The 144,179-nt window shown below is 44.2% G+C and overlaps 1 protein-coding gene and 1 long non-coding RNA gene across 3 annotated transcripts; both read left to right on the top strand.

Annotated features, from left to right (window-relative positions):
- The first annotated feature begins 44,520 nt into the window (after nt 1-44,520).
- On the top strand, nt 44,521-48,766 carry LOC124988803 (uncharacterized). Its single transcript, XR_007109494.1, has 3 exons — nt 44,521-44,684; nt 45,810-45,860; nt 47,366-48,766. It is a non-coding gene; the product is annotated as an uncharacterized LOC124988803 (long non-coding RNA).
- A 3,736-nt stretch (nt 48,767-52,502) lies between these two features.
- Nucleotides 52,503-136,556, top strand: Ppp1r14c (protein phosphatase 1 regulatory inhibitor subunit 14C). Of its 2 annotated transcripts, XM_047558575.1 has the most exons (4): nt 52,509-53,391; nt 114,199-114,282; nt 116,093-116,125; nt 134,989-136,556. In XM_047558575.1, exons 1-4 carry the CDS (start codon nt 53,080-53,082, stop codon nt 135,061-135,063), a joined length of 504 nt encoding a protein of 167 aa, XP_047414531.1. In that variant the 5' UTR covers nt 52,509-53,079; the 3' UTR covers nt 135,064-136,556. The 2 variants fall into 2 exon arrangements, with proteins under 2 accessions (XP_047414532.1, XP_047414531.1); XM_047558576.1 differs by lacking the exon at nt 116,093-116,125 and having other exon boundaries at nt 52,503-53,391.
- The last annotated feature ends 7,623 nt before the right edge of the window (nt 136,557-144,179 follow it).

The raw sequence follows: 144,179 nt of genomic DNA, 5'->3' as shown, positions 1-144,179 counted from the left end.
TTAATTTGAATGAAGTACTGGGTGGTAACTTTAGGCAGGTGGGGCATAGCTTGAGGAAGTAGGTCATGGGGAATGTACTCTTGGGGACTCTATATCTTGTCCCTGGCTCCTCTCTTGTTCTCTGCTTCTTGACTATTATGAACTGATCCTCTTTCCTCTGCCATGTTCTTCTGCAGTGCTATTCTGCCTTGCTCCAGGCCCAGAGCGATGGAGCCTGCTGACCATGGACTGAAGCTCTGCAACTGTGAGCCAAAGTTGTTCTTGTCAGGTATTTTGGTCATAGTAATGAAAAGGTGACTAGCACACTGGGCACTGCCCCATGCCAGGCTCCGTGTTCATTATATTATTAACGTGTCTTTGTCTTTGACCCATATGGTAGATGGACCTCATGGTTCCTAGGGTGGAGGAGGCAGCTTAAGTCTCAAAGTCTGCTCTGACTCCCTGCTTAAGGTCACAGCTCCCTGTCCTGAGGCTGGACCTTACTTTGTACTAGTCATGAACTCCACGAAGGTGGGACCAAGCACCAAGCACAGTGATTAGCACATTCTAGGTGCTCCGTGCACAGTCCTGGGATGGTCGGGCTGTTGTGGAAAGTCTTACAGAGGTGTTGCCACTTGAAGTGGGTCTTGACAAATCATAGGGATTCTCCAGGAGAGGAGGTGACACATAGATTTCTAAAACAAATGTGTGTGATTAGATCGATGTCCCTTCTGGCTAACACAGGGAAAGTCCTGATGTTTGTAAATAGTTTTGTTGGCAGGATGGAGGTCAGGGGCTGGGGATATAGCTCAGTTGGTAGGGTGCTTGCCTTACATGCACAAGGCCCTGGGTTCAATCCCCAGAACCACAAAAAAAAAAAAAGAAAAGGATGGAGGTCAGGCCAGAGACGTGCCTCCTAGTCTCTAATTTCCCAAAGTACTTGTGATCCTTCCTTTCCTGATACCTGGGAAACCCATTTGTAGTGAGAATGGAGTTTGGTGAGTGGGGAGCCCCAGGCCAAGATGGACTGCAGAATCTGTTTTTCTGTCATTCCTCTATCCTCCTATGAAAGAGAGCCACCACCTGCTCCCCTCCATATTGGGTGCTTTGGTCTGAATGTGCCCCTCCAAGTTTACGTCTTACAAACTCAATCCCAATGCAGTAGTGTTGGCAGGTGAGCCCTTGAACAGAGGTGTCGATCACGAAGGTGGAGCGCTCCTGAGTGGATTCATGTCTATTATACAAAGGCCTGAGACTGTGCACTTGACTTTTTTTATGCTTTGTGTTCTCCTGCTCTTCTGTCCTGGGATGAAGTAGCAAGAAAGCCCTCATCAGATATGGGTTCCATTAAACTTGGACTTCTGAGGCCCCAGAACTGTACTAAATAAATGTTCTTTTCTTTTCAATAAATGACCCACTCTCAAGTATTTTGTTATAGCAGCACAAAATGGACTAAAATACCATGTGACAATGAAGAATTAAAATTTAAAAGGAACTTCTGAATGATTATTATTCTTTTGGTTACTTCCCTCAACTTTCTAATGGGCAAATATATTGGCAAGTTGCAGTCTAAATCAGGAATCTGGATTCATGATACATTGAATTTCAACAAATATTTAGTGAGTACCCATTGCATCGAAGACACAGTGTGCGAACTGCAGAAGAAAGCACGAGGCGAAGGCCCCTTCTTCAAGGAGCCTGTTTTTAATTAACGAACAGCAAGAGTGCAAGCCAAACATAAGCACTCAGAGAAGTTGCATCTGGGTGTCAGAAGTGCTGTGAAGGGGAGGGAGACCTGCATCGGGAGTTGGGGGGGCAGGTGCTGTGATGGGCAGGGATTCCTGGGGGAGAAGGAGGAAGAGAAGCGCTCATGGGAAGCACAGTGCATTTGGCGGAAGAGCCGGCAGGTGCACCATGTGGGAAAGTGGTAGACGGTGAGACTGGAGAGGGAGTTTGGCTTCATACCCATTAGAAGCACCCATCACTGGATCTAGAAGTTTCCAGGTGTTGGATGTCCTACAGAGGGGACACACTAGAGCATGGGGGGATGGGACAGGGATTTAAAGTCAGATTTCTCCTGATTCTGAAGACTGTATTGATCTCACCGAGGCTTGTATAAACTGTTTAACTGAATAACTTGGAATTTGGAGGAAAGTGGTAGAATTTTAGGGACCCTTTCATGGTCCATTAAATGTCTTCCAAATGAACTTTCGAATGCAACCTGTTTGTTGGTTGAGGTTATAATGATAATAATGATTTTAGGTTCAAAACATTTTAAAATATCGACTGTTGAGTTTCTTATAAACAAAAAACTGGATTGGCAAGAACATTTAACAAATGTATGTCTGTCAGTGAAAAGTTGGTGTTCTCATTGGACTGAGAGAAAGAGTCTATAATGCACATTTTTTTTGCTCTGAAACAAATTAGACTAAAAAAAAATCTCTTATCACCTGAAGTGACTCTGTTCCAGTCAAATGTTTTGTGACTTGTCTCTTCAGATTAGGTGAGCTCCATTTGGCTTGGTATGGTACCTTTTATGTATTTCACCTTCTGTGTAGCAAGTTGGGTGATAAATTAATTCTTGTTGTATCCAAGTGGGGCAGGGGGAAGGACCCAGTGTCAGAAAAGGTGGGCGGGTTCTATTGTTTTCCAGACCACTCCCGCTAGGCAACCTTGAACAAGTCACTTGACATTTCCAGGTCCACTTTACCCATCCAGATGTAAAACAAGGGATGAAGCAAGTCTTCATTCAACTGTGAAAGCCCATGATCCTATGTAGAAAGCAAAGTTTTAGAACTGATCTTCTCTGAAGAGGATTTATAGCAATTATTATTCAATTGGTGATATATATATAAACACCAGAGAATGGTGATTATTTATCTTTAAAGTCTATGTTTTGAAAAAATTAATGCTGTTAGATACTGTTTTTCAGAAGTCACTTGGGCGGCATCAAATACTAAGTAACAATTGTGGATCCTTTGTTTTCTTTGTATTTCCTTTCTGACTTGCTATTAGCAAGTTATTTGCTCTCCACCATCATGTCACAGACATTTTTATACCTTTGACTTTAGGAAATAGAAGCATGACATAGCATCTTAGGATTAAGGATATTGATGGGTCCATGAATTATTATTTTACCCCAGAAGTTAGGTCTTCTGAAATTAAAAGGTGGCCTGAGGTATCCTAAAAGGAGAAAAGAAACAGTATTTACTTTGTCCCAGGATATGTGTAGGGATAGTTACCTCATTTCCCCCATAGCTTTTCCATGTCAAATTTGAGCTGTCATGCCTTTTTATTAAATTACTTTCCAGCTTCCAAAAGAAACCAACCATGGTGCTTAGTGTCTTGAAAAACTTATTTCTGTGCCTTTTTCCTTCTGTAAACATGGTCACCCACTCCAGCCTGGTGAAGGGGGAGAACAGGAAGTCACTCTGATTGCAAGACAACACCTCCGTGTGTGTGATTGGTGAGGATGCGTAAGTAATCCTGAGGGATGGAGGGCAGGGTGTTATGGGGTGTTAGCTACAGTAACTGTTTCACAGTGGGACCTGGTGTGATGTGTCCTGAGCAAAAGGAAAAGGCATCCCAGCAGGATAAAATTTTGAAAGCATCAGAATGAACACTGGACAGCTGCGTGGAGACAGGGCGTGTGGTTTTAAGGAGGGGAGATTCTGCACAGGCCTGTAGGTTGTTTGGAGAAGGGACGGTGCATCAGGCATGCTGGGGCCTGTGGCCAAGCAATTGGACCTGCCTTTGGGCTGAGCTGCCAGGAGAGTGTGGAGTCCCAGATGCCTCACATCGCTGTCCTCACCTGGCACGCCCACCCCTCCGCCTTCCCAAAGCCAGCTCATGTTTGTGAGGCTCTTTCCCTGGGAGCCACTGATTTGTCTTATGTCCCAAGTTACTGGGGAAACATTATTTGCTCCATTTTTTAAGTGAAGAAACAGGGGAAGGTGACCGGACATGTTTAAGGCCAACCCAGTTCATTTTACAGATCGGATGGAATCCACATTATTTGATGTTCAATGTAATGCATTCTCTGTTCTTCTTATGACTTCTGAAGTAAATTCTTAGAGTATTCCTTGTGTGGATTTGCTTCTTTTCCTTTCCATTATTAAACCTGAGTCTTGTTAGTAACGTGTGTGTGTGTGTGTGTGTGTGTGTGTGTGTGTGTGTATGTGACTAGTGGTTTAGAAGCGTTCAGGGACTCTGTGAAGGCTTACAGCCTGTGGCCACAGGGAAGCAAGGGGCCACTGTCCCAAAGAGGGGAAAACTCTGTGGGCTAGCTGGTGTTGCTCAGAAGCGGGGCAGGGTTGGGCCGTCTACAGGGGTTGTGCAGACCAAGAGGGCAACATTCGTCAGTGGTGGGAGGCAGGAAGGCGAGGGAATGGAGGATATGGGCACACATTCACAGGACACCTCAAGTGTGCCAAGCATGGTGCCCCCTCAAACTCTGCAGTGGGAGGAGTGGAGCCTCCGAGGCAGGTTTTCTCTCTCCCAACTCCCTGGCAGCGAGGCAGCAGGCTGTGGCTTGATCCTGAGGACCGGACGTGTCCCCCTGAGACGCCGACTTGGGAGGAGTGATACCAGGTGCGGGTAGAGTCTGGGACGCTCATGACAGCCAGGTGGCGGTGAGTGCTCAGTGAGACAAGGCTGGCCTCCTAAGAAGAACCTGCCTTGCTGCTGTTTGCAAACCAGGATCGCCTGCCCTCCCAGTTGATCTACCCAGGCTCCTTTTCAACAGAGGGTTCCGTTGTTTGTAACTGGAAATCCACCTGATGCAGCCAGTGGGAAGCAGGATCAGATCCAAATAGGGCCTCTCAGATCCTGTTGGCCCATCATTCATTCTTCTACTCCCTCCAAGTGGCCGGAGTTAGAGTGTCTGTCAAATCTTGTCCAGTTTAGGCCTTCATGGAAATTAGATTTACAAGGAAATCTACATGGAGATTAGATTTACATGGGCCTAAGTTGCTATCCTCTATTCTTTTAAAGAGGCACTCATCCATTTACGAGGGTGAATGGAGCCCTCGTGGGTTAATCACTTCCTAAAAGGTCCACCTCTTAATAGTGGGGAATTAAGTCTCAACACATGAGTTTTGGGGACATTCAGAGCATAGCAGGTCTGAATATGAAGCATTGGTTAAGAACAGATTTGAGTCGGCAGGAGGCTGAGGCAGGAGATGGCAAGTTCAAAGCCAGCCTCAGCAACTTTGCAAGACGCTGAGTAACTTAGTGAGATTCTGTCTCAAAATAAAAAATAATGATAGGTTGGGGCTGTAGATCAGTATTAAAGTGCCCCTGGGTTCAATCCTTGGTACCAAAAACAAAACAAAATGAAACAAACCCCAAAAAACAAAACACAAATTTGGGAGTCAGACAGATGTGGTTTCAACCCTAGGCCTACTATTTAATGTACCTTTGTGAACCTTATTGAGTTATCTTCTTTGAACCTCATTTGGCGAACAGAGTTAAACAAAACCCCTCTATTTGAAGGGATCCCAAAAAGTATATGTAAAATGCCCAGCACAGCTCCTGGCACGTGGGAAGTCTTAGTAAATGGGAGTCGTTGCTTTTGCTTCAGCATATTGCCTAATTCAGTTCTCACAGACAGACATGGGTCTGTCCTTGGATTGTTTGTCCTTTCTTGAATACATTTAGGAATCTAAACTCATGGACTAAGGGAGTGCCACTCATCAGGGTGGACGTCGGGAAGGGGAAGGGGAGGGAGAATGGCTAACACTGTCGGCATATCCCCTTACCACCCTCTAAAGATGGGTTCAAAAGAGGAGCAGGAACAATGAGATGAGGAAGAAGCCAAGCAGCTCTCCACTGAAGTCCTCTCTCTGCCTGACACGCCATCTTGCTTGTCCATTTTCAGCTTCATTATCCATCAACAATTAACAGGTAGTTTGTCGGCAGTTAATTTGACCTGTTCATTATTACTTACCATTATGCCCAAGAAATGTAGGTGTAAAAGAGGCTATGATAAATCCAGAGCACTCAGCATTTATGTTAAACTGCGACACAATTCCTGAGTCAGGTTGGTGGGCTAGTCAGACAGCTGGCTGTCCACGTGCCCTGACTTTCAGGTGTGTGGTCCATGCAGGCAGAGCCCACGGCTCGGAGCATGCACACCCAGGGGCTCATCTTCCAGATCTAGAGGATGCTGCTCTTCCCTAGTACGGGGACCCAGGCTGGTTTTGAGCAGCACAAGTCTAGAAGTCAGAACTTAACCAGCAAATCGATGAAGGCTTTAGAGAAAGCAGCCGAATTCTCTCATAAAACAATCCAATCAACACAGTCATTAATGAATTCTTAATAATAACCTACATAGTGTTCTATCACTTAGGGTAACATCTGTGAAAAGTGTCTGTCTGCTTAGCAAATAGCAGGTCCTAAGGGAAAGGTACTTTCCCTTCTTACTTTCTTCCACAAACTCTTTTGGTGGCTTGGAAAAAAATTTTCATCTGAGTCAGCTTATGCAAGACAGTGATCTTGACATGTAGATTGTTTTTAGTCTACAGGGGGGAAATATGGAATTTGGAAGGGATTTTCCTAGGCTTGTGCTGTCTGGAAATGGAGGAGCAGAGACTCAGACCTTAACCTTATGCCTCCAGTTTTATGCTTATCCATTTCTTCTTTATTTGTGGATCGCCTACCATGTGCCTGAAGCTGGACTGGCACCAGGGCCCACGTCTTGGTCAGGGGCCCTGCCAAGGGAGGGTTTCCTTTTTTGCCATCCTGTCTGAGACAGCACAATTTTTTTTCTGGCCCTAATTAATGATCCATTCATACCCCAAGTCCAGAGGATGAATGGCCATATTCAGGTTTCCAATTTATGGTAATTTTCTTTGGAAGCCAACCAGTTTCGGGTCTCCATTTCAATCTGCCCACGTGCTTCACAGGCAACCTGTTGAAATGATGTGGAAAGTGGGTGATTCCTCCCAAGACCCCGCAGACAGCATGGCAGGGCTCTGGGACACGCTGACTCCCCTGGTCTGGGAACAGGGAGGGCTGCTCCCTATCAATGCCATCCCACTATTCAAGTTCCCTGATTTTACATTGAGTTGGTCGATTTATATTTTTAACAAAACAAAACCGAGTTTCTTGTTTACCTTGGCAAAGGAGACGCCTACTTCAACTGAGCCTCAATAGCACTTCAGAGGGGTAAGGGCAAAATTTTGTTGTGGTTGAGGTGTCAGAGTCTGATTTAATGCAGGTCTCTTAAGTGTGACATTTAATTAGGATTGTGCTATTGTTTTAAAACTTGAGAATTAGTGCATTAAGAGGAAGGAATCAGTGGACCCTTTTAAGGTTTGGGGCTACTGTCCACACCTTTCTCTGGTCACCATGCAACAAATCTAGTCCTGACAAGTCCAGCTATGAAGCGTGTGGACTGAGATACCAGTGACCTGGATTGGCCAGTGTGGTCATTTGATGTTTTTTATTGCATTACTGTTTCTCCATTTAGTCCAGATACAAGCCCCCCTTCCCCACCCCCATGAGCATCACGTATGTGACTAAATAGCCATCATAGCAACCCTAATAATACTGCTAGCCAGAAATGATCTACCCTGGCTCTGCAGGAAGCTGTGCTGAGCACTTCACATAATCTCTCTCGTGCTAGTCCTGTGACTAGGCTGGGAGGTGGATGCAGTTTTATTCTTCTTTATGATTGGGATTATTATTAAACACATACAAGTTAATGACTGGAACAAAGTAATTTGCAGTACAGGAACCGGAAGTTAAGCCAAGGCTTTCTGATCCCAGAGCCAGTTTGCCCTTAACTGTTACGCTATAGAAGCCTTTTGGCTTCTTTAAATACATTGTTCACCTGGAATAGCAACTGGCATCTTTAAAGTAGCGTCTACACATTCCCTCACAAGGAGAAGACTGGCTTTCTAGGGACAGGGTCCCTCTCTTCTTTCAGTGGGGCAGAGAGTTGAGCCTTTAGTTCACATTTCGGAACGAGGAAGCTTCTCCATCTCGGATGCCTTCCAGGCGAATGTGGTTTCCTCAGTAACCGGCAGCCCCTGCACCCCTCTGCCAGCAATCCCACCCCTGTGTGAGTCATGGTCTCTTAAAGGTGTTTCTGCTGGGATGTTCCCGACTGCTTTGACGCATGTTATGACAGATGAGTGATGAAGAAGGCACTTCCTTGGGCTAGGAGGAATGATTATTCAAATAAACAAAGGAGCACTGTCACCAAGAACCGTGGCTGCTGCAGGGTGGGAGGACTCTGAGCAACTGGCCCGTTTATTTTCCTGGCTCTGAGCAGACACATCTAATTATGCCAGACGGATGAAAATTCTACCAGCTTAAAAGCTGAAAAGAGAAGAACGGAGATGTTCCTGTTCCTGTAACCAGTGTGGGTCAGTTGCAGGATAATTTTTAGAGACTAATCCGAGTCCTGCATGTGATCTTCTTGAGTTTACTGTTCATTATTTGTTCCTCAGGTGGAAATGGACAAAAGATCACCCTCTTGATCAAAGGGGTCACATTTGTTTGGTTATTGTCATGGGAAGAGAGACTGCGGTGGAGAAAAGGACTCCCTGGTTTTCATGGATGGGAAGAATTAGGGAGAAGGGGGCTTCAAACTTAAGGTCAGTGTAAGCAGAGGGCCAAGTCTGCCAAATCAGCCAAGTCCACCAGGAACTGTGACTGTAAGAACTTCTGGAATCTCTACATGTGTGTGTGCTTAACCTGTGAGTGTTTCCCATTGTGGAGACACTTATAAAGAAGAGGTCTATGTACTCACCCCCTGGCTAGCAAAAAAGATGAAGTGAGGAAACAGGGAGGTGGTTGGACAGACTGTAGGGCAGAGAGGGGGGTCCGCTGTGTCAGGAGGGCAGCCGAGGCATGGCAGCCAGAACCGATGGAGAGAAAAGTTTGGTAGTTACATGGAGTCTCAGAAAGGATGCTGACACTGAGCAGTGGAAAGACTCCCACAGTCAATATGAATCTTACCATGGTTTTTAACATGTTCGCAAACCTCCATGGAAGTTCATGGTGTCTGGACCTAGTCCTGGTAAAATCACATCTCCTCCTGGGATCTAGTGTTTTTTTCCCCTTGTTTTTTTTTTTTTTTTTTTTTTTTCTGTGCTAGTCAATGACTGTTACTTTATATGGAAAGAACCAAAAAAAAAAGGGAAAGAAGAGGAAGTGGATTTTTTGAACAGATGGACTTCAAAAGTGGAACTTTGAGAATGGAGGCTCTTTCATTTCACGATGCAAGGAATGATAAATAAATAAGCAAACAAACTAAGAAAGGAGGAAAAGGAGCAATAAAGGGGGAACACAGAACCATTATTCCAACACCACATGCCTTATTACGTGCAATATTTTTGTTTAACTCTGCTTATGTAGTGCCCCTCACTTTTGGCTCTCGCTGATATGTATGTGAATTAGACTTGGAGAAACCAGAGTCCATTATGGGGTCTGGCTTAAGTCATGTAGGTGGAAGGTGAGAAGTGAAATGTGGAAGTTCAGAGCGAGGGTGAGGGGCTCAGAGGATGCAGTTCCCTCTCAGCTGGGAAGAAGGAAGCCTGAGAACCATGGTCACAGAATAGTAGGTGGGATTCCTGAGGGGAAGGTGTTGGACCCAGGTGGGAGAATAGGGAGGACAGAGGCACAGAATCAGAAAGAACTGGGCTCTGTACGGGGGAAAAGCCTGTATGAAGGAAGGTCTGATAGGGAATGGGAAAAAGTTGTGCTGGAATGCGGTTCAGAGCCCAGATGTGGAAGCTCTTGAATTCCTTTATCTTAAGGTCGATGGGGAGTCATTGGAAACCTTTGGTTTGCTGACAGATGGCTGGGAAGAGAGGTGTGCCAGACGTGGGGAATGCTCTGGGGTACATGTAATTCAAAAGCCCATTTCCTGCTGCTTATTGAAAAGGATGAACAGTGTCTGTGTAATCAGCAGTGAAACCAGGTGCTATGGTTTGCGTTTGGAATGTCTCCCAAAGACATTAAAGGCTTGTCTCCGGCACGGTGATATTGGGAGCTGTTAAAGGCTTGTCTCTGGCATGGTGATATTGGGAGTTGGTAGAAAATTTAAGAGGTAGGGCCTAGTGGGAAATCTTGGGTCATTGGAGGCGTGTCCTCAAAGGGGAATTGTGGGACCTTGGCCTCTTCTGCTCTCGCTTCATTGCTTTTTGGCAGCTTTATTCCACCACATGCTCCCTGCCATGATGTGCTGCCTCACCACAGGTCCAAAAGCAATGGGGGCCAATCGATCATGGACTGAAAACTCCCAAACTGTGAACCATAATAAACCTTTCTTCTTTTTAAGTTGATTTATCTCATTTCTTTTAATAGTAACAGAATGCTAACCAGGGACCATTACCTGGGTTGCAGAGTAGACATTGGTGAGAAAGGGCTATGGATGGGTGAGTGAGAACTTATGAAGATCAAGGACATTGCCAGGCAACTCTGTGTGAGGGTAAGTGAGGAATTCTTCTGACCCCATGGACAGGTTCACAGTTGTGAATTGCTCTGAATGCTGCTAGCCCCAGATCATGTAGTTTTTGTTTTTTTTGGGGGGGGGATGGTAACTGGAGATAGAACTCAGGGGCACTTGACCACTGAGCCACATCCCCAGCTCTATTTTGTATTTTATTTAGAGGCAGGATCTCACCGAGTTGCTTAGTACCTTGGGGTTGTTGAGGCTGGCTTTGAACTCATGATCCTCCGGCCTCAGTCTCCTAAGCACACCTGGGATTACAGGTGTACGCCACCCAGCTACCAGATCATGTTTTGTTGTTTTATCATTTGGAGGCTGAACAGGCCCCCTCTAAGGAGGGTTTACATGTATGCTTTATGGAATTACCTAGCAGTACGCATGCTTCTACCATACATAAATAGCCACTGTTCTTGGGGAGGTAGCTTTGCTTCCTTAGTCACACTGACCCTCTACACTGTGGATGCTCAAAAAACTAAGTAAAGTGATATTGAATAAATTCATGGAAAGTACCATCCCAGATCACCACAGCCAGACCATCGCGTTCCTAAGTATCATTTTCGAGGTGAGCAATCCTGTTGTAGTCTAGTATATAAAGTGTCATCTAGACACTGAATACTTGTACCTTCATGCACCATGTCATCATCTGTACTCATTGGAGGAGGGGTAGGTAACACCTACGTTTAAAACCATGGTCCAAATATGGTGCAGCCTGGACCCCCAGCTGATGGCACCTGCTGACTCCCGGTCAGCAGCCAACTCGAACCGCTAGCCATCTGGTAAGCTTTTGAAAGTATTATCCAGAATTCTTCATAGAAATTCCCAGAAGTCTGATGGCATCTGGCCAGTATATATGCTTAATAGGGAAAAAATAGCCCTCATCTTGCTTTGATAATGCTTTGGCATTCAAAACTGACCCTTTCTGAGTCCTTCCCTCGCTATCCTCTGATCTCATTCCCCTTTCCTGTTCATTCTTACTTGTGTATTTGTGTGCTGTCTCCTCGAAGGAGAGTGTCAGCCTTCGGCAAGCAGATCCCTGTCTGCCTGGCTCCCTGCAGTCCCCCGTCTGAATCAGTGAGGGGTTTATGTTTTCCTTCCTTCTTTTTGTTGAGTCAGGCTCTTAGAGGAGAGAAACATGGCTCATTAGCCCCTTGACCTTCACCTAACATCAGGCATTTAATCGTACAGAAGCTGAAGTAGGGCCTACTGAAGTAGGTGTGCGTTAGAATTTGTGGGCCCAGGCAAAGGCACCTGCCTTCTTATTGATAATTTGACATTGCTTCATGTGATATTGCCTGGGATTCTTAGTCTTTAAAGAAGGAAATAGATTTTATACCAAAATATATTTCATCTCATCTTCTAAATTTAATATTCTCCCCATTACATCGGAAGTGGAAGCCAGGTAACTGGTGACATTACTCTTTAGGCAAAGTCCACCAGGAACACACCTGTCATTGAACAGACTGAGCTTTCACTCATTGTAGTGAGAAAGAACACATTCTCTTACTATAAATGAGCTATATTTTCTTCCTATCACGCATATGGCCAGATGCCACCAGACTTCTGGGAATTTCTATGAAGAATTCTAGATAACGTAACAATGCTTTTGGAAGCTTACCACATGGGGAACCCTGGGATGCCTCAGTAGGAGGGTGTGAAAGGATTTACAGGATTTGAGCTTATGTTCAGTGCTTTTGGGGAGGGTTGGAGGAAGGCTAGCTTTTCTCTGCCTTGCGTGCTGTCAGGAATAGGGAAATTCTATGATTGTATAGCTTGGCAATTCTTATCTAGATGGCAAAAAGGAGAGATGGGATAAGACCTATGATTTGTAAAGAAGCTGTGGCCATTCTTACCAGCCGTGACAGGTAGATACTGGTCACTTTTACTTAAGCAGTGCTCTTTCTCAATTTTTTTTTTTTTTTTTTTTTAAAATCTGCATTCAGACATGACTATGAAGTAGTTTTGTTTCTGTCTGGCTACATTGTGGTCACAGAATGGCCTCCTCCAGTGTTGAGATTGTTGTGTTCAGCAGATGAACACCAGGGCTTAGGGGTGGGTGCTGAGCCAGCTGCAACCTATGGAGAACCTTCTGTTTCCCACCAGCACATCACAGAGAGCTGGCGAAAATTCAACCTGGAATTGGTCGACCACAGTGGGAGGGGAATGATAGCTGACCTGCAAATTGAAAAATCCTACTTCACAACACTCAGTTGTGAAGTGCAGTTTCAATTCCTAACACATACATTGCTATGTTAGAAGAAGTGAGTACATTACTTTTGTTTTTTCGCAAATGAACAAGTCTAAGTTAATTAAACATTGACAAGAACCTCAACTCCTTAAGTTCTCAGCTCCTCTGGACTCCATCCACATCTGTGTGGTGCCTCACCTGGGATTCCTTCCTGGGTTCTGAACCCTGCAGATGTGGTGAGCCTGAAGGACTGGGACTCAGCACACAGGTTTGGGATGGGACATGGCTGCATGCACTGTGAAGGATGGCTTTTGGTTGAAACTTGGTGGGGGAAGCAGAAACCTTCTGTTTAAACACAGACTCTGAAGCCAGGCTGACCTGGGTTTGAATGACCTCAGGCCTCTTATTTACTTGCCGTGTGACCTTGGGCAGGTGTGAAAGGCAGATAGATACTCTGCTTCACAAGTTCGTTGAGAGGAATAATCCAGCTGTAATGGTGGGGAGGAAGCAGAGGAAGCACCCTGCGGGCATCTGTGACCTCTCTGCAGCAGCTGTGGGTCATGCCTAGGCAACTGCCACCATCAGGAACTCCTCCAAGGAGGCGTCCAAGCCGAGTCAGAAGATCACGATGAGACTCTTTCCTTGAAGTTGTTATTGGATAAAGGACGGCAGGTGACTTATGAAAGAATTGTTTGATTTGGACTTAGGAGATCTGACTGCTAGTCCTGATTTAGTCATTGATCAGCTGTGGAACTTTGCACGAATCTCTTAAACTTGTTGAGCCCTGATTCATCCATGTATAAAATCAGAATAATGATGTCTAAACCTTTGTACTACCAGAGTAATTGTGAATAAAGGTGACGGTAGTGACAACCAACAAATACTCACGTGATGGAACCATGTGCAAAGGCATTTTGCAGTGGGGCTTAGGATTATGAAAGGTAAGCTTTATCAAGGGGAGGGAAGAGCTGATTTCAAACTCACTCCTAAAAAACCCCACTCTTTAGAGTGGGTATCTATAGAGGATAGTCCTTTTTTTGAGATGTAACATTGAAAAGTATGATTTTTTCCTATGTTTATCTCCATGTAACTAACTGGCATACAAATTAAAATCAATGTTCCAAGGAAGAAGTTAAATTGTCTCTGTTTGCTGATGACACGATCTTATTTATAGGAAACTTTCAAGATTCCACCCAAAAACCCATTAGAACTTATGTACAACTTCAATGAAGTTGCAGGACATAAAATTATCATATAAGAATCAGTAGTGTTTCTAGTCACTAATAGTAAACTACCCCTCCTATTGAGAAAACAATCCCATTTAAAATGGTACTAAAATATACTTAGAAATAACCAAGGAAGTGATGAAAGAAATTGAAGAAAATACAAATAAATGAAAAAAATACCCTGTGTTCATGGATCAGAAAAATTAGTATTAAAATGTCCCTAGTACCTAAAGCAATCTACAGATTGGATGCAGTCCCTGTAAATTCTAATGATGCTTTTAACAGAAATATTGCCAATTCCTAAAATTCACGCCAAATCCCAAAAGTGATCTTGAGCAAAAAGAGTAACGCTCAAGGCATTGCATCAAAGTCTATTACAAATGGATAGTAATTATACAGCGTGGTATGGCCATAAAAACAGACATACAGACCAATGGAACCAAACAGAGGACCTAGAAACAAATCCACACACTTAAGATCAACCTTTACACAACAAGGATGCCAAGAACATTCACTAGGGAAAAGAGTCTCTACAATAAATGGGTGTTGGGGACGTTGTATGTCCACATGCAGAAGAATGAAATTGAACCCTTGTCCCAAGTCATGTACAACATCAGCTCAAAGTTGATTCAGGAGTTAAATGCGGGGCTGAGGTTGTGGCTCAGGGGTAGAGCACTTGTCTCGCATATATGAAGTACTGGGTTCGATTCCCAGCACAAAATATAAAGAAATGAATAAAATAAAGGTCCATCAACAACTAAAAAAAAATTTTTTTTAAAAAGGTCCATATCTTAAAAAAAAAAAAAAAAAAGAGTTAAATACAAGACCCCAAACTCTGAAACTACTGAAAGAAAACAGAGAAAAATCTTCCTGACATTGATGTTGGCAAAGATTTTTTGGATATGTCCCCCAAAGCAAAGGCCAGAAAAGTAAAAGTAGAAAACAGACAAATGGGATTGTATCAAAGAAAGAAATTTCTTCACAGCAAAGGAAACAATCAACAAAATGAAGAGAAACCTTATGAGATGAAGGAAAAACATTTGCAAACTGTGTGTCTGATGAGGGATTAATATCCAAAATGCATAAATAATTCATTTCAGCTGCAAAAAACATCTAAATAGTCATTTTTTTCTCAAAAGAAGATATACAAATGGACAACAAATGAATGAGAAACTGCTTGACATCTAATCATCAGGGAACTGCAAATCAAAACCACAAGGAAATATCACTTCACACCTGCTAAATGGCTGTTGTAAAAAAAGACCAAAGGTGACAGGTATTGACAAGGATAAGGAAAGAGGGAACTTTTATATATTGTCGGTGGGAATGTAAATTAGTACAGCCATTATGGAAAACAATTTGGAGGCTCCTCAAGGGATCAAAAATAGAATTCCATGTGATCCAGCAATTCTCGAACTCGGTATACGTCCAAAGGAAATGAAGTCAGTATGTGGGAGGACAACTCTACTCCCGTGTTTTTGTAGGACTGTTCATAATAGCCAAGAGAGGGAAGCAACCGCCGTGCCTATCAGCAGACGAATGGATAAGGAAAGTGTGAGATGTGTATGTGTGTGGATATACGATGGTGTATACTCAGGCTGAAAAATCTTGTCATGTACAACAACGTGGCTAAACCTGGAGAACGTTATGCTAAGTGGGAAAAAAAAAAAAAAACCCCAGAAACAAAGATAAATACTGCATGGTTTCACTTATATGTGGAATGTGAAAGAGTTGAATCCATAGAAACAGAAAGTAGACTGGTGGTTATCAGGGGCTGCAGGGAGGGGCATGGGGAGATTTTAGTCAAAAGGTCTGAAACCTCCGTCAAAAGGACTGGGTTCCTGAAATTATTGTACAGCCTGGGTACAATAGTTAATAATAATGCATTATATAACTGAAAATTAAGAGATCAGATCCTAAATGCTCTCACCACAAACATGATAAGCAAGTGAGGTTATGGAATTATCGTCAGCTTGATCTATTACTTCACAGTTTATATGTACTTGAAAACATTCTGCCTTTCAGGTGTTGGTGCACACCTGTAATCCCAGCAACTCAGGAGGCTGAGGCAGGGGGATGCCAAGTTCAAAGTCAGCCTCAGCAACTTAGCGAGGCCCTAAGTAGCTCAGCAAGACCCTATCTCTAAATACAATACAATATAATACAAGAAAAAGGGCTGGAGACTTGTCTTAGTGGGCAAGCACTCCTGGGTTCAATCCCTGGTACCAAACCAAAACAAAACAAAATGAAAATCCTATAAATATGTAGTTTCTAATTTTTAAAAAAATAAAGTTTATTAAAACTGAGAGCACCTTAGAGCTAAGGAACTGAACAGACTCTTCACAGAAGATATATATAGTCAATCAACAAATATACAAAAAGATGTTCAACATCTCTAGCAATTTAGAAATGCAAATCAAAACTACTCTAAGATTTCATCTCACTCCAATCAAAATGACAATTATCAAGAATACAAGCAACAATAAATGTGAGGATGTGGGGGAAAAGGTACACTCATACATTGCTGGTGGGAATGCAAATTGGTGAAACCCTTATGGAAAGCAGTATGGAGATTCCTCAGAAAACTGGGAATGAATCCACCATTTGTCCCTGTTATCCCACTCCTTGGTTTATAATCAAAGGACTTAAAATCAACATACTACAGTGATGCAGCCACATCAATGTTTATAGAACTTCAATTCACAGTAGTTAAACTATGGAACCAACCTAGATGCTCTTCAACAGATGACTGGATAAAGAAAATGTGATATATATATATGTATGTATATACATATATGTATATATACACACACATACATACATACATACATATGATGGAATATTTTGTCATATACATACAATGGAATATTACTCAGCTTTAAAGAAGAATGAAATTATGTAATTTCTTGGTAAATGGATGGAATTAGAGAATATCATGCCAAGTGAAATAAGCCAAACCCAAAAAACCAAAGACCAAATGTTTTCTCTGATGCTAATTCACAATAATGTTGGGGGTGTAAGGAAGAATAGAGTTTCTTTAAGTTAGGTAGAGGGGAGTGAAGGGAGGAGAAGGGGTCTGGGGGAGGAAATGATAGTAGAGTGAAACAGATATTATTACCTCATGTATATCTATGACTGCATGACCGATGTGATCCTACAATATGTACAATCAGAAAAATGAGAGATTACACTTCATTTATGTATGATCTGTCAGAATGTATAAATGCATTCTACTGTCATGTACAACTAATTAGAACAAATGAAAAATTAAAAAAAAAAAAAAACCTGAAAACAAACAAAAATCAGTGCTTCCCCACCTGGAAGTCTTTGCCAAGCCCTTGGTAGCTCTTTCCTCCCGAGGGAACCCGTCCTCTGATCTCTCTCACCGTTGATCTGTTTCTCCTGTTCTCTCACTTCATGTAAATGGAATCATGTAGTATGTTTGCATTTCTGGCTGCATTTGTCCTCAACGTGATTGTGAGAGTCCTCCTGGCTTGTGTATCAGAAGCGTGGTCTTTAAAACACGATGGTTGTTATTCCTTTGTTTGAGTCCTCCACAGTTCTTCTGTCACTGATGGATATTTGGGTTGTTTCTGGTTTGGCTATTATAAAGAAAATGGGCATGAAATTTCTTACCTTAAAGTATTGGTTTCTATTATAAACTTTCAAATGTGTTTCATAGAAAACATTGACCTTGAAAAAAGTATGAAACTTCAAACACAGATTAAAACTGCCAAATTTAAAGGATGACAATCATTTCCAGTGGCATTACTCTAGTAAGTAAATTGCAACACTTTAAATCAAATCTCTGGCATTACTTTTACCTTTGGTACATAAAGAGAATAACTTATAGCAGTGCTTTTTCATTTCGTAGATTGGGATCATCAGTGTGTTCTATATAAAACTTTGTTTTTTAGGAAATAGAAAACAAACAAACAATAAATAAATAAAAAAATAATAATATAAAAAGATACAAGAATAACACTTAATGGAAAAAAAGAAGAAATAGAAAACAAGAGAAAGAAGCAAAATCTTTGGACTTGGTCAGGGTAAGCATTATTTCTTATGACTTGTTTCAATGATATAAAAAGTTTTCCAATTGTAGCAATAAAGGGAAAATTGTCCCCAATTTTTTGTAGGATAGAAACCTTAGTGTATTGTAATTCAATAATTCTTTCTGGAAAAAATCAGCATTCCTGAAAAAATATTTAAACAATTTTCTGATACACTTTAATGGGATTAAGGCTTACTCAAGGAAACTGGTAGGTAACCCACCCAGGTGACTGTTGGCTGATTATCAGTTAAGAATCTAGTGACCTTTACCCAAGCATTTACTTTCTACCTAGAAGTTCATCTAATAATAATCATATTATTTTTCTGTGGATGTGCTCACCACAAATAAATCTTTGAAAATAGCATAGAAGAAATTTTTTTTCCTTGCAGTAAGTTTACAAAAATAACTTTGAGCCAAGCATGGTGGCGAGTGCCTGTAATCTCAGTGGCTCAGGAGGCTGAGGCAGGAGGATCAGAAGTTCAAAGCCAGCCTCAGCAATTTAGTGAGGCCCTAAGCAACTCAGAGAGACCCTGTCTCTAAATAAAATATAAAAAAGGGTCGAGGAATGTGGCTCAGTGGTTAAGTGTCCCTGTGTTCAATCCCTAGTACCAAGGCAGGGAGGGAGGGAATGAGATAATTTTGGTCAAACTCCCTAGGGAGGGTAATAGGAGGAACCATTGAATTGAGTGATGAAAGTGCAAGTAGACCCGCTTATCTGCCATGAATGCATTTCAAGACTCCCAGTGGACCCTTGAAATAGTGGATACTATTGAACAGTATATGTCGGATGTTTTTTCTATACGCCCTTTAGTGCTGCCACAGCGAATCTGTCCTTCCTTGTTTTATGCCCTGTGCCTTCTTTGCATTACTAAGCTTGTACTTTGGGGCCATTATTATGTAATATAAGGGGTTACTTGAACATTAGCACTGAGATACTGCAAGAGTCAATCTGATAATTGAGACAGCTATTAAATGAATAACAGGAGGGTAATATACATAGAGTGGATACACTGGACAAAGGAATGATTCTCATCATGGGTTGGATAGAGAGGAACAACACTTTTCTCATGCAGCTCAGATAGCACACAATTTAAAACTTAAGTATCGTTTATTTCTAAAATTTCCTACTTAACATATTTAAAAATGTTTTTATTTGTTCTAATTAGTTATACATGACAGCGGAATGCATTTATACATTTTGATAGATCATACATAAATGGAGTGTAATTTCTCATTTTTCTGATTGTACATATTGCAGGATCACATCAGTCATACAGTCATACATGAGGTGATAATGTCTGTTTCACTCTACTATCTTTCTAACCCCAGGCCCCTTCCTACTTAACAGATTATGGGTTACTGAAACCATAGAAAACAAAACCAGGGTAAGGGGGCTACTATAGTGTTTGAAGGCTTGAACTGACCTGGAATAGCCCTACTTTTTGTAACAAGCAAACTATGCCCTAATGGAGTAATAGTGAGTTCTAATGGGCTAGCTACATCCACCTTGTGACCATCACTGTGAGAGATGTGAAACATGTCGGCTATGTTCCTTCCAACATGGAAAGGCCACTTATACCCATGGACCACAAATGTGAGGCTAGAGGACCAAGGGCTGACCTGCACTGGGCAGAAAGAGGCTATTGGAAGTTTAACCATAATCTTGAGAATCCATTGTGGGAAAAAATCTAAGAGTGGGCCTGACTTCATTTTGTATTTTAGAACTGTAACTCAGAGTGTGTCATACATATTTGTCCAATTTTCTTAAAACATTACTATGAGAAAATATTTTTACCCAATTGGAGGGAGTTTTACTGAAAGTTCATGAGGCACCTTTTCTTGTAATTTTATTTACTAGCTATTTTGGGGAAATGTTAAAACTCACGAACAAAAAGGGAATTCAATCATATCTGTCTGTTTTTTTGCTTACTTTGCATGATTGAATTTTAAATTGTTCTTCCAAATACTGGCAGCATATAGACTGAGCTGGGATAGTGATTCTAATTATGGGTTAATGAAAACTGCATGAAAATAGTCATGGGCATGCTGCCTCCTGTCAGTGTTTACTGTATGACTTTGAGATTAATTTTATTTTAATTAGGACCAGCACTGTAGCCTCAATTTCCTTAATGAATGTCAGGTTCAATCCATTACTTATATCACAGCTGGGAATGAGTTGCATTCTTGTTAACATTTGCATCTTACACACATCAGACTATTCTTTCTATAAGAGAAATTTTTCCCTATGTGTCATGTTTAGGGAATTTAATTTGTTGGTTCAGTCAAAAACTGAACAGAAATAACATTTATGATCACTATTGCTCAGGTTGGATGGACTAATTAGACTTTCAGTAAAATTGTGCAGCATTTAAGAGACTTGACTTATAAATGTTAGATTGTTCCTTTAGGTAGGTCAAATGCAAAATATCTTTATAGGCTGAATTGAGTCCCCACTTCCAAATTCATGTGTTGAAGGCTTAACATCCAGTACCTCACAAGATGACTGTATATGTTAGGGTAAAGGTAGATTAAGCTAAAGTGAGGTCAAGCTTCCTGGTATACCCTTTAAGAAGAGAAATTTGGACATAAAGGGAGACACTAGGGATGCTTGCACAGAGGAGACCATGTAAGGACTTAGTGAGAAACCAAATAGATGTCTCAAGAGAAACCAAACCTGCAAATATATTGATCTAGGACTTCCTGTGTCCAGAACTGAGAGAATATGTCATTCAATTTGCCCAGTCTGTGGTGTTTGTTATAGCATCCCTAGTAGACTAATACAACATCTGTAACCAAATATGACTGACTTTCCTGTCTAACCATTCCTTCTGAAGCAGAGGTGTTTATGGCCTACTGGATATCCCTGTGACTCCCTCTGAAAGCTCTGCCCACCTGCAGTTAGGAGGAGAGATGTCCTAATGGTCTGCACAAAGAATTAACATGAAATGCTATGTGCTTACACATTTAACAGCTTGTCTGGGGCCCTCCAGTCATCTTGTTCCCCATCACAGGCTACTGTTCCAGAGGTATAGTCCCAAGATGGGGGTCAGAGAGGTTCCATCAGCCTGGTAGCTAAGAGACTGAGTGACCCAAAGACTGTCACTATTCAGTACTGGCTATGCCCCATCGTGAGAAATAGTTTGACACTGTGTGAAGCCTGGAATTGGGGTGCCATTTCTTCCTTTAACTAACTTTGTTTACATGATAGAATTTTCACTTTACAATTTCTATCCTCTTAGTTTTCCTGGGAACATAAACTTAGCCATATAGATGGGCTCTTCATGCTGACTGACCACTGGTCCTTTCTGGTGTGTTTGCAGCATTCCACAGCTCTGTTTTTACTTTCCATTTGCAGAGCTGCCATAGTTATGTCCCTGAACAAATGGTGATGATAATGATGACGATGGTGTTATAATGGAGCAGCATTCCGGGTATTGATCTAGTGTTTTACGTAGAGATTATCTGACTTAACGATTTTTCAACCTTACAGTGGTATGAAACTGATGTAGACTCTAGGTAGAAACTACACTTCACATTCTGAATTTTGATCTTTTGCTAGGCTAGCAATATGTGGTATGATGCCCCTTTGTGATGCTGGGCTGCTCAACTCCCAGTCGGTCACAGTATCACAGTGGTGGCCTGCCAGCACCTACCATGTGCTGCGTTGCTAAGCCAGATGTTCCTGAGGTGAGGTGTGTGCAGTGCACTTTTGACTTTTGGTATTTTAAATGTATGTGGGTTTATTGGGACATAACCCCGTTGTAAGTCAAGGAGCATCAGCTTATGAAATCATTTAATATCAGAGTCTGATGAGGTACTTTTGTCAGATGAAGGTACTGAGGCAGAGAGAGTTAAATAACATGCTCAAGTTCACACAGCTGGACTGTGACAGCTGGGATTTGAAACCTGGCAGTATGGTTTCTAATCCCAAGGCACCCTCTCTGCTTCTTCTTCCATCTAGAACAACCTCTACACCTGCTCACTTCCAACCCTCAGTCTAGAGTCTAGATGGTGTCCATTCTCCAGACAAAGCCTGCATTTGCCAACCTGTCTCACTGCTCAAGTTCTTCCTTTACAGTTGTTCTATTTCTGTGTTCCTTTGCCCTTGGCCCTCTCTGCTAACATCCTGTGCATCCTGCAATGCCCCAAACAATCGCCACCTCTTGTAGGCTTCCCTGGGGTCATCCTCACCCAGCATGCCCATAACTTCTTGCCTGTGCTTCCTGGTGGGCACTCACACGTCACTTCTCTGTGGGTGTGTCTTTCTTGCTCTAAAGCACACGCTCCCTGAGCACTGGGCCCATGCTTCTTTGTCTGAAGATTTCCTCTGCAGCTAATAAAACACAATGTATTACACACAATCTTTGTGCTATAAATTTGCTGCAATTAAATGAAAGGAAAGTTTCCTTAAAAGTTTGCTTCTTGACAGATGAGAATGTCACCCCTTCTCTCTTCAGTCCCCATGGCTCACCGTTCCCAGTCACACTGTGACTCTATTATATGGTTTCTCTTTATCCCTCTATCTGCTCTCACTTCTCTGAGTTTGATGTCATCATTCCTCATCTGTGTCATGTTAGCAAATTGCTCCTTTTTATATTAGAATTGAGTTTCACTGAATTTCAATTATCTCTTAGCTTTGATTTATTGATTAAGAGCAGCCTTTTATCTGGTGATCCTTTCAAGCATGTGGTTTTACATGTTCCAGTGAGTCAAAAGAAAAGAGCAAGGTATGTCCCTGCGTCTCTTTGCCTTGAAAGTCTCACCTCTGAGCACGTCACAAGCTTTAGTGGCAGGGATGGGCAGAGAGTGAGAGGAAGCTGGGATGCAGTTATTTCTGCCACAAGTATTTATACTTCAAAGACAGAGGGATTTGCAATGGAAACAAGATTGGGCTTTCTAAGGATTTTAGTTGGTCATTTCTCCTAAGAATGCGCTGTGCTGACAAGGTTCTCATGCAGGAGTGCGCCCTCCGTGGCAGAGCAGTCCTTCAGGAGTCTTGCCTCCTGGTATCATGCTCTTGAGCTGGCCCCTCCCACACTCGATAGCAGGGCCAATTCCATGTAAATGGGAGGACAATGCAGAAATGTGTCAGCAGCTTTTCATCACTGACAAAATACCTGACAAGAACAACTTAGTGGAGGAAACATTTATCTTGGCTCACGGTTTCAGATTTTCAGCCCATTGTTGGCTGACTCCAGTTGGGCCTGAGGTGAGGCAGAACATCATGGTGGGAAGCTGTGGCAGAGGTGTGCTGCTCCATTCACGGTAGCCAGGAGGCCCAGAGAGAGGGGAAGGGGTCGTAGGGAGATGAACCCTTCCAGGACGCCCCCCAGGGACCTGCCTCCTCCAGCCATTCCTCCTCCCACACCACCACACAGTTAGTCCATTCAAAGTAGGACAGGCTGATTCCATTACAGCTCTTACAGTCCTGTCATTTCACCTCCAAATATTCCCACCCTCACACAGGAGCTCTGGAGGGACACTTCATGTCAAAACCATAGCAAGAGATGATAGAGTGTGACTTATTCCAGGGCTAGGTGGTAAGATCATTGTGGCTGCCAGCTTGCTCTGTTGGACCACTTGTTCTGGGGAAAGTCAGCCTTGGGTTGTAAGGACCTGAGAGGTCCAGGTGGCCGCCAACAGCCAGCACCAAATGGCAGTCATGTGAGTGAGCCATCCTGCAGGTTGATCCTACAGCCCTAATCAAGCCTTCATCCTGGTTCTGTGGTCCTGACTATAATTCACAGACTTAGAGATGAATTAGCCCAACCAAGCTGCTCCTAAATTCCTGATCTACAGAATCTGTGAGATGGTAACTGTTTATATTTACTTGTTGTGAGATGGTAACTGTTTATATTTATTTGTTTTAAGCCATTAAGTTTTGGAGCAATTTGTTGTGTAGCAATAAGAATACATGGCACATACAGTTTGGTTTTATTAGTTTTTATCCATAGTTTTATGTTTTGGTTCCACCAATATTTTTGGCAATATAGAGAATAAGACTGTCTATGGTAGAAGTAAAAATCTCCATGATTCAGTCACATGCTGAGCATAGATAGTTGCTCTGGTTTATTTCTTTAGTCGCACCTGGATTCCTAGAACTGATCTAAGACATGGTCTTCTCACCTGCTTCATCTCAAGACTCCTTTTGCTCCTCTTCTCAGTTACCCTCCAGCACAACAGCATCCCTCCTGTAGGTACACCACAACTCCACCAGGATTCAGAGGCACCCACCAACCTCCAGCTTCTCACACCTGCCATCGTTCCTGACTGCTCTGATAGGATGACATGACTTGAAGATCTCCCGAAATATTTTCCTCATCAGTCCCCGAAGGAGAGACAATGTGTGGAGAAACTCATGCAAAATCACAGAGGCCAAATCTTTTAGGACCTTCAAGTATCAGAAACGGTGACTGAAAGAAAGAGCTAAAGCAGTGACATCCGCGTCACACTGTGGGAGAGTGTGTGCCAGCCTTTCTGCAGGAGCACAGACCCTGGCAACCCCCCGGGATGGGCCTCCTTGGCGGAGCTGACTGGTGGGAAGTGGGGGAGGTTGGATGCTGACATACCGAGTGTCTCTTGGACACTCACACCTGGTGATGGCCACACCTACAGTTAAGTCGTGGGCTGCTTCCCTCTGGTCTGGGTAAGGTGGTCGCACTCACTCTGGTCAGTTTCAAAAGGTGCCTCTGTTTTACCTGAAATACCAACTGTGCTAGTCAGCTTTTCATCGCTGTGGCCAAAACACCCTACGAGAACAATGGAGAAGAGGAAGAACTTATTCTGGGCTCATGGTTTCAGAGGTTCAGCCCATGGTCATCTAATTCCATCGCTCTGGGCCTGAGGTGATGGTGGAACCTCATGGCAGAAGGGCATGGGAGGGGAAAGCTGCTCAGCTCAGCTCATGGAAGCCAAGAGAGAGAGAGAGAGAGAGAGAGAGAGAGAGAGAGAGAGAGAGAGAGAGAGAGAGAGAGAGAGAAAGAGAGAGAGAGAGAGAGAGAGAGAGAGAAGCAAAGAGCCAAGGACAAAATATAAACCCCAAGTGACCTACTTCCTCCAACCAGTGCCCAACTACCCACAGTTACCATTCAAATTATTAATTCATCAGATGAATTAACCCAGTGATGAGATTGTAGCTCCCATCTTGCCTAAAAGTTCCACCTCTGAACTTTGGTGGGTTGGGGACCATGCTTCTAAAACATAAGCTTCCTGGGAGACATTTCTAGAACCAAGCCATAACACCAAATTTCCCCTCCTTCCTTCCTCCCCTCTTTCCAATGTTACACACTGGCATGATTGTACAATTTAGTAAAATTGCTCTTCTTCAATTCCGAATAGTGCATTTAGAGTTACCTTAGTTAATTTGTTTTGTAGGCATTTTTTTTGTAGGCAAGGAGTATAGAAAATATGTTTTTAAAAAAGTGTAAGGATCAATTCTTTTACTGTCAATTTAAAAAAAATCCAAAAATATTTCAAGTGGAAGCTTCTTTTCTAGACAATGTTTAGGAACATAAGTCATCTCTAAGGAAAGTATTTGCCATAAGTCTCTACAAGTTAGAGAAAATGAAGATTAAAATCTACATGGTTAATGCATTCAGTGCTCAAAACCAAACTGGGTTATTTGGCCAAGAAAATCTATCTCATGTACTTTGATTAAATCTACAAGATACCATAGTTCCAAATTTTCACTTGGCTCTATATTGCACAGATAGACTTTTTAAAAAGATATTTTTGGTAATTCCAGTATTAGGGATACACACAATATCTATCACTGTAAATACAAATCATTGAGGGTTTTACTGGGGCTCACTTTGTTTGAACAGGTAAATCTGTCAAAGTGACCTTTGAAAATGACCTTAGGTGGTCTTCAGAAATCCTGGTAACTTATCCGAGCCCAGGGTCTAAGGGACAGCATGAGCATTCCAGTCCTTTCATGACTTCTTGGATGCTCAGATTCTCTGAAGATTGCAGTTCACACTGGGCCTGCCTCGGTCCTGACTTTTCTGTCTTAATGTCCTAGTCTTAAGGTCTAGGGTAGAAAACATGCCACCCTGGGCCTGGGGGCAAGGTCAGCTATTTTTTTTTCTCTGGCTCTGCCCTGCCTTCCCCCCAGAACTGACCCACCCAGACTGGCTCCAGGTAACAGTATGGTTCTGGGAAGGAATGTCCGACTGCCTGTTCCTAATTCATGGTGTCAATCAGGTGCTTTACAAAGCTGTCCCCTCACCCCCACCCCACCCATAATCCAACAAGAGCCATTGTGTTATTGAAACTACAGAGGGCACTTCCTGGGAACGTGGAATTCATTAAATAGAAACCCACAATGAGAGGTATGAACAAACTCTCCAAGTGTTTGCTCCTCTCAGGGTTCTCAGGAGGCCAATTCTGCAAACTGGTGGGGCTGGCCAGGGCAGGGAGCTGCTTGGCGCTTCTAGTTCTAGGGAGACAGTCGGGACTGCTCAGCCCACTGTCTACAGTTCCTAACCATGAGCGACCCTCCGCTCCACTGGGAATGTCCTAAAGGGAACAGTGTTCTCCAGGAGGGCGCTGAAGGCCAGTATTCTGACCAGTTCCCTGACGAGGCCTAGATACCAAGGCACAGCCTTGGGGAAAACTGTGAGGGGATGGACTTGTCCACGTGGTCTCTGCTGTGGGTTTGGATGTAGTCTGTCCCTCAACAGTTCATGTGGAGAAAACCTTGTCCCCATTATGGTGCTGTTGAGAGGTGCTAGAACCTTTACGGGTGAGCTAGAGCAAGGTAATGAGGTCACTGGAAGGGTTAATGTTGGTCTCATGGAGTGAGTGAGTTCCTAGAGAGCAAATTGTTATGGAAAGATGGATCTTGGCCCTAGAGGGCCTCTGGCTTCCTGTCTCGCCACGTGACTGCCCTCCCACTCCTGGGCGTGCACCCACCATAACGCATGTACCACGATGTAGCCAGAGGGCACTGGAGGCTGACCCAAGGTGGGCAACCCCATGTTGGACTTCCAAGCTCTTTAAGTGTAAACTAAATAAATATCTTTTCTTTATGGTACCCACCTCAAGTATTTTGTAACAGCAACAGAAAATGGACTAAGAATCTCTCTCCTTGAGGGCTCTCTCCTGGCACATTCTTTCCTGGATCTCTCATCCCCTCTTCTCAACATCCTGGTCTCACCTGCCATCTTTTCTCACCACTGGCCCCCAGTTCCCTTGTCTTCATTCCAGGCCTGCATGCCCTCCACCCTGTGAAGACACCTCATGCTTCTGATCTCTTCTTCTCCTCCCAGCCTGGTATCAAAGACACCACACGCCAAGGCCTCCTCTGCTTTAAGGTGTACACATACATCCTAAGATGGCTCCATAGACATAGGTAATGTTCACACCTTTCTGGAGCCTAGAGGGGGAGGAAGAACAGCCCTGATGGAGGGTGGGGGGTTCAGGATGGGTCACTTATATATAGGTCCCTTTGGCATATTAGCAGATTTGAGATGAAGACACTGGAAAAACAGCAGATGCAAGAAGGGCACTTTGACCTTCCTTTTTCTTTTCAAAAGCAGGTGACAAAGTTCCTGTGAAAAAGGTATCTTGTCTCAGGAAGAAGAAATGTTCCTCTTGCAGAGATGTGAATTGAGACTGAGAAAAATCCATACACACAGACCTTGTTAAAATGCCTCTTATCTTCCTTCAGTCTCCCCACACATTTTAGCTACTTTCCTACAGTTGTTGCTCTGTGTTCAACCTGGTATGTGAGCACTTAGGTCTCCTCACTTTGGGTCTTCGTTTTTCTTGTGGGGACTGCCATGTACTTGTAAATAAAATTTGTGTGATTTTCTCCTGTAAATATGTCACCCAGCTAGAAACCCTGAGAGGGTAGAGGAAAAATTTCCCCACCCCTGGGGAGTTGTTTTCATGGGCAAGCTGGTGGGAATGCTACTTGGAGACATGTAGGTCTTGTGGAAGGGACTGTATTAATCTGCTTTCTGTTACTATAATGAAATGCCCCAGGATAGGTACTTACAAAGAAAAGAGGTTTATTTTGACTTACAATTCAGGTCAGTGGGAAAAGGGCCATGTCTGGTGGTGGCCTTCTTACTGGCAGTCTCGAGGTGGCACAGGACATCACATGACAAGGGAGACAGGGAGTACCTGTGTATGTGTGTCTGCTGGTCCTTCTCCCTATTCTTATAAAGTCACTGGAACTCAGTCTTGGGGGCTCCACTCTGAGGACCTTATCTAATGGTCATCTCCCAAAGGCCTTGCCTCTAAATACCGCCATAGTCAGATTACATCCCCACCCCCTTACTATTTCACAGTGGGGACACTTGAAGCTGTGGTGGACACAATCAAACTCTATCCAGACCACAGAGGAATCCTCAGACGAGACAAAGTTGCCAAACTGCAGCTCACAACTGAACAGGACTTAAAAAACACCTTCTGTTTCACTTGAAGTTTTCTTTAAATTTTTTGTTTTTAAATTTAGTTGTCAGCATTTTAAAATTAGGAGATTTCACATAAAAATCCAGATTCCCTGAAAACCTGAAAACCTGGGACCTGGGTTCTTGGTGGAAGTGAAGATGTACCTGTATTTAACATGCAAATGAGTCTGTGTCACTCCCTCCTGGGGACTCTGAGGTCTCCAGGCTGGAGAAGGCATTGTTGGTGGACAGGAGCCACCAGGGTAATGGCTAACTGGTCCCTGGCACAAATTTGAAGGAAGCCAGAGCCAAGATCCTTAGCTCAGCGCCCTCAAGCCTGGAATCAAAAGAAAGTGACAAACACACACCTGCATAAACATGGTTGCACAATGAAGCCATGTCAACACTTGGACCAACTCAGAGGTGCGTGGCTCAGGAAGTGCCTTGGAGGTCAAGGACAACTGAGCGCTGGGAGGAGAGAGGGACTCAGAGCTTGTGTTCTGGGCAACCGACCCCTGCAGTAAGGGGAGACTCAGGCTTGGAAGGGCCTTGCCCTTGGTTCAGTGCTGCTGATGCCTTCGAAATGACTGACCATTTTCCAACTAATGCCATTTTGCGTGGTGTACCCTCCCCATGTGATGTAGCCAGTCCTGGAAGAGCTTAAGCAGAGTAGGACCCCTGTAAGTCCCAAGGGGATGGTTTTGAGATTGGGTGCTTTGAAGACATTGAAATTGTTGATGGCGCCCTGTAACCTGTACCTCTGAAGTCCTGTGCAGAGAGTAATCCCATGTGGTACTGTGCTAATCAGTGAAAGCAGAGAATCCAGTCAACATGTGCTAGCGCTGCTAGGGAGCAACTCTGCACACTCACTGTTGAGATGACAGTTACTGCAGTCACAGCCAGAGGGAAGTGAATGCCTCCTCTGCTCTCAGAATTTTTTTTGCAGATTGTTGGATGGGCAGATCACAGTCTGTGAGGACAGTGGTGATATGAAGCTGTTTGTGTCCTAGCAGATGCTGTGGCCTCTTCAGGAGAGTCTACTCAGTGTTACTAATTTCCTTCCAGATGAATACAGTATCAATATACGGCAACCACAGTGGGAACCCAACCAAATGCTTTGAGGACTAAAGATCATAATATTTTTGCAAGTGAATTATGTTGGCCTCTTTGTCTAAAATTTCTGGATCATACCTAGTTTTTGTAGTAATTAAAATGATTTTTAAAAATACTTTTTAATTGATAAAAATTATATGTATTTATGGTTTACCCAACAATGATTTGAAATAGGTTTAAGAGTGGAAGGGCTAAATCAAAATAATTTGTATTATTTCACATATTTATTTTTTTTTGTGGTGAAAACCCTTAAAATCTATTTTTGATGATATATTGTTATTAACTATAGTCACATAGACTTCTTGAACTTATTCCTTCTCTAGTATTGAAATTTTGAGTCCTTTGACCAACATCTCTCCAGACTCCCCCACACCCAGGCCTTGGTACCTACCTTTCCACTCTCCACTAAGTTTAATTCTTTTAGCCTCCACATAAAAGGGAGACCAGGCAGTGTTTGTCTTTCTGTGCTTGGGTTTATTTCACTGAGCATAATATTCTCCAGCCTCATCCATGTTGTCACAAATGACGGGACAGAATTTCCTTCCTTTTTGAGGCAGAACAGTATTGCATCGTGTATATATACCTGTATATATTTTCTTCATTGGTTCATCTGCTGAGGACACTTAGACTGATCCCATACCTCGGCTGTAGTGAACAGAGCTGCAGGGAATGTGGGTGTTGTTCTCTCTTTGATTTACTGATTTCCTTTCCTTTGGATCTCTACCCAGACGTGGGATTGCTGGCTCACATAGTAGTTCTAGTTTTAATATTTTTGAGGAACCTCACTATTGTTTTCCATAATGGCTGTACTAATTTACATTACCACCAACAGTTTGTGCTGGTTCCCTTTTCTCCATATCCTTGCCAAACTAACCTTTTGTCTATTTGGTAGTGACCATTCTGAAGTGTGTGAGGTAATATGTGTTGTGGTTTTGATTTGCATTTCCCTATGTTCAATGTTTTTTTCATAAGCCTGTGGCCAATTGTATGTCTTCTTTTGAGAAATGTCTATTTAAGGTGCTTTGCCCCTTTTAAAAATGATCTTGTTATTGAGTTGAGTTCCTGATATTTTTTAGTTATTAGTCCCTTTTTAGACATAGAGTTTTTGATTTTTCTCTCCCATTCTACAACTGTCTCTTACTCTGTAGATTGTTCCCCTCACTGTGCAGAAGCTCTTTAGTCTGATGCCATTCCATTTGTCTACTTTTGCTTTTGTTACCTGTACTTTGGGGGTTATATCTGAAAGGTTATTGTCAAGACCAATGTCAAGTTTTCCCCTGGGTTTTCTGCCCATAGTTGTAGGGTTTCTGGTCTTAGGTTTAAGCCTTTAATTCCTTTAAAATAATTTCAAATTGATTTTTGTATATGGTGTGAGGTAAGGATCACACTTCATTCTGCATGTGGACTTCCGGTTTGCCTAATAGCATTTTTTGAAGAGACTTTCCTTTCCCCATTTTATGTTTTTGGTAACTTTTTCAAAATTCACTTGATGGTTGTAAATGTGTAAATCTAGTTCTGGGCCCTCTATTTTGCTCCTTTGCTAGATATCTACTTTTATGCCAGCAGCATGCTGTTTTGATTAGTATTGCTTTGCAGTAGGGTTTGAAATCAGGTGATATGATCAGCATTGTTCTTTTTGTTCAAGATTGAGTTGGCACTTCAGATTCTTCAGTGGGTCTGTCCATAAGAATTTTGGAATTGTTTTTTTCCATTACTGTAAAAAAATATTGAAGCCAGAATTGAGAACAGGCAATTAGACGTAGAAATAGGGAATCCGGTCAAATAGAAAAAATGGAGCCTGTGAAAACCATCTGCATCTGGGAAGTTGGAGACCACCCCTGGGAGAATGGAAAGTCAAAGACCTCCAGAGCCCTTTGATTACCAAATTTACCTGCCCTTACCATTCTGTTTCAAAAGACTGCAGCAAGGAGTTGCTAATTAATGCCCCTGTGCTCCATTTGGCCCCTCCCTGCTGCCCTCTGTTGCTCACATTTTTACTATCTCAGGCATCTCCTGGGCCTAGTCACTGGGCCAGAAGGAGAGAGATAAGCGGAGAGAGAAACAGGAGAGCAAAGGAGACCCTAATTTATAAAAGATGCAGGGTGCACTCACTTCTTGGGATTCTAGAACATCAGCCATGCCCCCCTTCTCCCTTCTGGGAGAAGTCTGTTTTACTACTTTTAAGTAAAATCTGCCTAATATATTCTTGCCTTGGCATGCTTCTCTAACATTATACTTCAACTTCTGAGGAAGCAGAACTCATCACCAATAAATGGCAGTATCAATATCATTAAAATTTTGATAGGGATTGCATTGAATCTGCAGACTATCTTGTGTAGTATAGACATTTTAATGATTTTAATCCTAGTCCATGAATATGGGATATTTTCCCATTTATTTGTATTTTCTTCACTTTCTTTAGTCAATATTTTATAGTGTTCAGCATATTGATTGATCTTTTGCCTTCTTTGTTGACTCCTGATTGCTTTTAAAAATTCTGTTGTAAATGGAATTGTTTTCTTGATTTTTTTGAGTAGCTTTCTGTTAGTGTATATAAATGTTACCTATATTGTATGTCGATTTCATAATTTGCAACTTTACTGAACTAATGTATTATTTCTAACAGTTTTTTGATGGAGTCTTTGGGAGCATTCCATACATAAGATCATGTTACGTACAAAAAGGAACAATTCAATTTCTTCCTTTCCAGTTTGGACTTTTTTTTTTCTCCTTTGTCTAGTTACCCTGACTTGTTTGTCAAATACTATGTTGAGTAGAAGTAATGTAAAGAGGGTGGGCATCTTGTCTTGTTGAACTTAGAGGAAAAGCTTTCAACTCTTTGCTATTTACCATAATGTTAATATGCAGCCTTTATTGTAGTGAGGTACATTGCCACTGTAACTGATTTGTTGAGGATTTTAAGCAGGAAAGAATATTGAATTTTTTCAAATGCTTTTCGTACATCTGTTGAGATAGTCATATGGGCTTTGTACTTCATTCTGTTAATGGAGGGCTATAGTTTGAACTTTGAATGTCCCCAGAGGATCAGTTCCCACCTTGGTGCTAGGGGATTTGGTGGAAACTTTGAAGTGGGGCCTAAGGGGAATTCTTTGGGTCACTGGGGACAGTCCTCAAGGAGATTGTGAGGTCCCAGTCTCTATTTTTCAGCTACTAGCCATGAGTTAAGTGGTTTTGTTCTGCCACATGGTTTTGCCATGTTGTATTGCCTTACAGCAAACCCAAAAGCCATGGTGTCAGCCATATATGGACTAAACCCTCTAACCTATGAATAAAAATAAACCTTTTCCCTTTATAAGATGGTGATCTCACATTTCTCTTTTAATTGTTCTTTTTAGGTATACATAGTAGTAGAGGGTATTTTGACATATTATACATATGTAGAGTATACCTTATTCTAATTAGGATCCCATTCTTGTGGTTGCACATGATGTGGAGTTTCACTGGTCATGTATTCATACATGAACATGGGAAAGTGATGTCTGATTCATTCTACTGTCTTTTATATTTCCATCCCCGCTCCCTTCTCTCATTTCCCTTTGTCTAATCCAGTAAACTTGTATTCTCCCATACCCCTGCCTCTCTGTTGTGTGTTAGTATCCACATATTAGAGAGAATATTCAGCCTTTGGTTTTGGGATTGACTTATTTCACTTAGCATGATATTCTCCAGTTCCATCCATTTACTGGCAAATACCATAATTTAATTCTTCTTTGTGGCTGAGTAATAGTCCATTGTGTATATATATACCACTTTTTCTTTATCCATTCATCTGTTGTAAGGCACGTAGGTTGGGTCCATAGCTTGGCTATTGTAAATGGAGCTTGCTATAAACATTGATGTGGCTGCATTGCTATAGTATGCTGATTTTAAGTCCTTTGGGTATGTACTAAAGAATGGGATAACTGGATCAAATGGTGGTTCTATTCCAAGTGTTCTGAGGAATTTTTATACTGCTTTCCATCATGGTTGCACCAATTTGCAATCCCACTAGCAATGTATGAGTGAACCTTTTTTCTCACAACCTTACCAACGTTTGTTATTTGTCTTCTTGATAATTGGACTGGAGTGAGATGGAAACTCAGTGTACTTTAATTTGCATTTCTCTAATTGCTAGAGATAGTGAATGTTTTTTCATATATTTGTTGACCATTCGTGTTTCTTCTTCTGAGAAGAAACTGTTCAGTTCCTTTGCCCATTTATTGATTAGGTTATTTGTTTTTGTGGTGTTTTGTTTTTTTTAGTTCTTTATATATCCTAGAGATTAATGCTCTTTCTGCAGGTAGGACAGATTTTCTCCCATTCTGTAGATTCTCTCTTCATGTTCTTGTTTGTTTCCTTTGCTGTGCAGAAGCTTTTTAGTTTGATACTATCCCATTTATTGATTCTTGATTTTACTTCTTGCGCTTTAGGAGTCTTGTTGAGGAATTTGGTTCCTAAGCTGACATGATGGAGAGTTGGGCCTACATTCTCTTCTAGTAGGCACAGGGCCTCTGGTCTACCGTTTAGGTTCTTGATCCACTTAGAATTGAGTTTTGTTCAGGGTGAGAGATAGAGGTTCAATATCATTCTACTACATATGGATTTCCAATTTTCTCAGCACCATTTGTTGAAGAAGCTATTTTTTCCTCCAATGTATATTTATGGCACCTTTGTCTAGCATGAGATAACTATATAAATGTGGGTTTGTCTCTGTGTCTTCTGTTCTGTTCTATTGGTCTTCATGTCTGTTTTGGTGCCAATATCATGCTGTTTTCATTACTATAGCTCTGTAGTATAATTTAACATCTGGCATTGTACTGCCTCCTGCTTCATTTTTTATCACTAAGCTTTGGCTATTCTGGGCCTGTTATTTTTCCAAATGAATTTAATGACAGCCTTTTCTATTTCTATGAAGAACCTCATTGGAATTTTAATAAGAATTGTATTAAATCTGTATGGTGCTTTTGATAGTATGGCCATTTTGACAATATTAATTCTGCCCATGCAAAAACATGGGAGATCTTTCCATCTTTTAAGGTCTTCTTCAATTTCTTTCTTTAGTGTTCTGTACTTTTCATTGTAGAGTTCTTTCACCTCTTTTGTTAGATTGATTACCAAATATTTCATTTTTTCAAGCTTTTATGAATGGGGTAGATTTCCTAATTTCTCTTTCAGTTGATTCATCACTGAGGTATAGGAACAAAATTGATTTTATGCCCTGCTCCTTTGCTGAATTCATTTATTAGTTCCAGAAGTTTTCTGGGTTTTCTAAATATAGAATCATGTCATCAGCAAATAGTGATAGTTTGAGCTTTTCTTTTCCTTTTTGTATTGCTTTAATTTCTTTCTTCTGTTAATTGCTCTGTCTAGAGTTTCAAGGACAGTGTTAAGAGTGGTGAAAGAGGGCATCCCTGTCTCCTTCCCATTTTTAGAGGGAATGCTTTCAATTTTTCTCCATTTAGAACGATGTTGGCCTTAGGTTTAACATATATAGTTTTTACAATGTTGAGATATATTCCTACTATCCCTATTTTTTCTAGTGTTTCGAACATCAATGGATGCTGTATTTTGTCAAATGCTTTTTCAGAATCTATTGAGGTAATCATGTGATACTTGTCTTTAAGTCTATTTATGTGATGAATTACATTTATTGATTTCTGTATGTTGAACCAAACTTGCATCCTAGGGATGAACCTCACTTGATCATGGTGCACTATCTTTTTAATGTTTTTGTATGTGATTTGCCAGTATTTTATTATGAATGTTTGCATCTATGTTCATCAGGGATATTGGTCTGAAGTTTTCTTTCCTTGATGCATCTTAATCTGTCTGGTTTTGGTATCAGCATGATACTGGCTTCATAGAATGAATTTTCTATTTCATGGAAAATTTGAGGAGTGTTGGTATTAGTTCTTCTTTGAAGTTCTGGTAGATCTCAACTGAGAATCCATCTGGTCCTGGGCTTTTTCTTTGTTGGTAGGCTTTTGAAGGTGTCTTTAATTTCTTTGCTTGAAATTGATCTATTTAAATTTTCTATGTCCTCCTGATTCAATTTGGGTAAGTCATATGTCTCTAGAAATTTGTTGATGTGTTCAAGGTTCTCTATTTTATTGGAGAATAGATTTTCAAAATAGTTTCTGATTTTTTTTTGTATTTCACTAGTGTCCGGGGTTACATAGTTCTTAAGAGAAAACCAACTAAGACATATGGCATATCTCATTTATAGATACATAGTGGTGTATCAGAAGAATGTATAGAAATATTATTTTGCATTCCTGGGAAAAATCTCACTTGATCATAGGGAATGATCCTTTTAATATGGTGTTGAATCTGGTTTGATGATATTTTTTGAGGTTTTTCTTCATCTATGTTCATCAGGGAAATTGGCCTAGATTTTTCTTTTCTTGCAGTATCCTTGAAAAAAGTACCATATTTCACTGAATAATTGTCACAGTTTTTATGCCAACTTTTTTTTTTGCCAAAAAGTGGTGTGTAATTATTATATGAATTTTTTAAAAAAATTTGCCAGTATTACTTTAAAATCATTTATTACTAAACTATCTTTGGTGGGAGATCAGAATGCACAGTATACTTATAAATATATGTTAATACAGTTGTAATGATTATGTGGTAAACTATAACATACATTTTAGAAAGGTTAGTAGTTTGTTGTTGGTTGTTATGGGTTATTATTAGGTTATTGTGGATTAAATGTGTAGTCCCAAAGGATACTTGAGGTCCTAATCCCTAGTGCCTCAGAATAAGACTTTAAATAGTCATTGCAGATGTAATTAGTTAAGATATGAGATCATACTACACTAAGGTAGATTCTTAATCCAGTATGACAGATGTCCTTGTAGGAAGAGGCGAGGACACACATACTCACACAGTGAGACTGACATGTGACAACAGAGGCAGAAATTGAAGTGCTTTAACTACCACCTAAGGAATGTCAAGAATTGGTGACCACCACCAGAAATAAAGCAGAGGTAAGAAAGTGTTATGGTTTGCATCCGGAAAGGTCCCCCAAACTCGTGTGTTGAAAGCTTTGTCCTTAGTGCGGCAAAGTTCATAGGCAGGGCTTGTAGGACATGGTGGCATATAAGGGATGCGATCTCATCAGTGGTTTAATCCATTTGATGGGTTAATAAGTTGAATGAACTGCTGGGTGGCAACTATAGGCAGGTAGATATGACTGGAAGAAATAGGTCACTCAGGGCATGACCTTGGAGACTATATCATGTCCCTGGCTTGCCTCTCTTCTCTTTCTCTCTGTTTCCTGGCTGCTGTAGCTGAGCTGTTTTCCTTTGCCGTGCTTTTCATGCTCTTCCGCCATGATGTTTCTGCCATTGAGCCAGTTGACCAAGGACTTAATGTGCTGAAACCATGAGCTAAAATAAAATTTTCCTCCATTATGTTGTTTTTGTCAGGTATTTTGGTCACAGCAACAAAAAGGTGACTAACACCAAAATGATCCTTCCCAAAAGTTTCAGAGGGTTTTGGCTTTGTAGATTCCTTGATTAGGACGTCTAGCCTTCAGAACCATGAAAGAGCACATTTCTTTGTTTTAAACCATGCAGCTGTGGTACTTTGTTACAATAGTCCCAGGAAGCCAGTGTGTAGGTGGGTATTCCTCAAAATTTTTTTTCTTTTTGTATAAATATAGATCTTTTTACATGTTTACATTTAGATTTAGAAAAAAAATAATAGAGGAAGTCCATATTTTAAAATATCCTGATCTCATTTTAAGCTCTCAAAGTTTTTCCTCACAGGTACATTTTAAAATGTGTACTGCATTATATAAGGCAAAGTATAAGGGAGTGATTCTATAGTATTCTAAGGGGGTATTCCATGTAAACATTTTCTGTCATTCATGAATGTCTGTGCATTGCAATATGCACAAATCCTGGTCTGGTACGTAAACATGAGCGGTGTAATTTTTGTCTTTTATTGTTCTTTAAATTATTCTGTGGGCTTAGTCCTGTCCCCTGCTCTAGGGACAAGCACTGGAAGTTTTTATGATCACTCTCAGAACTTTTCTGATCAATTTTAATTGAGCAGGCTCAATATTTAATATGCTCAAGTCAGTATTAATATGAAAACTTGAATCTTTTCTAAAGCCTCTTCCCTCTGGCAACTCTGACTTGCAACAGGCTAGGAGTTACCAGGGCCTGAACCAGGGAATTGGCACAGCAGAATTTGTGGGATGGATTTCACCTCTCTCTCCTCTGAGCTCTGCTATGGTTTCGATGTGGTCTGAGTACCCCCCAAGGGTCCATTGTGATTGAACAGGGTGGCACTGTTGGGAGATGGTGGAAGCTTTGGGAGGTGAGGTCTAGAAGGAGGCACTTAGGACTTTGGGGGTGCATTGAGGGAAATGTGGGTTTCCAATTTCTCCCTTTGGTTTCCTTTTTGGTGATGTAATGTCTTCCAAATAAGCATGCTTCTGCCATGCTGTGCCACCATTTGTCATTCTCACCACAGGTGAAACCTATGGTGTCAACTAATAATGGATTTTGAACCTCTAAAACTTAAATAAATAAACCTTATCTCTTTATAAAGTTAACTGCCTCAGATATTTGTTACAGTGATGAAAACCTGACTAACACAGGCTCCTCTCTAATCTACTACCTCAGACATCAAGTCCTCCCGGGTACGGAGCTTAGGGCAGGAGAAGCAGGGCAGAGAGGCAGGAAAGTTGAGTTTTCATGTTTAAAATGGCAGCCCTACCCCTGTTAATGTTAACAGGGTGTCTATCCTCCCTAGAACTCATCACCTTCTAAGATACTTTATAGTTTACCTATTTGTTCTGCTCACTGTTCATTGTTTGTCTCCTCCCACCAATATATAATCTGCACAAAAGAGAAATCTCTGTTTTGTTTTCTGATGGCTCCCAAGTTCTTAGAAGGATGCTTGGCAGTAGCAGGTGCTCAGAGAGTAAGCCATTGATGAATGAATGTGTGAGTTAAACAAAAGAAATGCAGCACCGTTCAGGGCTTGGCGGGTTTGGAAAGTTGACTCTGTACCCTTTTGTGGATTGGTGGAGGGACACTCTTGCCCAGTCAAGTCACATCCCTTGATCTCTCACTCGTAGCAATTTAACTTGGATGAAATGTCAGTACTGCATCTTGTGAGTCACTGCTCCACACCCCTGTCATCTGGAAGGACTCCCTTAGCTGTTTTATCCTGACCCCTCTGCAAGGTTCATTTGCTTAGGATCCATGACCTCCTTTTATCCCCTGTTCCCCTGATCAGACCTGGTTCTCACTGGGGCTCCACACTGGGTTCCAGGGAACACTCAGGCTTTCCTTGACAAACTCTAGGAGGGTGGCTTGTCCCCTGCAGTTGTCTCTTTTTGCTCTGCCAGCACTGTAGTCAGCCAGGTTCTGTCTGGTTTCCAGGCCTGAGTCAGACGCTAACCACCTCTCATGGCTTCAAAGTCAGGCCCTGCAGGCTGCACCCTGGGGTAGGGTGAGCTGCACGCTCAGCTGCAGTGCCCCACCACCTACTCCTTCTCTTGAAATGAGTGTTTTCAGAGTGGCTCAACTTCTGTCCTCTACCCTTTGTTAGTCCTGTGCTTTACTTTGGAACTTGATCTCTGTGGTCATTTGGGGTCACAGTGAAATGTGCTTTGATTCCTGTTTCCAGGGCTTACTCTGTACCCAGCCCATGTTAATCACTCTGAAATACAGTCTATGGCATGATAGTACTTGATCCTATAACATCTCTGTGAGAGACATACTCTTCTTGCACCTGTTTCACATACAAAGAGACAGAGGTGAGACAATCAATATCTCACTCAGATCGACAAGCTACAAAATGACAGAACCCAGATTCAGATTTGCCTCCAGGGTTTAATAAAGCTTACTGCAGTAGATGTTTACCTATCAGTTTTTCATTTGTTGAGAAGACCTAAAAACAGAACTTTAAATTATTAAGCAAAAGATCTTTTTGCAGACTACATTGTTCAGAATGAAACTTTACTTTATTGAAAGTGAGGAATAAGATTCGGGGTTTATTCATAATCTCACAGATATGATGGGGCAGAGATTGCTGAGAGTGCATGGAAACCTGGTTTTGCCTATTCTCCCTGGGCATGTAGCTGAATCTGAGCTGTATTTCCCAGGTCCCACTGCCCTCAGGAGTGGCCTGTGTGACTGAGTCATACCCAATAAAATGTGAGCAGAAGGGTGCTTTCCATTTCCTACCTGGCCTGGGAAAACCCATCCCATGCTGTCTTCCTGGCTTCCCCCTCCTGAAGGTTTGATTTTAACACTGAGGACCACCTTGAAGTTACTTGAATTTCAACTTGAAGAATCAAAGATGGCTGAACTTTCATGAGCCCAGACCTCATGAAATTACTGCATAGAAGAGGGCCGTTCATCTGTCCAGAGTTAATACATGAGCGCAGAATGAATATCCACAGTGGTGGAGCCATTATGTATTCAGGTGTCTGCCACCGCAATTAGCTCCCTCTAAGGAACATGCACTGCATTATTGGTGCAGCAGCAGGTGCATAAGTAGAGCGGGAAGCTCACAGGCCAGATGGAGCTAAGTGCTCCAGAAAACCCAGGCACAGTCTGCTGGTACTGCTACTTACTTCCCAAAAAAATAAGTGTATTAATTTAAGTTTCTCTGAGTAGCGTTAAGATATTATTTAGTGCCAATAAGGGTTGACTAACTAGCTGCAGCCTGGAAGGTATCCTGGGAGCAGGTTAAAGAGTCCATAAATAAACATAAGCCACACGTTATCTTGACCACATCAAGTAAATGGTCCCCATTAGCAAAACTCCCCAGATTCCATTCTAATTTCTCATGTATGCTCAGAAAATTTACTAAAACCTCCAGGAGGTTTGGCAAAAGAAAATCATTGGTCTTGATTCTGCAAATGAACCCATTGTGGCTGTCCTCTTGCTTGTCTGTTTTACATGTCATTGCAATTCTGGCCATCCTAACCATGCCCAGGGGATTTGCAACTGCTGAAAAGATAGCTATTGGAGCAAACAGGTCAGCTTTTAAAACAAGCTCAATTAATTTATTGCAAACACTTACTTACCCCTGAGGAAGACAAGCCTGAATCCTGGGTTCTTCCCAATCACATTGCTAGTCACACCTTGTTCTTGGTGTGATTCTAAGGGTTGCTTTATACCTGCCTGACTCGGGAGAGAGAAGTAGGTAAGCGAGAGCTTGCTGAGTCTAAAACTCAGATTAATGAAGATAAATCTGTGGAAGTTCAGCATTGAAGGTCTGGAGGAACGTCAGTGGATTGTGACTAGGAGGAAATCCTTCTGCAGAGACTTCCTGTTCCCTTTCCTCAGGGTGGTGGCCAGACAAGTGCTTGTACTTGGTAAAACTTTGCTGCATGGCATGGGGGTCCCTGTGATGTGGACAAGTGACTTGCCCTTTTAGCCATTCCTCTCTTCAAGGTGAAGAGTGGAGAGAATTAAAAAGTAGGTGTAAATTAAGCTCCATGACAGTGGTTGGCATTTAGTGAGGGTTATGTGAATGTTGCTATTATTTTTATAGTAGCAGTATTAATATTCTTCTTGGATTCTGACTTTAAGAACATTGAAGTAACTGTCACTATCCTTCTCTTAATAAACTGAGTAGAAAGAGCATAGAATAATTATAGCTTATCAAGATGACATATATATTTTTTGGTTCAAATAGCTTTGGTATTTAAATATCTGTTATTTTGAAAAATTAACATATGTTGTCTTCTAATTTATTCATTAGAACTACTGCTTGCCAAATACTATGCTAAGTACTGGGAATAGTAAGCTAATACAATAAGCCAAATCCATTCTGTTTTTCTTCTGAGAATTTATAATCAACCCTGTCGGTGAAAAACCTTTTTTCCAACCCCACAAATTTTCTGAAACCACTCTGACGTTATATTTTAAATCTTCCAAGTTTTATAGGCTGCTCCTTCCTTTCAGGACTCTTCTCTAATGTTCTTTGGCCTACCACTTACTAGGTCCTGGGGCCAGTTTCCATTAGTTAAGAAATCAACTGACATTCACTGTGTTTGTAAAAGAATTAATTATTCTACTTAAAAAATAAGATTAGGATTTTAATCAGGAGAAGAGAGGATAGGAGGGCAGAGGGAGGTACTAGGGGAGGTTCTGAGGGGGGTGAAATTAACCAGATTATGTTGTGTGCTTATATGAATACATAACCATGGACCAATAAAGATACAATAATAAAAAGGGTTAGACTTTTAGACAACCAGCATTTGAAAAAGATTACTCCTGATTCTAAGTGTGCTGCTTTGTGTCCATTTCATTTTTTTCTCCCGTAAAGTAAAAAAATGAGAAACACTGACATGACAGGCAGGCAGGTGACTGTGGAAGCCACCCAGCTAACGTGGGTACTGAGGCTTGGGCCGTGGGAGGCAGGATGCGGCCCAAGGCTGGTGTCGCCTCTCCTGGGTCCATGGCAGACAATGCTCATGCCCAAGGGCAAGATTCTTGGAGCCCTTCCCCACACAGAGAACCAAGTGACTCTGTGAAGCACTCCGCGTGGTCACTGGAGATGAGGCTTAATTTCTGCTCCAATTCTGTAGGAAGTCATAGTAGCCAGGGACACGTGTGCCTAGTTAGGCTCTGTGCTTGTTCCCAGGGGTGGGGTAACGAAGCCCCTCCCACACGGTGGCTTAGCAGGAGTCCACTGTGTTGTAGAGGCCACACATTCACGATCAGGATGTTGGCAGGCCATGGCTCTGTGACGACTCTGGGTGAGGACCCTTCCGTCTCTTCCAGCATTGGTGGCTCCTGGCAGTCCTCGGCGGTCCTCAGCGGTTCTCCGCAAGCCTCGACATTCCTTGCTTGACGTTCCTTGCTTGAAGGCACCCCAGTCTCTCTTTGCCGTCACATGGCGTTCTCCGTGTCTCTTCACAGTGACTTCCTTTGGGTGTCCGTCTGGGTCTCCCTCCTCTTCTTGTGAGGACACCAGTCATATTGGCATGACCCCATCCTGAGTCTACCTGCACATGAAGTCATGTCTGACGTTCCAGGAAGGGCATGTGGTGTGGGGGGCACGTCTCAACCCAGTACAGGCTCTATGCTTTTGTCACTGTCACACAGGGGTTTATCCCAATTGGCAGCTGCCACTTTGGTCCTGGAAGATCAAAAAGAGTGTGGGAGGAGAGTGTGGTGGTGGGTTGGGGTGGGCAAGATGTGGGGAACCGGCAGGAAGGATGTTGGGAGAGGACAGGGTACCTAGGGGGGCAGTGGCCTTGGAGTCAGGAAGAGGGACACAGTCCACCATTCACAGTGGGGCTCTGGGCCCAGAACCCACCCACCACTGCATTCCAGGATCCAACCACGGAGGGCCCAGCCTAACCTCTCCACGTGTGCCGTCTGGCTAGGTCCCCGCCCTGCCTGACTGGTTTTAAAGGACAACACAGAGGAGGCAGCACCATGTGTAATTAGATTCTGTTTTCCAGAAAGATTGTCCATTTCTTGGCTCACTAGAATCAGGAATTTACTAGAATTTTTATTTTCTGAAATGGTGGCTCTTGCTACCGTTCTGTGATATATACAGGGACAGTTGGGAAGTACCTCGAGGCTTATCGTCATTCATTATGCTCTACTGCATTTCTGGGATTTCAATGTAAAACCTCTTTCTAAGTTCACAAGAGCTCAGACAGCCAAAGGGCATCGGTGGAATATTTTATAATTTTCTCTTTCCATGGGTTGGGCAGTGAGGTCAGAGAAGGTTAATGCTGTTTATTACTTATTCTACAATTTATTGCTTTGCCGTCTACACTGAATATAGTAGGCATACTTACTACCCAGTTCATTTTCTCAACTGTAACATTATTGCTCTACCATGACATACCATATAATAATTTGGTCTGTTTTTCAAACTGTCTGTATGTGACATACTGTAATAGGTTTTCCTGTTATCTCAAATATGAAAACTAGAAAGAAATGCCATTCTCCACTTTTTCAACATTTTATGATCCCTAGGATTAACTAATTCTCTGTATAAGCTTCTGATAGACCATACTCTTTTCTTTTTAAATAAGGAAGTAGTTTTCTGGATGGCGTGATAGTTTTTTATTTGTAAAATTATACAACTCTGTCTGACCCCCCTTTATAATCTTATGATCTAGGTGTTTTTGTGTGTTCATAAAGATCTGCTCTCCATATTTCAAAACTGTTGGAAAATTGCTTTACCAATTTCAAATTGTACGATGGGATTCACATGGCGACTGAATGGTGCCTATCTGTAGACATGGGCACATTTGACGAAAAGTTACGGGGCTGATGATGATAATGATGATGATGATGGTGTTGACTCTGAGGATTTTGAGGAGCCAAGAAGGAGAAGAAAGTAGTTAGGAGAGCAAAAGCATAAAGGCAGACTGAGAGAGCAATGTTGAAGAATAATACAATTTTCACCCACAAGGTTGCCTCTAAATGGTTGGGGACACTGGTCTTCAGCCCTGGTTGCACAATGGCATCACATGGAAACTTTCTAACAACACCAGTGCCAGGCTTGGTCCCAGCAGACTCTGTCTTAGTGGGTCTGGGGTGGGCCCAGCCTCAGATCTGCATCCCATGTGTCAGGGGAAAGTGGAACTGGCATCTGGCAGATACTATAATATAATTACCAATTGATTCTGGAGGGTCTCAGTTCTCAAAAGCAGAGAAAGAGAAAGGGAAAACTGCCTTCGGTTATCAAAACAGAACTTGGCTACTTCAAATTTGGGATTTGAACAGTAAATTTTTTGAGGCTTGCATGGGTATTCCTTTGAGGCTGACTGGGGTCTGATGCTCTCCCATGGGCCACCAGGCTCCACCAAGGCCAGCGAGGATGGGAGGAAGGGGTGCTGCATGCCCATAACCTTGAGACCTCAAACCACAACCTTGCCCTAGAGACCTGGCAACTTGGTTTCTTTATCTTTCCATAGAATATAATAATCAACATTGCAAGAAGATTATTGCTATCATTTGAATGTGTACCCAAATTTTATGTGTTGGAAACCTGGTCCCCAATACAGACATGTTGAGAAGTGGGATCTTTGGGAGGTGATTGGTCATGAGGTCTCTACCCTCATAATTGATTAATCCACTCATGGATTCATGTATTAATAGGTTATTGAAGGAATTGCTTTGTCGTAAAAGCAAGCTCTCTCTGGAAGCTTGATCTGTCTTGATATGTGATGTCTTCCGCCACATTGTGATGCAGCAAGAAGGTCCTCATCAGATGTTGAGGGGATACTGGAGCCATGCTCTTATACTTTCCAACCTCCAGAACTGTGAGCCAAATAACTTCTTATTCTTTATTAATTACCCAGTTTCAGGTGTTTTGTTACAATAACAAAAAGTGGGCTAAGAGAATTACCTTGCAGGATTGTAAGAATATTTTATGAGATAGCATTTATAATAAAATACCTGAAATTTAATAGGGTGTCAGTGATAGGTAGCTTTGGGTATTATTAGACCCAAAATATTATAAACCGGGATCAACTGCTCATTGATAGGATTAACTTAGGACCTGCCTACCCTGGATATTGGTCCATTTGCTGGTGGTGAAAACCACCAATGTAGTGAGGTCTAGAAATCTCTTCTTGACTCTAATCACAAGACCCCAGTAAAAAGGCTTCTGCCACCCCATCAGTAGTTCTTTTGGAGTTCTTGTTTCTAGAATGACCTCTCAGTTGTCCAGATAATTGACACAAGGAATATCAGGTCCTCCCACTTGTCCACTGGGGTGGGACCTGCTGTGGCATTCAGTAGCATGCTAGGATTCCAACATCCACAGAGACCCCTATAGAACAGGGAGGCTGATTTCTCAAACAAGGATTCTCACACCACCCTCCATGGTATGTGGTAAGAGAACAATGCAGAGACCTTGTGGCTTCAGTTGGAAGGGTCACGTCTTTCTGGGTCACTAGGATCATCTGCATTTTAATGAAAAATTTCCAGAAGAGGAAATTAAAATCAGTGTCTCATTCTATGAACAATGCCAAATTATTATTGCTATTATTATAGTTATTAAAGTTTACAAGTCATTCATAATTACAAAATGAGACCTTTATAAGGCACAGTGCTTTTCAGGCTGTAGTGTCTGAACGGGTGCCCGCTGGTGAGCTGTTTGCTATTGGTCCATGGTGAGATAAGCACGGAAATGGAGAATAGATATTTAGAAAGTTTTTGGGTAATTTAACCATGTCATGAGACCAGTGGCATGAATGGGTCTCACAGAGCAAGGTTCCGACAGACCGAGTGTCAGACTCACATGGTAAGTCATGTGGCACCGGTTACAAATGTGCGTGGTAGGACCACACATTGCTCTCTAATGAACTTGGGAAAAACGGACTTGGTCCTCACAATAGATGGCTTAGGTGGTAACCCTCGCAACCATTCCTACTACTTTGCAGATGTGAAAATAACCACTACGGGAGAGTGTGACTTGCTGATGGCACAGCCAGGTAAGATTAGAAGTGGAACCATGATTTGATGTCACACTCAATTCTTCAGCCACTGTCTCACAGTGGTGACTTGAACCTGCAAGGTATGCAAAGCTGAGATTGATGCTGAGGGAAAAGGTGACTAGAGATTCCACTTGTGGGTAGGACCTTGGAAGAAGTGACAGTTTTCCTTTGTTAATTGAAACATAATAAACCCACAGGAGTTTCTCTCCAGAGGGACAATTGTGACTTCCTATGACTTAAAACCACCAGTACCCAGCTGGGCCAATGCTGGCAAGAGATGAAAGAGACCTACCCTTTTATACATTTGTATTTAGGAATCAAGAAAAATAGTATGCACCGCTGGAAGTGGAGTAGCCTCACTCATTCACTCATGTGGGACACCGACCACATGCTAAGCACCATTCTTTGTTCTGAGAGTACACATAACCTTTAGCCATGTCCTTGTCTTCAGGAGTTTGCAATGTAATGAGAGGACAGATGACCCAACAAACCTTTTCTGTTGTCAGTGAGTTGGAGAGCACTACTGTTTGAACCAGTGGTTCTAGGAAGTGGAGACATGAAGGTGAACACCAACGTCCTTGTGTTTATAATTTGCATTTTGGAGGAACAGTGAAGCAATGAACCAATACATATGTAATTTTCAAGCAGTCACAACAATGAAAGAGAAATATAAAGGACAAGGGAGAGAGTGTGCAGAGAGAAGGTTCCTCTGGAAAGGTATCATTTGAGCAGAGACCAGATCATGCAAAGTCTTCATAGGTGGTGTGATAGAGATGGATGGTAGCCATGAGATGGTGCAAAAGTGACATTTTGCTAAGATGAGGGAAGTGAGAAAGAGCTTCACCAGGAAGGTGAGACCCATGCTGGTCCTGCAGAGGAGAGAGGGACTTTGCTGGAACCATGGGAATGTGGAGGAAGAGTGGTTGTAGGCTGGGTAGAGCATACTGAAAGAGTTCCTATTTGGGAGCCCCAGGTTTGGTAAGGTATTGGGCAGAGTGAGGGTGTGGGGAGGGGAGCAGAAAGTGGGGACCAGCTCAAGATGAGCCTTGTGTGCCAGCCAAGAGGTTTTGGACTGTGACCTGAAGGAAAAGGGAAAAATGGAAAGTGTTTTAAACCTAATTTCAGCCAGCATGGCACGATCACATTTGCATTTAGCAGTCTCTCTGAAGGAGTAGTAGAGACAATGGAAGGAGAGTGATCATACTGAAGGAGGTGCAGACTAGTTGGGAGACAAAGGAGAAATCCCGGAGAGAGGGGACAGGCCTGGAATCCGGAAAACATGGAATCATTAGGATGTACTTACTGATAAGAGGGGTGGATGAATCTCAGCTTTCTAGACCGGGAAAGAAAATGAATGGTGTTAAACAGTTCTGGCCAAAGGAATACAGGAGCGAAGCATGTTCAGCTGTGGAAGATGGGTCTCTCAGTCTATTGGTACTGCTATAATGGAATACCTGAGACCAGGTAAGTTATAAAGTATGGAATTTTTTTTTCCTCCACAGTTCTGGAGACTGGGAAGCTCAAGCTGAAGGCTCTGGCATTCAGGGTCTGGTGAGGGCTTTCTTGCTGCGTCCTTCCATGGCAGAAGGGATACGAAAGCAAAAGGGGGGCAGCCCCCTCAAACCTCTTTTGTGAGTATACTAATCCATTCTTGTGGACACCACCCTCATGACTGGATCACCTCCTCTCCAGTCCTCACCTCTTGATATCATCGCACAGGCAACTTGTCAACATGGGAGTTTTAGGGGACACAGATACCTAGCAGTGGTGACATTGATTTGAATTGCTTTAGTTTGAGGTGGTTTTACAACATCCAGGTGGAGGTGCCAACTGCGCAAGCCCTTGGAGAAGCATGTTCAACCTCCATTTACTGGACTCATCAATGGGAAGAAGAAACAATTGAATTTTCTCTATAGAGCATTGGAACAGGACCCCTGTGGAGATGTGTTCCCATCCCCAAAGTCAGGATATGCTGTGGTCATAGTGGGACAATGCTGGAATGTCCCACTGTTTATAGACTCTTCACAAACAACAGCAAGTGCTGTCTTGGATGCTTTTTCCCAGTAACAACAACTGGTGAAACAAGCAGCACTGAGTTGCACAGAGAGGTTGAATAACTTAACAAGATCACACAGTGTCTAGTGGCATTGGCCTGATTCAATCCAGGCAGTTGGGTTCTGGGTTTATGCTGGGAACCACCACAATATACTTGTGAACTTGTGATTCTCAGCCTCCTGAGTTGCTGGGATTACAGGTGTGTGCCAATGCACCTAGCTAAAATGTATTTATTATTGTACTTTGTGATTTAAAATAAAATATGTGAAAAACACTGGGCTGGAACACTCCTTACTCTGCCAACTATTGATGGCCAAACAATATTCCCCATACTGTTACTTTCTCTAGTGAACAGACATAGATGTCATGTATGTCCTTTAAATATATCAGCAGGCGCCTTGACACTGAGTGTGGGGTGCTGCAGATGGGAAGCCAGAGGCTGAGATCTGCTCACGTCTCGACTTGGGGAACCTGCGGCAGACAGGTGAAGTCACAGCTGCAGAGGCAAACCGACAACCTTGCACGAAGGCCACCACGCTTTGTGCAAAAAGTACTTCTGCAAGGACATCTTCCCGGGACCTCCCTGTCCAACCTGGGACTGACGCCACTCTTGTTATTGATTCCTGTAGCCAAGACTGTTTTCCAAAACATCTTATGCAATCCTCCTTGTCTCGCCCTTTAAGATTTCCCCTTACCTCAATCTCTTTGAATATGCCCACGTGTATTCTTGGTACACTGCTCTGCTACTCCCAAATACATTCATTATCTTTGGAGAATCTCTGTTTGTTGTACAGGTTGACATAAATAGCAGATGCCTGCCAATGAGCAAAGAACTGGGTCGTGAGTTGAGCTGGACCTCTGAGGCTGGGGTGTGGGAGAAGCAGCTCACTGAAGCCACTGCAGTTCAGACAGGAGGCAGAGGAGAACCAGGAGGGGGCTGGCATCAGAAGCCAAGAGAGGAGGGCGGTTTGCAGGGAAAGAGATTCAAGATTGTCAGCTGTGGCTGGAGGTGGAGTTACCTAAGTGCTGAAACGTGAGCATGACCTTGAGCAACACGGAGTGGGCTGGCAACCTTGGGGAGGCACCTCCAGTCCAGGGTTGGCAGTCAGACCATGAAGGGCCCAGAGTGGAAGACAGGGATGTGGGGCCAGGAACAACCCTTCTGAAATGTTTTGCAGTGAAAGCAGGGTCAGCAAGAGGCCTTGGCTAGAAGGGGATAACTGGTCCTCTAGAAAAAAACGTTGAACCTAGTTTTACAGAGACAAAATATTCTACAAGTTAGGGTTCCTGGAATGGGCAGGGGTATTGCATCTTGGTTAAAGGGGGTGAGACGAAGCTGTGAATTTTCCCCCTACTTTTCCTCATGTCTGAACACCAGAGAATTTTTGTTAATTGCTGAGACAGAATTTAGACTTGTGACGATGACTGCTCTTTTACAAATAAATAAAGAAATTTATTTACAAATAAATAAAGAAATTTATTTTAAAATTATGATTCCAAATCATAGATCCAAAGGTCCAGGAGGAGGCAGAAATGAGAAGGAACTAAAAAGAAGATGAAACAGTAGCCAAAAGAAAAATGATGTCCCCACCCTGGACACAACATTGATCCATAAAGAACAATGAGATATTCTGAGAACTGAAAACTCTCTGGGTAACTGATAAAATCCCAAAGGACAGACTTAATTTCTTCCATGTTTATGGTGAAAATGAGACTTAATATTAGTTTTCTCTTGGTCTTTTTGTTTTATCAAACCTCTGAGAGAATCCAGATATAGGCATTATTACTCAAGACTAGAATACTATGTTCGGGTTTGGGGCCTTGGGCTATAATTATAACATATTCAAGGTAGATTACCAGGTGTTGCATAATTATTGTGACACTAGTCTTTAAGGAGTAAGAAAATTTGCAACTGAGTATAAACATTTGTACAATATTTAATTATTTCCCTGGGGATGCAGAAGCAGTGGGGGGACTAAAAGCTCTGGAACCCCTGTGTAAGTCATCTTATCTAATAGTCTTTGGACACAAAGATCATATTCAGAGATAAAAGATTATATATAATCCCCAGTCCCCCAAAACCTTTTCCAAAATCAAGGAATGAGGGGAAAAATGAGCAAGTTAGGAAAACACAAAATTGTGATGGACAGATGACACTTCCTTAGAACTTTCACAGGAGGGAGCAACTGCCTTAAGGTAAAAGCCCATCCCTTTCATTCTTGAAAATCTCCAGATCATTCCATTCACTAAAAATTATTCATCATTTTCATTAGGCAGAATTTTTTTTAAAAAACCTTGCTTTCAACAAATGTGTGTGTTATAAATGAGCAATATAGTTGGTTTTGCTCAATTTATTATATTCTTATAAATTTTTATTTGCTTATGGTGCTGGAGATAGAAAGGAGAGTCTTAGGCTTGCTAGGTAAATGCTTTACCAGTGAGCTACACCTCCAACTCTGCTGACCTTAAATAGTCACCCAAGTAAGAGGGTCTCTGGCCTGGGCATAATTCCTTTCTTTCCCAAATATTTTGTCTTCCATTTTGGAAATATGTAAAGGCGTTATATATTTCTACTGTCAAGATCTGAACACTGAGTTTTACTATTTTTCAAACATGGAATAAAGCATGTGTGTTTGGGGAACAGGGCCATGCAGTTCATTTCCAGTGTAAGTTATGTCCTCAGTAAGCAAGTGGGTTTTTATAAAAATGAGCTCTCCTGTTGGCTCAACCTCCAGTTGTTAGTCAAGGTGACTTATTTGGGCATTTGAGGGCCAACATGCCCATGGAAAGAAACTCACTATTTTTCTACAAGTTCAGGTGCTTACAACCTATGTCTTTCAGTATCTGTCATTTTTGAAATTGTAAGCAAGCAAAAGCTGAATTTTAAACACAAAGGAAAAAGCATCCAATGCTGTGAGAAAAAATGGGCACAAGAATTTTCCTCAGAAAGAACTTCGTGAATTTCCATAAATTCTTTGAAGTTATTCTTAAATGACTGACTTCATTGTCCAAAGACCCAGAGTAGGGAGTTGGAATTTCCCACTCTTTGCCATACTGCAGGATCACAGGCACAATTTAAAAAATTATTGGCATTATCAGATCTAAACTCTGGAATAGGGCAGAGATTTCACATAGTTTCTTCTTATTAATTAAAATTTTAGTTGTTTTTGTTTTGATTCAAATTCTCTTCGTTAGTGGGTTTATTAAAGCTGGTGCTAGTCAACTTGGCAAGGTGCCAGATGTCTGGGGAAAGACAAGCTCACTCTATGTGGGGGACACTGCTGTGGATTGCTGCTCTCCCTCTTTTTCCTCCTTGTGGACAGAGTTCCATTTTGTGGCAGCACTCACCCACTTCCTATAGGTTCAGGATTGAGGATGACCTACCCTACCAGGCAGGTAGTGGTAGGGAGGAGGGTCATCAGTCTCTAGGGGCCAATCGTAGTAATCCCTGTCCCTTATCACTGATAGATTTGCACAAAACCTCACCTTCCACGGGCCAGCTGGTCTCTTTTGGAGGGCAGGGGAGATCTGATCTTTTAACCTTGACCCTTTTCTAATTACGCCAGGAGTCTAAGGGCAACACCAGCAGCTCTGTTTCACACTTAGATCCTTCCCTTTCACTCTTCAAGGCCCCATGTGTCCTTATAATGAACTGTAGGCAGGGAACACAGGGAAAATCCCTACTTGGGCTCTTGCTGGAAAACCCCAAACTGAGGGAACAAAGGCTATCATAGATCTGGGTAGAGCAACTCTGTGCAGAGTCCCACCAGCTGGTTATTTTTATTTCTGGTGTCTTTTATAGCTGTCAGCCTAGAATCCCACACAGAATGCTTTCCACCATAGAAAGGTGTCCAATGTGATGTGGCTGTCTCTTTTACCTCAGAGAAGCTTCTTTGCACAGCTACAAGTAACCCTCACCAACTTTTCTTTTAATATTCATAAAAGCTACTCACTTGTATTTGAACATCTTTGTGGTTTCTTTCAGTTGCCAGAACAGAAATGGATTGTTAGGTACAGTAGAAATATGTTAGTGTCTCCCTGCAATTTTACACACATGCACATGCAGTTTTCGGTTTACAAATTCCCTCCCCACCTCCCTGCTCTAAACCTTATAATAAGCTCATTCATTCGTAATTCTATTTGGTTGCATGATGTTTTTCAAGTAGTTAGTGAATGCATCTGCTTTCCTGGGTAAAAAGAGGTTGTTGGAAATGGCATTGAGAGAGGAAAGCTGGCTGAGCAGGGAAAGCAATACCCAAAATGTGTGAACCCAGCAAGCGCCAACGGACGACTCTTAGAAAAATTCTTGGTGTCTGGATGTCCCTAGCCCCTCAGCCCCAGCGCTGATCACGCCTTCTGCCCTTTAGATATAAAGTTATCGTAGCGCCCTTCCTATCATTAAACAGATGCTTGGTAAGGAAAGAAAAACTGGTCTGGAAATAATTGCTCAGGCGCGGTAATTGTCTGATTGCACAAACAGCGCCTCATCAATTTTTCTCACAATCCCAGAGAGGAAGCGGCATCCGTCGTGGCCTGAATAGGAATGTGTTTGGAGTCGCTGGGTGGGGCCGCGAGGGGAGGAGACACTCCCCGCCCTCCGAGGAGTCGGAGCCGCCACTACAACCTCCGCGAGGAGCCTTCTGCGTCCTCCCTTCCCGTCCCTTCGTGGCCGGGGCCGCCTGGGCCAAAGGCCGCTGGGAGGTGACGGGTTTGGTGAGCTTCGGGAAAGCGAGAGAAGCGCAAATCTCCGTCCCCAATTCCGGAGAGCACGACACCGGCTGCCACCCAGACCCACGCCAGGCCCCTCCGGACTACACACGGCGCTCGCGCGTGTCTCTGCTCCCACAGTCGCCGCCCCTGGTGACTCCCACGCCTGGGGCCCTCTCCGGGCGCGCGCCAGACCCGCCTCCCGCGACTGGACCCCGAGGGTCTGCGGCCGGTCTTCCAGGCGGCGGCCCCTGCCCTCCGCTCCCGCCCTCCCGGCCCGCCCTCCTCCCTCTCGCCGCCGCTCCTCCCGCCCTCCGAGGAGCCCGGCGTGCGCCGCGCGGAGCAGGTGCGGGCGAGCCCCTCGCATGAGGTTGTCCGACTGGCAGTGGTAGCGGCGCCGGGCGCTCCGCCCGCCCCTCCTCGGGGCCGCACTCGGACTCCGGCGCGCGGGGACATGTCGGTGGTGACGGGCAGCAGCGAGGCGGCCGGCGGGGCCGGTGGCGGTGGGGCGCGGGTTTTCTTCCAGAGCTCCCGCGGCGGTGCCAGCGGCAGCTCGGGCTCCTCCCGGGAGGACTCAGCGCCCGTGGCCACGGCGGCCGCTCCCGGGCAGGTTCAGCAACAGCAGCAGCAGCAGCAGCAGCAGCAGCAGCAGCGGCGCCACCAGCAAGGAAAAGTGACAGTGAAATACGACAGAAAGGAGCTTCGGAAGCGGCTGGTGTTGGAGGAGTGGATCGTGGAGCAGCTGGGTCAGCTGTACGGCTGCGAGGTACCAGGGCTTGGGGCCGGGAGAGTCGGGACCCCGCTGGCCCCTCTGTGCCCGCCAGGAATTCTCTTGGACCCCAGCTCCCAGGTGCACACTGTCCTGGTTCGCGGGCACAGAGCGCCGGGACCCAGGCGCTGCGCGATCTCTCTCCCTCGGGTGCCCTTTGGCGCCGGGACGCTGCAGCTGGGACGCCGCTGCCCGAGTTCAGCTGCAGGGTACCTGGCTCCCCTCAGGGCTCCGGGCGGTAGCGGGGTCTGTATGTTGGGTCTTGGGAAGCGCATTTTTCCCCCGCTCTGAGATCCGAATGCTTCTGGGCCACCACTGTAGCTGCACGAAGTGGGGCTCCGAGGAGTGCCTCCAGCTGCGTGAGCAGGGGTTGGGGAAGCCGCAGCAGCAGAGAACAGCACCCACTACCCGGATCTGGGCAGCCCAGATTTTGTCGGAGAGGGAACAGGGAAGAAATCTTGAGCCGTGTAACAGGGAGGAAAGGTTTTGTGGATCTGAGAGACACCTTTGGTTTCTGAAATTCGATACCCAAATCATGAGATGGACGCTTTCCCTTTTCCAGCCAGACCCGACGCATGTCCCCATAATTCGTCCTTGCATTCCCAAAGCTGCACACGTTGGCTTTGTCGAAGCAGCGTCTTTGGGGCTATTCAAGCTCCGTTATTCCCGCAGCTGGGCGCAGAAGGGAAGCCTAGGGCCCACCTCACAAGGTGCCTAGGCGGTTGGTGTGCGGGATGGCCAGGATCCGCCAGTTCGGGGCGCTCAGCTCCCCTCCACATCACACTGTGGCTTCCCACAGTTCAGGAGCTAAGGTTATCCACGGGTCTGACTGACGTGTATACATTTGATATGGGGAGAAACATTTAAAATAAGTAGTAACAAATATGTGCTAGAAAAATGACCAAAGCCAAATGAATTCCCAAGAGAGTCCTTTAATAACAGCGAATGCAGCATTCTCCTTCTCTTACAGGAGTGGAGTTTGGAAAGGGTGCAAACCTGAAGGGGATTAATAATTAAGGGTATGGCTTCTAAGTTCAAGCTAGATTTGTGTCCACAAAACTGTTCTGCTCTTCAGCAAAAATTAAAGCCAGATGAACTCACTGGCTTTACCTTTGATTTTGGGGCATTCTATATTTCCCACATTTTATGGCCTATTGTGAATACATATTTTCTTTAACATTCTTATTGCACAAAGAAACAGCCTTCTCATTGCTGACTACTGATGAATGATTATGATATAATGAAGTTGACTGTATAACTAATGAGCTTGTAAAAATATATTGTTTCTCCATCCCAGCTCTTACAAAAAGCCAATTTAATTGCCTAAATAAAAACTGGCCAAATTAAGAAGTGTTCATGGGATTTTTTTTTTTTTATTGGAAGTTGGTGAAACTCTTTAAAGAAACAGTATATTTGATTTAGGTGGAAATCCATTTGGGCAAATAGATGTGCTTAGTCTTGCCTGAGTAGAATCTAATTAATTTTCATTTATTTCCTACTGCCTTTATACTCCATTTTGGGTTTGGAGTAGATTTAAGGAGATTTGAGTTAATAGAAAAACTATTGTGAAAATTAACAATGCTTCAACTATAGAAAGAGTTCTACTCACTAAGTAGGTTGACAAATTATATATTTTAAAAATTCTTCAGAATAAACTTGGGGGGGTGGCAGAATGGAGGTTAAGTGTTCTCTGTGTTGACCACTTTGATTCGGTATGCATTTTAAAGAGTAAATGTGACCTTGAATCTTTTCCTTATATTTTTCTTCTTGGTTTCAGAGCTTCAACTTGTAGCAAACAACTTAACATTCGAAAGAGAGGCTTTTATGGTAAAATAATACAAGTTGCTTTATATACCATTAAAAGGTGGCAAGCGTTTCTTTGCAAGTTGTTTGTTCAGTCAATATAGGAGGAAGGGCTAAAAAATTATTGAGAAGGCCAGTTGGCAATTTGTCATTACTATGCTGATAGCGAATCTCTATTTGATAATAAACACTGTGGACTAAAAGGTCGCCAAATCAAGGATTATGTCTTCCCATCTATTTCTCCACTGGTGGGACTCTATTTTTAGCTCTAGGTTCTCTTCTCTGATTGCCTTTCTTTGCTGATTGCAAGAATTTCAGCCTCTGCTTTGTGGATCAAGAAGGACCCACCCTGACTTATAGCTCTGAACCCTCTTGAATATGAAGATTAGGAAGTATCCTTCTTACATTCAAAATTGATAATCTTTCAAGTGTTTATTGCATGACATTGACAGAGAAAGCCAATTTGCCTGACTTCAAACTTCACAGTGGCCAAGGTCTGAATGAACTGTTGAGTCAGGGTAGAGGGTAAACAGATGTTTAATTTCAGAACTTTGGTATCAGCCAGGATAGTAGTTAGATGACTTGTCTTTTTTAGGATAGAAAATCATTTTCTTTCAGAGTTGGCATAAAACAAGATATTTAAAATTAGAAAGGAATGGGAAAGAAGTACACAGACCTGACTGCGGTTTCACCTAGAAGTTTATAGTGGCCCATCAGTTTATTTGGAGAAAAGTGCAATAGCATTTGTTGAGTCCTGAAGTGCCAGGTGCTGATCTAGGCCCTTTTTGTGCACCAATTCATGTGGTCTTCACAGCAACCCTTTGAGGAGGGTGCTCTTACTAATAGTGTTTTACACACCAGGAAACTGAGACTCAAGTAAGGCTAAGAAGCTTTCCCAAGCTCACAGAGCTGGGAAATGGAATGGGGGTTGGGGTATGAAGCCAGGCATTGTGACTCTGAGCCACCCACAACTGCCAGGCCAGCCTATAACTTTGCAAGAGAACAAAGGGAAGTCCACATAGCATGTGTCTCAATACTTATAACTTAATGAAAAAAGCTTATAGGTATTTATATAAATTTATTCTATCTACCTGCCTTGACAATTGTAATCATCAGAATGACCCGGAAGGCTAGGTTTGAGTTTTGATTTCTTGGGCTTCCTTGAGGTCTGAGCAGAAATGCAGCTGGGGACATCAGCTCCTGGCCTGGGTGTGTATGCTTTTGGTTCCCACTCTGGTACAGTCCCACCTGGTGAGGATTTTGTGTCCACTTGCATGACCAATCTTTGTCTGCATTTGTGGCCACCCTTGACCATGCTTCTGGCTTACTCCAGATCTGGGAAGACACCCTTCACACCCTGGAAGCTGTTTAGTATTTCATGAGGGAATTCTGGGTACTTAAAACTAGATAAAGAGACACTGTTTTCAGACAGGTGGGTCCACATGATCCTAGGAAATCTCCAGGAAGGTGGGCGGTAGCAGGAGCGGAGCCCAGGCCTGTGGCCCCTTCTACCCCATGTGAGGGCTGCATTGTCCCATATTTTACATAGGAAGGGAAACACACAGTTTGGATACATGGATAGATGTTTTTATTAAATTCTAAAATGATTAGCTACATGTTTATAGTTTTTCATTTCATTTTGTGGGAAAGCTTATACAGAGAGTTAATTTTTTTTTTTTTTAGTTAGGAATTTGGTTGTAATGGAACTGTTAGGTTAAATCTACATCCATATGTAAGGGTGTCTATTTTAAGATATTTTCATATCTCTTCCTAAACCCTGACTGTTTTTAAGAGCATTTGAAATCTGGCATAGTGTCTACCCTGACAAGTGTTGCAAGATGATTTACTGGATAAGTCATATCGATTTTTTCCCCCAATCTTGCCCAGCATCAAGATAACATCTGTACTTCCAGTTTTGCAGAAAACAAGTTGCTAAGCTCAAATTATTGAAATGCCAGTAGCAGCCTAGCCATGACAAATCTGTATGCCTGGGTAATTGCTGTGCTATTCTGACTGTCCATTTGGGGTCTTCCTTTTGCTTCAGGTGCCTGCCTTTTAAAAAGGGGTCTCTGGTGTATTACGCTTTTTCATCTTCCCTGACTCCTTAACACCCTCATCCTATAAAACAGAGTTTTTTGGGTTTTTAACGGGGACACAGAAAGAAATACCCTGTAGATTGCTGCCTGATACATACATAGATGTATAGAAACAGAGTTTCACTAGGCACCAGTTAATCTTACTCTGTTTGCTAAAGAAAAATTATGAGCCATCTAAACCATGACATTGTTAATGTTTAAATACACCATTCTACAAATAAATACAAAAAATAAAATAAATATTTACAAAAAAATTATGACATTCTATTCTGTTCTATTTTCTGCAAGTGCTGGCTGATTTCATAACACATTTGTGCGTTGTGACCTGCAGTTTAAATAATGTTACTTTAGAAATAGAAAAGGGTATTCATAAGGGATCGAATTGGTTGACACTAATGGATACTTTCTCTGTGTCAGGCAAGTTTCAAGTTGTCCTACTAACACCCTCTCATGCCACCCTTTTATGGATGTGGAAACTGAGGCACAGGGCAGTGAAGAAGTTGTCCCAGGGCCGTCAGAAGGGAAGTGGCAGAGAAGGGGTGTGGTCAGGAAATCAGGTGTGGGGGCAGAACTGGCCCCTCCATGCACCGTCCTAACGGCCTCTTCCTCAGTGCCGCTGTCGTGACTTCTGAGATGCCTGGTAGTGCTCCCAGGATCACCAATGTCACTGCGTTTATTCTTCTGCCTGGACGAGGCCTCTCATTTGAAGTTTACGTCCCTGCCTTGTGGGTAGGTTCCCACTCTGCAGCATCAGAGCCGCCGGCTCCGCCGCTTTGTTAGTATGTCAGCTGGGAGGTAAGACTGCTGCTTGGAACTCAGCTTGTGGATTATTTGGTGCATCCCCACTGATTTAGTGTTTGGGAACAGGCTTTTCAATAAAACAACTCTGAAAAAAGATCTCCATCACCTCAACCTGTAAAGTACTAAGGAGTATCTTAAACGTGTTAACAATCAGTTGATAAAAGAATTCTAAGTTGTAAAGGAAAAAAATTGCACTTTTAATTCCCTTTGAAGCAAGTGGCAGGGAAAATTTAGTGTGGGGCTGTGGGTAGGAGTGAATCTGGGAGCTACATCAACCTGAGCGTTTGAGATCAGGCAGTCTCCTCAAGTCCTTGGAGCCCCCCTTTCCTGTGTGTTTAAGGGGATCATCTTGTGGTGAGGACTGGATAGAAAAACACCGAGTGTAGTACCCAGAACCCAGTGGGTGTGGGCTTGGGGTTGTTACTGGGGCCATAACTGGCCATAGCTGTTGGTTTTTCTCTGTGATGTGGGGAAGGGAGAGCAGGAGCAGGGTGCAGGGGAAGGACACAGGTAGCCCACATGTATGGGTGTTAGACTTTTGGGAAAAATGATGTGTGGGTACTTTGTAGTCAGGGGTGTTACTGTGTACTTGAACTTGAACTTGGACAAATATACCTGAAATTATTCCCCCTTTTCCTGGAGCCTTCCTCATCCTAAATGTTTTGGTGGATTTAACAGTTTGAAGGCAGGAGCCATTTTAACTATCTTCATATATATCCCTCACAGAGTGTAGTTCTTCAGTCTTGAAGGATTTGTTTGAACAAATGAAAGGCGAATTTTCACAAGATGTTTTCAAAGTCATTGATGTTTTATATTGAAATTAGTTGGTGGTGTTTCTTTAAATTTTTAAAAATTTGTTCTTTTCAGTTATACCTGACAGTAGACTGTATTTTGACATATTATGCATACATGCGGTATAATTTCCCATTCTTGTGGTTGTATATGATGTGGAGATTCACTGTTTCTATATTCATGTATGAATATAGGAAAGTGAGGTCCGATTCATTCTACTGTCTTTCCCATTCCCATTCCTCCTTGTAATGTATAAAGCTGCTCCCCCGCCCTTTCTGGTGTAGCCATTTTCCCCGCCTCCCAACCACTTGTCAATCTGTGAACATCCTGGCTAGCTATTGGTTCATCAGTCAACTCGCAAGTATCCTTCTCCCATATTGGTCCCCTGATAGCCCGGAGGAATTCCACTCTTTACTGTAGCTTCCCCGCCATCTTTTCTCATTCTTCTGTCTCTCCTCCTCACTTTCTCTATCCTCCTGGCTTCCCACTCTCTCTAGCATGGGCCCTTTCTTTTCCTTTCTCTTTCCTCTCATTTTCTCTCTTACCCTGCAGGGAGACACTGTTTGTTTAATAAATTCCCTTATGTGATTTCCCGTTTCCAGCGTGGTTTCTGTGGGATTCCTTACACCCCTCCCTTCTCTTCATTCCACTTGGTGGTGTTTCTTAATCAGAGATGTGAAAAAAAATTAACGTCTTGTTTTGTGACTATAACCCATATCATCCTCTCCCGTCTTTACGGTTTTATTTCAGCATTGCTGGAAAGTATACCTACTTTCATTGATTTACTTGCCTCAAACAAGAACTTAAAGGTGGTAATGGTAGCTCTTTGCTTTTGAATTTAGATTGAGAAAATGCCTTTGGAAATTCCACCTTTCCTCTCCTGAGTCTCTGCCATCTTCCTTCCTCTGAGGCCCCCGCAGCACACATACGTTCTGCCTGCCAGGCCCGTGGCCGCTGCACGTGGGCCCTGGTGTTCTGCCTCCCTCCCAGCCTGGACACACCTTGCCCAGCCCCCTGCTCTGCTCCATGAAGTCTTCTCTTTCTAGCTGGTAGGAGGAACGTGGTCTGAATTGTGTTTTCCAGCTGTGCTTTTTCAGTGTGATTTTTATTTTGTAGTTTCTTCTTGTCTCTTTTTAAATGTATTTTTACTGGTTCTCTTAGGGTATATATAACAGTAGAGGGCACTTTGACATATTACATATGCATGGAGTATAATTTATTCTAATTAGGATCCCATTTTTGTGGTAGTATATGATGTGGAGTTTCTCTGGTTGTGTATTCATATATGAATGGGAAAATGATGTCTGATTCATTTTACTGTCTTTCCCATTCCCATCCCCTCTCCCTTCCCTTCATTCCCTTTTGTCTAATCCAATGAACTTCTATTTTTCCCTCCACCTCCCTCATTGTGGGTTAGCATCCACATATCACAGGGAACATTCAGCTTTTGGTGTTTTGGGACTGGCTTATTTCACTTAGCATGATATTCTCCATCTCCATCAATTTACTGGCAAATGCCATAATTTCATTCTTCTTTATGGCTGAGTAGTATTCCATTATGTACATATACCACATTAGGTTCGTTCCTGCACTCTGCTCTTTCAAACCTCCACCTGTCTTTTCAAGGCACCTTTGGTTATGGCCCCTCTCTCAGCTGGTGTCCTGGCAGCCTTTTCCTGTCTAAGCCAGCTCTGCTGCCCCCCAGCCACTTCCTTCCATGACCACACTCTTGTCAGCCCTCTGATCAACCTCCCTTTCCATCAGCCTGTTGGATTCACCACTCCCTCTACCTCTGTTTTGTACCCCTGCTGCCACCTTGCCCCGCTCCTTCCCCTACTGTTCGTTTTTCTAGAAGCTCTGTTCCCACCCTAGATATGCACCTCCTTTATCTACCACCCTCTGTGGCTACCCAGAGGACCTTCTTGTCTCTCAGTCCAGTGAATTTACTCAGGTCCTTCTCTGACTTGACCTTCCGCCCTAGTGAGCTGCTCAGCATTTCCTGCCAAAGCCCTGTCCCTTGTCCTCCGAGGCAGCTGTCTCCCGGGGCTCATGCTTTTGTTCCTCCAGCCCCAGCCTCCTTTCTGGGTTTTCTTCCCTGCCCGCCTCTGCAGTGCAGACGTGTCTCCTGGGCCCTTTGGGCCCCTGCTCAGTGTCTGCTCTGCTTCTTTCACTGCCTCACGCTCTCCCTGGGGGTGTGAGTGTATGCCCTTTGGGTGGCTATCCATCTGCTGACAACTTCTCAATCTATATTTTTAGCCTCGATCTTTTTTCTGAGTGCCAGGCATGTGCAGAGCTCTTTGAAATGGACAACTCCATAGATGCCCAGGAGAACCGGAAGTCAACTGGCGTGAGAAGGGGTTTCTTATCCCCCCTCATACCTGCTCCTCTTAACTCCCTCAGTGTGTGGCAAGTGCTGCTGTCTACAGTCATGACAGTAAAGTATCATGTGGCTTCCTTTTCTCTTGCCCCTCTCTGCTGGTCACACCCAATGCACATGAAGTCCTATCGATGCTTGGTCCTAAGAGCTCTGGAAACTAATTTCTTCCTAAAAAATTTTTAAAATTTGTTCTTTTTAGTTATACAAGACAGTAGAGTATATTTTGACATATCACACATCTGTGGAATACGACTTCCTATTCTATGGCTGCACATGATGTTGAGTTACACTGTTCGTGCGTCCTTATATGAACATTCCAGCTCTTTCCATGGCCCTTCTGTTCCCTTTCCCCCCTTCCCTTCATTCCCCTTTGTCTAATCCACTGAACTCCTATTTTTGGAAACTAGTTTCTTGACTTCTCCAGGTCACTGCTTTAGTCCAGCACCTTGTAATTTCTCACTGGATTATAGGGATGGCCACTTGAGTCTAGTTTCCTTCAAGTTACTAGTCCTACTAGTACCCTTCTACTACTGCTGCTGCTCTTGCTATGACTTCTACTAATTCAGCTCTCGGGTGAGGGCCGTGCATTGCGCCTCTGTAAAGTGAGTGGTATTCTTTTCATTTTGCAGCTAAAGAAACTGAGATCAGAGAAGTTGTTGCTTGTCCTCGACTAAGGTCACACTGACTGAAAGTCGCTTGGCCACCATGCTGCTCTGGCTTCTGACAGCTCCTGTGTTTAGGTCTTGCAGTGAGCTCTGTCCTTCAAGAACTTTCATGCAGTCCTCTCAGCAACTCTGCAGAGCAGGTGGAGAAACTGAGTATGGAGGGCTTGAGCTGCAGGCCCTGGTCAGTGGCTGGGTGGGCCCCCTCTGCCCTCGCCTCCAGCTTAGCTTTGCTGTTGAGCTGCAGGCCTGGTCAGAGGCTGGGTGGGCCCCCTCTGCCCTCGCCTCCAGCTTAGCTTTGCTGTTGAGCTGCAGGAAAGCCACTGTCACACACTGCTGCCTGAGTACTTCCTAAGCACCAGGGAGGAGCTAGTTCTCCCAGCCTTTCAGCAGAGCACGAGCACCTTAGCTGACTACAGGGGCTCAGGGGTCTTCTCTAGAGTCGCTGGTGCCCCCAACTCTATTCTCCTGCTTTCCTCTTCAGTTCTCAGCTCAGGCTAATGTGAGTCAGCAGGAACCCCTCGGCCAGAATCATCTGTCCCTGTCCCCCACCTCAGCACCATCCTCCTGTTGGGGTTCCAGGCTGGCACTGGGTGGTGCCTCCTCCAGGAAGCCCCTCTGCTCTGCCCCACTGCAAGCTGGCTGGCAGGCCTTCCTTGGACCCCCTTTCTGCATTCCTGTCTCTCACCTTGCTGTACCTTCTTGAAGGCAGAATCTCATGTCTTTGCAGCCCTGGTGACGCTTAAGGTTCTTCTGACTGCTCTTGGGTGTCCCTGCTGTGGACTATGTCACCTCAAAATTCATAGGTTGAAACTTAACCCCACTCTGATGGTATTTGGAGGTGGGGCTTTGGGGAGGTGGTAAGAGTAGAGCCCTCGTCATGGGCTTAGTGCCCTTATGAGGAGATGAAGGGACTAGATCTCTCTTGTTACTGTGGGAGGACACGGCAAGAAGGCAGCCACATCCAGCCCAGAAGAGGGCCCCTGCCAAGAACCCGGCCACACTGGCAGCCTGATCTTGGGTTTAGCCTCCAGTACTCTGTGAAACAAATGCTATTTAAGCCGGGTCTGTGGAGTTCTGTCATAGCAGCCCAAGCAGACCAAGACTGTCTCTATCTGTCGAGTGAGTAAGACAGAAACTGGTCCTTTAGGGAAGTTTACTGTACATTCCAGAAATACACACCCCACATTAAGTGCACTAATGTAATTGGCTCTGCCTGCATTGAAACCCGCTTTTCATTGTTGACTGGAAGTTACAATTCCTTGTCATGGTTATGAATTATAACGATATACTCCTTTGAACCTGGGAGCTAAAAGGAAGTTGTCATGACATAAAGCACAGATGCATGGGGATACGAGCCTTCAAAGGAAGCAATCACAGGTTACTGCCACTCTCCTCTGTAATTTCAAGTTTTCAGCCTGTACAAGAATACTGTTTCATTGCAAGGAATCATTCATTTCTCTGGGAGTGGAAATGTTGCTTTTGCTAAGAGCTGAGTGCTTTCCCATGTGCAGATAAGATTCAGAGTGACAGGTTCACACAAGTCTCTGTAGAACAAGGTATGAAGAAGCCCAGGTTCTTGCCTTTGCTGGAAAGTTCAGGCCAATAAATTTTCACCAGGTTTTTCTTAGTCAGCACTGGCATTTTGGAAATCCATTCCACTAAGTAAAAACTTGAAAAGAAAAAGAGACCAGAGTGTAAATGAGTTTCTAAAGCATCATTTTATGATTGAGGAAAAAATAATCCCAGTAGAGTCTCTTTTTTTGAAAGACTCTGAGGGAAACATCTGGAATGAACTGCGGAGGGCAGGAATTTTCTTTCTTCTGCTCTTACGTTCATTCAGCAGATAATTACTTGGTCAAGGAAAGAGGAATAGGAAGCCTTCATAGTTTTGAAAGGTGTTAGGGAAAAAGAAGAAAAAGGCAGGGAAGCCTTTCCCTATAGGACAAGGGAGGAATCTGCATGATTGAAAGCCCTCTGAGGGCCGCCACTGTGTCCACTGCCACTTGTAAGTGTCTCTACACGTGGATTCGGGTGTGAACAGCTGTGCATTTCCTTATTCAGAGCCTGTTTCCAGGAGAGGAGGTGGCAAATGAGTTGACATTTTAATGTAAAGGACTAAAACCAATTTAATTATCTTTCATTTTAGCAGGAAGAGTGAAGGCTTAAGTAGGAGGAAAGTGATCTCCCAGCTGCTGAACTTCAGCAGCAAGTAAGCCAGGCAGGATTATTATTTGTGGGCTACCGGAGCCGTGTTGGCATCTGTGAAATCAGATCCTGCGGGAAGGGCCCTGGCCTGCTCAGCTCTGCTCCTGCCTGGCTGCTGGTTACCAGCTGGGTGGCCTTGGCAAGTCACCACCACCATAGTGTTTTATTTTCAGGTTTTCTTTCCTCATGTGAAAAAAATGAGGGAGACTTGGGTCTTTGCAGCTCTAAACTTCAGAGAGTCTGTGATAAAACTGGCTGAGTATTGGAGAAAGGGAATTTTATTAAAGGAAAAGTGATCCTGAAAGCAGAAGAAATAGAAGTGTCTTTCTCTTCAGGGCAAACCCGAGGCCAGGTCAGACTACTTCTCCATCCGGCGGGCAACTGACGTGGCCAACTCCTGGCTGGGGTGGGAGTAAGGTCACTGGACTTGAGGTCGCTTGTGATGGGACTCCAGGAGGGACCAGGAACACAAGGATCAGACTGGAAACTGCTTTCAGAACTTACTGTCTCCCCTCCCCCCACCTACCAGCTTTTGGGTTAAATTTGAAATCTAACAGTATAGTTGCTTAGAGTTACCTTGTCTGCTTTTTATTTCTTTTGCCATTAATTGGGTTAACCATTAGGAAGAGCTGGCAATATTTAATGTCCCAATTTTAGGCACATAACTAATAACATTGATTCTCTGTTCTCATTATTCGTCCTTCATCTTGACAACTCCTCAGGAGCTAATAGTGGTGTTTGTTTAAACTTGAGGAGGTTTTGGTAGAGACATAAAATGAGCAGCAGAGAGGGAAAACCACAGCAGTTTTAAGGAATAAGATTTAAAAAGGTGAAATGTACAAATCAGGCTGAATAAGAGCATGAATAAATCCATATTAAGCAAATTAATTTTCACCAGAATGTCTTGTTCTAGTTAGTTTTAGAATCCAAATGACAGGATAACAAAAAGAAATTGAGATTTCGTGCAGGTAGTTCTGGAAGGAAGTAGAAAGCAAAATTTATTACTCTTTATAATATTTGTTTATTTCGTGTAATGATAGAATCTTGAAGCACCATCAGATAATCCCATTCAACCCCCACAAAAACTTGGTGATGTAACTAGTTATCCCATTTTTAACATGAGAAAATGAGTTCTCAGAGGAACTTTTCTTAACATGCCAGAGTTTAAACTGCCAGTGAAGATAGGAAGAGGAAGGCCGCTTCCCAAAACCGAGAGCACCCATTTCACCTTAGGCCCCGATCCTTTCTGTGTGTTCCAGCATGTTTGACCCATCTTCCAGTCATGTCTTTTATAATTGATTTGATCCATTTTCCAATATGCTTCATCTTAGTTGAACCATTTACAGGACTCTGTTTTTTCTTAGATAATCCATTTCAGTCATTTCTTTAGAAAAATTCAAATAAATCCATTAGCTCTCAAGTATGCATCTCAGTGAGTGCCGTGTTTGTTTCTTTGATTGCCAGGTTTGCACAAGCAGTTAGTAATGGGTTCTTATGTTCTCCAGCTATCCATTTAGGTGGAATTGGCTCCATGCTCAATCTCTTTTGAAGTTAAAAGTTAGATGCTCTGTTTATTTTCTGTGGTGCTGGGGGTGGAACTCAGCGTCTTGTGCATGCTAAGCATGCTCTCTACACTAAACTCCACCACCCGCCCTTAGAAGCTCACTTGTAAAATAATCATAGAATATAGTGTATGTATTTAAAAAGAGTAGATATTACTTTTGACATGATACAAGTAAGTAAGGTGTGAAAACCCCCGAGCAACTTGTTTTGTTTATGCTAATGGAGGCTCTTGCTCAAGTCCTCAGCACTTTGGTTAATGATCTGTCAATATCTTTCTCTTATATTTTACATGTCGATAGTGCAGCTGCCAGAACTACTTCATTCATTTCTGCTAATACCACTGGACCCCAATCTGTTTTAGGCTAAGGAGAGAAGGTGTGGGTTTCAAGATCGGCAAAGATGCTTCTCTGTCTAGTTCTTGTGAGCTAAGACTTTCCTATTATCATTAGTCAACTGACTTTTCTCATGTGTGCAGTGGGGTGTGGCAAGTCAAAAGAAAATGACTCATTGATTTGGTGCTACAACATGATTATGCTTGCTATAATGAAAACACCCTACAAATATTACGACTCAGAAAACAACATGGACTGTCTCTGGAAGACAAGTGCCTTTTGTTAAGGTAGAAGATTCCATTTCTTCATCAAATTCCAGAAGGTTCACATTTAGTAAATCTTATACCAGATTATGTGGAGGGATGTTTGACTAATTAACACCTATCTGTATTTAGATAAACAAGTCATCACTTACTCTGCCCTGAAACTCAGAAAGCATTTAGCTGCTGGTCGTGCCTCAAAGGTCTGACGGGTCCCTGTGTTAAACTTTGGAAGGATGGATGGTGGGCTGAATCCAACAAGTGAACATCCCAAAGTTGAATTACCTAGCAACTCTAAAGAAGAAGAAAATGAGGAACTAGTTTATCCCTGACACCTTACATTAAGCTGCGAAGGAAGGGAAATCTCAAGATACAGAAAACATAAAACATTTAATATAGTAGAATTGAAATTGTCATGCTGGTCATTCTGACTAAGGCTAATGCCCCCACCTGAACTCCAGGGGTGGAAGGTAAGAATCAGCTTCCTGTCCAGGAATCCAGGGTTGTGTCTTCCTCCTTCTGGCCTGCTTTACAAAATCACACCTGGAAAGTTCCTAAGTGTGGCTTCTCGTGGTTGGTGTGAATGGTTGGTCTGGTTTCAGGGGTCCCTCTTGGTTACCGCGATAGTTCTTTACACCCAGTGGAAAGGCATTGACCCTGAGATTGACCCTCCCATCTCCTTGGAGGAATTGGTTCTGCCCCAAAGGATGAAGTGGTCACCTGCCTCCACCCTTAGTTGGCTTTAATTTCCCCCTTAAATGATGTAGGCCTCTCAGAGATGTTCTGAGGATTAATAGTTTTGAAAATCACCCCAAGAAAATCCCAGGGTATTTATGAAAGCAGCATTAGTGATGTCTAGTATCTTTTTGTCAAAATTACTTCTGCCTTGTTAATACATATATTCAAATTAAAGGCATATTCTGTGACCAGAAAGTGGGCAGAGGCCTGTGTTTTTGGTTTTTGTTCCTAAATTTTTGAGTAGAGTTTCTGCCTTCATTTTGAATTTTGGTTACATAAGGTTTATAGGTTTTAGGAATATAAAATAATCTAATGAGAACCTCAGAATGAAAAATCTTTTGGTTTGCTTCAAGAGAATTACCTTCTGGCGACATCATCTATATCACATTTGAGTTAAGTAAGTAGCGATAGAAAACTTGTGTTCTGGATAAAAATCTTTTTTTTCCCCTAGGGTATCTTTTATGTGTGCCTAGAAAAGATAACAGGGTAATTCAAAATAAATATTAATAGTGTTTTTTTAGTGTCATTATGGATATTTTTTATTTTAGTTTTGTTTTGCGCAGTAAGCTTGCATTTCTTTTATAAGAGAAGAACCCCGAAGTTATTTTGGGAAAGGGGGGGCATGTGTATCCCATTGTTCTTATAGTTGCGGGTAAGAGCAGGCTGTGTTTAAAGTCTTTTTTGTGCTACTATAACAGACACCACAGACTGGGTACTTTATAAGCAATAGAAGTTTATTTGGCTCACAGTTCTGGAGGCTGAGAGAGCCAAGATCAGGTGCTGGCACCTGGAAAGAGCCTTCATGCTTCGTCGTAACATGGTAACATGGTAGAAGGGCAGATGAGCCTGCCCAGGACAGAGCAAAGAATTGGGCCAAACCCCTTTCTGCAGCCATAGCCCCCTGAACGTGCCCGGTCCTGTCTTATCTCAGAAGTTAAGCAGGGCCAGACCTTGTTAGTGCTGGATGGGAGAAACCCCCTCCCTCCGTCATTGACCCACTCTTGCTGTGAGGGCATCCATCTGTCCATGAGGGCTCTGCCCTTGACCTCCACACCTCTTGGAGGCCTGCTGTGTATGTCTGTTACCGTGGCAGAGAAATTTCAATATGAGTTGTGGAGGGACGGTGGGTTCATCGCGGGGTGCAGATCCTCTGCTGTGCAGGTCCTCTCCTGTGCAGGTCCTCTCCTGTGCAGGTCCTCTCCTGTGCAGGTCCTCTCCTGTGCAGGTCCTCTGCTGTGCAGGTCCTCTCCTGTGTTCCAGTGTTGGCAGCAGCTTCCATGGCGTCTCCTCCTTCTGAGGAAAGGCTGGCACTCAAACTTTAGAAAATTGTTAAGTAACTGTGGGGAAAAAAATTCAGCATTTGTTCACATTAGATTCTTTACATTTTCAGAATAGCAGTTATGACAATGTTGGAAGTTAGGACCTCTTCATTTTGCAGGGGAGGAAAGACTAATTTGGTAAGGATGGTGTCCCCATCCTAGGACAGAGGAGAGTTAGAAAGGAGGTCAGATCGCCTCTGCCCTTCACCGGGGGCCTGGCCCTTCCACCACTCACAAGGGGCTTTTTTCTACCTTCGAGTTTAGCCCCTTTGTGTGTGTGTCCTGGCCCTCTGAGTGTCCTCTTTGTGATGTGCCCATGAGAAAGAAAAGGAAAGAAAGCAAAGGAAAGAGAAGGGGAAGAGAGAAGGAAAAGAAAGGGACAGCAAAGCAAAGCAACTTGCGGTTTAGTTGTCTGCCTTATATTCTGGACTGATCTTTGTACCCCTGGGTATAAATCCTTTGTCAGAAATGTGTGTTGGAGATACTCTCTTCTGCTTTGTGGGTTGCCCTTTTCATTCTCCTAATGGTGTCTTTTGGTGAACAGAATTGATCCTAATCTTGTCCAAGTTGTCCACTTTTTCCTCTATAGTTGGTTGGCTCATTTTGCATCTTGTTTCAGAGATCCTTGTCTGCTCCAAGGTCATTAAAATTGTCTCCTATTTTCTCCTCTCTCTCTCTCATACTGGGGATTGAACCCAGGGGTGCTTTACCACTAACCTACATCCCCAACTCTTTTTATTTTGAGGCAGGGTCTCCCTAAGTTACCCAGGCTGGCCTTGAACTTGGGATCCTCCTACCTTAGTTTCCCAGGTTGCTGGGATTAGGGCATGCTATGGATTCAAGTTCATTTTTCCCACTTGGATATCCAGTTCATCCAGCACCTTCCATTGAAAAGACCATGCTCTCCCATTCACTGTAGCCACATGGTGCTGTCGATGCTATTCAATGTATGAATTTGGGGGATACCAAATGTTTGTGTCTCCCCCAAATTCCTGTGTCTGAATCATCTCTCCCAATGTGATGGTGCTGGGATGAGACCTTGGGAAGATGACCAGGTCATGAGGATGGAGCACTCGTGAACAGGATCAGTATCTTTGTAAAAGACACAGAGTCTTCTCCCTCTCTGTTCTCCGCTATGTGAGCATACAAGTAGGCATCACCTAAGAACCAGGAAGCTGGCCCTCACCAACGTGGGATCTGCTGGCACCCTGATCTTACACTTGGCTGCTGGTAATACATTCTATTGGTTAAGGGTACCCTGGTCGATGGTACTTATTACAGCAGCTGGAACTGAGACAGGAGACTTTTCATGTGCATGTCTAGTTAGAGTCCAGTGAGCGGGTTTTGATGCTGGGTGGGGCCTTCTTGCTTTGCTCAGTGGGCTCCTCCTCCATGGCGCACTGGCCCTGGTTCTATAAATGGCCTATAGATGTTAGCTGATCGACAGGTCTGACATTGCCTTTAGTATATTAGCCCTTTGTCAGAGGTCTAGGCTCACAGAAAAGATACTCAGATTTCATTTTGAGAACAATTTACTTGGTTAGTTAATTCTATTTCTTCAACAGGCCCAAATATGGTTTTGGACCAAAACCTGCTGGCCAAAGTCTTAGGGAAGACCAGATTATCCATCTGGTTGTACTGCATCTAACTGTCCAGTCAGTCACCTGATAAATATTTATTATGGGCTTCCTATGTGCCAAGAATAAGAACTGAAATAGTGGAATTCTTTCTTGAGTTTCTATTTTTAATTTTAGAATATTTATTGTTTCTTTTTTTATAAGTTAAACACTCAGCACAGGGAGGATAATTTGGGGAGTTTTATTTCTGGGATAGCTTTGTTCTATTATAACTATTTAAAAAAATTTTTTTTGTGTGTATGATAGCCTGGGTAAATAGACAACAGGCCTAATAATTAGAGCTTTTGTGTTGCTATCAAATTATTTTGAAACAAACACCCTACAAAAGAAAAGAGTTGTTTTTTTTTTTTAACATTTTTAGTTGTAGATGGACACAATACCTTTATTTTGTTTATTTAGGTTTTTTATGTGCTGCTCGGGATTGAGCCCAGTGACTCACACATGCTAGTCAAGTGCTCTACCACTGAGCCACAACCCCAGCCCAAGAGCTGTTTTTAAAAGCACAGTATTTCATACAGTGATTGTGTACCTCTGCCTGTGGCTGGTTGCTAGTGTCAACAGCTCCAAAACCTTTTGTGGACACTGGGAGAGGATGCCCTAGAGTTGGGTCTGCTTCAGGAAAAGGAAATAGGTTACTAAGGGAACAGGGTGTCTGATGCTATTGACTATGACTTGCTTGACAGGACTTCGATTCTCTTTCTTATTTCGTTAATGTCATCTTAGTTTTCTTTAATTTTTAGTTTGGTTCCATTGAACATTTTATGTAGTTAGTGAAACCTCACCTATCCAGAAGCTACTAATTCTGTAACCTCAGTTATCTGGCACACAGTGGAGAACCCGAAAGAAACCAGGAGGAATCCAGTGAGATCCTAGAGCTGTGTTCTTTATTGGACAAGCCGTGGGCTGTCACTTAGAGCTTGTTTACGCTTTCTTCAGACATGATCCTGACAACTTTGGTTTTCTGGTTTCTCAGTTCACTGGGACTTGGAAGCGCTAGGCTGCTAGACGTAAGAACTGGGAGAACATCTAGAAGTGACAGCTGACAGCCTGACAGCAAGGGAGGAGACAGAAGCTATAAAAAGCTCAGAAGACTGGAGCCATTTTCTATAAGGCAAGGAGGGCTCCATGTGTGGCGGTAGCCTGGGGGTGACCCTGCCTTGAAGTGCAGTGGGCATCTGATCGTGGGGACGGGGCTGAGTCATTGAGGACACTCCCAGTACGTGGGTATCTTTTAACCCATTTGGAAAGATGCTCAGAAAAAGAGTTTCAGTGTTGGTTATATGAAATGCTTTGCTTACATGGAACCATTGTTAGCCTCAGGGTACTAAATAAATAAAATAATTCTTCCTTTTTCCTTTGTCTCCCTCCTTTCCCTTCTTCCTCTGTCCCTGCTGGCTCCCTTCTCTCTCCTTCATCCCCTCCCATCAAGGCTGTCTCCCCTACAGCTTTTCTTCTCCCTTTTACTTTCTCTCTCCTCCTCCACCTGACTCCTTCCCTTCCCCAACACAATACAGTTTCCCATTTTTCTTTGTCTTTGAAGTTCACATACATTCAGTGGGTTGCTGGTAAATGTTTAACAACTGGCTCACTGGAAGAAAAAGCCCCTGATTTACAGCTTGCACAGATCTCCTGGTGTAAAAGCTCTCCTGATTTCAGGCTCCCGCTGTGAAGCTGCTGAATGTGGACAGGGAGCAGCTATTTCCTCCACACAGATACAGTGGATCTGAGTAACCCCCATAGGGTTATAGGCAAATGTAATGAAATAATTGGAAAGTGATGGGTTTTGAGTATTTAACAACTTTGTTTTTAAATATAATTGTATGTTTGTGTGATCTACTTTTAAAAATTTTAATATTATACCTTATTTAACTCATATGCCCAAATGTTACCATTTTAATACAAAATCAATATAAAATTGTTAATAAGATTTTATGCTGTTTTAAAATTATGTAATCTTCCATTGTAGTTAGGGGTGATATTGTGAAAAATTTGGACCAATGAATTGAAAATGGGGTTCATTGTATGGAGTTTCTAAATAATAATTTAATGGTAGCTGATTCCGCTGGCATGGGAACTTTAGTCCCTTCCCTGACTTCCTTATGTGTAAGTAGAAGGGGACAAAACAGTTAAAAACAAAAACAACAAAAAAGGTTCATCGGTGGCATCTTTGAACTGTTGAACAAATGCCAATATACAACTCTCTTGGACTTCTTCACATATGGCAGCAAAAAGCCGTATTTGGTTCCATAACAGCTGTTAAGAACTGTATTTCACTAGATTTTATGCCAATTTTTTTTTTTTTTTTTTACAAAAAAGTGGGGTGTGACCATTATGTGAAGATTTTTTAAAAAATTGTGCCAGTCTTACTTAACAACCATTTCCTACTAAACTGTCCTTGGGGCGAGGTTAGGATACATGGACTACTCTTGAAGATAGGTAACCTGGGGCAGCGATCCTGTGGTGAAATGGGGAAAGTGCTTCTGTTAGCCACAGTAAACCCTGTTTTGAGAGAGAAGGTGCCCTGTGACCAGACTCCTGCCTACTGTGAGGGCATAGGATGAGTGTGTTTGAGTGGAGAAAATTCTAGGTAGACAAAAGCAAAAGTGCAAAGACCTGTGTGGGAAGAAATTGGAGGAAGGCAGAATGCCCTCGCAGTTATAAAGTGCCAATTCTACTTGTCAGACATTCTCAAATCCTAGTGGCAAAACGTTCTGAGTACGAGTGTGCACTCTGGGTAGCATTTCGTGGGGCAACTCCAGAGGAATCAGCCATGCCGCTGACTGAGGCTGGGGTGTCCGTGGTCCAGATGGCTCACTCACATGCTCAGGGAACTTGGGCCTGTGGTCCTTGTGCCAGTTCCTCAACATACGGGCTTTTCCACGCACTACTCCAGTTTCATTGCAGTAGGTGACTGGGTTCTAAGTGAACGTTGCCAGAAAATCAGGAGAAAGTCATATTATTTATAATAACTTGACCTTGGAGGTCACGAGGTGTCCCTTAGGTTGTAGTCCAGCCTGTCCACATTTTAAGAAAAGGAAACATTTGCAGTTCACCTTCTGATGGGAGGAAGGTGGAGTCAAGCCTGGCAGTGGGGAAGGGAAGTGGGGTGGGAAATATTGAAGCCAAATCTGGGAAATATAATCTGCCACCTAAGAAGGAATAAGAAGATATGGGTGATGAGAGCTGAATTCAACAAGTATTCTTTGCATTTTTGACAAGCGCTGGATATCTTTTGAAGCACCTGTGATACAGAAATGAGCCAAAAAGTCAATTTCCTTCCTTATGATTTTATGTTTTGGTGTAATGAGCAAGAAGAGTGAGGTTAGAAAGACAGAACCCTCGAGGTCATGGAAGGAATTTTTTTTCATGGTAGGGAACTTGAAATTGGTGTGTAAGTATGATATCTTTTTCTGCAAGAAAGTGATATGATCTTATTTTTATTGCTATGTAAATTCACTTTTACTTGGCATATTTTTTCAAAGTACATTTAATTTTTTAAAATTAGATGCACAGGAAAGTTGAAGGGCAGGTGTGTTTCCCATATACTTTCTGCCCCTCCCACATGCGCAGCCTCCCCTGCTAGGAACACCCCCCTCCCCCGAACAGTACATTTGTTATAATCAGTGAATCTACTTCAGTACACTGTTATCACCCACAGTTCATATTTTACATTAGGGTTCACTCTTGGCATTGTACAAATATGGGTTTGGGCAAAGTATAATGATGTGTCCACCATTATGCTGTTGTACAGAATAACTTCACTGCCCCATAGGTTCTCTGATGACTGTGTTTAACTATCAAATCTAAAAATTTAACATTTGCCTCCACCACCCTCCATTACACAGCTCCTGCACACCACTGCACATCTGTGATATCTCATAGCCGAGGGAGGCTCTGTGATTTTATTTGAGCTCGACAACAATCTAAACTCTATAAGAGAATCCCAGGAGCTCAGAGTTAAAAGAGACCCTCGAGCTGGTTGCTTCTGACCTCTCTGGCTGACACAGAGATTCCATCCACAGTCTGGTAAAAGGATCTCCCAGGCTACGGCTGCTCAGATTTCTCATGTCCCAACACAGAATCCATGATTGACGTATGCATTTGAAGTTAGGGAACCTTCTTCAGGGCGTGAACCAAGGCTGGAATTTAATTCCTTTCTCTTGTTCCTCTCCAATTTTATTCTCATGAGAACAACCCTATTCCCAATTTCACAATGTAGAACAAGACATATTTAGGGAGGAATTAAATTAAAAACCATAAAACTATGCCATTAAGTAATGTCAACCATTGTTTTTTAGTGCTTCTTAGGTGGTAGGTGTTCAGGATCTCTCTTTTCCCCTGAAGAATTTATTTTGTTTATTTAACAACCATCTATAAAGGCATTCATTATAAAGGTTATAGATAATACATGTAAATATATATATGTTTACATATATATTTACTATATATTTATATTATATATAAATATATAGTAAATATATATTTATTATATATTTATATTATATATAAATATATATGTAAATATATATATTATATAAAATATATATATAAATATATAAAATTTATATATATAAAATATATATATTTATATATATAAAATATATATAAATATATATAAATATATATATATAAATATATATATATATACTGACTAATCTATACCTATGTATACATGATTATATGGTATATGTATGTATTATACATAAGGTATGTATAATACATATAAGATATTTTTATTATATGCTGCTTTGACATTAAGGAACTAAGGGCTTGAGTTACTCTATATAGGAAATACTTGATACCCTGGGACCAGTGGGATGAGGCAGCTTCCTAGAAGATAGATCTCTTTAGCTCCAGGTTTTGGTGCTTTCATGGCAAGGTGAAGCTCTTCTGTAGAACCGTATTTTTGCATGTGTGTTTCTGTCCTAGACCCTTCGTGGCCTGCTGTGCGAGGCCCCCTGGTACCCTGGAAGCACACCCTGCAAGGCAGGGCTGAGTCCCCATTGCAGGTCCGCTGCTCACTAGGTGTGTGATTATTCTTCATTTAGACTCTTGAGATCATGGGTATATGTATTTTTTATTTTTTATGAAGCCTTGGTTTATTATGGGCCTCAAAATAGAAGCTTCTTCTCCTGAAGATAAAATTCTTTGGAAATGCTATCTGACACCCCTCCTGGTGGGCAGTCGCTGTACCAAGAAGCAGAGCTTGGAGGGGGGTGTGCCTTAATGGGCGGGGAGACAGCTTGTGACAAAGAACGTAAGCCCAGTAACCTGAGAGGACAGTCAGCCGCTCCATGTCCCTGAGGCCAGATTTAACTGGAGGGATTAGTTCTGGGGCTGGTTGCATGTGGGTTACAAGGTCAGGCTCACAGTCAGCTCTGGCCTCTCCTTGGCCTTCCCATCTGCCATGTTGCTTTGTTTGCAGATCAGTCAACTCATCACCTGAACTCCAAGGTGGCGGGGTTTGCCCTGGCTTCCCTCTTCATGGACCACACAAAAAGACTCACAGGGTTTTATGTTTTTTGAAATAATTTTAGATTTACAGAAGACTTGCAAAGATGGTGCAGAATTTCCCTATGTACACTTCGCCCAGTTTCCGCTAATGTTAACATTTTATATAACCTTGTACATTTGTCAAAACCGAGAAAACAGCAGTGGTTCAGTGCAGCTAAGTCGTAGTCTATTCAGATATTCCCTTGGTTTTTCCTCCAGTTCCCTTTTCTCTTCCAGGACATCTTCCAGGATGCCACATTGCATTTTGTGGGTTTTGTGTGCCCTCCTTCCATGTTCTGCCTACCCTTTGAGCCTCCTAGTCCACTCCCTGTTCCTGTCCTTCTTTTCTACCCCTCCAGACCAGTGCCTGGGGTCAGCCCCTCACCACCCACACGTAGCTCCTGCATCGTTTCTGGGCTCCTGTCTCCAGATTCTCCCATCTTGTGAGCTGCCCAGAGTGCTAGGTGAACCATCACAGAAGGTCTCTTCTCAGGTGGTTCAAAGCCATCACTGAACAAAATCCCTCCAGCCCTGCCTTCTAAGCCTCCAGGTGTGTCCTGCCTCACTCAGACTCCAGCCCTCTTCTGCAGAAGGTAGATCTCCTCGACACTGCTCTGTTCCTAACCACGCCTTGTTCTTGGCATGAGCTCCTCCCACGTTTCATCTCCTTCAGTCTTTAGAGTAGTACCCATGAAGGGCAGCAGCTAGAGGCCTAGGGAGGGTTAATAACAGGCTCACAGTCACCAGCCAGCAGGAACTGCAGCCTCCAGTTGTTTCTGATTGCACACTTTAGGTTCTTAGAACCCCAGTCTCTCACCTCAGAGTTGAGATAGCCTTGTGATTTCCACTCACACCATTCCCAGGATCCCCCTTCCCCAAACCTTCCTCTCTCTCAGAATCCTGCCCATTCTCTGACTTCACATCATCATCATGGTTCTTTCATAATAAACTGGAATAAATTTGCTTGTTTATAACTACTGTTCCCACCGCAGCTTCCTTCATGTATAATGGACAAATAGAAATCATATATATTTATAGTGTACAATGGGATGCTTTGATCTATCCACATATGGTGTAAAATGAGGAAATTAAGGTAACTAGCAACATCCATCACCTTGCAGACTTGTTTTATGGTGGGTATACTTACTATCTTAGTACCTCTTAATAGTTTTAAGGAAATGCCATAGGATCATTGGGCTGCACTTGGGTCTGTGCTCGGTGGTATGACTTCTTACATCCGTGCAGCTGATCTTCTCAATTTGACTGTAGGATAGGAACTTTTTAAAATAATATACTATGCCCTCCCAAAAGCCTGGCAAATGTTCAGCGTTCAGTAAATATGTCTTAAATATGTACGATTGCCTGGAAGACCATTTGCTAATACATGGTGACAAGAATATTTCATTCTCTCTGAGTCGTTTGTTTGAGCATTGATTAAAATGCTGTAATGACATTCAATCTCTGCTGATCAAATAAAAAACCCAAAACAACAATAGCACCAATGGCTCGGTGTTTGTGATATGTGGAACTCTGTTCTGGAAGGTCTTTCCCTTTCAACTTATTTCATCCACCTGTGAATTTGAGGCTACAGAAATGCTCCCTACCCTTGGTTTCACCTCCCACAGTTTGAGTTACCTGCAGTCAACTGTGGTCTAAAAATATTAAATGGAAAATTCCAGAAATAGCTTATATATTTTAAAGTGTGTGACTTTCTGGGTAGTGTCATAACGTCTTGCTCCGTTCCACCTGGGAGGTGAATCATCCCTCTCTCCAATGTATCCACACACTATATGCTACCTGTTACCAATTTAGCTATCTTGTTAGTCACTTTGTAGCAGTTATGATTATCAAAATGACTGTCATGGTGTTATAGTACCTGCTTTCAGGAAACCCTTGTTTTACTTAATAATGTCCCCAAAGCAGAAGAGTAGTGATACAAAGGAGGCACCAGGCAAAAACATGGAAGACCAGATTAACTCTGGTGCCCTGTGGCAAAGTTGCAGGGCACATAGGAAAAAAACATAATATATGTAGGGTTTGGGACCATCTGCGGTTTCAGGAATCCACTGGGTTTGGGAACATGGCCTCTGTCCGCTCTGTTGCCCCATTTTGAAGATGGAGGTTCAGTAACCTGCTGAGAGCCACCGAAGAGGTGGTAGAGCTCAAGTTTCTGCTATGGGCCGTGTCTCCCGGATCTTCCTTGGTGGAGTCTCTGCCAACAGAGGGTTCAGGTGGGCCTCGAGTGTGCCTTTGTCCTCCCCCACTTTGGTAAAATCGCAGTGGTTATGTACTAGGGATACAAAGCTTTGATATGTTGAATACGTTTTTGGGAAAGTGAGTTTGTTAATACTGTGAGCCTTCATAAATATTGAACTCCTTGCTTGTTATGATTGGCTAGTAATTTCCTTTGTAAAATAGTCCTTCAGTGATAAAAAGTAGCAGTGAACTCCTGAGGCCAGAGCTGGTACTCCTTTCTAGATGCAGGAAAGTTCCCTTGATGTTTCCCCAGCTGTGGCCTGGTCAGCCCACTGCGGGAGGTGGGTAGCTCCCTGGACTCTGGTGTATTTTCTTGTGTATTTTCCCTGGTCAAATGAGTAACCCTTTCGCAGCACCTACCAGGGTGTTATTGGGTAACAGGAAACATGGCTTTTGACTGTGCTAGATTTAGGGCTGATGTTTTCCTCAGCAGAATCAGTTAAAATAAAACCTGGATACATTTCCTGGTCTGTTTGGAACATGCAGTTTGAACCGCAGGCTCAGCATACCTGTGGTGTTTCAAAGTCCTTCTGCTTGGACAGTCCTCTTTGTTACAGCAGGCCCAGGACTTCTGACACGCTCTGGTAACAGGCTCTCTACATCTGCCACACCTGTTACAACGACTCTACCAAAGAAGGATCCAAAACTCCCTTGGGGCTATGGAGCACCCTGGCCTAATGTGGTCTTGTGTTCTTCTCCCTGTCCCGCGGAGGGATTCCTTAATTGATCACCTGTTTCTTAGGGGTTCTGGGTTCTTAGGGTTAGGGTGGAAGGGAGGGACCCTGTTGGCACCATGATCTGAGGGAGTGTGGGGTTGGCGCCCTTGGCACACCCTGCTGGCTGGCTCCTCCCTTCCCACAGGGGTGCTGCCAGCCTCCTTGAGTTCTCTAGCTTGGAATGGCTTCTAAAAAACGAAACTTGAGGCAGGATGCCCTTGGTGTAGAGTGTCTGGCTTCCTTGGAAACGGCCCCTCACCTCGGTTCCTACTTTGCAGCCTTAATATCTTTTGGATTAAGCAGAACTTTCCCCTTGATTGACTGTCTTAGCGCCACGAGGAGAACAGCATCCTGTTTCTGTCTATGCTGTCTCATCCAAAAACAGGGCCACCTAAAACAGGGCTTGAGAAGTGTGAGACTGTCCTCGGTTTATCTGAAGGGACTGTTTGGCCTAATTAATAGTCTGCATCTTTCTGCTGATATTTTGGTGATGAGCCCTTGATGTCTCTGGGGCCAGTGGAGTTTCTCATCATCTTTAAGTAGTCCCCATTCCAGTAAATCTCTGGCCACTCACAGAGATGAGGTTCTTTTTTTTAAGATCTCAAGAGTGAGGTCCAGGTAGGGGCAGGGCCCTTCCCTTGCCCCACGGGCCTGAGTTTGGCAGAGGACTTGAAGAAGTGTCTTCAACAGGAGAATCCTGTTTGTTGTGTGAGGACCCTGAGACGAGGAGGTGGGTTTTGTATAGGGAGGTCACTCAGGAAGGTAAGATGAGAGGCCACTGGGAGAGCCAGTGACTTGTGGCCGAGTGATCCCACATTCCCCTGTGTGCTGGCTCATCCGTTGCTGTCTCCCTTCCTGTTTCCTCTGCTCCTGACCCATGTCCTGTTTGCTGCCCACCCCCCGCTTTACCAGAAATCCTTGTATCCTTGTTTCCCTTCCTGCAAACCTGACCCTCATTCCCAAGGATGCCCTGCTGGATGTCTTTGTGGATGGTCTTGACTCTGAGCAGCCCTCCAAGCACAGCTGAGCCATCTTCACGGTCAGCAAAAAGGGCCCGGGTCCTCCTTACTCTACACATCTACGTGACGGGAGAGATGCTCTTGTGATTCCACAGGAACTGAGACACTGCTTCTCTGCCTGCGGTGGCTGCTTGTGTGAAAGGATCTGGGGGAAAGAGAGGGCAAAGGAACTGATAGTTTGGGCCCATATATGGGTCTTGCTTCATGGAGTGAGCTTCAGGGCCAGGTCTATATTGGGAAGGGAACTGCTTTAGTAGATAAGTGGAAATTCTTGCGAGTATGCCTGAGGCCTGGAACCTGTCTGTCAGTGGCAAAGGGAACAAGCAGAGGGGCGTGTGCAGAGTCCTAGGACTGGCTTCTGGGGCCTGGGAGGTATTGTGGGGACCCGTCGATGTCACTGTTGGCCATGCCTTGCCTGCCCTTCCTGTCCTCCTCCATCTTTCTCTCCCCAGCAGGCTTGGGCCTTCACAATGTGCATGGTGCACCTACATAAGCAGCTTCCTTCTAGCTGCCCCCAGATTCCCAATCCTGTGTGCTTCTTAGAAACCAGTTTGTCCCAGGGAGGGGGAGGTAGAGAGCGGGTGGGGGGAGTTATCTTAACTGGGTTAATTGGACCTGCAGCCAAACCCCAGGGGCCAAATCTGCCCAGTGACTCTCTCAACCAGTAGGCTAGGGACAGACTCAACACTGAGGTCCCATCTTTAAATGACTGCGGTGGACTTCCCTTTGTCTTATCCGCTTTCCCTTATATGGTGCAGTTTGCCCTGTTTATGGTACACTGTCCAGTGGCTCTTTGGCTAGTGTCTTCCCTTGCCTGTGAAAGCGCTTCTCCCAGACACCTGTTATCAGGGCTGCAGTCTCTTAGAGGGCTGTGTGTGTGTCCCCTGGTTCCAAGCACAGCCTCTAGCCCCCTCCCCCCAAGTCACATGGGCCACTGTGCAGAGGCTTGCTCTTGCCATTCACGTCCTCCTGTTTAATTTGCATCCTGTGATCACAGTGAACCCCACTGCCACGTTCCCTGGGCTCACCTGGGAGCTGCGGAGGGAGATCTGGACTCAGGGGCCAGTTGGTCTGGCTTATTTTGGAGGCTGGAGGAAGCCCCAGGTGCAGGCAGAGGAGCCCATCAGGGGACATCGAGGACAATGGAGGCTGGCTGTGTGAGCCCACTGAGGAGTGAAGTCAACTGGAGAGTCTGTGGGGAGAGACTGGAGAGGACCAGTCTCACAGGGAGAGATTAGTTGTGCTTCTCTGCCGGACCTGAGGCTCTGGTCTTCCACCTCAGCAAAGTTGATGCAGCTGCTTTGCAGACCTACTGTGAGAGTCTCAGCAGAGAGATGGCTGCTGTCTCTTCCCCGAGCCTAGCTTGGAGACATCGCCTCAGCCGCTTTGCTGGGATTCGTGTGGGATCATTAAGAATAAATGATCTTAGCTTTCTAAGTTGTCCAGGGATACAAAACACTGTGTCAGAGACCTAACAAGGGTCTGCAGGCCATTGTTAGTTCATTACTATGAGTAGCAGTGATAATGTAGAGGAGAGAGGGAGAGAAGGAGGGGGAGAGGGAGAGGGAGAGGGGAGGAGACGAAGATAGATGGGGGGAGAGAGAGAGATTGATTGATCGATTGATTGATTTGGCTTTCTTGGAATATGACCTGACCAGGAAGCAGCCAGGTGACTCTCTGACCTGCAGATTTTCAAATCTCCCAGTTGGTAAATTTCTTCATCCTCAGAAAAGGAGAGGAAATAGGCCTGCGTGCCCTTGGGTGAGTGGCTCAGTGCGAGGTGCGCTGTCCGGAGGAGCCGGGCAACTGTGCTGTCAGCGCTGAGACTGTCACCGGGAGCAGGGAAGTGCTTTTCTAAGCTCCTTCTACTTGACCAAGTGCCACACAACCACTTCCTCCCAGAAGAAGGGAGGCCTGTGGAGTCTGCTGGTCCTGGGATGAGAGCCCACGTGGGAGGGACGGGCCACCTCCGGAGCCTGCATCCTCACCGTGAGGGCAGCAGAGGATGGCCCCGTGCAGAGCCAGGTGGCATCTCATCCCTTGACTTGGCCATGGGGTCTTCTAAAAAAGAAACAGATTTGCCCTCCATCAGGATCTGGATCCCCAACACTATATCTCTGCTAAATCTCTGCCATTGTTTTCATGGGCTATTGAAGGACATCGGTAATACCCATTGTAAGATGAAGCGACTTTTTCATGAAAGTATGGCCGTGACAAAATGTGATAATATCCACACAGATAATAAGTAAGAAAGAGAAGGGCTTAAGTTCCAACTCTGCCATGTTTGATTGTGTGACTTTGGGGAAGTTTCTCAGTCTCTCTGTTCTTTGGTTTCCTCATCTGTAAAGTTTGTGTGTGTGTTTGGGGGAGAGGGTGGTAACAAAAGGGACGCTGTGAGACAACTGAGATGATTCACGTAATAAAGGATTTACACAGTATCTGGTAGACAGGAAGCAGTCACTGAATTATGGCTAGTATTGCAGTTGAGACAGAATAGCATAGGTTGGCACAAGTCTTGGCTTGGCCTCTAGCTGTGTAACAGTGAGCAAACAACTGAACTTCCCTCTCTGAGCCTATAAAACGAAGGAAGTCATCTGCTAAGCTGTTTGGAGTGCTGTGCTTTTATTGCCTAATGAGGAACATATCAGGGGGTCCAAGCAGGGCCCTGGATGTGAATTGGCATCACTGGAAAAATTCATCAGTGTCCATGTTCATTTGGCAGCGCAAACAATACAGGGACAGAATGTCAAAGTTGAGATTCGTTTAAGTGAGAGGAAGGTCATGAGACACTAGTTCCGCCCTTAGGGACTAGAGGTCACATTTACATTTAGTAGCTGGAATATATATTTTTTAGGAGTGAAATTCTGGAGTGCTTTCTTTGGAAGTGCAGTAGCTGACCTCGAGGTGAGCTAAGGTGTGATTGATGGGATTGCCTGGCCTCCCCCCGCCCCCCGAGGTTATTATTCAAGGATAGTTTTCAGGAAGTGGGGGCCCTCCTGGGTATTTCCCCTTCCTTTCTACTCTCAAATCCAGGTTGGCTTTGGAGAAGACATTTTAATAATGTGGTAGAACATATAAAATGTTGTCTGGAATGTTTAACTGTTAGTTCCTAATGTTCTTGTCTGCCTGCCTACCTACCTACCTACCTTCCTTCCTTCCTTCCTTCCTTCCTTCCTTCCTGCCTTCCTGCCTTCCTTCTTTCATACTGGGGATTGAACCCAGGAGTGCTTAACCACTGAGCCACGTCCCCAGCCCTTTTGTATTTTATTTAGAGACAGGACCTCACTGAGTTACTTAGGGTCTCACTAGGTTGCTGAGAATGGCTTTGAACTCATGATCCTCCTACTTCAGCCTCCCAAGTCGTTAGGATTACAGGCATGTGCCACTGCGCCCACGTGGCCTTTTACTATATTTCTCGTCCCCCAGGTAATCCACTTCTCCAATCAAAAAGTGGTTCCTTGCCACTTTTTATGAGTTTTATATATATTCTACCACCTTATTAAAATGTCTTCTCCAAAGCACACTTGTATCTTATGTCCCAATTAGGAAACATGTCACTTGTGACTCTGGTCTTGTTTCCAAGCATAGTATGGTGCTCTGTCCCTTTGCTGCGTTTACCTTGCTGGAGAGCTAAGCCAGGTTCATTTTGGGTCTGTGTGAGCCATCTTTCTGACAAATGGAGCACACCTTTTATGCATCTTTGCTAAGATCTTTCATTAACTATGACTTGATTTATTTGTGATTTGGGGTTGAGGCAGACTTTCCTTTTCATTGCTTCTCTAATTTGACTTGAAATAGAATTGCTTTCTGCAGTAAGTGGTTTGCAGTATGTTTATTTTCTTCTTCTTCTTCCATAGCAGTTGCCAGTTGAAGTGGGAAGTAGGATTCAGGGGTGGAATAAGAATTAGTTTTTTCTGGAAAGCTGGGTGTCAAATTGGCTACATAGTTAACTATCTTGGGTGTCAAAGATATTAAAGAAACATAAAACCTAATCTCATCATTTGACTAAATTCAGGCATTTTCATCAAATCGTGTGTGTATATAGATCCTTCAGGTTATGGTCAGCAATGGAACAATTTTGGTTAGCTTAGTGTCTGTATATCTGGGCCTGCTGCATTCCAAGCTGTGTATCTTGGGGTAAATTATTCAATCTCTCTGTTTTTATCTGCCCAGGCTACAAATAGCAAAATACTACAGACTGAATAGCTTAAACAGCATTCATTTTTTTTTTTTTTTATGTTTCTGGAAGCTCAAAAATCCATACCAAGGTGAAGACCTGCTTCCTGGTTTGCTGATGGCTGTCTTCTGACTGTGTCCTCACATGGTGGAGTGAGATCATCTCTCTCCATCTCTTATAAGGCACTAACCCCATCGACGAGGGCTCCACCCTCATGAACTAATTACCTCCCAAAGACCCTTCCTCCTGATAGCATCATGGTGGGCATTAGGGCTTCAGTTCGAGTTCTAGAGGATACAGACTTTCCACCCATAGCTTCCTTTTGCTTTTTTGTAAAACGAGGATAATAAAGGCGTGAACCCATTTTAGAGTGCCATCCTGAGGATTCCATGAGATAATACATGTAAAGTGCCTGCCTCCATGGATGATAGAAATTCATAAATACTCATTTAAAATACAAATATCCCACTGGGTTGCAGATTTTTATTTCATGATTACCATGGTACATTAGATTTTTCACACTTGAAAGGGAGTGATTTTTTTTTTTTCCTAAATAAGTTATCTTGGACTATTAGCAAGCAATTGTGACTGATGTTAGCCTTGAAATTTACTTGAACTTTCTGTAGTACAGTTACCTCTGAAATTATTAAAAGAAGATGAGTTGTTGAAGATGTATTTATAAATTCAACTTTTTATCTCTCTATGTCTATGGAAAAGAAGTATAATAAAAAATAAACATATTTTCTCTTAGAAATTCGGGAAATTCGGTGTTCAGAAAAGCCTTTCAAATGTCACGATTCACGGAGAGTTATGATGAATCTCCTGCTTATCTCTGAATGTGAACTCTATCTGAGTCCCCAAACTGGGATATCTCTTAAAGCGAGTAAGTGACCCAGAAAAGTTTCAGTGATATTTGCATAATCTCGTGGCGGCACAAACATTTCTAGGCAGAGACTTGCTAGGGTGTGCTGCTTACTTTTTGATAGTTTGCAGGTTTCCCAAGCTTTGAGTCGTCCCTTCTGAAGACATTTCAGTGATTCTTCTGGCTTTTGAAGAAGGATTAGTTAGTTATGAACACCTGGTGCGCTAACTGGAGCCGGTCAGACGTCACCTCAGAAGTTAATATGTGGACAACCTCGTAACTCATTGGCAGGGGTTTTGTTCCCCTGGTGCACCTGCTGGGCAGGCATTCCGGAGGGCTCGCTCGGCTGTGGCCGATCATGTCTTTGGGCTGAGGTGGTTCTTAAATGCAGTGGGGGGCTGTCTGCAGCCCTGCTTCCTCAAGCCTGATGTACCTTGGCTGGCACATCCCCCCACCTTCAGGGAAGCATGGCTGCCAGTCCCTTTGCCTTCTCCCTACCCCATCCTTTGTGGCCACGTGGTGGCATTACTTAGGTCTTGGGGAGAGTGCACTTTGAGCATATTTTGAAGAACTCTTGGCTCGAGGTGAGGATAAGTAACCTCTGTTTTGCCCCCTCGGGGGTCTCGCCCCCAGTTTGTCTTTTTCTGCACTGGGGTGAAAGGCCCCTTGGAAGCAGCCACTGCCTCTCTTTGTTCACGGTTGCATCCCAGAGTGTAAGACAGTACCTTGCACATGGCGGGTGCTCCCCTGCCCCCAGTTTGTGAGTGAACAAGTGAATGGTTTTGTGTCCTTGAGCAAACCAAAGCTGGGCACAGGGCAGCCACGAAGCCTGGCTGAGATACGCTCGACCATAGGGCCCAGTCTTTCTGCATCCTTTGGGAGTGGGGTCATCTGATTCTCTTTTCATACCCCGCTGCCTGTGGATGAGCAGCTAGGATCTTTTCTTAGTTCACCATAGCATCTGTGGTGGACTCTTGGGCTATCCTGTTTTGCTGCAGGTCTGTTTTAGTCTATTTCTGTTGCTATAACAAAATATTAGAAGCAGGGTACATGACAGGGAAAATAGATTTATTTAGCTAAGTTTCGAAGGCTGAAAGGCCAAGATTGGGTGGCTGCATGTACTCAGGGCCTCCTGGCAGTGGATGGCATCACAGTGGTGGGAACACATGGGGAAGAGAGACGAGATCACATGGGTTGGTAGGAAGCCAGCGAGATTCAGGGGACTGGTCAGTCTTTATAACAACTCACTCTCATGGGAACTAACTGGGGTCTCAGGAAAACCGTTAACCCCTTCTGAGGGTCATGTCCCCAATGACCTAATTACCTGCACCAAGTCCACCTCTTAAAAGGATCTACTACCTCTTGCATCACCTCATTGAGGGCCAAGCGTGGGTCTCTCCAGACCACAGCAAGGTCTTTCCTAGCAGTCTTCTAATTCCAGATTATTCTTAGCCATACCCCATTCCTGCTGTAGTGTTCCTGAGTCCCTGCTTTTCGGTTTGACCGGGTTGCTTTGGGCACGTCGTTCACCTACTTTTGGTATCCCTTTCCTCAGTGAGGCTGCCCGTCTCAGGGGGCTGTGAGGTTGAAGGGGGTAATGCTGTCAGCCTGGCCATGCCTGGGGTCTCCTCCCACACAGCAGCTCCTCCTGAGGCCCTGCGGACTCACTGGTTCCTGACTTCGCTCATCTTGCCGTGGACCCTCCACACGCCAACCACACAATGTCCAGTGTAATCCTCTGCTGTTCCCTGCTTCTAGCCCCATATCTACAAACAATGTGCGTCAATAAGTAATTGATTAGAAGGTTCTGGGGTTGCCTGCCCAGCCCTGCTGCTGGGCGTGGGGCAGGGCTCTGCATTTGAAGGCTACAACTGCATAATGGTTCTGCAGCTTCCTCTCTGCAGTGAGAACCCAGTGATCACTTATAATCCTGTCACTGACAAGTCAACGCAGTGTGTCAGTTAGCAGAGGCTAGATTGGGTCACGGTATGGAGCCACCCCACATTTCAGTGGCTTAAAACAACCAAATGCATTTCTCACTCACGCTGTGCAGCTAATGCTGGCTGGGGTGGGACTCTGCCTTCACTGTCGCTCAGCAACCCAGGCTGGTGGGGCTCCATCTAGATGTGGAGAGAGAGAGAGAAAGGTTAAGGAGACTGAATTTATTCAGGAACGAGCTGGGAATTTGCATATGCAGGATATGTCGCTGTGATGGATTGTAGACATATCTGGGGAGCAAAAGGAAGAAGGCTTTTTTAAAGGTAAAATGAGGAAGATTATATAAATTGTTTTGAAACAATTTTCCTGGGCTACATGGATTAGTAACAGGGGTGGTACCAGTCCGGGGCTTAATAGGCAGTCCTGGGCAGATGTCCTTGTAGAGGTGGCCTTTGTGCTAGGTTATGGCTCCCTGTGCAAGGATGTTTGATGGAATCTCTTGCACGAGTTCTGATATCAGGCAAAGTGTGCAAGAGTAACTTCCCTTCAAGGCCTCCTGACTGTTTTACTAGGGTTTGACATAAGTAACCCCATTTTCATTCTGACTAGTTCACAGAGATCATGCAAAGCACCCAGCTGCTCTTACAGCTCCCACCAGGAAGTGTGTACATTGCTTCTGCCTTGGAGTTCATTGGCCAAAGCAAGTCACACGACCGATTGAGTCTAACTTCAGAGCACTGACCTACCCTACCCTGTGCCAGGAAAGAGGCCACCAGAAGTTTTGCGTGTAGCCCTCGTGGCTGCTGTGATGGGGGGTGGGGGGTAGGCAGAGGGCTCTTTTGTTGTCAGTGACTGTCCTCCAGGGGATTGTTCTTGCCACACTTCCACCTCATCTTAATAAATTACTTTATGAAGTCAAGGAGAAAAGGTATTCCAGGAAGCTTTTGAGGTCTTTAAAGCTTTCAGGAGCCTTTTCCCATCCACTTTGGAGGGTATAATTCTACTACCTGAAGAGCAGATGTCCTGCATAATCCAGAGCTGGGCATCAGAGGGGAATGTTTTACTGGAAAAATCTTGCAGTTAATTATTTTATTGAACATTGGCTGAGCTTCAATGTGTGAGGTGAAGCTGGGAAAGTTGATGGGGTCAGACCGTGAAAACCTTGCAGGCCACAGGAGGGAGTTGGAATTTTAAATTCAGTGAGAAGCCATCAACACCAGGAGTGAGGTGGTCAGGATTGAATATTTTAAGTCATATGTATTTGTTTTTATTTTTTCCATGCTTTACTTCTTGATATGATTTATATTCCCACAGCCAATTCCTTTCCACAATATTGATGTTAAACCTAAAGATGTATTTTACACTAAATAACCACATTAAAAGCTGATCCTTTTCGATATTTTTCACCCACACAGAAAGTTCAACAATATAAAAAAGGAAGTGAAATATACTCTTATCAGTTTTCATCAAATATGAGAAAGGTCTGTTTATTATGTGGGTTTCTTATTTCATTAGGTGATCGCTATTGTTTGTTGTCAAAATTTTTGTCAAAATTTAACTTTGTGTTCATGTACTAAAGGTATTGAGAGTTCCTGATTTAAGTAAATCAATCTAACTTCTGGTTTTGTTGGTTTTTTGGTGAGATAATCTATTTACTTGAATCTTTCTTCTTTTGGTAATAGCTTAATTAAATGGCCAGACACGTTTTTACAATACATTCTAAAACTATAAGTTTTGTCTTTAAGTGATCGCAGGCAGATGGGAATTCTAAAAGACCCTGTTGCCATGTGGAAAACAGCCTAGAATGGGCAGTTCTGTGCGTCAGGATGGAGCTGGGGAATGGAAGGTGGTTACCTTGGCTGCAGGGACAGGGACTGACAGGTGGATGCAAGTGTTCGGCAGGCAGTGGCCATTAGCTCTGGGCATACTGGCTTGGAGGGCAGGTCCACCTGGGAATCGAGAAGGAAACTCAGAAGATTGGCTGGTAGGGGGATGGAACAAAGGGTCTACCTTCTTAGGGGACATTTTAATTAACTTGTGTTCACTCATTTACTTCTTGTAAGTTCGTTTTTCCTGCACATCCCTGAGGTCAATCCTTGAGGGTCAGTGCAATCCTTTTCCCTCAAAAGTCAGGTGACAGTGATACATATCAAACCTTTGGAACTATCCTACCCCCACCTCATGCATTTCTTTATTATTTCTCTATGTTGACACAGTGCCACTTCAGACAGAAGTCACAGGCAGTAGCAGAGATTTCAGTGTTCTTTGATGACTCAGTTTACATGTGCTGGTCCCATCCTTCATGGTGACTGTTAAGGGATTTGAGGAGACTTCGGTTTCTTGATTGGATGAGGAAATGGTTGGGTGTCCTTGGCTGGGTTTGGAGATATCCTGATCTCCTGGTGGATAGTTGTGGACATATTCTACTCTCATGTGCAATGCACGATCAAGCCATCTTTCATGTTAGAGGAATTTCGGTGATGACAAATCTCATAATTTCAATAGTGATTATTTTAGCTTTTCTTTCAGCTGGAACATTTTTTGACCCTGTATTTTAGGGCACCCCCATTCAGAACCCCTGAAACATTTCCTTAGTTGGACACAGAATGCCTTGTTATCCAGCACACTTCTCGTTGAAGTTTGCAAGCTGTAGATACCTTGACAATAACTGCCGTGCTTGGGAATCCTGACTGTGGCTAGTTCTAGAAAGAAGCCAGCAGCCACAGTTCCTTCCTCCTGTTCTTTCGAATGGGGTAACAGATCAGTTCTGCCTTGTAACTACTCCACCAGGAACCTACAGGAAGGTGAAGGCCAAGACAACCGCTGCTAGGCAAGTGTTCTAGACTCTTAGCCGAGACGTGGCTCCCATTTGCAGGTAGAAAAGTATGGTTTTGGCCACTCCCCCTCCTAGCTGCCTGACCCAGGGCAAATCAGGCCACCTCTCTAAGTCTTCTTCATATGTAGCAGTAGCAGCCCTGCTAGAGTTGACGTGGGAAGTAATCAAGCTCATTTGTAAAAGTTATCAGCACAGTGCTGGGCTCTTATTATTTTGAAAGCAAGAGTCTGCCTTATGCAGTTTTGTACTTTGTGATAAGAGCCAGGACAGTGCTAGGTGATAGTTTGCATCTCACACACGTTTCTAAAGAAAATAAACATGTAGACTCTAAGCCACTGACTTCTGGTTTAGGAATTTGCCTTTTATTGTTGATTGATGAACATGATAGTCTTGAGGACTTAATTGATCCTTAGAGGGTACACATCGTTGTTGAGCATTGTTCTGGACAGAGGCCAGAAACTCTCAAAAACTACTTAAAGAGCATCTGAACATGGTGGGACACACCTCTAAACCCAGTGACTTGAAGGTTGAGGCAGTAGGATTGCAAGTTTGGGGCCAGCCTCATCAGTTTAGTGAGACCCTAAGCAAGTTGACAAGACCCTGTCTCAAGATAAAAAATTAGAAGGACTGGGGATGTAGTTCAGTGATTAAGCCCTGTGACCCCTTGAGGCACAATCCCCAGAACGGGTGGGAAAAAAAAGTCACACTTATTATAGGACAAGCACGGTGTCAGGAGCAGAACATATTGCTTAATCTTTGAATCAGCACAGTGGGCAGGTACTGTTGTTGTATATTCCCATCTGGGTAAGGAAGTTGAAATGCAGAGAAGTTAGACACACAGCTAACTGGTCTGTGTGACTCTAAGTTCTGTGCTCTTAATTATTAGTCCTACTTAATTACCATTACGACTTGGTGTTGGGTTTGAAGAAAATGTTCCTCTGAGAGCAGATATTTAATTTGAGTGTCAACAGTGTTCAAGATCATGTGTGGTCTACTAAAAAAAGAATCCACTTCAATGTGTTCCATTGTCTAACATCCCCTGCGCTGCTGGTACTTGTTTAAAGGGAAAAAGAGACTGAGCCAAATTTTCGTTTGTCTACGGGTTTTGGTTTGTTCATCTCTTCCAAAAGATTTGTTTGTGTACTCATTCATTTTTACTATTTGGCCAGCGTTCACTTTAAATTCATGATGACTGATGGATCAAGAAAAATATTTTCTTGACCCTTCTCCCTAGTTAGCACTCTCTTTCCTTTTCTTCAAAACAAAACTCCTTGAGAAAGTTTTCTGGAGTCCTGAATGCAGAACTGGGTCTCAACTCCCCTCTGTGTCTTAGACTGGCTCTGGGTTTTTACCTCAACATACTCCAGAGCTGCTCTTGTTAGTGACTTCCAGGTCCCTCAACCTAACATCCTGTCCTCCATCTGCATCTCATTGCAGGGTTTGGTGGCCTGTCACACTTCTTCCTAAGACATATTCTGTTTCATCTGGCTTCCCAGGCATCAGACTCTTCCAGACTCTTCCCAGTCCTTTTGCTGGTTCTCCCACATCTTTCCAATGTCACACACAGGTGGCCGAGGCCTCTTCTTTGATTTTTCTACATTGTCTTCTGGAGTTCTTAGTTACTTAGTCATGTAACTTATTGTGACATCTGTATACGGGTGAATCCCAAATTTATCTCTTTAGCCTGGACCCCTCCACCAAACTTCATTCTTTTACATCCACTGTGTCATTGAAATCTTCATTTAAGCAGGAAGCTCATCTTTCTTATGCCCTAAGTCGAGCTCCTGATCTTGATCCCTGTCTCTCCCTTAGCAGTTCTTAGCTGCTTTTCCTGCCCATTGCAAGAATGGCGACGTCCGTCCAGCAGTTTATCAAGGCAGAAGCCTCGCGGGCATCCTTGACCACTCTCTTTCCCTTTATCTATTCAATTGGTAGCCAAATCCCATTCGCTCTGCCTTTAAAATACACACCAAGTCTGACCTCCTGTACCCTGGTCCATATCGCAACTTGTCTTGCTGAAGTAATTTTGTACCTTCTACCTGCTGTCCCTGTTTCCTCTCTTCTCCCTACCCCTTCACTCTATTCTCAACACAGATAGGACAGCAATCCTATTGACGTCAGTCACATTACATGTATGTCTTCATATTGATCTATGTAGCCTGTGCGGTCTGAGACCCCACCTGTCCTGCCCATCGCCTCTCTGATATTCTACTCTTTCCCTTTCACTCTCTCTGTCCCCCCACATTGTCCCCTCTTTTTCTTGAACATGCCACTAATGTTTCCTCCCAAGGACTTTGCAGGTTGCTGGATTTCTGTTTGGCTCCCTCCTTAACCTCCTAGGGCTATCACAGGTCAGCTTCCTGTGACCTCCCAGGACCAATTGATTTTGAAATCACGCCCCCCCCTTCCTGTCTCCCTTTCCTGCTTTCCTGTTCCCAGTAGTACTTATCTCCATAGGAGAATTCGCATATCTGAGTACCAGGTGGGCAAGGACCATGTCTGTTTTGGGCTTCATTCCTAGCATCTGGAGCAATTCATGGCACGTTATGGGTGCTCAATAAATGTCTGAGGAATGAGTGTATCCACCAGTGCTTATTTACTCACCGCGCACAAAGAAGGGCGCTCAGAATTTGGAGAGACACAAAAATAAACCAGCCATGTGTATGGCTCTCAGAGGTCACAGTGGAGAATGAAGATGAGTGCCTGGGTCCTCCTTCAGAAGCATTCTTTCAGTGTCATAGACCCTGGTTTGTTTATTTGAACTCCTTGGTGATACTCGTTTGCTCTTTGTAGCATCTCGCTAATAAAGTCTGCTTGTGTGAGTACTCATGTAGATTGTGTCCAGTTATTGACACAGATTGGTAAGACACTGAAAGAGACATTACCCTGTTGACTATGCAGGAAGGAAATGGATTTAGGCACCAGGGAGTTCCCTGAGCTGGGCTTTGAGGCGTAAAGGGGAAGGCAGAGTGTCCCATGTGTGGATGACCATGTGAAGCGATGACCACGTACCCAGAGACTGCAGCCTTCAGACCCAGTGTGGGGAATGAACACCTTGGTTTTGTTTGTCTCTAAGTCCTCTGTCCTTGAAGTGCAGTGTCTCCCTAGAAGGGTGCTACTGAATACCCTCCAGGGGGCCTCACAAAGCATAGAAATTCCATAGTTGAGCTTTGGCTGGCTGCAGATTTAGGCAGGTCCACCTTGTGGACTTGATCTGCTACTGGCAGTTCTGTGTAGTCATTTCTTCATCTCTTAGTTCTGGTCAGATGACTTGTGCTGTATTTAAGGATGACACGGGCACAGTTGTACCCAGGTTGGTGTCTGCTTGAAGGGAGATTAACCCAAGAATATTCTGAGCGATCAGTTCTCTTTTTTTCCAGTTTTCATCTTCTTAATCTCTTGTTTGGGTACAAAGCAAAAACCGTTTCCACAGCTGCCCCTGGCTGACACGGGCCAGGCTGTGATTCATGGAGAGAAGGAAACCCAGAGGTATCGAGTCCAGCGTCCCCAAAGCCGCCGATGCTGGAAATCATCCAGAGCCTTAACAGGTACTCCAGGCTTTTATCCTCATCTCCAGTGGCAGGCCCAAGAACCAGTGTTTACAAAGGAAGAAGAGGAGGAGGCAGAACCTGAGAATGTGGGGAAATCTCGGAGATTACTTTTCCAGGCAGGGTGGCTATGTCAGTGGTCTCCAAATGCCATGCTATTCAGAAAAGTAAGAAAAACAGAAAAAACAAAAAGTGCACTTGCATTACTAGAATTGGGGTGGGTGAGGTGTCTTAACAAAGTCTGCATTTTCAAAAGAATTTTCAGGTACAGGTGTGAGGTTAGGAAGAGGAAGAATGCCGAGAAACAGGTCAAGAGGTAGGAGATGAAAAGGTCAGTCAGACTAGCCTGCTGTCAGGAGGACTCAGCGGGGAGGACGAGAGAGGTGTGCATCCGGGGACGGCGGGAGCTCCACCAGCCTTCCCAGGGCCGCTCACATCGGGAATGTCCTTGCAAGGTCGTCTCCCTGGGTTTTGGACAGCTGTTCCTGGTAACACCTCCCCCCTTTCCTTTCGCTGCCATTCATCTGATGAGGCCCGCGAGCCCACCGCGCCCTGCCTCCTTCCCCAGACTCTCATCTGCTTCTTCAGCCAATGTTTTAGATGCCTGATGTGGGCGTGGTGTTTTGTGTGTGCTTTAAACTCTTTTTTTTTCCTCAAAATCCATATCCCTTTTCTGTTACATCCCCCTTTTCTATGAAATCCCAAGAAATGATTATTCAACTAATTCAAAACCCTTTTGAGGATTTGGGAACAGTTTGAGCAAAGGTATGGCAAATTCCTGTTTATTTCTGGAGAGGGCCTTCAAAACGATACTGTGAGCAAGATGGGTTTCCAGTGGTGTGTGTAATTGAGCGAAGAGAACCGCACTGTGTTCTACTATAATTTGTGTGTCAATTATAAATTGTTATTTTCCATTAATTAAAGGAAGAACTCTTTCATTGTTTACTAACCAACCATCTATTAATCCTAGGATGTTTTTAAAGTGTTACTTTGCAATGATGACATAGCGTTTCATTTAAAATGTTTTACATTTTATTCCTACCGCCTTGGCCTCCTGCTCCTCTTGCTTCATCTTGTCTTTAGCACAAGCAATTCTGTCCTTCATGAACCTGATAAAATACCTCCTAGATCGGCTGTAAAACTAAGAGGCTCTTAAAATTTGTTACATAGTTAAAACTTCTGTCTTATGTATTTGAACTGCCGGGTGGTGGATGTTCGCTCTTTGTCTAGCATCTCAGTGACTGTAGGGGAAGTCTGCTTCTTTATTATACACGTGGGGTATAGTTATTGATACATATTAAAGGTCAGACGGAGCCAGCTCATAAATATGACTTGACCTCAGAGGTTCTCTGTTGGGGATGAGTCGATGAAGAAAGCCAAGAGTCACAAAAAGAATGTATGTCCTCTTTCCTTTTGTACTTTCTTTACTTCCATACTTGGAGTGGTTACTAGTAATGGCCTTTTCTACTTTTTTAATCACCTATATGCCCGTCTTGTCTGCAGTTCTGAGCCAATTTCTAGAGGAAGTGATGTGTCCATGCAATTCTGTGAGTCATTCTTTTTCTTAACTTGAACATTCCAGAAAAGATGTTCAATGGTAGTTTCAGGCTTAAGCATTTTACTTGGGAGAGAGCTTTAATTTATTCACTCCGTATAAAAATCATGCAGGGGAGAGGTCTGGCTACTGTGCTAGCTGTGAGAGTTTCAAAAACAAATGAAACACTATGTACCCTCGAAGACTGCTCTTATTGCTGGTAGAGACAGCGTTTATACATCTTGAAGTTTTGTTTTTATTTTTATTGTCATAAAATATACATAACATAAAATGTACCATTTTAGCCTTTTGGTGTACGTGCTTGTGGTACTGGGGATTAAACCCAGGGGTGCTTTGCCACTGAGCTACAATCCCACCTCTTTTATTTTTTGATTTTTGGGACAGAGTCTTGCTAAATTGCTGAGGCTGGACTCCATCTTACGATGCTCCTGCCTCAGCCTCCAGAGTCACAGGAATTGCAAGTGTGAGCACCACACCTACCACATTAGCCATTTTTAAGTGTTCACATCAGTGGCACTCGGCACAATCACATTTTAGTGTGACCATTCCCATCATGGATCCCCAGAACTTTCTCATCCTCCCCAGTGGGAACACCAGGCCCATTCACAATGCATTTGAACATGCGGATGATCTCAGAGCTATGGGGACTGTAGGACCAGAAACTCCTGGTGCTGACACAGTGTCAGGTCATGATCATGGACAGTGGACATCCTGAATGGCCTCTGCCCCATCTCCTGATGTAAATGGGGCACCAAGGATCAAAGACACAAGGCTCTTCAGCCTGGCCACTTCCTGGGCTGAAGAACGTGTCTCAGAGAGTGGAGAACTAGGGTGCCCCTCTCCTGTGATGGTGTCGTGGTTTGGATGTGAGGTGTCCCCCAAAAGCTCATGTGTGAGACAATGCAAGAAGGTTCAGAGGAGAAACGATTAGGTTGTGAGCGTCCTAACCCAATCAGTGAATTAATCCCCTGATGGGGTTAACTGAGTGGCAACTGAAGGCAGGTAGGGCCTGGCTGGAGGAGGTGGGGCATTGGGGGCGTGGCTTTGGGATATATATACATATTGGTGAGTGGAGTCTCTCTCTCTGCTTTCTGATTATCATGGGAGCTGCTTCCCTCTGCTACACTCTTCCGCCATGATGTTCTGCCTCACCTCTGGCCCCAAGGATTGGAGCCTGCTATCTGTGGATTGAGACCTCTGAAACTGTGAGCCCTCAAACGTTTCCTCCTCCTCAGTTGTTCTGGTTGGGTCCTTTTAGTCGCAGCAGCAAAAAAGCTGACTAAAACAGACAGGGAGACTGAGAACTGTGGTTCTTGTTTTGACCCCTCCCCTTACTGAACAGGAACCCCCACCTTAGAAGGACTCATGACAATATACTCTGGTTACACCTGTTCATTTACTGGCTGCGCTGCCTGGAACAGCCTAGATTTATGGTCATTGGGGGCAACCGGGCAACCATAAATCTTGTGCCCTTCTGGCTTTGTAACAACGGAGCAAGTTTGCTGGTGTGAAGAGCCACGGGACTCAAAGCAAGTCAGTCATTTACTCCACAGATCATTCTGGAGCACCCACTAGGCGTGAGACATTCTGCTTTCCCCTTTCTTTTGTGTCAATATTTAGCAGGAGTGGGAGCAAAGCATCAGCTTTTTCAGCTTGTTCCAAGTCTTTTTTTTTTTTTTTTTTTTAATCAGCCAGGTTGCTTTGAGTTTGTCATCTTCAAGCCAAAGTGTTCCCTGCACAGGAGAAAAATAAATAAAGTTCCAGGAAAAGAGTTCACCATTTAACCCCTCTTTCTGGGAATAAAAACATAGATCAGCATAGAGTTTGCCCACTGTTTTGCCACCATTTTTGTCTTTGTAAAATAAATGCATAATCCTTTGATTCATTAAAAATAAAGCATGACATCCCTTTCTCACTTTCCATTTGCCTTTGCTTACGTCGGATTGGGGCGTCTGTTTTGGTAACAAAAGGAACGGATGTGGGGGAGATGGGAGCTCGCTGCCTCCGTAGTTGAAACTTACTTTGTGATTGAACTCGAATAACAAAACGTGATTTCTGAAATTATTGGAATGTGATTGCATGCTGCTTGCCTGCAGTCTAAGCTGCAAAGCATGTATTTATAGAGGTGAAACTGTCCTCCTTGGTTCCTGCAGCACCTGAGGAAGAAAGACCAGAGCTTCCCAGCCTTAGGAAGGGCCTCATGTTCCCACGTCCCCCACAGATTCACCTTCTGCCCTTCATGGACTTAGCTAGAACTCCTGCCGCTTGCTTCACCCCTTCAGCTACTTGGAGGGCTGTGGAAGGGTCACAGATTGTCAGCTGTCCTTGTCTTCCTCAGGCCTTGGAGAGGTGAAGGAGTCTTGTGGAGGGAGGAAAGAGCGAGAGAGGAACCGAGTGTGAGGAGCTCAGCTTTAGCCTGATGGGCTTAGATGGCACCTGCCACGAGTCCAGTGCACAGGAGCCTCACTTTCTAGTTACTGTCGTGTGTCTAGGAAGTTAAACTGTGGGCCTCTAACCTCCAGCAGTCACTCCCAGAAGATGGCCCAAGACCCCTTTCTTCAGGGGGCACTTGTCCCACGCAGAGAGGCAATAAGTACGTGAATTGAACGGAATGTTCGCTGCCTGCTGGGGTCTGTGAGTCAGGCCTAAAAGCTAACGGGCTGCCTTAGAGGCTGACACATTGCTGATTTCCAGACTGTCGCAGGATGCCTGGTGCTGGGCGTGCAGGTTGAAGCAGGGTGGAAGGAGGTGCTTGTGTTTCCAGTGTGGAGACAATCTGGTAGGACATCTGTCCCCCACCTGCCAGTCTAGGAGGACGAGGAGGAGGACCAGGATGCCTGTCCCTGCAGGCCTGCCCTGGCTGTGTGGTCAGGTGATCCGGACCCAGGGGGAGGAGAGCACCCTGCTGGGTGGGTGTGAGTGGTGGGCCGGCCTGTGTGGTTGTAAAAGCTGGGAAGATGCTTTCCTTGACTCATCTTCCGAATGGAGGGCCAACGGGGGCTGAGAAACACGAGGGGCCTCAGCAATGCCATCTGTTCACAGAGGGTCTCCGCAGAAGCCAAGACTGGCAGTGGCAGAGTGACACGTCCCTCACGGAGTCCAGGCAACCCTGCCGCCCCTCGCACTTCTGAGCTTTGCTTCCTGGCCAAGGGGCAGGGCTCCCTCAGGCGGCAGCCATCTGCCTCTCTCCTTGCCACCGTGGTTTTGCCCCACCCTGCACAGGCCGTCCGTGGGTCTTACACCTGCTGATCTCTGAATCCCCAGAGCCTCGCGTGGTGCCCAGCCTGAAGTGGGCAGACTGGCCTCCCATGAATGGGCATTCCCTCTAAAAAGGGGCGTGGAAATCAGTGAGTGGTGGCTTCCCCTCTTTTCTTCCTTGTTATCATCTGCAATGGAATGGCTTCTCTTTTTAAAAGGAACTGGAAGCCTCTGGTTCTCAAACACTGATGCTGGTGGCCCTTCACGGTGGCCTCTTCTGATCGCTTTGGATCTTAGGTTTCCTTGACTTTGAGAGGGGTTCCCAGGCACCTGCATTTTAAAAAGCTCATGGGGGTTTCTAAGGAAGTTTTCCCAGGAGTCATGACTTGAAGAAGGGCGCTGCGGGCCTTCGGCTGAGGGGTCGGTGAGGTTTGCTGTGTTCCTCTAAAGTTCAGGTGTTGGAACTTGGTGGCCAGTGAGCTGCTCTTGAGCGGTGGATCTTCAAGAGGAGGTTGGGCCATGGGGCTTCCGCCGCATGAATGGATGCAGGCCCTTATGAAGGAGGCTTCATGCCACGTGCATGATTGACCTGCTTTCCGTTCTGCCTTCTGCCTGTGAGCATGGCGCTCCTCCCCTGGCGTGGGCACAGTAACAAGGAGCCATCCTGGAAGCCAATGGTGTCCTCAGCAGACACTGAACCTGCTGGTGTCTTGGCACCTTGAACTTCTCAGCCTCCAGAACAGTGAGAACAAATTCTTTTAAAATTGACCTGTGGTATTGTATTTAATGGTACAAATGGACCAAGACGATTTGCTCTGGGAAGAGATTTTTCAAGTGCAAAATAAGCAATGAAAGAGAAACCCTGGCTCATTTTCACTACTTTTATCTTTGACTTGAGATTTTCCACACTTTTTTGCTGCCTTATTTAGTCCACTAGGTACATTTTAAAATTATCCTGGGGTAAACTTGAAATTTTCAGCAGCACAGTTGACACCAATTTTATAGGAGAACCAAAACAAACAAACAAACAAATATTACTACAGGATATACAATTAAAAACCAAATAAGTCTGTAAAGTATAGGATCTTAAATTAACTATTTGTCCCTGAGAGACTGGCAGTTGTCACAGGTAGTTACTTACTCTACAGGACAGTTGCCTGTCCCATCTTAACTGACCGCTGTGACCAAGTCTGCAGATCGAGGGTCCCTCTTTTCACTAGGTCAGACCCGTCCAGGCCCTCTTGGCTCTCCGGGCCCGCTCGCTTTCCTCTGCTGAGCTGAGGTCGTGGGGTCACTCTCTGACTGCTCTCCCAGCCCAGCCTCTGGCTGGCCCCCCCTTGGATGCTCCTCTCAGGTGCAGATGTGGCCTCCTCTGTGACAGGCCCAGAGCACAGTGACATCCCAAACAACCCCCTCTACCTATTTGTAACCCCAGGACTTCAGCCGGGGGTTCACATGCTTTCCAGAAATGATTGGCTGTTCCTCACTTGCCCTTGTCCCAGGTCTTCACTGACCTGAGTCTGTTCACATCTGTTTCCTTGAGTGTCTGAAAGTGGCTGTCACCTCCAGTCTCCCTGGCGCTCCCTGGGTTCCTGATGTCTGTGGGTGTCTTGCCACTTCTCACACACGGGGTGATGGAGCTGCGGTGTGTCCTGGGAGGCCTCACAGGCTGCCAGGCTGCGCAGCTGGCCAGGCTCTGCCGTTTCCCCTTGCTGCTTTGAAGGTCACGAAATCAGAGGGGAGAAGGCTTTTCCTCAGCTGCTCTGTGCTGTGCTCTGGAAGGTCACAGCACAAGCTGTTGGGGCTGTACGTCTTGGGGTCAGGTTGTCTAGGTGTGCAACTAAGCTGCCAGCCCCACGGGACAGCATGTCTGTGAGAAGAGATGATGGCAATGCCCACCTCAGGGAACTGCTTGTCCTTTCATCTAAAAAATGGTTACCAAGGGCTGGCTGTGTGCCTGACGTGGTGCAGAGCACAGCTCTGCGGGCTAACAGCATCCGGAGGGGACTGGACAATGTCAAATTGTAACCGTGCAGTAAGTGCAGTGAACAAGAGGAACACAGTGCTGTGGAGCAGGTTTCAAGGAGTGGGAGGTTGACCTTGTCGCCAGGATAGCCAGGGACATTTTGCCTTTAGCTGATGTGGAGAATGAGAACAGCATTCCACCCATGCACTCAGCTTGTACAAAGGCCCTGGGGAGGCCTAGGTGGGAGTGTGTCATGGGATAGTAAGGAGCGGTATTGAATGGGAAGGAGACTGGAAGTCCAGAACACAGAGCCTTGCACATGGTGGTGAGAATTTGGTCTTAGGAGCACTGGGAGGCCACGCCAGTGTTCTAAACAGAATGACAGATTTGTGTTCTAAAAGGTGCTTCTGTGGTTACAGAGTGAAAATGGGAGCGGACGCACAGAAGCTAGTCGGGAGGTCCCTGCAGTAGCTCAGAGAGGAGGCGGCTCGTCTTCAGCCTGGGGACAGGGGAGGTGGTGAAAAGCACCGATGTGGGGACACTCAGACCCAGAAGTGGGGACACTCAGACCCAGAACTTGGCCAGATGGTGGAGCAGGGGCGCTGGGGCAGCAGGAAGAGTCACGCGGCCTGTGCAGAGAACACTCATGGCCTGGAAGCGGCCACGCCAGTTATTCACAAGCGAGCGTGCCCCTCCGTCTGCCCATTTCACATACAACTCTGGTTAGATGGCTCGTTTGGGGACGCCCTCTCTCTCTAAGACTGGAATTGTGCCCAGAGGTCCACATGCTGTTCTTGGTGGTCCTGGTGCCAAGCAGGAGCCCCTCCTTCCCCTCCCTGCCGTGTGGTGTGAGGGAGGTGAAGAGAGGAACTTTCCAGAGGCCCCTCCTGCTCATGCAGAACAGCCAAGGCTCGCCAGCGTCCAGCCTGCATTCCTCCCTGTGTGCCCGCCCTGGGCCCGCCTCTGCCACACAGAAGCAGGGCCGGCCCCCTGCGTTTCTCAGCTGGGGCCCACACCTCCCTGCCGCGGGCTCTGCCGGCCTCGGCTTGGCCTTTTCCGCCCTCGTTCACACCACCCTGTGTTCTGAGGGTCGTCATGCTCTTGTCTTGCCAGCTGTGCCCTTGACTTCTCCGTGTGGAGTGGGACGCCCCCTCTGGGCAGAGCAGACCCTGGCTGGCTCAGCGACTCCTTCCTCACCAAGCCAGTGCGCCATGGCACCTCCCGCAACTTGCTTTGGTTTGGAGGTGGCAGCCGAATGTGGTGAGGAGGGCTGGGTCTGCCTCAGGTGGCCGATCGCCATCATCTGGACCACCTGAGACCTTTTACACATCCGGGTATTGTAACAAGCTGCCCAGGAGGGTCGGCATCTGTTTTCCCATGCACTGTCGCTTGCTGAAGTTGGGGTTTTTATTTTCCCAATCAATAAACTTGATATTTTAGATATTGTAAGTTTACAAAAATATTGAGCAGAAAATAGAATTCTCATCTGCTTCTGCCCACCCCCGTTCCCCTCCAGTGTCCCCCTTTCTGAATGCCTTGTGTTAGGGGCACTGGTTTCACGGTGGAGCCAATCTTGATCCACATTACCAGCTAAAGTCCGAGGTTTCCCTTGGGACCACAGTTTGTCTTAGGCATCCTGCAGGTTCTGTGTGCTTGTGTTATCCTCTGGTTGGGTTTTGACAAATGTTTGAAGGCTCGTGTCCACCACGAAAGATAGTTCAGCTCCTTCTGCCCCACCAGCCCCTGGCCACCACGGCTCTGGTCTTTTGATGACCTCCACAGCTTCACCCTTTCCAGAAGATTCTATTGTTGCAACCAGACAGAATGGAGCCTTTCCAGATTTGCATTTAAGGTTCCTCTGTGTCTTTTTGCAGCTTGAAGACTCATTTTGACAATAGTCTTTTAAACTGGAAAGCACCGGGTGTCTCCTTGCCACCTGGAGTCGCTGGGTGGGGTTCAGTTTCCTTTCAGTCTCCTCCAAGTGGCTTTTCCACATAAGCTTCTCAGTCTTAACTCCTCGGTGCACCTGTCAATCACTGGATTCAGTGTTTGGTGTTAGGAAACCCAACACCCCAGAAGCTCCAGGTTGCCATTGGAATGGCTTGGTCCTCTCTGTTCCACAGAGAGGAACGCAGACTTGATGCTGGCAAGCCTTAGGCTGTTCTCCATGAATATGAGAAATTGCTGGAAAGTTCCTTTCTTTACCTGACTCCTACCACATGGGAGGGATGGGAAAGAGGGGCTCATGCTTGGTGCCAGGACCACCAGGATCAGAGTATATATTGTTCCTGGGCACTCATGTGACCACAGGTTTGGTAGTATAAGAAACCATCTTCTGTCTCTAAGGAGTGGGCTCTCACAGGCTTCTTCCCATTGTCTCTGTGCTGCAATAGGGTCATTTAAGTGTTCTTAGCCTAGGAGAATTCTGGTCTGCCCTTACACAGTTATCGCCAAAAAGTGGTCATGGATCATCTTTCAGCTCAGGCCCGACCCCTGAATCACTGGGAAGCAGGACAGAGCTTCCAGTGCAGGAGGTGTGCCTTCTTAGGGACAGGACAGACGTTTGCTGCCTCAGTCTCTCTTCGGGTGACACCAGCCCTGGGTTTTGGAGCATGTCTTTATTTCCCCCCATGTCCTTATTCATTGACTGTGACCCAACACCGATTTGAGCTACTGATGGCTTGTCCTGTCCATTTTCATGAGCTCCCCAGCCCCTCCTGAGTGAGGGGGAGGTGCTGTCATTTCAGAGTGTGTGTCTTGGCATCTGTGTCCCTGGGCTGCCCATGTGCCTTGGGTATTCCCTGTAAGTGCCTCTGTGGAGAGCTGGGGTCCTGAGGGGACGCACCACTGTAAGTGGCCTTCTATCCCCTGTATCCAGAGCCATTGGATGTTCTCATTGTCCTTGCCAAAGTGTCTTAGCTTTAACTTATTCTCAAAGACCTTATATGGAACCACTTCCTGGTGATCTTGTCACAGTGACATTGTTAATGAGACCAGCTGTGCACGTTTAGTGTTCCTAGGCAGAGATAAGTGTTATTGTTTCCAGAAAGCTCTGCACCTGGGGATTTTGCTTACATTTTCTATTCTTTTTTTCCTTTTAATCCTGTGGTTTTGAACAATGTGTTAGGTCTTCTCTTGCAATTTTCAGATATCAGCAGTGAAAGATTCTCTGGAAGAGACACTTGTGTTGAACATTCATTTTTTATTTATTTTTTAAAAAGCAGAATCAGCTAACCACATGTGCCCGTTCAACTTGGTGCCGGCTGAGGTCACGTTGCCATGTGTTGGGTTTGCGCTGTCTGCCTGGGCATGATCATGCCAGCTCTTCATCCAGCCCTGAGCCTTAGATAGGACTGGGATGCTCAGGAGAGCTTGCCTCAGCCTACGCAGGCTGCAGATGGCAGACACATGGGCCTGGCTCTCTCCACACCCCCCAGCCTTGGGCCCTGTCCCAACTGGCCCTCACTGGAGGGGATCTCATTTCTGCTGGAAGGCAGGACAGCCTGGGGCAGAGGAGGGAAGACCGGGTTTTGGTCTGTTGGTGCTCATGTTGTGCTTTGTTCAGGCCTGCACTCTGGGGTCCTTCTACCCCATGAGGAAGTGGTCTCATGAACCACTTGAGACCAAGGGTGGGATGTAGCCACCATTTCTCTCTGGCTGCTTTTTCTTTCTTTAAGCCTTGTCTACAGAGCCATGATGATCTCTCCGGAGATTCCCCTTTGCTAAAATGAATTGCTAAATGTAGGAGAGGTTTGGGGGTGCACGAGGTGGGCCCTACACAACCTCCCTGGTGGGTGGGAAGAGAAACCTGGGAGGTGAGAGGGAAACAGACCTAGGAAGACCCTGCTCAGCTCGGTTCCCTGTGGCTTTGCCGCTGTCCCCACGCAACTCCACCTCCGCTCAGTGAGCGTCCAGCAGCCTCACCTGACTTCTGGGAGTGGGCGGCCCTCAGCCAGGGCCCTCCCTCACCACCTGGGCTGCGGCGCCCGGTACTCACGCCCCTTGCACAGCCTGCTGGGCCTGGTGAGTAGGTGTGCTTCATGCCTGCCATCTGGAAAACTCCAGTGCCTAGTGGAGCTGCCAACAACCAGTTTGCTCTGAAGTTTGGGTAGGCCATGATCCACATAAAAGCCCGAGCTAGTGTCGTCTCTTACCAGCCTATTTCTGTGGCCTTGTTTGTGGTCTCTGCGTGTGCCCCTTGCCCTCTGCAAAGCAGAGGGGTGACCCCTGGCAGAGGTGCACCGGGCTGTGTTCCCCCTTGCTCAGACCCACCAGTGGCTGTTTTTTTGCTCAGGGTACAGGTCAGAGGTCAGGCCAGGGGCCTCTGAGTCTCCACAGGCTTGGCCTCCTCTCTCCTGACACCAGCCCCACTTCACTCTAGTGACCCTGGGCTCCTGGCAGCTTCTCGGGCTCAGCTTGGCCCTTGCTCTTCTCCCTTGGGGCTCTTCCTCCAGAGAGCGACATGGCACCTCACTCGCCTTCTCCGAGTCTCTGTTCAGATGTCTCTTGCTGAGTGCCCCAGCCCCTCCAACGTGCCAGACTGCCTCCTCCTTTTCCTCCTTTGGATTTGATCCCTAATCTGAAAACCTGAAGTCCAAAATGCTTCTAAACCCAAAACCCTTTCAATGTCATGTTGGTGCTTGAAAAATTTGGGGATTTGGGACATTTCAAATTCTCATCTGAAAAAATCTAGACCTTTGATATTCCAAAATCTAAAAACATCTGAAATCAGAAGCACCTCTGACCCCAGTTATATTGGATAAGGCACCCTCATCCTGACCCTGCTTCTATGGTGTCTCCTCCCCTGTTGGGGTTTAATCCCCTAGAGGGCACAAATTCTTGTCAGTGGTTCACTCACTCCTAGCAGGTAGAAGGTGTCTTGTATGTGGATTTGATTCGGCATGGATCCTGATGTGGTTATGTCTAATTCTAGAACAATCCAGCATAACCAGGCATTGAATCTTCAGGTCTCCGGACCAGTGTTTGTTTAATGTTGTTGATTGTTAGGGCAGCAGTAGGGCCTGGGCTCCTATGACACACAGGTGTGTCACAAGTCATTGGTGAATAATACTGGAGGTACTCAGTAAAGCCTGTGAACCATGAGAAACTTGAAACATGTTCCAGTGTGTTTGTAAAATAAGCCTGCTCTTGCCGGCTGTGTCCTACTCTGTCTCAGGCAGGAGATAAGGGAGTTGTTCTGCACAGGGTGCTGGATGGCAGGTGCCCACTCTGCTTCCCCTCTCTGCTGCAGTGGTCACTTGAGTATGCATCCAGCAGTGAACCTGAGTGTGGGGTGCACGGGATGAAGGAGGGCCAAGGCCTGCTCTCCTGAGTGGCAAGAACTGCAACTCCAGCAATACTGTTGAAAACATCCTGTGCTTTACCACAGAGTCAAGTTCCGTCTGGCTGTTTTGGTGTTTTCAAAGGAGGAGTTGGGAGATCTTGCTCTTTGGTTCAGAGCAAGTCTCAGCCATTGTGGGTTGTTTAACTTCAGAAACAAGCATGTAGCCGGGCGCAGTGGTGCACGCCTGTAATCCCAGCAGCTTGGGAGGCTGAGGCAGGAGGATCGTGAGTTCAACAGCGAGGTGCTAAGCAACTCAGTGAGACCCTGTCTCTAAAGAAAATACAAAATAGGGCTGGGGATGTGACTCAGTGTCGAGTGCCCCTGGGTTCAATCCCCGGTACCAAACAAAAACAAAAACAAAAACACAAAAAAAGTGTGTATTAGGGAAGTACGGGTCACATGGCATCAAATCGGAACAGCGTCCACTTGTTCACCCAGGTTAGTTCTGTTAGGTATTCCTGCCCTGGGTCCTTAGGTGGCTGGGCTGCCCATGCAGATAACGTGCCCACCAGGTGCTGGCCTCTGCACCCACATCAGCCTCCTCCACACCCCTCCTGTCCTGCTGCTGGCTCTCCAAGCCTCAGTCTTGATTTTATTGAGCGCCCTCTGATCTTCACGAGCCACAGTCCAGGTGAGTTCCTTAGTTTCTCTGTTTTGCTGGAGTGCTTCTTCCTAAAATGGGAGGTAAATGAAGATGGAAGAGCCAGTGTGCCACAATGTCCATGGTTTGGTTTTTCTTCTCACTTTTTAAAATTGGTGCATCTAGTTTTGATACTGCCAGTTACCTTGACGAGTCCTGCTTCCTTGGATGCTGAAGTACAAACCAGAGAAGCGAGCTGAAGCAAGTGTAGAGCAGGAAGTAAGAAGCTTTTTTAAAGGCTAGTAGAACAGACTTCTGCCGGGTGGGAGAAGGGGACCCAAAGGTGGTATCCAAGGGATGAGGAAGTCTTGCCCTCTTTATAGATTTAAAGTTTTCTTTGTTCTCCTGCTCTCTCCCCACTTAACTCTCTCCTTCCTGCCTATGTGACTAGGCCCAGGAGATGCAGGTGAGATGGCAAAAAGGTGAGAAGCAGATGGGGGGGGGCAAATGGAGTGATTCAGGCAGGTAACAACCCAGGGGGCATTAATTAGCAATCCCTGCCTGCAGCCTTTTGGAAGGGGTAGTATAGGCAGGTAAACTTAGTAATCAAAGGGTTCTGGAGACCTTGATATTCCATGCTCCCAGGGTTGGTCTCCACCGTCCCAGACTCAGATGGCCTCCATTTTCTCGATTTGACCCGATTCCCTATTGTACACTAACTGCCTGTCCTCAATTCTGGTTTTAGTTTTACATGATAATGGGATTCATTATGATATGCGCACACATGCACAACACAAAATTTGGTCATTTTAATTTTTTTGATTGACAGTTCAGGAGGAGGTAGACATCAGGGTTGGAAACCATTTCTCCTTGGGATTCTGGAATCAATGCTTGCTGTGGTTTGGATGTGGTTACCCCTTAAGCTTCATGTGCTGGCAGCTTGATCCCCAATGTGTCAGTGTTGAGGTGGCAGAACCTTTAAGAGGTGGAAGATAATTAGGTCACTGGCGCCCCACCCTCATGAACAGATTCATATCGGTTTTTGTGGAGAGGGTTGAGTCTTGCAGGAGTGGATCAGTTTCTGAGAGAACAACTTGCTACAAAAGAGTGAACCTGGTCCCTCCCTGGCCTCTTGCTTCCTTTCTTTGTGACCTTTGACACATATCCTACCATGTGATGCCATCACCATGAGGCCTCAATAGGATCCTTACCAGGGTTGCTGGTGCCATGCTCTTATACCTCCAGAACTGTGAGCCAAATAAACCTCTTTTCTTTACAAACCATCCGGCCTCATACAATTTGTCATAGCAACAGACAGCAGACTAAGACATTGCTCCTGGCTTCAAGCACACGGTGTTGCTCTTGGGAAGTCTTGGGCCTCAATTCTCTGTCCTTCTGTGTGTGACCTATTTTTCTTCTGAGAGCTTCCAAGATCTTCCCTCCACCCCTAATGTTCTGCCATTTTGCCATGATGTGCCATAAGTAGGTTGGGCCCCTTTTCAAATGGAAATAATCTATTGCAGATTCCAGGACTGATTTGAATGTTTAATCTTATAATATTATTTAAATATGTATCATTTAAAGTCAGGTATAAACTCCTTATGTTTATGGTTCTTCCAACTATAAAATCACATCAGGATTGCAAATTAAATGCAAAATACAATCCATGAGACTGAAATGCACACCATTAATTTACTGACTTTCTGATAGCTGACTTTCTTCCTTTTGTAACAGGGATTAGGTACAGATTGCTTGCAGCTCAGTGTCCTTTGAATGACAACTTCTGGCTTCAATGGTGTGAATGAGTCATTTATATATTAAATTTATATGTTAAATCTTCCCTGTGGCCTTTTTCTCATTAGCTCATGACAACTCACGTAATTCTGCTTGATGTGAATGTGTAGACAGAGTGGGCCCAGCCCAAGTTTGTCATAGGATGACCATCCAGGGCACTCGGAGAATATGCTTGTGCACAGGAATATTTTGAAATTGTCATGAAAATGAAAACACAAAGTGTAAATATTTTCATAGCCAGCTCACATAGTCCCAAGGATTCAATTCTTGTTTTAGGCTTCCTCTGCCTACTTTCTCCCGGAAGGCCTAGAGAAAGCTGAGCCATCAGAGGCTTTGGCTGTTCTTCGAGAATGTTCGGACAGGCCATAGGAGCCATGCGTACCTCTCCCCAACGCCTCCTCCTCCTGCTGCCCCCATTTGCCTGACGCCACTGTTTGCACAGCAGTGGAATCCCTTGGTGCTCTACCATCCCTACTCGGAGACCCCTGCTCAGAACTGCTGTTCAGCTGTGTCAATGGGCTGGAAAACCATGATCCATTTTCACAGTTTCAGCTGGAATATTCCTGCCTGCTGCTCACGGCTGAGGCGGGGCCACGTGTTTCATTTTGTAAAAGCTCACATGACACTTGACAGGGCTCAGTGTAAATCTCCTGGCTAGTCGGAAGTATATGTGTGTGTGCATGTGTGTGTGTGCATGCATGTGCGTGGTGTGTGGGAGTGTGTGTGTGGTGGTGTGTGTGCAGGTGTGGGTCTTCCCTGCAGGCCTGCTATGTTGGGGACTCTGCCTCAGCTGCACTGCTGCATCCTGGGCCTGAGCCGGCTCCGCCTGCCCAGGCTGTGCCCCTGTCACTCAGCGGGCAGTGTGCCCCTGTGCAGGGCAACCAGGCATTCCGCTTCCGCCTAAGAGTGGGGGTGGGGCTGGAGGTGGCCGACGTCTGACCTACTATCTCCAGGTCCGGGGTCCTGGTCATGGCCATCTTTCACCTCTCAAGCTCAGATTCTGGTTCTTCTCTTCCCTCTTTCCTTCTCCTCCATCCACCATCCAGCCTGTCTCCACACTGCCCCTGTTCTGCCTCCCTTTTTATCATGTTTTTCAGCCTTCTTCTCACTCTTGCCATGGCTTGTGCTACGGCCTGGTGGCTGCACCTCGGCAGCCTCCGCCACCCACCCTGGGCCTGCAGCTAGGCCAGCTCTTCGCTCTGTCCTTCCTTCAGAGCTCAGTGACTACCATCCCTCCAGGTTGGGGGCAAACTGGCAGCCTGGGGGCTGGTGGATTTTGTTTGTCCTACACAATCTTTTAAGGAATTGTTAGCCCATTTTTAAAAATTGAGATCTTTTTTACACCAAAAATATCTATTTTGGGCCTTTCCTGAAAACTTGGAAAATCTGGCAGCACTGAGCACATATTCCCAAAAGGCGACAGAAGGTGGGAGTGAAGTGTTCCCTGCTGCCTTTCCTTGGCCACGTTCCTCAGCTTGCCACACTCCCCACCACTCCTTTTATCACCTCCTTATGGCCCATTCATGTCATCTGCCTGGATGCCCTAACGTTAATATCAGCCTGTGGGCCTTTCTACATTCCATACTCAGAATACCTTGTGCTTTTTGCTTTGTGGGCCCCATTGGCCTCTTGTGGCTATGCTCCCTGCTCTCTGAGTCTGTACAAATCCTGTCATTCCACAAGCTGACCCACCTCCTCTCTCCTCGATGAGCCCTCCCTGCCTCCCCAGTGGAAGTCTTCTCTCTCCCTGAATCACTAAAGCCCGATGACTTTTGGTGTCGTTTGTTATTTGTTATTTTGTTTATTGGATTTTGTGCTTACACTGCCTGCACCCAGGGCCAGGGCCACACAGTGCCTTGGGCATAGCAGGTTCTCCAGGGATGCAGGACCGGAAGGATACTTAGAGAGGTTCACAGGCCTGTTCCACCAGTGAGACTGGAGTTGAGATGAAACTTGATTCTCCACTTCTGCATAAGCTCTAGGCCTTACGCCTATAACTTAGGTGCGTGGGGTCTGCGTAAGTTATAGGCCTTTGCAGCAGAGAAAACCCATTTCAATGTTAGCAGTTAATCACTGCAGGGGGCCCCTTCCAGCACAAAGTGTGTTGCAGCTCTTAATGGCCAGCTGTGTCCTCCAGGGTCGCAGTAGACCCCAGCAGCTCACTGCCAATTTCTTCTTTCCAGGTTTTTGTCTCCTGAATTTGAAGAAATTCACAGACAAGGAAGAGTGAGTGTAAAAGAGTAGAACTTATTCAAGTGAGAAGAAAAGAGACAGAGTTCTCACAGGGCAAGAGAGGACCTTATGGAGTTGCCACTTGAATGTGTAAATGTAGGGGTTTATATTGCTCAATTGGATCAACACTGTTGGTCCAAATTTTTGCCAATCAGGTTCTGGAAAAGTACCAACATGCTGTTGGTTCAAATTTTTGCTAATCAGTCCTCAGAAGTTTCAGTGGCAGTGGTTAGCCCAGTCTGAACGTCCCGATCCCTGTTAGGATCTGCCCTCACTTCCGTGTTCTCCCTACTCATCAGCCAGGCCTGGGTCACTGCCGGTTCACCCCGGCTTTGGCTCACTGTGCTTCTGGCCTGTGCCCACATAGTGTCCTCCGAGCAGCTGGTGCTTACTGCCCACACTCCAGCGTCCCCCGGCCACTGCTCTGTTACTGCTTCTCAATGGGGATTCATCCGTCTCACCAGGAGGGCCGCAGACTAAAGAGGAACCGTGTTAGCTAGTAGCTTTTCCCAATGACCCTGCAGACCATTCTTTCAGTTCTTGTCACCACAGCCACTGTTTGGGGACACCTCTTTCATGTGAGGCACATATCCAAATGCAACCAAACCCTGGTACAACATGGTGGATGACTGTGGGAGTCTTCATTCCCTTGTAAGTGATTTGATCTGTCACTAAGGTCCTTCGGTCCTACTGCTCAACATTCAGAACGTAGGGCTGAAGAGGATCTCCCTGACGTAGAATCTCCAGCATTGGGAACACCCTGCTCTGTGCTCCCGGAAAGGACGCTGAGCTCACTCTCCTCCCAGGCCTGAGGACTCTGAGTGGGGAAGGAGAGGCGCACAGATGGGTGGGAAGCACTGATGCCTGCAGGGCTGAGGTTATTCCATCATGAGCACCAGCCTGTTCCAGCTTGCCCAGGGTTTCCCAGCCACACGTCCTTCGGTGGTGGGAGTGGCCCTGAGATACCAGGCTTTTCCTTGCCTCCTGTCAGGCCCTTTGGAGAGGGAAAAAGGGGCTTTGCTTCCTGACTCCAGGCCAGAGAGTTAGTGGACGCTAGGTCAGAGCTGTCCAATGGAACCTTCTATGAGGATGAAATGTTCTGTATCTGTGCTTTCTAGTACAGAAGCCACTCGGTGCGTGTGGCTGGTGAGTACTTGAAATGCAGCTAGTGTGAGTGAGGAACTGAAGTCTTGTCTGTCATGAATTTAAATTTAAGTGCCACTTGTGGTTGCCATACTGGACAGTCCAGATCTCAAGGGTTGGGGAGATGGGTCAAATGCAGTACTGAACAGAGAGCCCTGTGCAATCCTAATGAGGGGACATGGGGCTGACACGGTCAAAGCCATCTGACCAAGCTTCGCCAGGCATCAGCAGTGTTTCAGTAAGGTGTGCAGGAACCGCATGGCTGAGCTGTTCTAAGGAGAGCATTGGGAACCTACGCTTCTCTTACTCCCTTTGAGGAGAGCAGACACCAAGCTCCTCTTAGCTGCAGTGCCTCCAATAGGTGCTATATCCAGCTTCCTTCGCTGGATTTCATTAAGCCATGACGTAACTGTATACTTTGCGTCCAATAGAATGTAAATAATGAACCAAGGAACTGTTTGAGGAGAGGACTGGGGAAAGGTAAGAAGGAGGCTGTGTGGACTGTCATAGATTGGGACTTGCCAATTCATCTGTTTTGTTTGGCTTTTCTTGAATGGAGTTGCCTGAGACCGGCTGGGCTGCTCTGGCCTTTTATGGTAGTTACTACAGCTACCTGGTAAAGTGGACGTAACTGAATTCATTTGAGCTGCACTTTCCAAAACACACATGCAGCATTTGACCAACTCTTCTTCAGGGACTGATTCACGATGGCCTTTGCCCTTCATTGGACTGGGGGTTCCTGTGGGTGATTCCTCTGTGCTGGGGTCTCCCACCACCAATCTGTGTTCCTGTTTATGGGTTGTCAGTTCTGTAATCTAGTGAGTTTCTCTGTGGGTGTTTGTGTCCCCACTGGTCCTTTCACTGTGGAAATTCTGGCCAATCTTTGAAAGTGCTGTCGTTTTTATCAAGCTATACTTTAAAGCTACATGGACTCCTTTCTATTTGAGGTCCCCCAATAGTTCCCATTCTTCTCCTACCAGTGTTCCATTCAAACCTGATTCCAAATATACACAAAATCAGATGGTTGGATACTAAAACATCTAGGCAAGAGAACACCAATGTGGTGGAGGGTCAGTGGTGGTGGCCAGGGAGGCTGGTACCTATAGAGCAAAGCAATATCCACATCCTATGTGGGGTTCTGGCAACAAAGTGTAGCTTTGAGATCCTTCCCGCATCCTCTTCCCTGATGGAGACACACTAGTACCCATGTCCCCGACCTGCCTGAGGGGAGGTTTAAAAATGGCATCTCATTGGAAATGGCTGCATTATGTCTGTCTGAGAGGTTGACTGGCTGGATGTAAGTGTGGGACTGGGGAAGGAGGGAAAAGTCACAGCAGCCCAGCAGCATCCACTTGGAGGCCAGGGCTGCCTGTGTTCATTGACTCTTGTAGACAAAGTTCCCAGGACAAGGAAGGTACCCACCACTGTTCTCAAAGTCAGATTCACACCCCTCACCTTGACATCCTGGGAAGCCAGGTGGTTGTGTTTTGATTTTTTTTTTTTTTTTTTTTTTTTGTAGCTACTTTCTAGCAAGAAACAGTTGTCCCCAGTTCTGAGGTCATTAGAATTTTCTGAGATATACTTTTATTTTCATCTCATTTTTTTTTTTAACTCTCATAAGACTAAGAATGTTTGAATTGTCCCTCTACTTAAGGTTTAGTTTTCATCGTTTGTGTGCCTTAAAATACCATAGAAATTAGCGTCAGCACTCAGGCAGTCTTATCTGTGGTAGGTACTATTCTAAGGACTTGATATCAATTAACTAATTTAATCCATGCGTCAAAGATAGTTGGCATTTAATATTTCATTTATGTAGGTATGGAAACTGACCAGAATAACTTGCCCCAGAGTCACAACTGACCTTGATCCAGGCTGCCAGGCTACCAGAATCCGTGTCCTAGCAAGAGAAAGGGCACCCTGCAGGCTTATGCTTGTCAGAACATTGAAACTTCCTACTGCCGGGTCGCCAGGTTCTGTTAATAGGTAAATGATCATTAAGTGCAGATATGAAAACACGAAACCTTCCGTCCCCCAGGTCGAGCCCTGCAGATGAGACCCTAAATGTTCACATCCACAATAAATACTGACATCCAAGTGGTTTAGCTCTTAATACCTGAGCAAAGGCTCTAAACAGAAATTCTCCCCAGGAGCAGGGATAAGTCACCAGGGGCTCGTTGGAAGCGTTGTTTCTGTAATTTTCCTGCCCACTAAGGATCTGCCCTTGGGATCTAGTGTTACTGGGGGTAGGGGTCAGTTTCCTATTTCTCCAATATAATAGGGTTCTGCTTTTGTGTTAGAACCAAACACACAACAGGTTGAGTACTAATATTTACTAAGTTCATTTTCCTAGAAAAGGAGTGTTCAGAAAGTCAGCCTTACCCCGGAAGTCGAGACAAGGTAGCTTACACAGAGCAGCTAAGTCCTGGTGACGTCCCGGGTGTCCCGGTGTGCAGCTTTCTCCCTAGCTCCTGCGGATAGTGCTCCGCCATCCCTGTGGCTGGGAGCAGTTGAGCTGCAGGTGACTGCACATAGAAGATGAAATGCAAAATTGCAGGTCTGTCTTACATGCTATTTTATTTGGACACTTTACGATGATGTTCTGGGAGGTATAGAGGTGGTTTAGGTGACAGAAGAGATGAGAGGGAGCCAAGGTCTACTTGTGTTCGAAGTTCAGATTCCAAGTTAGCCAAGTCTTTCACCTTCCTTGCCCTCTTTTCTGAACTGGACACCTTTGGTTGCTCAGGTCACACTGGCTAAAACTACATACAGCGTTTGTTTACCTGGTTTCCTGGTCATTTGATCCAGAACCACTTCTTTTGTTGTTTGCTTCCCTTCTCTTCCCAGCACCGGGTCAGCCTCATCCTGAACCAGCCCCTCTTCAGTTTCCAGGGCTGCGTCTTCCTCAGCCCATGCTCAGTTCAGAGGGAGTGAGGGGGTGCTCTTGAGGGAAGAGCGTCTTTCCCAGATTCTCCCTGGGTCTCCTTGGATCACACAGCCTCTCCAAATCAGAAACTGGGGCTGGAGCATTGCTAGGGCCCCAAACCTGTGGTGGAATCACAGGGTCTCCGGGTTTTCCCAGACCCAAACTCTGAAGGGAGCTGTGGATCCATGAATAAAGGCGGAAGAGGCAGAGGAGGGTGACGCGGGTGGGACACTGCAGCTCCCCACCCTTTCCGTGGTCTGCCCGGCCCAGCTGCCGCACGCACAGGGTGATCCTCTGTTAGCAAGCAGAATGCCGTCATTTCTGAATTAACACCTTTTTCTGCTTTGTGGCTCTTAAATATCTTAACTGCCTCCCTTCCTCCCTCTCTCTGTGCGTTCTCCTTCCTTTCCCCCCTTTCTCTCCCCCTCCCTCCCCATCCCCTCTTCCCTTGTCATATCTTCCGCTCCCCTTTGCCCCTTCCTCCCCCTGCCCTCCTCTTCCCCCAAGTCCCTCATTCCTGTTCTTACCCATCATCCCCTTTCCTCAGATAACCTAGTCATTTAATTAACTCACCTAAATTGATTTGGCACAATTTAGTTTTCCCTTAAATAAAATGTCTTCCTATTTGCCCTACAGGAAGAAGAAATGCCAGACGTGGAAATCGACATCGACGACCTTCTTGATGCAGACAGTGAGGAGGAGAGAGCAGTGAAACTACAGGTGAGCCGCTTTCGAGGTGTAGGCCTTTGCAGTCACCAGGTTTGGATCCACTTGGTCTCCAAGGCTTTGCTGGAGCTGCTTCTGCCCTATGGTGGCATTGGTACCAGGACTCGGGTGGGGCATTTTGCAGAGAGCGAAGCGCTGGTGCGCTGGGTCTTCGCCCTCACAGGCCGCACCTCTGATGATACAGCAGCTCTTGACCGTAGTCAGCGCTCTCAGCACCTTTGAGTGTGACTTTCTCCAGCTTCATTTTCCTGGGAGAGGGCTGATTCCTTCTCCAAAGATCATTTTCCAGGAAGGACAGTGGTGCCCAGGAGCATATAGGAAGGAGACGAACTGAGCAGGACTGGGAATATCCAAGTCCAGGGATGGATGGTATCAAGCTTGAAATTAATGTCTAGATTAGTTTGCTTATGGCATAATTCTACTTAGTAAGAAATCTTAAGTAGATGCTCACCTGACAGCATTCTAGCTTAACGTTCCAGGTGGCCACGTCTGTTTCCCTAGGGGAAAGCAATGAACTAGGTACAGTCCTTCCCACAGGATTTCAAATCTATCATTTTAAAATTGCATTTGGAAGTTTCTAAAACTAATTAGCCTTTAACCTGCCATCGTTCTGCATGTCCACTGATAATTACTGTTTATGGCTGTTGGTTATCACCAATGATGAATGATCACTAAGGCAAATCCAAGGGTACATTTTCATGCATTGATGTGTTTAATGTATTCATAATTACTACTGTCCCTCAACTGACAGACAGCTTCAGTTGTCATGATTATTTCTTGTGGGTAGATTTAGTCGGGAGATAACAACATCCTAGTCACAAAAGTTAAAAAATAAAAAGATGAAGTAGGTGTCAGTTCTACAGCAAATGTAGTGACATAAAAAGGTCATAATGAGACATCATTACCCCATGTACATGTATGGTTACACGAATGGTGTGAATCTACATCATGCACAACCATAGAAACAAAATGATGTATCCCATTTGTGTACAACAAATCCAAATGCAGTCTATAAAAATAAAAAGTGATAAAGCTCAAAAAAAAAAGTGACATAAAAATCAAGAACTTGAAAGGGGCTTTCTTAGCTGTCATTCCATTGCCTTGATTCCCAGCTGAGACATGGAGCCTGAGGAGGTTGGGTCCTAAGCTGGCCTGCAGCTGAATCTTGGCCAAGCCCCCTCTCCAGGTCTGCTGTGATTGCCACCCTCTTGCACGGGTTTTCTCAACTTCAAGTATATCCGGTTTAATATTAACCAAGTAGACAGCCCAAAGGAAAGGTGGGTGTGCATAACAAGTCATGGACTTGAAACCCGGGGATACCTCTGGGTTTCCATCAGTTAATGCAAGAAAACTGCAGTGGGGCATCACTTCCTGTGCAGGGCGTCCTGGGTTTGAGCTTCTGGAGTCAGTCTGCATCCCTCTGTAGACAGAACCCCATGGCTACTTTCCCATCCCCATCCTTAAAAGTAAGCTCTTCTCCTCAGTGAGGTGCTCATAATCTGGTCAGGGTTTGTGTTTTGTTTTCAATGCTACAGTAGCATAAGAACCCAGTCTTTTTCTATTTTAAAACTCCCCAAAGTAAAGGTGTGTATGCATGTATGTGCATTCTTGCATATTAATGGTATTTAAATATTTTTGAATGACCAGCTGGTGTTGAAATCAAGTGCGATGTGGATGACCAGTATGAAGTCTTGATTTACCATTGTAAAAATAATAGTACAGAGACAAAATTATTTTAATTTCTCTTTAAAAGTGGCATTGAATTTTAAAATAGTGAAACTGATTTCTATGTGTTTAATTCTAGGAAGCTCTTGTAGACTGCTACAAACCAACAGAGGTAAACAAATCACTTTTCCTAAATGCCATGTTTGAATTGGTTTTTATTAAAACAATTTGTCTGTTTTTAATGCTAAATCACAGTAAATGAATGCTAATCAGCTGTTATTATCATGAATGCATTTGTCTCACAGTATGACTTATTTCTAAGCTTAAAGTGTCTAGTTCAGGAAGACTTAAAACTAATGGAATGGGGTGTGTTGCTTGCTTTAGATAAAAACCAGCCTTCAAAGAAAATTGTGGAAGGGTGTATAATCATTGTAAAATTTTAGACTTATAATTGGAGAACATATTCTTTCAGTTTATAGGCATGTATTTTTAAAAAGCTTAGAGCCAATCCTGTTTTTCAAAAGAATTACCTTTATTGAGAGAAAAATGTTATGCTTTGTTTGGGTATTTATTGTGTATATAAATATTAGTATTAAAACAATTGGTATTAGTTGGGATAGACTGAGATATTTAATGTTGACTCTAATGACTGAAAGCAAGAACATGGTTGAGATTAATATGAAAATATTAGCAAAAGAAGTACTTTTGCTTAGTTCCTGTGATACATCAGAGGCATTGGAGGGTTTGTCAGATGTTTTGAAATTTGTTGTAACAATAAAGTAATTGGTGGTAAGTCTCCTGATTTTTGATGTGATATAAAGGGAGAAGAAAATGCTTTTATGAGTAATAAAATGTGTATAAAATGTGAAATCTTATGTGTAAGATTTCAGTGATTAAGATGTTTTATGATCATTTAGTTTGAGGCTAATTACCCATTTGAGTTGAATTCTTACAACCTTCAGTTTTGATTACATCTTGCAGTCAGAGATTTTAAATTTTAGCTATTACATACTTTTAGTCAATGTATACATATTCATACTTTTGAAAACCAAAAAATATTATAAGGCTCATAAAGAAAAAATAGTGTTTTTCTCCATCTCTTGGACCCCTCTTTACATGGATATATATATATATATATATATATATGCATATATATATATGCATATATATATATCTCTTTGCTTCCCTGTTATTTACCCTTATATTACTAAAATACGCATTTACTATTTTTTTTCATTTTTTGACTTAAGGGGAAATATGATAGCTCTTTTAATCTGCACACAATTCCTTTTTATCCATCCCACAATAAAATTATATAATAATCTTTTTGTTAAATCAGTAGTTGAGAGTTATTATATTATGATTTAAAAAATATTGTTCACTACTGAGCCCACACTGAAATATGATCATGACTCCTCTCTTATATAACTCTTTGCTTTTCCTAGAGTTGATAACCACCTTGTCTTTTATTCTGTCTAGTACCTATTGCTATTTTATTACAACAGTGTTTTTGTTTTTTGTTTTTTTGGTTTTTTGTTGTTACGAGGGATTGAACTCAGGGACATTTGACTACTGAGTCACATCCCCGGCCCCATTTTGTATTTTATGTAGGGACAGGGTATCACTGAGTTGCTTAGCGCCCTGCTTTTGCTGAGGCCGGCTTTGAATTGCGATCCTCGTGCCTCAGCCTCCCGAGCTGCTGGGATTACAGGCGTGTGTCACTGCGCCCGGCTGCTCCAGTGTTTTCGTCAAACATGTCATATACTTCCTTTGTGCTTAAACGTTTCATTACCGTCGCCCTACCCCCAGCCTTTCCTCCTGGAGCAGCTGTAAAACAATCTGGAACAGAACTTTACTTATAGGTATTTGGGGAGTTAATATAAGTTAAAACAATTAGATATTTGGAGAGTGGTTTTAAACTGTTGTGGCAGGTTAGACAAGACAGGTAGCACTGCACTCAAGAACAGTGACGGATTATGCAGGTGAATAGCCAGGTGATGGAGGTGGAGAGGTTGCTGTCAAGGACAACCGGACTGCATGCAGAAATGCCATTTACTCATCTGCTTATTCCCTTTTTCTTCGGTTCTTCACCCAGGTGAAGTTCCTGTTTTGCTTATTTAGGTGAAAAGGTTTGGACTTGCAGATTTCTCTTCTGATCAACTCCACAGGCAGTCATCAGTGGACACCCCATTTTCCCACTGTTTCTCAATGAGCTCTGTTCTCCCTCCCCCGCCCCACCTCCCAGTCTTTGCAGCATCTAGGGATCAAAATATTTACAGTGGTTAACAGTCATGCAATTTAAGGAAGATGGTGGGCTTGCCCCTGGAACAAAAATCTCCTCAACCAGTTTTGATGTGGAGGCTTAAGGATGAAAGGATGTTATATTTGAATAATCTTCAGAGTTTTGAAAGAAGAAAGGAGGAAAATAAGCTGGAGCTTCCAAGTGAATATCTCTGTGTTCTTTTTTTAGCTCATGGTTTCTAGGAATGGAAGTGCTTTGAAATGCTGAGAAATTTCATTTAATTTTGTTTATTCATGAAAGGATCATTTCAGAAAGGCAGGGCAGTTTTGCCTTTGAGCCTGTGTTTGTAAGAAATAGATTTTTCTGGCACCTGGATTGTGAGATAAGAGTAACAGCTTCTGTTTTTCCAGAGTTCTGTAGTCACTTTGCACTAACATCCATTATCTTATTTTGGACTCAAAATGATCACTTAAAGTGAAGAGGGTTTGAGTAACTAGCCCATGATGTCAGAGCAGTGAGTCGGCAAACCAGGACTCGACCCCAAGTATCTGACATCTGATATGCTACTCTGTCTGTCTGTCTACAATCTTCCGAAACTACTTAACTCAGTGAGAGATTTAGGACTTTAAAGGACCTTGTCCTAGCGGAACTAAATGCCTAACAATTAATGATGTCCTTAAAACCGCTGTCTCTGGAGGTATGATATTTGATCAAAATTATTTTAGATACAATTTAGTATATCACTTTGAAGTTAGAAATATAAGGAAGATATCTGTGCCCACTCAGATACATTTATTTATAGCCTCTAAAAGTAGGGTAGGTGTTAGAATACTGAACTTTGAGTCAAGAAATCACACCAATGCCAGTACTAGCTATGTGACTATAAGCAATTTTTTCAACCTCTCTGAACCTATTTCCTCCTGTATAAAATGGAGGTAGTCATAACTACCTTCCTGGATTTAGTAAGAACTATGTGCTATTTAGTAAGAACTATAATTACTAAGCATTTAAAATGCCAGGCACTGATCTAATCTTACATTAACTCATTTAATCTTTTTTTCATGAAATTTTTAAACATTTCTTCAATCATCCATAACTTTAAAAATGTTCTAGTAGATTTAATTTTTTAGAGCAGTTTTAGGTGCATGGTGAACTTAACCAGAAGGTAGAGATTTCCTATATACAACCCCAACCATTCCCCCACTGTCAACATCTCCCACCAGAGTGGTACATTTGTTTCTATTGAAGATCCTACCCTGACGTATCATGATCACCCAAATGCATAGTTCACATCAGGGCTCACCCTCAGTGTTTTGCATTCTGTGGGTTTTAACAAACATAATGACACACATATCCACCATTAGAGTATCAATCAGAGCAATTCTCATTACCCTAAAAATTCTGTGCTCTGCCTGTTCATCCTTCCTTTCTCCCTCACCTCTGATAACCATAGATCTTTCTACTCTCTCCATGGTTTTAACTTTTTTGAAGTGCCATTTTGAAGCATGTAGCCTTTTCAGTCTGACATATTTTCTTTATAATGTGCCTTTAAATTTGCTCCATGTCTTTCTGTTGCTTGTTAGCTCATTTTTTTTTTTTTAGTACTGAATAATATTTCATTGTCTGCAGGTACCACATCCATCTACTGAAGGGCATCTTGGTTGCTTCCAAGTATTGGCAATTATGAAAAAGTTGCTATGTGCATTCTTATGTAGGTTTTTGTAGCCGTGTCTTCATGTCCTTTGGGTAAATCTCAAGGAATTGTGGTTGCTGTGTTGTATGGGAAGAGTATGTTTAGTTTTGTAAGAAACCACTGAACTTGTACCATTTTCTGTTCTCATCAGCAATAAGAATGAAATCTCATTGCTTTAAATTGCATTTCCCTGATGATGTATAATTTGGAGCATCTATTTATATACTTGTTACCTGTATACCTTCTTAGATGAGGGTGTCTGTTAAGGTCTCTAGTTCATTTTTTAACCTGGTTCTGTTTTTATTATTGAATTATTAAAATTCTTTGTGGCTGAGGGTGTGGCTTAATGGTACAGCTCTAGTCTACCATGCACAAGGTTCTGGGTTCAATCTGCAGCACCACACACCAAGAAATTCCTTTGTACATTTGGCAAATAACTCTTTATCTCATTTATCTTTTGCTAATATTTTCTCCTAGTCTGTAACTTCATTTTTATTCTCTTGACCATTTCTTGCATGAATCTTGCCTTTGATGTTGTATCTAAAATTAATTACCAAATAGCAGATCATCTGGATTTTTCCAATGATGTCTTTTAAGAGTTTTATAGATATACGCTCTACATTTAGATCTATGTATGATGCATGTGATGTTCACTTGTCCCAGCACCATTTGTTGATGATGGCATTCTTGTATACTGTCCTTGATCCTTCATAAAAAATCAGTTGATTATATTCATGTGGATCTGTATGTTCCATAGAACAATCTGTCTTTTCTTTCATCAGTTCCACACTGATTGATTTTGATTACTTAATAGCTTTATAGTGAGTCTTGAAGTTAGATAGTGTCAGTTCTCTGAACTTGTTCCTCTCCTCCAATGTTGCATTGGTCATTCTGAATCTCTTACCTCTCCACATACACTTTGGAATCAGTTTATTTTGACTGAGATTGCATTGAATCTATAGGTCAAACTGAAAGAACTCACATCTTGATAATATTGAGTCTTTCTGTCCATGAACATGGACTATATCTCTATCCATTTCTATTGAGACAGCCTCACACTTAGATTATTTCTCCAGCTTCATCCAGTCTACTATTGAGTCCATGAAAGGCATTATTCATTTCTGTTACACTGTTTTTCATTTTTGTAATTGCATTTTGGTTCGAGAACGCCCATCTCTCTGCTTGCATTGTGACCTGTTTTGCATACTGCCCCCTTTATTCATTGGGGTCCTTAGCATATTAATCATAGTTGTTTTAGGTTCCCAACATGATGATTCCAACAGTCCCACTGTATCTGAGTCTGATTGTAATGATTACTTTTTCTCTTTGAACTTTGATTTTTGCTTTTTACTTTTGTCTTACAATTTTTCTTAAGAGCTGAACATGAGTTGAATAAAATGAACTGCTGAAAATGGTCCTTTAGTCATGTGGAGTTAAGGTCAGGGGAAGGAAGCATTCTATAGTCCTGTGCTTAGGTCCTAATCTTCATGGAGCCTGTGTCCCTGGACTGTGAACTTCACAAATCTTCTCAGTCTCTCCCTACACCCTGCTCCCTTCAGTGGGGACAGATGGGGCCTGGAAGAATTGCCCAAGGTCACACAGTTGGTGAGTGGGAAGCCAGGGTATGTATGAGAGCACAGATGACATGAAGCTTGGCATGTGTGCCCTTAGCGTGTCAGTTGAACCCAATTCTGTTCAAAGCGATGCTCTCCACCAAATGTTCAATATACAGAATGCCCCAATTCACCAAAAATGGTATTCTTGAATTATTAAATTTGGTGATTGAACCTTAAGGAATCTGCTAATTTCTTAGATGTGATATTGTTTTTGGTTTGTCAACTTCTGTCATATACTTTGGGTCTGTGATTTCCTCCTGTGAAGATCACAGGCTAATAATAGGAGAAGGTCATCTATTTTTCCATTTGATTCACATTCAAACTATGGACTCTTGACATATAAATTTCTTCTGAGTTGGACACATTAAAACCCAGCAATACACAGTGGTCACCATAGTAAAGTATTAGTGATTAATAAGAATGCTGTTTTAATATTTTCCCCTTAAGTAAATGCCATTTTAGATGCAGTTGATATAAAAATAGAGCTGATTTAATAAGGGTAGGAAAAGGATGTTCTATATGATGCAAGAAGAAAAGGAGTTATTGTATTGAGCACATTACATGAATTTGAATAACACGTAGTGATGGCCTAGCTTTACAAATTAGGGGTGGGGGTTTGGGCACCTACTGCCAAGCCAGGGAGGAACTTCTTTTCCTATTTCTCGCTTTTAATTTTCATAGTTTTAAACTCTAGGGATCATATAGGAGTATTTCCTTTCTGCTAGGATGATGGACAGAAAGTATGCTTGCTACGGCCTGGAGGGCATCTGCCTTACCATCTGTTGGGGGAGTTAGCAGGGCAATTAATGGACTCTTAAAAACAGTCTCTGTTTATAGTTGAAGGTGCCCATGCCATTGTTCTCTGATAAACATCAGGTTTTCTTTCTGTGCATTTATTTCATTTTTTGAACTAGAGATTGTGGTGTGACCTGTCCTTTTACCACTGAAAGCCTGTAAGTTGCTGCGCATCCAATGTTCACTAGGATGACTCAGTCTGAGAGTAGGTGGCAAGAAGCATTTCAGGTTCCAGTATTCTGCCAGGTCATGGAAATGTCATGGCCATGCCATGGTATGGGTGATCTTGGTTTATAAATAGAAATTGACCAGTGTTCTCTGAAAGACAGACCCGCTCTGGTGTTCTGCCTGTGTTGGTAGTAAAGAGGCAAACCCTCCTTCTACCCTGAGGTCAAGGTGACCCTGCCATTTTTACAATGGAAAAGTGATGCTATTCATTTAGCATCCTAATCTATATCTTAAAATTATTATTCGTTTTTTGTATATCTGGAAGTAGTCCCTCACTGAGGCGATGAGAGTGAGAACATCTAAATGTGTTATTTACAACACACACACAAAAAAACCGATGAGGGAGACTGGAGGAGACGCAGCTTGCCACTGAACTACATTCCCTTCATTCATTTGCTTAGGTTTTATTTATAAAACCTAATAGGATTGTCTTTATCAGGGAAACCAACCCAGAAATGTTAGGTAAGCTCTCCATAGGCATGCAGTCATGAGAAAAGCTTCTCGTTTATTTCCTCATCTTTATTCAATGGTTTTTGCAAAGTTAGGGAACTGTCCACAAGACCACCCTCACTTCTGACATCAAATGCAAGTTGGAGGGTTCCCCAAAACCACCTCAGGTTTGAGAAGTCACTAGAGGAGCACACAGAACTCACTGAAATTGGTTATAATCACAGTCCCACTTGATTATAGTGAAAAGTTACAAATTAAAATCAGCCGAGGGATGAGACTCACAGGCTAAAGTCCCAAATATGGAACTCCCAGGTGTCTCCTCCCCATGGAATCAACAGGGCTAATTTTCTCAGCAGTGATGTTAAGTGCAGAGTAACAACCAGGAAGCTCCTCGGAGCCTGGGTATCTGGAGTTTGGTCATATTAACATGGTCGACTGCCCACGTGGCTGCCTTTAGTCTGTAGCTGATACTACATGACCCAAAACCCCACTCTAAATCACCTTGTTAGACATTCTGGTGTGACCCAATCCCCCCAGGGAAATAAAAACATTTTTGGGGGTGCAGGGCACAGATGTTCTCAGGGTTTGGAGCTCACCTCTCAGGAGCTGGGGGTAGAGATCAGATATTTCTTTTGACAAAGCTAAGAGCTTTGCCACATGCTGTTTAGACACAGGACAACCCTGAGACTCATGCTTATGGTGATGGTGACATAACAGTGACATAAGGAAAGACAGTATACCATTATGAGAAAAGCCACACGTGTCTTGCTTTTGGTGGCCCTATCCCCAGTAATTAATGATGTTATTTTTATAAAAGACGTGGTGGACAAAGCACAGACTTTACATGGAGCTGGACGTGGCTGACATTTTCTAATGACCAATTATGATTTTAGGGTCTTGTCTTAGTCATTAAATTCAGAGAGGTTGTGCCTATATTAAAAACAGATCCACCTTTTCTCCCTATATTTAGACTTATCTGGACAGAAGAAAATATGAATTTAAGACTGTTTAACACATGGTATTTGGATTTCTATATCTTTGATAAAAGAGGATCAAACCAAATGTTTGAAAATGGGTTCCTTTTCTTTAGACAAAAGTCAGGTATTTGAAGCTGTGAAGAAAACATTGACAGTGGTGACATCATTTTGTGACCCAGACCCCATCCTGTGCTTGGAGACCTCTGTAGACTTGCTGATGAGCCACAAGAAAGTTATTTGCTGAGAAGGAACATCCTGAGGATTGTATAACCAAACTCTTCCCTAGAAAATGGCGGCCAATGAGCTAGAAGTAAATGTATCCTCCCATCCTGTGTTGATAAACAGTCTGTGTAACCCACTAAACTTCCTCTTTTACCTTAAAAGCACCCTCTGAATCCCTCCTTAATGGGATGCATTCTGGTTTCTGTGGGAATCTGTGCTTCCCAAGTTACAATTCTCGGGCCTCAAATAAATGCTTTTTTGCTTTACAGATGGCCTGGGCCTCTTTAGATGTCCTAGGAAATAATATTCTCCCTCATGGATAATGGGAATCTAGGTGAAATGATGTTGGTTTCCTTAGTAATTATTCGGTGAGAGATTATAATTTTGTTGAATTTACTGCATTGATTATTCTCTGTGGTGAGATTATTTAGGTGAATTCTATTTTGTGTGGTCTGAATTGCAGATGTAAAGACTCTGAGAAGCCTGTTAGTAAGTAAGGAAAGAATTAAGGGCATAGGTTTGAAAATGGTGATAGCCAGTGACCCCCTCTGCTGTGTACAAATAAAGGTTGAAATTTGGGTGAAAAATAAATTAGCCTAAGAGGGGTGGGCTGAGTCTCTAAGGTAGAGTAATGGGAGTGCTCTCGCAGCAGAACAAATTCATCTTTAAAGGCAGATAGTCAGGAAAATAAATGGGCAACAAAGTATTGGTGGTACTAAGTTAAAGGAGGGAAAGGAAAAGCCAGGATGTAGCTAAGGCCTTCAGGAAGTGATGTTGGCAGAGCTCTTTACAATAGACACAACCACAAACCCTTACTCCTAACAGGCTCATAAGCCTCTTTTCAGATATTGAAAAGTGGAATCAGTTTTGGTGTGCCCTGTCAGCAAATGAACCTCTCTAAAGATAAGAAGTCCTCTCCTACCCACATGAAGAGGGGAAATTGAATATCTCAGTGGTGAGTGAGGACGGAGCTTGCTGAAGTGCAGTCCTTACACCCCCCAAAGCAGGGTTTATCCATGCTGATTCACTGTGTGGCCCCATGGGTGACCTGCATGGTCAAGTGGATTAAAGTTTATAGCATGATTTTTTAGTGTCCAGCTGGTTCTCTGGGTGACAGATTTTGCTATTTAAAATGGTTTTCAGGTGTTACCTTCACCTTTTCAAAGAGATGCATCCTGCCCTTCTGGAATTTTCTTCACTTATCTAAGCTTTGGTGGATTGGAAATTCTTGTCTGCCTCTACCCCATACGTACCTTGCCCCATGTGTTAGAATTTTGGACAAAATAGCTGATAAAGTCAAATTAGAGGAGAAAAGACTTATTTTGACTCACATTTTAAAAGAGTCCAGGGTCATCTGCTCTGTGGCTTCTGGACCTACGGTGAGGCAGAACATGACGCGGGGAGAATGTGGTGGACAGGAGGGAGAGAGAGAGAGGAAGGGGCTGGGGACAAGACATCCTCTTCCTGGGCACACCACAGTGACCTGCTTCCTCCAGCTAGGCCTCAGGTCCCACGGTTTCCACACCTTCCTGTTCAGTTAGGACCCATCAACAGATTGATCCACTGTGGAGATCAGAACCTTCATGATCCAGTCACTTTCCACCTCTGAAGGTTGCTGCCTTGGGGACCAAGCCTTCAACACATGAGCCTTCTGGGACATTTCATATCCAAACCGTAACCCACCTCCCGCCTCAGCTAGTGAATGGCAGACTCTTTGGAAGTGTCAGGCAGCTGCTTAAAATGTGTACTCCAGTTGACTGGTTTTGCTCTCAGCTGGAGTGAGGCTGGGGCAGGGCAGATGGCTCCCTGGAATGTGCAGTTTTAAGGCGGCGACTGTTCTGGGGAGAAAGAGGAGATGGCACACAGGTGAGCCGTGAGACCTGCGTGGATCCCCACCTTTGGAGTCCTCGCCTGCTCTCTCTCTCTCTCTCTCTCTCTCTCTCTCTCTCTCTCTCTCTCTCGGTCCCCAACCCTTGCACTTCGAGTAAGGCGTGAGTGGTATTTTCTGGAGAAGCAGGTTGAGCATCCAGAGCTCTCCTGGGCTCCCCTTGCTGCCTGGCACAGTTACTGGGGTTGGTGACACCATTCCCTGGGCAATGATTCTAAGCATTTCTTTTCAAAGTTCTCCTGTTGGTAAATACTCCTAATTACAGGGACACTGCATAATATCCGTTTATCTTGTTTCTTTTTAAATGGTTCAAAACGTTTGAAAGAAGGACACGAGTTTGGTTTATGCACAGAGCAGATTTGCGACCACGTTGCGGTTCCCTCACTTCCTCTTTTCCAATGGACCTGTCCTCTTTAAAGCAGCGCATTATTATCAGCGAGGGTCACAGATGACTTTGAACAACCCGGGAAGGCTCCCAGACGCCTGGCTCTGGTGATAATTACAAAATGTGTGTCCATCTGCCGCCTCTGGCACAGGCCGAGCGGGCGGGTGACAGGGAGGGCAGTGGACGCTGAAGGCCACAGAACCCAGGAGGGGTCTGGAGGAGGAGGGTTCAGAGTAGAGCGTGCCACTGCGATGGCCCTGTGACAGAGCCACACCGCGGAAACTCCAGAGCAAGAACGGACCTTCTGTCCTCTCAGCTGCTGCCCGCTCCGCTCCCTCAGAAAGGCCTGGACTTCCTTCTTAGAGGAGTCGTGGATCAGGTGGCTGCAGAGTCTGCTTTCAAACTCCCTGAAAATGTTACTCTTCTTTCAGTTGCTTCTTTGCTATGTGCCCACATTCGTGTGTGTGTGTGTGTGTATGTGTGTGTGATTGTGAAGAACAGCCGAGGCTGCATGCTTCCTCCAACTACTTCCCTACCTCCCCTGGCTTCGTTCGCTTACCAGGGCTTAAAGAAGTCCCTTTAGTCAGTTGTGATGTTGCCCACCTGCAATCCCAGGTGGGCCTCTGAAGCCTGAGGCAGGAGGAGCTCAAGTTTGAGGCCAGCCTGGGAAACTTGGTGAGGACCCATCTCAAAATAAAAAGTCAAAAGGACTGAGGCTCAAGCTCCCTGTGCAGGCCCTGAGGTAGGTCCCCAGGACTGTGACACACACGCACACAGGGTCACATTAGAGCCTTCTTACCTGTGGGGCCTAATTGATTCTTTGTATGTTTCCCCTCCTCACTGAGTGACATCGGAGATTCTAGTGCCCCTCCCCCTTTCTTTACTTCCACGTCACAGTGGTGTGAATTAATTTGTGCATTCATGTAATTCTTTACTTTGCCAACCTTTGCTGAGCACTTCTCACATTATTAAGTGGTGCTCTAGGAAAACAGGTGAGGAAGACTCTTGCAACCAAGTGGAGAAACAAGTAGGCACGTGGATTATTTTGTGTGCTTTCACAACAGTGAAGATAATATTTTGCAAGTGTTCTTTTTCAGCTTGATTATTTTGCCCAGCTTTAGATGTTGGAAATTTATCCATGTTAAGAAAGGGGACTGTGATAGAGTTCATTCACTTTTCTCTGCTGTATAGCATTCCTTTGTTTTAATACACTCTAATGTAGTTTTTCATTCTTCTGTTGATACTGCCTTGGGCTATGCTCACTTTTATATTATGAAGGATGGTGCAGTAAAATAATTATTATTGACCTACTGCCCCATGTACAAGTTTCTCCAAGGGCTATACCAAGAAATGGGGTTGCTCTTCATATTTACACCAGCTTTCACACTGAATCTTAGCATTTCCTTTTAGCTTGTAATTCCTAAACTTGAAAGACTTTGCCAATTTGATGCTATCTCATTGCTTTAATATATCTTTTCCTAACTTCTAGTAAGATTCAGCTTGTGTGTGTGTATGTGTGTGTGTGTGTGTGTGTGTGCATGTGCACATGCACATGTGCTTATTGGCTGGTCATGTTTCCTTCTCTGAGAATTTCCATTTCAGATTCTCATCTTCCTTTTGAGTGGTTGGTGTTTTTTTAAAGAGTTCTTTATATATTCTAGCTGGCAATCCTTTGACCTTTATGTAGACTGCAAATTTAATTTCCCAAACTGTGGAGCTTATTTTTACTCATGATACCTTCTTTTGTACAGAAGTTTTCATTTAAGTCAGATTTATCAATGACATCTTTTATGGCTTGTACTTTCAAAAAAGTCTTGTTAAAGAAATCTTTTACTACTCTGTTGTCTTAAATATAGTCTCCTTATGTTTCATTTTAAAAGTTTTTACTTTTACTTTTTATACCCAGGTATTCAAACCGGACCCTCTGATTCATCTGTGTATATGGTGTGAGATAGGGATCTAATTTTACATTTTGTCATACTATCCTAGTACCATATTTTGAACAGTCAGTTCTTCTTCACCCCACTGATCTTTAAAGCACTTCTGTATGTAACAAGTTTTTATATATGTAGGACATGCTTTTCGCGCTATCTCTGGGAAGAGACTTTGGGGAGAACTGAAAGAAAAGGTTTATATCACGGGACAATTTCAGAGTCCATCTGAAAAACATAGTCCTTTACATATCTGTCATCCTTTCCCCCACACTTGAAAGTTAAAGAATTGCTGGGTATACCATATGCATTTCAGGCCAGTTCAGTTTGTACTTAGACTAAAATTAACTAATGTGGTTGCTTAATGAAAAGATTTCTCATCCTGGACAGTATAACACGGTGCAGAGAGAAGGAGTCCCACCCTCCCCTCAGGCAACGATTGCAGGTTCCTTATGCCTTTACATGAACATAGTGTTTGAATCCTGAGCTGACTGCGCAGTAGCTGTGTGACCTCAGGAAAGCTTCTAAACCCCTCTGAGCCTATTTTGCAAGATACTTGTTATAATTAAATCAGGTGGCGTATGAAATGTCCAATGTGCCTGTCACCTAGAATATGTTCAATGAGTGTGAACAGAATCTAAACCTCAGACAGACACTCGGCACCTTCCAGAGCTTGGCTTGATACTAAACACACGGAATGTGCGTGGGGAAGAATAGTCCCCAAGTGAATTAATGCATAAAAAGGGTGAATGTAGAGTGTTCTCAAATATAAAAATATTGCCCGGTTTTAAGGGGTAGGGGAGCCATTCAGAGAGGCCTTGAGTAAAGATGTTCTACGGGAGGAGAGTCTGGTGCAGGGCAGGTGAGAGGCTTCACCTGCAGTGGCAGAGCGGGTGTTCGAAGGCTCAGAGGAGTCTGGAAGAAGGAGGGGAAGATCTGGAGGTGGGGTAGCAGCGGCGGCTGGTGGAGGGGCGTGTGGGGGTGTGGTCGCCGCTGGGGAGGTGCTTCTGGAGGAGTGTTTTCAAGTCCATCGCTAACACTTCACGAAGTGAAGAGCAGACACTCATTTGTAACCCCTTGAGAGGGGAGGGGACGCTGTCACTCGAAGTGGCCCTGGAGTGGTTGGTTTGGTAGCTGGCTGTTGCTCAGACTGCAGAAGGTGAGGTCCAAGGCAGGAACGAAATGGCGAAGGCGCTGGAGGGACCGTGGCCCTCCCCCAGGCTGGCCTGAGGGGCCGAGTGGCTTTCTAGCAATGATGGCCTCCATGCCTGCGGCCAGGGGAACGGACAGACGCGCAGGGAGAAACGGCTTCCTGGGAAGAAACAGGAGCACGGCTCACAACGTGACGCGCACACCCTGACCTGAGCGCCAGGGTCCCGCGGAGGGTCGCTTCCCCTCAGCCTTCACTGTCAAACCCCCCCTCGGGGCTGAGGCGAGGTGGGCTGTGTTTTCCTAAGGTGGTCACAATGGTATGTCCTGGATTTGGATTTGTAAAGACTCGTGTCTTAGACCATCTTGTGCTGCCCAAACTACTGCATGGTAACAGAAGACAAGCCAGAGTTGCCCAGGAGGTGGGAAGGGGAGGCCGGCACTGGGGCGTGAAGAAACTTCTAGAGTGTGGACCAGTGTGCGCCATTTGTCAATGGCTCAGGGAGCACGCTGGTGGAGGTTTCGTGCTTTAATAGGTGACACTTGATGGCACGCCAGTCATACCTCCATACAACTGTTTACAAAAAAGTCACCCAGGCGCTTTAGTGGTGGGAACTTCTTTCCCTCCTTTCTACTAAAGCTCCGTCTCCCAGGACACATGGCCCCTCTCTGGCCCAAGCCAGTGACTCTGTCTCTGCCCTTGGTTCACCGACGTCTCATCAGCACTTGACTCTGTCCACCCCTCTTCCTTCCAGAAGCACTTTCTTCTCCCTGCTCCTTAACTGCCCTCTTTGCTTTCGCCGCCTGTTTCTGACAAGCGAGAACTGGTGGCGGAGCTGGAGCCCTGGTCTTGGCCTTGGTTCCCTTTCCACTCACTCTTACCTGCAAGGCGGCCATCGTCCTGCTCTTTAAAATGTTGTCATCGTCTGCGCCGTCCAGTCGTTTTCTGCAATAATGGAAATATTCTATATGGGCCTTGTCCAAAGCGGTTCTATGTGGCTGTGATGTGCTTGATATGTGGCTGACATATGTGGTTGTACGTGGCTGTGATGTGCTTGATATGTGGCTGACATGTGGTTCTACGTGGCTGTGATGTGCTTGATATGTGGCTGACATATGTGGTTCTACGTGGCTGTGATGTGCTTGATATGTGGCTGACATGTGTGGTTCTACGTGGCTGTGATGTGCTTGATATGTGGCTGACATGTGTGGTTCTACGTGGCTGTGATGTGCTTGATATGTGGCTGACATGTGTGGTTCTACATGATTGTGATGTGCTTGATATGTGGCTGACACGTGGTTGAACATGGCTGTGATGTGCTTGATATGTGGCTGACATATGTGGTTCTATGTGACTGTGATGTGCTTGATATGTGGCTGACATATGTGGTTTTACGTGGCTGTGATGTGCTTGATATGTGGCTGACATGTGTGGTTCTACATGATTATGATGTGCTTGATATGTGGCTGACACATGTGGTTGTATGTGGCTATGATGTGCTTGATATGTGGCTGACATGTGGTTCTACGTGGCTGTGATGTGCTTGATATGTGGCTGACACATGTGGTTCTACGTGACTGTGATGTGCTTGATATGTGGCTGACACATGTGGTTCTACGTGACTGTGATGTGCTTGATATGTGGCTGACACATGTGGTTCTACATGACTGTGATGTGCTTGATATGTGTCTGACATGTGGTTCTACGTGACTGTGATGTGCTTGATATGTGGTTGACATATGTGGTTCTATGTGACTGTGATGTGCTTGATATGTGGCTGACATATGTGGTTCTACGTGACTGTGATGTGCTTGTTATGTGGCTGACATGTGGTTCTACGTGGCTGTGATGTGCTTGATATGTGGCTGACATATGTGGTTCTACGTGGCTGTGATGTGCTTGTTATGTGGCTGACATGTGGTTCTACGTGGCTGTGATGTGCTTGATATGTGGCTAGCGTGACTGACAAAATGAATTTTAAACTTTACCGAATCAACTAAGTTGAAGTTCAAAGCCACGTGTGGTTCGTGTATCGAACAGTCCAGGTCTAGATCAATGTGTGTTTACACACTCTAGGTGACAACACATTAGCTGGTTCTGACCTGTGTTTTTTTAAAAATAAAATAGAAAAAAATTATAATTTTTCATGACACTCTTGTTTCAGTCTTGAATCTCTGTGCATCACAAGTAATATTTTTGTTTTTTAACTTGAAAGCCACTGATACGGATGCTGGCGATGTTCATATTTATGTTTTGGCTGGGAGCTGAGATGCTGCGTCATGTTCACCTGTCTTCTTGTCATCTCAGCACAGATCTGTAGACCTGTTGCTTTTGTCTTTGGTCATCCCCCATTTCAGCAACCCGCACCCCCTTTCCGTCTGGTTCCTTCATTCCCGTCTTTCCTGGCCCCTCTCCCCACACTGCACCAGTCCCCCACATTCCATACAGCCGCGAGGCACTGGCTCTGCCTGGCACGGGCCGAGCCTGCCCCTGACTCCACTCCACTTTCCGTCAGTGCGCTCTGCCCACCGCATCTCTTCAGTGATCTCTGGCGCTTTTGAGTAATGCGAACCAAGAGCCACCCAAGAATCTTTGAGTAGAGATCCTTGAATCTTCCTTGAATCATCTGTAACCAACAGAATCCTCTGCTAGTGGTGTTGCCAAGTTTCTATATGGAGAATAAATATTGGTCTTGCTATTTTTTAACTCAGTTGAGTATTCAGATGTGCAAATTTAATGAACAGCTTAAATACCAAGTATCATGCACAATACAGTATATTAAGACATGTAATTAGTTGATATAAAATTAAAATGAGTTTTCCATTAATGTTAATACATCAAAAACATAAATTTCATCATTTATTTAAATTTTTAATCTCTGAGATTTATGTATATCAGGAGAAATTTTGTAAGAAAATTTGAATTTGATTTAAATTACTGAATTAGTTTTGTCTTGAAGAGAAAGGTCTATAGTTTGGATACATTATGCCTTATGTGATTTTAGTGTTTACTTTATGAAAAGCATGTTATTAAAATAGTGCAAAAAATTACCAGTTACTAATAAAGTAAATTATAGTGTTTGTGATTCTGACCTTGGCTTTAAAGAAAAAAAGAAAGGAAATTATAGTCAACTACAGAAATTCTTTGCAGTAGTCATTTGCAGAACACATTTTTAAAACAACAAAATTGAAATTATGTGCTCAGGATACTCTGTATCCATTGGTTAAATCACATAGTAAAGGAGACAATAGGAAATGCATTTAACTTTCATTTCAAAATGAAAATTAAAAATAAATGGGAAATTATCACAATAGTCAAGCTATGGAACCAATGTAGGTGCCCTTCAAGAGATGAAGAGATAAAGAAAATGTGGTATATTTACACAATGGAATATTACTCAGCCATGAGGAAGATGAAATTATGGCACTTGCCAGTAAGTGGATGGAACTGGAGACTCTCATGCTAAGTGAAATAAGTCAATCCCCCAAAACCAAAGGCCAAATGTTCTCTCTGATATGTGGATACTAACTCATAACAAGGAAGGGTGTGGGGGGAAGTTCATTGGATTAGACAAATGGGAATGAAGGGAAGGGAGAGGAGATGGGAATGGGAAAGACAGTAGAATGAATTGGACATAATTTCCCTATGTTCATATATGAATACCTGACCAGTGTAACTTCATATTATAAAAAAGTAAAATAAATGGGAAAATATAACATTATTTTATCCAAGAAAATTCTTTAGATAGGCAGTGTTCAGAAAACTGAGATAGTCCTGTATTTATCTTTACTTGTATTTTGTTCTGTCCAAGGTTAAAGATGGCGAGTGTTAAAGGGATAGCTCTCCAAAGGGAATATAGTCCAACTGCAGACAAAGACTTACACATGAAGATGTTAGTTGTGCCCTTGTTTATGACTTTGAAAAGCCAGGAACCATCCAGAACTCCAGGGATCAGGCATTAAGCAGATTGTACCATGTCCATACAATACAGATTGTACAACCACTAACATTAATCTTTAGAAAACCTGATTAATGTTTTGGGAAAGTGCTTCTGACACAACACTAAGTGGGAAGAAAGGATGGAGTTACACAGTATGATCTTAATTAAGTAAAAACAATATCCATGGAGGAAAACTTGTTCATAGTGGTTACTTCTAAGGAGCATATCATGGCTGATTTGTATTTTCCAAGTTTTTTAAAGAAAAAGCACATATTACTCTTCTAATGGCAAAAAGACTATTAAAAACAAATTGTGTCAGACAGAATATTAAATATTTAAGCTTATTGTGGCTGGAGCTGGAGAGCAGTGCAGGGCTCGTTTGGTGTGGGAGCTTGTGGCAGGGCTGCGCGGGGGCAGGGGGATGGCTGGGTTTGGAACGTCGGGAAGGGCGACAGGGTTTCTCAGTGGTTCTGCTCGCCAACGGCCCCTGTGGGCTCGCTTCACCCGCTGTTCCTTGCTGATCAGAAAGTCAGACGGCTGTCAGGTCTGCCTTTGACAAATATCAAATGGGAAGAGGAGATAATTATTACCTAATAATTGTGACTTATTCAGTAGCTGCACATTTTAAACACGAGGCAACAGTAACATATTCCTGATGTCATAAAGAAGGAACCACGCTAGATTGGTTTTTCCGTCTTTGGGATCTGGTTCATTGGCAGGTCATGAAATCACCTTAGTGGGTCTCACCCAGCATTCCTTTGTAAATAAAATTGGAGTAAAATAGAAAATATCAGAGTGCCTTGCATATAATGAGTTCTGTAAATTTTAATTTCAGGTATGTGTAGTTGCTGGATGGTAACATAAAATGTGATTTTCTTCTGTTTTGTCTGTGTTTCGCACTCAAAAAAGTCCAAAGACTGTGCTCTAAACCAATGGTGCGCAGTGTGTTCCTGGGGCCAGCAGCATCAGTATCAGCATCACCCAAGAGCACAGAAATGCACAGTCTTGTGCCCCATCTGCTGAATCAGATGCTCTGGAGGCAGGACTAACAATAAGTCCCCTTGGTGAATCTGATGCACACTGAATTTTGAAAACCACTGGTGTAGCCTTGCTATTCCAGGTGTGCTGTGAGGACAGTACTGGCATTACCAGCAACCTCGTTGGAAATGCAGAAATTTAGGCACAACCTGGACCTCTTCAATCAGAAACTACAAGACGCCCAGGTGATGCATATGTACATAGTGAAGCCAAGGAACACAAAAACCATACGTGCTTTCTGAGGCAACAGGTAGCACCAGAGTGGACACAGTCTGACTTCCTCCTGAGAGAACAGATGGCGAGAAAGCATGCTGCCATGAAGTTCGAGTGTTCTTTATTCAACTATGTTCTACCAGTTAGGGTTAACACCAAATGCATCAAATGAACGAAGGGCAGTTAACATCAGTTATGTTAAGCAGATTTTTAAACACACTTTTTAATAGCACGACCTCTCACGTGAACTTCTTTGATCTCTTTCAGGAATTTATCAAAGAACTGCTCTCCCGAATAAGAGGCATGAGGAAACTTAGCCCTCCACAGAAGAAGAGCATATGATTCTGGAACAGGGTAGAACTCTCTCAGAGATGAAGAAAGTGTCCTGGGATTTGGATTTCATGAAGACTTTTATTAAACAATAGTTGTCCTTATGAACAACTTTTTTTTTTTTGGTGTGTGGGGAGGGAATCTATTAGACATTTATTCCAGAGCGTTCATTTTTGTTCTTGTTGTTTTAAAGGTTTTCATTAGTGTAATATTTTAATAGCAAAGATATCATGACTCTTGACTGCAGCCCCACTGAGGATCCTCAAAGCAGGGGGACTTCCAAGGGTAGGCCAGGACAGGCCATGTTTTCTGCAAGGACTCAGATGTTTTGTACCTTACTATGCAGGGAAGGTGGCTTTATGACAACCAGTTTGCTAATATTTTTTTCTTAAGTTGTACATTTGACTCAGATGTCAGACTTCCTGTACTTGTATATATCTACACGCGACTAAGTTGAAATGTAGATGTGAGTTTTATTTCACATGGATGGAATAAACTTGTGGTCATCCTTTCATGGGAGGTCACAGCACATGTATTTCCAGGAAGCCACTGGGCATTCTTCATGTAAGTGCTGTTGACCTTCAACATTCACTTTCTGCACCAAAGTGGAAGAATCTAGTGTATCCATTATTCTAATGAGCTACACTACAAAAATGTAGAGTTGGTCAAGGGCTTAATTCGTGGACTTGATATGATTTCATTGTTTGGGATGCTTTGCCAGGTCATATGCTTATTGCCTCATTTGTGGTTGTTTAAAGTTTTATGAACCCTTAATTTGAAGAGCTAACCTGATTTTTAGAGAAATACCCATGCTGTCTGAGTGGGGTTTTGCAATGGAAAAAGGAAGCACTGTGTAGCAATGAATTCTCTGCTTTCAACCAAATACTGTGTGTTACTCTGTCTTCTGGAAAGCAGTCAAAAGGAAGTTAGCAGATTGAGCGTCTTCCTCCTCAGAAGTGAATTCTGTGCCTCAGTAGCATCAGACCGAGGTGGGTTAAGAAAGTGCAGAGGGAGTGTGGAGATGGGAGGGCCTCACCTTCTCTCAAGACAGTTCCATTTCTGGCTTTGCTCGGTGGCTCATGGTGAGGACTCAGGGCTCCTGGCCCTAAGTGTGACCTGGATCTCATGCCTGGAGCTAGACCTGAGCACCTGCCCTGCCTCCTCAGTTACATACCAACTCTTTGGAGTAGAATTAAAATTCAGATAGGATGTGGGTGGGGTAAAAGGTGGAAGTAGAAACTCTTTCTTCCCTCCGGAAGGCCCGCGCCGCCTCCCCAAGAAACCCCACCTACTGTAAGATGTCTGTAGGTAGCCCTGTCTGAGGACAGGGGCCAGGCATTTTATATCAAGGGTGCTCTGAACATATTTTATTTTTTAAAAGAACTATGTTTGTGAATTCTACGTATACTGGCAAGCTTTTGAAAATGTATTTAATTTTGTAATGTTTACCAATGATTTATTTACAAGCTATTTACTCAAATAAATGGAGCTGCTTACAAACCTCATAGGCCTCGCAGAATTTATGAACGTGGTGATTTCACTTCATCAGGTTCTCTGCGGATGAGGGCACCTGCGGCCCATCTATCCAGCTTTAAGAGGTATTTGCAGGCAGGTAATCCTGGCCTCCTCCTGAGGCCTCTTCAGGACAGGGGGTGAAAACAAAGGACCCAGACATGCTCTTGGCCTGAGAAAGACAGAAGATGAGCCACGTGTGCGTGCTCAGCCCTGGCTGGCTTCTCAGTTCTCCCGAGGCCAGGCCATGCTCCCTTCGTGGAAACTGCCCTTTGTCCTCTGAGAGAAAGCCTCAAGAAGATTGTAAATTTAAAAAAATATTCCAAATATTGTCATAGTGCCGTGCATAATCTAAACAGAAATTGCAGGATTTCTACGAAGCTCGACAGCCCAGATCACGGTTTTTCGGTAATGCCCCCACGCACACCCCACTTCCTCCTTCACCTGCTCAGGCCAGATCCCTGCTCCCCAGAGCGCCCCTGCTAGAAGCTGGCCTCCGCCCTAACTCCACACCCCCCAACACGCCGCGCTCACCAGGCTTGTCCTCTGCCGCTACCTCTCAGACAGCCACATGTCAAACTCCCCTGGCGGCCATCTCCCTTGGCCCTGGCTTCTCCACATCCCTTCTTACCTGTCCACCAGCAGCCGGGTGATCATTCGGCTCCCTGCTTAAACCACACCTCCTGCGTGTCTGTCTTCTGAGGCGCTGGCTCCTGCCTCCCCGACTTCATCTTTCAGCCTTGTGCCTTTGTCCGGTCCCACTGAATTCCTGGGCATTTCTGGAATATTCCATGTCTTTCCTCCTCTGGGGCTTTGTGAAATCTGTTACCTCAACCCAGAACACCCTCCCCAGCAGCAGTGTTCACAGAGCTGGAGTCGATCCCTCCCCCACAGCTCCAGCATAGCCCCCACTCTGCCTGCCCACCTGAGGCTCTTCTGTCAGCCTCTGACCTCCTGGAGGTTGGGACTGGCACTTAACCCAGCATCTGGTCCTGTGCTTGGACTGTCAAAGAGACCGATGGGTGTTTGCCAATGGAATGAACTATAGTAGGTGGTCGCAGCAACATTAGACTTTGGTTCTTTCTCATGCTGGGGGGACGGGTTAGAAGTATCTAATTTTTAAATCAGTGCTCACTTGAACATTGGGAAATCTGTTTGAACTTTACAAGTGGCTTCCATTTAAACAATCATAATGAAAGCACAGTGCTAAGTGCTTACATGTCTTATTCAATCTTGACCTTAGTCTTCTGAGATAGATTGTATTCTCATTTTACCTATGAGACAATAAACTCAGAGAGGCTTATCAGCTTACCTGAGGTCACACAATTGCAGAGCTGAGATCCAAGCCCAAGCCTATTTGACTCCAAAGCCCCCAAACCATTGGACTTTCCTGCCTCTTGCTACTCTCCATCTAACAGGAATAAAACCCAGCAATTGCCTCTAAGTTAGCAGGCCCCTGAGCAGGGCGTGGGTGGGGTGGGGTGAGGGGGTAAAGGCCGTCTGGAAGGACCTCAGCCACCTGCAGGGTTCAGTTCCTCACTCCTGCCAACTGCCCTCCTCTGCAGTGCAGCCAGGCCCTGGGCTGCTGACCTATGTTCAGGTCGTGCCTTCTCCACTTCTGTGAAGCCCCTGGACTTGTGCTCAGTAGCTGAGAATGAAGTATGGGTCCACATTTGTCCATTTCCTGAGAAGGAAGGCAACTTTGGGGCAAGAGAAGTTCTGGATAAAATACTTTTTAATTCCTGGAACATACTGATATTGGATTTTCATTTGTCACCTAAAGTCCCCATAAAGTATTGCATGCTGTGCAGAATCAGATTAGCAACAATAATAGAGGAGCTTGTGGCTATATCTGGATCTTTCTAACAAGGCGCAGCAGTTGGGAACCTGGGCCCTTTTCAACATGTCTTCTGTTTAACAACAGAGCGACAGACCCCATAGCCATGGGTCACATCCCCATTTTCACATCTGAGTCGAGGTCCTGGGGACTCCTTTTGCTTCTTGGAAAGCTTCCCTAGGACCCAGCACATTGGGAGGGCTGCCCTAGCTCCCTGTCACCTTTCTCCTTTGATTCCTGTCCTAGGTGCTGGACTCAGGACCCTTTAATTGTACTCATGTCTTCACAGGACAGTAGGAAGTGTTATCTTTGTCTGGAGTCCATCTAAAAAATAAAACTCACATTTGGAACTTTCTGGAAGCCATTTTAAAATTGGACACAGACAGGGGTACCAGTATTTCCCCCCACCATTTTCTCTTGAATTCATGTTAACCCAGATGATCCTAGAGAGGTATTACCAAGAACTAGCTTCATTTCCTTTGGGATTTGAAGTATAATTCATTGTGGTTTTTTTGTGAAAAAAAAAAAAAATCAAGAGGTTTCTCACAGCCTCCTACAAGTGAGAAAGAGCTGTCCTGGCTCCATGGAATTCCCTCCTGCCCCCACTCAGAGACAATGCTGGAAGAGCTTCATTTTAAAAAAGCATTCTGTTGCTGTCTATCATCAGTACTGCATGGTCCTCACTTGCTGACCCATGTAAGTTGCCTGAGGTTGAATTGCTTTTTAACACTGGTGGTTTTCAACCTCCCTTCACTCTGCATGTATTCCCTACCCCACCACATGGGACAGACATCTCAAAAGGGCACTGATATTAAAACATCTGTAAATTAGGCCCTAGACACCTGCTTTTCTGGTAATTCTACTAGGGCAACCGTGTAAGGCCACATTTGTCTTTGGTATGTGTTTCCTTCATGTTTGAGCTCCTTGATGAGTGTTAAATGAAACTGACCCGATAGCCTGCTTGGTCTCATCTTATTCTAGTGGATTCTAGAAGTAGTGGTCCTAGCAAGAATGGGGGTGGGTGTATCAAGGGAGTTGCTACATAGACTTGATTGTCTTCAAAAACAAGTTCTTAATTTCATACTGCAGTTGCTGGAAGACAATCCTACACGGGCCCCTCATACTTGTGCATGTTTTTTGAGCAAAGGCTGCCTTTATTTCAGACCATCTTAAAGAATGTTTGTATGTGCAGCAGATAACCTTGGAAGTTAGAGATAATGCCTCCCCCCAGAGCAAAGAAAAGGGCAGGTGTGCTTACTGCCCATTATAAAAGATTTGGGTTCCCTAAACTCAGAGTACCATCTGCTGGAAAACAACCCACTTCGTGTGTAGGTAAGAGTCATCTGTTCTTCTTAGCAACACTTTATGGGAATTGGGACTTCAAAGAAATTAACGTTAACAATTGACTCCAACCTCACATGGTGGTGCATTCTGTAATTCCAGCTACTTGGGAGATTGAAGCAAGAGGATCACAAGTTTGAGGATAGCTTTGGCAGTGTAATGAGACCCTCTCTCAAAATAAAAATGGTTGGAGGTTTAAAGCACCTCAGGCTCAATTCCCAGTACTGACACACACACACACACACACACACACACACACACATACAAATTGACACTCAAAAATGCTACTACTTTGGTTACTGTATTTCTGAGAGTAATAAACTGTCCTTCCTCTGGATCAAGGGATATTGGGTCTTCTACCAGCATCTATGAACTGTGAGCTTATAGTACAGTAAAATCTCAGACCCTAACCAGTCTTAATAACAGTCAGTCTTCTTGGTCTCTTTCAATATGATGTGTATTATTCTTGTAATTTATAGATACCTTCATGTATTTAGACCTTAGCTTGATTAATCATGTCAGCTACACAGCATCATGTTTTCCTTCAAAGTGACAAAATTTGCTTTCCCACAGAGGTAACTTCTCTTTCCCTCCTTGTTCGCAACATAAAGGAAATACTGTCAGCAAAAGACAGTGATAGATAAGAGACAATATCCAAGGGATTTAGTAAAAGGACCCTCTAGAGTGAGGTAGTGAAAACAAGCAAATCGCAGTTCTTGCCTCAAATCTTCCTCTTTAAAATAAAAAAATAAAAATAGATCTATCATATGATCCAACTATCCCATTTCTAGGAATATGCCTAAAGGAAGTGAAATCAACATGAAGAGATACATAGACACTCATGTTTGTTGCATCACTGTTCACCATAGCTAAGCTGTGGAATCAGCCTAGATGCCCATCAGCAGATGAAGGGTTACAGAAAATGTGGTATGCATACACAATGGAGTATTATTTGACCATAAAGAAGGATGAAATCTTGTAATTTGCAGCAAAATGAATGGAACTGGAAAGGATTATGTTAAGACACAACACATACCACACGTTCTCATATGTGGAAGCTAAAAATCTTTGACCTAAAAGTAGAATAGGAATCTACTAGGAGTTGGGAAGGGTGTGATGGTGGTTAGATTTGCTAAGGGCACTCTGTGTACATGGATGGAAATACCACACTGAATCCCATTAATAGGTACAATTATATGGTTAGTAAACACGTAAGTGCTTGAATGGTATGAATAGTGTGTCATCACTTGCTCTTTTGAAGTTGTCCAACTAAACTCTAGAAGTAGTTTGCAGTGTCATGGTCTGTCCAGTGATCACTGAAACCAAAAAGAGAGACTGAGCTCAGGGAAGACCTGGTTCTACCAATTGGCCCTCATGAGGTCACTAAGTGGTCCATAAAGTGTAACCCAACCCACCTTCTGGATCCCAAGGTGCTTGAAGGTAAGTGATTGGCTGTTTTATTTTGCCATTGTTAGTAGCAGGAAATTGTTCCTTTGGTGCTGATTCAATTTTTTAAAGGAATATCTCTGACTTAAACCTCCCTGCTGGTGACTTATGGAGAAGGGACAAGTCAGATCATTTGTCCTGTTTAAAGTGCTTTTTTATAGCACTTAGGGCAGTACCTTGCCCTTTGTGCCCGTAATCTCTACACGGGGACCAGTCAGTCTCTAGTTGGCTCCACACATAGCACCCCAAAACCTTAGCAAATCACCTCTTCATATAATTGGTGATGGGCAAGACGTCAAACAAAACCCCTCAAACGGATTGAAAAAAACTAGCACAAAATTTTCCCCCCTGAATCTTAATTTGTTTCAAGCATTTGTGTTCCTTTTAGAGCTGGGCCCCACCCCCTATGTCTTTAGGTTAGGAGTTCTTAAAGTCACAGTTCATGTGGGGCAGCCTCTAAAACCATGTGGCTAACACTAGTCAGAAGGAATTTACAGAGAGGCTGAGAGGACAGACAGATAGAGGCAGAGCCACACAGAGCAACTGAGACTGTGAGCCAAAGACAGAGTGCTAGGAAGAATGACAGTGGCAGAGAGGTGCAGACATTGTGGGAGGAGAGGGCCTTGCTGACAGAGGGTCCTCAGAAAGTCCGTACCTAGAACAGGTGAAGAACTAGGGCCTAGCACCCTGGAGCCCAGGACTATGGGAGGCTGCAGCTATGTTGGAAGCCAGGGTTTGGGTGCGCCAGGGATAGCTGGTGCCAAGTTGTACCTCCTGTCCTCCCCTCAGCCTCAGGATTTCCTGGCCTCCCTCCTGCATGCCTCCTCCCCAGGTGTTTCACTCTGGGAGTTCCTTCCCAGGATGGAAACTGCTGGCTGAGGAGCAAGGACCAACTGTTTGTCAGGAAAGCTTAGCCTGGTATCATGGTTTGGATGTGAGGTGTCCCCCAAAAGTTCATGTGTGAGACAGTGCAGGAAGGCTTAGAGGAGAAATGATTGAGTTGTGAGAGTCCTAACCCAATCAGTGAATTAATCTCCTGATGGGATTAACTGAGTGGTAACTGAAGGTGGGTAGGGTGTGGCTGGAGGAGGTGGGCCTCTCCAGGCCTTTGGGGTATATGTCTGGTGAGTGGAGTCTCTCTCTCTCTCTCTCTCTCTCTCTCTCTCTCTCTCTCTCTCACGCGCTCTCTCTCTCGCTCTCTCTGCTTTCTGGTCATCATGGGAGCTGCTTCCCTCTGCCACACTCTTCTGCCATGATGTTCTGCCTCACTCTGGCCCTAAGGAATGGAGCCAGCTGTCTAGGGACTGAGACTTCTTAAACCATCAGCCCCCAAATAAACTCTTTGTCTCCTAAAATTGTTCTTGTTGGGTCTTTTAGTCTCAGTAGTGAAAAAGCTGAGACCTGGGCTCCTCCTGGCTCAGGAGCACACACTGGCCGTTCACAGGGGTTCCAGGCCACTCCTTTCTTTCTGCTTCCCATGATGCCTCCTGCCTATGGGGTTGTCCTGCCCCTGGTGTCGATTCACCTCTAGCCTGCCTCAATGGCCAGTACCCTAACCTACTCTCAGATCCTTCCAGTATCCTTCACTGTGTTTAGGTTATCAAACAAATTAAGACAAGCCCATGAACAGTGGTGTACAATGCAGAACAAGGGACACAAGGAAAGTTGCACTTTGTCATCTTGTCCTTGGGAAAAAATGAGAACTGAAAGGGTAAGAACGATGCTGTGTCCCTTGACAAAACACTTCTTTTGTGTTCATTCTTCTGTTGTTTTATAACTACAAAGAAACAAAGCTATTACACTATATTTGAGCTGGGGATTTATATTCTGCAAAATATTGTATACCTCTAAAAGGAAGCGAGCCCTTCAATGCTCCTTTTGCTTATGTTTTATCACGAGTCTCATTTAATCCCAAACACCACTCCTTAATTGATGATTTTTTATGTGGAGGAAACCCTAAAGGTACTTCTGAGTGCCATTGTACAGAGAAAGTAGGTCACACGCTCAATGTTAGAAACAGAAGCTGCCCTGGCTACGTACTTGCTCTGTCTTCCACCACCTGAGATCAAGAATGACTCGATCGCATAATGACCCATACAGAGCCATACTATTGATGAACTTCAGCACCCGAAGGCAGAAACCCTATAATAGCTGAAATTCCCATTTTGTTGCTGACAACAAATATCAAATACTGTTCAGTCAATGATCATCCAGGGAAAACCAAGCATAAATGAAGGAGCTTTAAGATAATAACTACACAAAAATCCCATCACCTTCCTCTGATACTCATTTTATACTAAGAATATAATTCTTTCTGTGTTGTCAGTTTAGGGAAATATCCTTGGAGGTTATTCACTGGTCATTGGGAAAGTAAGCGCTGATGTTCGGTATGGTTTGGAAAGGTTTCATGACTGTTCGCTACATGTCAGATTGCCTGAGTTTGGAAGCCACATTGTTCTTCCACCCAAGGCTTCAGAAAAGCTTTAAAATCACCTGTACTATCTGAGAGAACAGCTTCCTCAAGGAAGGGGACGAGTTTGGACTCTGTACCACATTTCAGGTTTGTAAAACAATGCCGTCACAGTCTCCTCACCCCATCTTAAATTATGGTCCCGAGGTCACGCTGCAGTGTCACAGGATTGAAAAGGAAAGGGCTCATAGGCAACAAATCCAGGTTGCTAGGAGTGGTGCAGTTGGCAAGCACCTGCTCCGATGAGGTTGCAGCAGCCACAGGAAGTCCCTTGCATGTCACTGAGCCTTCCATGTTGGAGTCAGAGGTACCACAGTCAACGATTGTTCTTCAGTCAAACCCACACACTCCTGGGGGTTGTAAGCTCAATTGTTCTTCCTTTATCAAAATCCTTATTGAAGGGAAGGGTCTTAGGGTGCGGGTTGTGAAAGGCTAGTCAAAGGTGTTGTTAGGCTGCTTACAAAATGCTTTGTTTCCTCTTCCAGAGCCCCATGGTGTGAGCAGCAGTGTGCCTGAATTTAC

Source organism: Sciurus carolinensis, chromosome 7 (genome assembly GCF_902686445.1).
Source record: "Sciurus carolinensis chromosome 7, mSciCar1.2, whole genome shotgun sequence".
In the NCBI taxonomy this organism is placed as follows: Eukaryota; Metazoa; Chordata; class Mammalia; order Rodentia; family Sciuridae; genus Sciurus; species Sciurus carolinensis.
This window is presented reverse-complemented; position numbering and strand designations above follow the sequence as displayed.

What these genes read in the sequence shown, in the direction of transcription:
- Ppp1r14c (XM_047558575.1), top strand. Translation starts at nt 53,080, where the DNA reads ATGTCGGTGGTGACGGGCAGCAGCGAGGCGGCCGGCGGGGCCGGTGGC. An exon ending in GTCAGCTGTACGGCTGCGAG is followed by an intron (nt 53,392 to 114,198) that starts GTACCAGGGCTT and finishes TTTGCCCTACAG; the next exon opens with GAAGAAGAAATGCCAGACGT. An exon ending in ACTGCTACAAACCAACAGAG is followed by an intron (nt 116,126 to 134,988) that starts GTAAACAAATCA and finishes GATCTCTTTCAG; the next exon opens with GAATTTATCAAAGAACTGCT.